Here is a 144179-nt window from a genome sequence, read left to right on the forward strand (position 1 = left end):
AGCACAACCCCCACAATACAGACCCCCTAGCACTAATCCAACAGTACAGGCCCCCTAGCACAAACTGCACAGTACAGGCCCCCTAGCACAAACCCCACAGTACAGGCCCCCTAGCACTAATCCCACAGTACAGGCCCCCTAGCACAAACCCCACAGTACAGGCCCCTAGCACAAACCCTACAGTACAGGCCCCCTAGCACTAATCCCACAGTACAGGCCCCCTAGCACAAACCCTACAGTACAGACCCCCTAGCACAAACCCCACAGTACAGACCCCCTAGCACTAATCCCACAGTACAGACCCCCTAGCACAAACCCCACAGTACAGACCCCCTAGCACTAATCCCACAGTACAGACCCCCTAGCACTAATCCAACAGTACAGGCCCCCTAGCACAAAACCCCACAGTACAGACCCCCTAGCACTAGCCCCACAGTACAGACCCCCTAGCACTAACCCCACAGTACAGACCCCCTAGCACTAATCCCACAGTACAGGCCCCCTAGCACTAATCCCACAGTACAGGCCCCCTAGCACTAATCCCACAGTACAGGCCCCCTAGCACAAACCCTACAGTACAGACCCCCTAGCACAAACCCCACAGTACAGACCCCCTAGCACAACCCCCACAATACAGACCCCCTAGCACTAATCCAACAGTACAGGCCCCCTAGCACAAACTGCACAGTACAGGCCCCCTAGCACAAACCCCACAGTACAGGCCCCCTAGCACTAATCCCACAGTACAGGCCCCCTAGCACAAACCCCACAGTACAGGCCCCTAGCACAAACCCTACAGTACAGGCCCCCTAGCACTAATCCCACAGTACAGGCCCCCTAGCACAAACCCTACAGTACAGACCCCCTAGCACAAACCCCACAGTACAGACCCCCTAGCACTAATCCCACAGTACAGACCCCCTAGCACAAACCCCACAGTACAGACCCCCTAGCACTAATCCCACAGTACAGACCCCCTAGCACAAACCCCACAGTACAGGCCCCCTAGCACTAATCCCACAGTACAGACCCCCTAGCACAAACACCACAGTACAGGCCCCCTAGCACTAATCCCACAGTACAGACCCCCTAGCACAAACCCCACAGTACAGGCCCCCTAGCACAAACCCCACAGTACAGACCCCCTAGCACTAATCCCACAGTACAGACCCCCTAGCACAAACCCCACATTACAGACCCCCTAGCACAAATCACACAGTACAGACCCCCTAGCACTAATCCAACAGTACAGGCCCCCTAGCACAAACCCCACAGTGCAGACCCCCCTAGCACAAACCCCACAGTACAGACCCCCTAGCACTAATCCCACAGTACAGGCCCCCTAGCACAAACCCCACAGTACAGGCCCCCTAGCACAAACCCTACAGTACAGACCCCCTAGCACAAACCCAACAGTACAGGCCCCCTAGCACAAACCCCACAGTACAGACCCCCTAGCACAAACCCCACAGTACATGCCCTCTTTCAATGTAGTGACCAGCGTACATGGTGCCCCCAATACAGAGATCAGCGTGCGTGCCCCCAATGTAGTGACCAGCATACATGGTGCCCCCAATGCAGAGATTAGCGTGCGTGCCCCAATGCAGTGACCAGAATACATGATGCCCCCAATGCAGAGATCAGCGTGCGTGCCCCCAATGTAGTGACCAGCTCATTGCCCCCAATGCAGAGATCAGCATGCATGCGTGCCCCCAATGTAGTGACCAGCTCATTGCCCACAATGCAGAGATCAGCGTGCGTGCGTGCCCCCAATGTTATGACCAGCTCATTGCCCCCAATGCAGAGATCAGCGTGCGTGCATGCCCCCAATGTTATGACCAGCTCATTGCCCCCAATGCAGAGATCAGTGTGCGTGTGTGTCCCCAATGTTGTGACCAGCTCATTGCCCCCAATGCAGAGATCAGTGTGCGTGCGTGCCCCCAATGTTGTGACCAGCTCATTGCCCCCAATGCAGAGATCAGCGTGCATGCATGCCCCCAATGTTGTGACCAGCTCATTGCCCCCAATGCAGAGATCAGCGTGCGTGCGTGCCCCCAATGTTATGACCAGCTCATTGTCCCTAATGCAGAGATCAGCGTGCGTGCATGCCCCCAATGTTGTTACCAGCTCATTGCCCCCAATGCAGAGATCAGCATGCGTGCGTTCCCCCAATGTTGTGACCAGCTCATTGCCCCCAATGCAGAGATCAGCGTGCTTGCATGCCCCCTTCAAGGCTGTCAGTGACATGTGTTAGCCGGGTGGGCCCCCCCCCCGAGGCATCACGAACGTACCTCGAGTCACGTGCGGACGGCTGCAGCAGTGTTTCTCCCCCCTGTTCTTCCGAGTCCCGATGGCGACCAGTCTCCGACTCCTCACACGGGCGCAGCTGTGGCGGCTCTCCTCTCGCCGGCGGGCGGGAAGGTGATCACGTGATGCTGGGGCGGTGCACCGCCCCCAGGCGTCACGTCACCAGGTCCCGGGATGTCCTTCTGTGATTGGTCCAGGCTGAAGTCTGGACTAATCCCAGCCAGGAGTCCAGTAAAGTGGGGAGTGTCGGGTCGCATTGCTCTGTGCCCCGACACTCTCCCAGAAGGCTGCCAATCGGCGCCGCACGTGGGGTCAAAAACCCCTACCCCCCCCATACCCACTACTAGGTCCGGCGCCCCTATCGGCCGGTCGCCACTGGACCTGGGGGTCCTAGTAGACAACAGGCTTGGCAGTTGCATGCAATGCCAAGTGCTGCAAGCAAAGCCAACCGAATATTGGCATGTATAAAAAAGGGGATTCACTCCAGAGATAAAACTATAATTCTCCCATTCTACAGGACTCTGGTCGGGCCGCATCTGGAGTATTCCGTCCAGTTCTGGGCACCGGTCCTCAGGAAGGATGTGCTGGAACTGGAGAGAGTCCAGAGAAGGGCAACAAAAATAATTAGGGGAATGGAGGACATCAGCTATGAGGAAAGACTACAAGCATTGAACTTATTCTCTTTGGAGAGGAGATGCTTGAGAGAGGATATGATATCAATGTACAAATACTGTACTGGTGATGACCCTAGCATAGGGAACAAACTTTTCAGGGAAAGGGAATTTAAAAAGACACGTGGCCATTCACTAAAATTTGAAGAGAAGCGGTTTAACCTTAAACTGCGTAAAGGGTTCTTTACTGTCAGAGCGGTAAGGATGTGGAATTCTCTTCCACAAACAGTGGTATCAGCAGGGAGCATCGATAGTTTCAAAAAACTATTAGATGGGCACCTTAATGACCACAACATACAGGGGTATACAATGTACTTTTAACTGCAAACCCTCATCATATGTTGAACTGGATGGACTGGTGTCTTTTTTCAATATCACTAACTATGTAACTATGTATCAACAAGTATACAGACCTAGAGCAGAAATGTAAAATGTTTGCTGGTCCTTAGGGGGGTATACAGGTGTGACAGCTGAAAGATATAAATCATTGTTTCAAAATACATATACATTACTTACACCATATGTAATTTCCATGGTTGTAAGTAATCCATATGTATTATGCTATGTATTATGCTATAATGAATTTAAATAATATATATAGATATATGTTATATGATGTATGTACACAATATAATAAATGTATACTGTATATTTTCTAACAACATATTAAAGCGGAGTTCCGGGCACACAAGTCATTTTTTACTAAACATACCCCCGGGACAGTCAGGGCTAGCACATTCCACAATGGCTAGCCTCTGATTTGTCCCGGTTCGCACTTACCTTTTAGAAGAAATACTTACTTATAAAATTTCTTCCACAGCGTTTCCATCTCTCTTGTGGGCAGCTGAAGCCGGCGCGGTCCTCTTCTGTGTCTTCTTCCGCGTCTTCTTGTCCCAGAATGCACTGCACCGGCCCCTCTCGTCACTTCCGGTGCGATGCTGCATTCCTCCACAGCTTCTGGGCATGCCCAGAAGCTGTTTAGCAGGGGAATGCGGCGTCGCCCGGAAATGGCGAGCGGGGCCGGTACCGTCGCATTGATTCCTGGGAGCTATGACGTTCAGCTCCCAGGAATCATCGCGAGACAGGAAGTGACGAGGTGAGCCGCGGCTCCGAGGGAGGAAGTACTCTGAGGTGAGTATCTTCGATCTTCAATTACAAGGTAAGTAAACAAAAAAAAAAAAAATAACTATCCAATTCCTTTTCAGGTGAGGTCTACCTAGCGGAGGGGCACAAAAAAAAAATATTGTTTTTGTGCCCGGAACTCCGCTTTAATTGCTTGTAATTTACTCGAACATCTAACATAAGGTTCTCTGTAGAAAAGGGATTGTGTAAGGGCTCTTTCACACGGGCTTTCCGTATGTCCGCAAATCATCCTATTTTTTTGCGGATGATTTGCGGACATAATGTAAGTCTATGGCATTGCGGATGTCAGCGGAATACCATCCGCTGACATCCGATTTCCTTCCTTTCAGTTCTGTTCCGTTTTTTCGAACGGAACAGAATCCTATTTTTCCTCCGTTCAAAAAAAGGAAAGGAAGGAAAATCGGATGTCAGCGGTGTCATCCGCTGACATCCGCAATCCCCATAGACTTACATTAGGTCCGCATATCATCCGCAAACGGATGGGATGATATGCGGACCTACGGAGCAGATGACAGAAATGTCATCCGCTCCGTGAAAAAAAAAAAGGACCGCAGCGGAGCTCTCACACGGAAAGCCCGTGTGAAAGAGCCCTAATGCAAAAAATGTAAAAAGGAATAATTACTGTTGATTGTTGCTGCTATTCCTCTGTTGATATATAGATATGCAGTGGAAGAATAACAAAATGTATCTGAATGTTGATTAATATGTAAGAGATACGGAAATCTTATATTATTTTTTAGGCCCCTTTCACACATACGGTCCGTTCAGTTCATCAGTTCAGTCACACATCAAATGTACCAGTTTTCCATCCGTTTTTCATCCATTTTGCATCCGTTTTTCATCAGTTGTTATCCGTTTTTCATCCATTTTTCATCCGTTTTTCGTCAGTTGTTATCTGTTTTTCATCCGTTGTCATCCGATTTCATCCGTTTTCATCCGTTGTCATCCATTTTCATCCGTTTTTCGTCCAATCCATTTTTTTGACGGATGAAAAATAGGGCATTCATCCGTTCAAAAAAACGGACATTGACGGAAGCGGATGAAAACGGATGTTAACGGATGATCATCCATTGTCATCCGTTTTTACATAGAGATGCATTGATGGACAAACCGACAGCATGTGTGAAAGGGGCCTAAATGTAGTGAGGATGTTACATGATAGCTTACAATTGCTATTGGCCAGGAAATCCATCCTAGCCAATTACCTTTATTTGGGGCAAGCTGTAAGGTGCCTAAAAACAGGATGCACCACTGTTTTGCCCTACCACTGGGACTGCCACAAAAGCCTGTGTGTCACTGGCTGGGTTTCCTCCACTGTCCAACAGGCTCCCCTATTGGATACATTGGGGACACTCCCTCAGATCAAGTGAATCCCACCTGGACACATGTAACAGGCCTAACTAGAAATCCTGCTCCCTGATAAGCAGGAAAGCAACCCAATGCTTTTATCTAGCACCTGACTAGGAGGGTGCTACATCAATAAAAAAAGAAATTAGCAGGATAATAATATTTAATTTAAGAAGGTGAAGAAAGTGTTAATAGGAGGTTCAAAATTAACACATTTTATTTAAAAAAAATTGTTTACTTATCTGGTTGCTTTCACTGATATCACATGCAAAATCCCTTTGAAATAAAGTTTTTATTTTAAAATATATTCTTTTTTTTTTAACAAGCAAAACGAAAGAAAAATTAACAAAATGAATAAAAATGAAAAGCGTTTAAATATTACCAGTTTAATAAAACAGAAATAAAAAAAATCAACAAGAAAATAATAGCGAAGGGGGAAGAGGCAAAAGAAGTTAATTAGGACTCATTAGGGAAAGCTAATGGTTAATAGTAGATACTGTCACACATCTGAACCTATAAACACATATTTTATAAACATATATAATTACATTTATAAGTATTAATATATTTAAAAATATAAATACATTTTTAAACACATGAATATAAAAGTAAATTAATTCATAAAAATTGTGTCAGATGCTCGGCTTTTTCGATAGCAGCAACTCCACACCCTCATTTGGACAGTTGGGAATTCTGGGCAAATGCTAGGTGGCGGAGCAGCAGGGGAACAGAATTACAGGATGTACTACACACATGATGTGTACTTTGATGCTTTGATGACGTTTTTTGGACGTGTATAATAAATCTCTGTCCTCATCTAGTTAATATAGAAGATAGCATTTATATATATTAAAAAAAAATACACCTATATACTTTTTTAATGAGGTGCCTAAAAACCTACTGCTGTTTCCAACAGCATACAATCTCCAGTATCCAATACTAATAGTTAGGAAAATATAAACGTAGCACTACTCCCTTGGGAGCTGCTTGAAGCAGATTCCCCTGGGTTTCCCTTAGCAACAGCTGGCAAATTCTTAAAACTTTAAATCCTTGGCTCAGTCAGTAAACAGTCCAGGGGATTTGGTTTTTGTGTATTTTGGAACTGGGATAGGAGAAGGGGTGAGTGGGATACTCCAACTATGAACTATGCACAATCTTCAGGACAACTAGCTGTAGTGTGTGCGGCAAGGCCGCTGCTTCACCCTGCCACTATGGCAAAGATGTTTAGTAAAGCTCCTGTTTTAGTTACTCTCTTCAGGGTTCAGAAACTGGCACCCCCTTTATTCTCAATACTGGTGTGCTGACACCAGTCCGCTGACCCTAGCTTCCTGAGTGGTGCCCTTCCTGGCAGACCCCTGGGCAAGTTCCTCTGTACTCACGGAAACTGTTTTTCCAGAGTCACCGTTGCCTCCAAACTTCTCTTGTCAGCATCCAATGGACCTCTGCATTCAGCAACACCTTCAGGTTCACCAGGCCGACTGCCTGTGACCACCTTTCCCAGCTGCAGAAGAAGACACAGCCATGCACACCTTCTGGGACCTGGCTTTCCGCCCAAAGACACCCTGTCACAAGTGCCCTTGGCTCTTATGGTCAATCCCAGGATGCGCCACTGTTTTGCCCTCCCACTGGGACTGCCACAAAAGCGTGTGTGTCACTGGCTGGGTTTCCTCCACTGTCCAATAGGCACCCCTATTGGATACAGTGGGGACACTCCCTCAGGCCAAGTGAATCACACCTGGACACATGTAACATGCCTAACTAGAAATCCTGCTCCCTGATAAGCAGGAAAGCAACCCAATGCTTTTACCTAGCACCTGACTAGGACGGTGCTACATCAATAAAAAAAGAAATCAGCACGATAATAATATTTGATTTAAGAAGATGAAGAAAGAGTTAACTAGGTTAAACTAAGTGTTAATTAGGAGATTAAAAATGAAAACAATTTACTGTATTTAAAAAAATTGTTTACTTGTCTGGTTGCTTTCACTGATATGAAGTGCAAATCCCTTTGAAATAAAGTTTTTATTTTAAAATATATGCTTTTTTTAACATGCAAAATGAAACAAAATTAACAAAATGAATACAAATGAAAAGCGTTTAAACATTACCAGTTTAATAAAACAGAAATACAAAAAATCAACAAGAAAATAATAGCGAAGGGGGACAAGGCAAAAGAAGTTAATTAGGGCTGATTAGGGAAAGCTAATGGTTAGTAGTAGATACCATAGTAGTAGTAGTAGATACTGTTCCACATCTGAACCTATGAACACATATTATTTTATAAACATATATAATTACACTTATAAGTATTCATATATTTAAAAATATAAAATATAAATACATTTTTAAACACATATAAATATAAAAGTAAATGAATTTATAACAATTGTGTCAGATGCTTGGCTTTTTTCGATAGCAGCAACTCCACACCCTCATTTGGACAGTTGGGAATTCTGGTCAAATGGGGGAGCAGCAGAAGAACAGAAGTACAGGATGTACTACACACATGATGTGTACTTTGATGCTTTGATTACGTTTTTTTGGACGTGTATAATACATCTGGTGTCCTCAATTAGTTAATATAGAAGATAGCATTTATATATTAAAAAAAAAAAAACTATATACTTTTGTTATGAGGTGTTTCTATTTCTCAATACAACAAAAATGTTTCAGCTTGTGAGAAAATGAAAAAGAATTCTAATTTGCTGATTTAATTTGTTGTGTGTCATGTTTTTGTCATAGCCTTGGTATGTCCTTTCTTTGAAGTTTTCTGCAGAGGATGTTGGCAGTGGCACTATTAATGTAATAATAAAAAATCAGGTGCTCAGAATTATTAAACAATTGGCAACTATGCTAAACAGACATGCTAAAGAGGAGTGGCGGCCACAGATGACCTAAACGTGGAGCAAACGTCAGCCCAGATAGCTGGAACCCCAGGCTGGACCCAGTGGCCACACATTAACCCCACGGGAGGGAGGACTTCTCCTGGGGCATCCACGCCCACCTGGCCTAACATATAGGTTTATCATATATGGGCCTATCGTCTATGGGGATTTAATACACATATGATTTACAAAGTACACTGTTGTGTTATACCCCCATATATATTGTGACATGCCCCCATTTCGGGGTGTGGGTTTAAGGATATGCTATATTCAGGGGTTTCCTCTATGTATTACTGTCCACAGCTTGGAGTGTGAGGATGGTTTTGGACCAACGTTAGAAGAGCATGACTGGGATCTTATAGCTCTAATTCCTTGGTAAGGCTGTCCTTGAGTTACTGCTATACAGAAGGGGGTCCAGTATATGATTTTTTTTATATGTGGCTCTGACTAGAGTCTGGACCTAGAGTGCCACGATGACAAGTATGGGGTGCATACTATTTTGGATATTCACAATAGGGAAACTTTATGTGATTAACTTTCAATACAATGTTATATCTTCACAAATAACGCATCTTCTGTGTTATACCTTCTTTGATTTCCCCCCTATAATATGGTGTACTTTACGGTTTTACAGTGCTCTGCTGCAATTAAGGGAACGCCTTTGATAATAGGTCTACTTTCTACAGTATAGATATGAATGTAGGGATAAACTATTACTATCTGTGATTTGATAGATAGATATCATGGTAATAATATCTTATTAGACATTGTAGATTACCTTCGTCCATATTCTCCTCAAGAAGTGAATGAATTTCACACCATGTGCAGAGAAAATTTAGTCCCAGTGTCATGTACCTATATGAAAAGCACAAGATGATGAGGGTGGCCTCTTGCACAATTCCTGTCTTAGCAGCCCTGGAGTTTGAGACAGGGACTGCTAGGGCAATGGAAGGGCGCAGGTGCCAGGCAGCTGGAGCCATGGACTTGAATTTGGGATCGCTGGTGTCAGGTAAGCAGATACGCAGCAATGAGGGAACCCTGAGTCCACACAGACCAGTAGAGAGTTTGGTGACAAACAGGCAGGAAGGCACCAAATCATGAGCAGGATCAGAGACAAGCAGAGGATGGCAATGTGCAAGCAACATGGTAGAGAATCAATAGGCAGATTCTTGGTTAAGAGTCCAGGCCCAGGTGGATAACACAGGTAGGCAGCATACATAAACAGGCAGTCAAACACAATTCAGGATAGAGGATAACAGAGATACACTATATTGTCAAACGTATTGGGACGTCTGCCTTTACACGCACATGAACTTTAATGTAATTTTTTTTAAATCCCAGTCTTGGTCCATAGGGTTCAATATTGGTTTGGCCCACCCTTTGCAGCTATAACAGCTTCAACTCTTCTGGAAATGCTGTCCACAAGGTTTAGGAGTGTGTCTATGGGAATGTTTTGACCATTCTTCCAGAAGCGCATTTGTGAGGTCAGGCACTGATTTGGACGAGAAAGCCTGGCTCTCAGTTTCTGCTCTAATGCAGCCTAATGGTGTTCTATCACATTGAGGTCAGGACTCTGTACAGGCTAGGCCAGTCAAGTTCCTCCACCCCAGACTCACTCATCCATGTCTTTGCTTTGTGGAGGGGGGATTATGATGTGGGGTTGTTTTTCAGGGGGTGGGCTTGGCCCCTTGGTTCTGGTGAAGGGAACTCTTAAAGCTTCAGTATACCAAGACAATTTGCACAATTTTATGCTCCCAACTTTGTGGGAATAGTTTGGGGATGGCCCCATCCAGTTCCAACTGACTGCTCACGAGTGCACAAAGCAAGGTCCATAAAGACATGGATGAGTGAGTTTGGGGTGGAGGAACTTGACTGGACTGCACAAAGTCCTGACCTCAACCTGATAGAACACTTTAGGGATGATTTATAGTGGAGACTGCGAGCCAGGCCTTCTTGTCCAACATCAGTGCCTGAACTCACAAATGCGCTTCTGGAAGAATGGTCAAACATTTCCATAGATACTGTACACTCTTAAACCTTGTCTTCCCAGAAGGGTTGAAACTGTTATAGCTGCAAAGGGTGGGCCAACTCAATATTGAACCCTAAGGCCCCTTTCACACGGCTCCGTCCCGTCGACAGAGCCGTTCTGCTCAGCGGGGGATCGATCTGCCGATCCCCGCTGAGCAGGCAGATGACAGCTCCGTCTCCGCTCTGTGTGCGGAGACGGAGCTTTCAGATCCCCGCTGTCCCCTATGGGGGAATCGGATGAGAACGGACCGCCTGTCTGTTCTCATCTGATCCTATCCGCTGGACGGATGGAAAATAGGGTTTCCATTCGTCCGGATTTGACGGACAGGATCGGATGGGATGGCAGCGGATGTCAGCGGACATGTCTCTGCTGACATCCACTGCCCATAGAGATGCATGGGGCATCCGTTCAGATCCGCCTGAAAAACTGACAGGCGGATCTGAATGGTTTGCATGTGTGAAAGGGGCCTAAGGATTAAGACTGGGATGCCATTAAAGTTCTTGTGTGTGTGTGTAAAGGCAGGTGTCCCGATACTTTTGACAATATAGTGTATAAGCTAAAAGACAATTCCAGTAATGATCTGATGCAGGGCTCAGGTTTATATAGCCCACTAGGCTCATGAATCAATGGTGGATGTGCCCATGCATCTACAAGCACGTTGTTGTGTGCTCGTTCCTATGCACGTGCGCATTCACATCCTTGCACGCTTAGTAAGGCTTCCATTCCAGAAAACATGTGCATGTCTATGCACATGCGCAAGAAAATGAGCTTGATCTCTCTGATGGCTGACACCCAGTGCTGTATATTCTGTAAAAATCCTACATGGTCAAGTGCAATAGCAGGAGGGACCTTGGATTGAAGGTATTTTTTACTTCTATAAACAGTATCTCACAAAAGTTTTGTAAATATTTTATTATATCTTTTCATGTGACAACAATGAAGAAATTACACTTTGCTACAATGTAAAGTAGTGAGTGTACAGCTTGTATAACAGTGTATATTTGCTGTCCCCTCAAAATAACTCAACACACAGCCATTAACCACTTTACCACCGGAGGATTTTGCTGTCTTCCGTCCAGGCCACTTTTTGCGATTTGGCACTGTGCGACTTTAACTGACAATTGCGTGGTTGTGCGAAGCCATACCCAAACGAAACTTATGTCTTTTATTTTCCCACAAACAGAGCTTTCTTTTGGTGGTATTTGATCACCTGTACGATTTTTACTTTTTGCGCTATAAACAAAAAAAGAGCGTTTATTTTGAAAAAATAACAGTATTTTTAACATTTTTTTATATGAAATTCCCCCCCAAAAAAATGTAAAAATCTAAATTTTTTAAAATTTTTGGCCAATTTGTTTTCTGCTACCTATGTTTGGTAAAAAAAAATCACAATAAGCGTATTTTGATTGGTTTGCGCAAAAGTTATTGCGTTTACTAACTAAGGGAAAGATTTCTGTAATTTTTGGTGTTTTTTTTTTTAACGCGTAATGGCGGCGATCTGCGATTTTTTTTGCGGAACTGCGACATTGCTGCGGACAGATCGGACCCTTGACTGACATTTTTGACACTTTTGGGGGTACCAGTGACATTACTGCAGTAATCAGTGCTATATATATGCACTGTTACTGTAAAAATGACACTGGCAGGGAAGGGGTTAATTTTATTGGAGAGGGAGGGGTTAATGTATGCCTGGTGCTTACTAACGTGTGGGGGGGGGGGGAGGTGACTGAGTGACACAAGGACAGATTGAATGTTCAGCTATGCTGAACACTGCAATCTGTCACTCCTTGTCACTGAGGAGATCCGCCCGCTCTGTTTACACAAGCGGGCGGATCTCCAAACTAGATTCCCAGACGATCGGGGAAGAGCGGCGGCGATCCTCCCCTGGCCCGACTCCCGCTATGAAAACAGCGGGAGCGAGCCTCCTGCGGCGTGCGCGCGCCGCCCAGAAGAGGCGGAGTCCAGCGACGTAGGTCTACGTCGCTGGACAATAACGAGCCACATTGCTGCTACTGCAATGGTAAAGAGGTTAATGTCTAAACTGTTTTTACCCTTGAAAAAGTCACGTGTGTTTGTGACGCAACACGTAGGAAGAAAGCTGGGTGACATCACTTCTGGTCTACGGCAGAGACCAGAAGTATCGGAACATACCGCATCGGCGGTCTTTTGCTGTGTACTACTCGCATTGCTGCAATCTTTACTGTAAGTGTGATATATATTTTTTTGCCATTACATTTAATCTACTACACTATGAGAGCACCCTCTTATCATTCTTGATGAGCAAGTGTCCCAGAAATCCATTAAGAGTATCGATCCCCATCTGCCAGAAATGATGATCTTTTAAAAGGGAAGTGAATATCTATTGGGCATAGTATCCTTGAAGACCCTGTTACATCTATAAGCCCTGATATTATTGGAGAAGCCCTGATATTATTGTAGAATACCTGGAGGTCCCCCATGGTGATTGATTTTACCAAACACTCATTTGAGTGTTAATGGAGGCGAGCGGCCATTGCACTTAATTTGGATTCACAGCTCACAAATTATTGCACCTGGCTGTCACCGGAAGTGTTTTCCTTCATTTAACCACTGGATCACCAATGAACTTTTATTTACTCCACTTGTCATTATCAGCATTTTTTCTGTGCACGGAATAATTATTTTGGGACTATTAGTTCTTCTTTTTTTCTTATTTGGTTTTTGCATTTATTTATTTCCAGCATTCACAGTATTGCTTGCTGGTTTATATATTTTGCACTATTGCGCAATTATTATTTTGCACTTTTGATCACTTTCACCCGCACAATTATTGATTTTATTCAACACCCGTATTGTGCATCCCTGTTGTTGCCCACAGTCATCATCATTAGTATTCCAGCACTTTATATTTATATACAGCACGTATCACTTGTTTTTCTGCAGTCATCATCAATAGTGTTCTAGCACTTTATATTTATACTTAGCACTTATCACTTTTATTGCTTATTTATCAGCACTTCAGCACTTTCATATTGTTCACATCATCATACCAGGATTGTATTATATAATTTTCTTTTATCATCATTTATGGTCTACAATTTTATTTAACATCTTTAATACCATCAACATTTTTTTTGGAATACTCTTTTACACTCATATATCTATTATTCTTCATTGTACTTTTTTATTGGCCATCTTTATTGATTCATAGTTTTATTCGTAGTCCACCATTTTTAAAAATTTAGCGCTGATTTCTTTTCTCTCTACATATCTTTTAGTAAGTTGTGACACTACTAAATCAGCTGCTGATTTCCGGTGTTCCATTGCATACTACATTGCCTGATTCCACACTTTTCTGTACCTCACTGGTAGCGCATTTGGTTCCCCTCTTTTTTATTCTCTTAACTTTCGGTTTGACCTCAGCATAGGAATTAGGACCACTCTGTCCGGGAAGAAAAACAGAAAGGATTCTTTTGAGCCCAGAGCTCCAATCTCAGAGACCCTTCTAGCCATGTGATGGCTACCAGAAAGACCGTTTTAAGAGTGAGTTCCTTAATTGTGGGCGGCTTGTCCAGATCCAGACTAAGCTGTGAGAGAAAAGTGAGAACTAGCGGGAGGTCCCATTTAGGGAACCTCAGTTTCCTCTGGGGCCTGAGTCTCACTGCCCCCTTAAAGAACTGATGGACAAGCATATGTTTGGCCCAGGAAACTCCAGTAAATGCTGAAATAAGTGATACATGCGCCCAAATCGATCTAATCGATAGGGACAGGTCCAGGCCTGACTGTAAGAAGCCTTTCCCCCTCAAAAACCAGACCTTCAGGTGCAGATGAGACGGGCATGGATGTAGAGTAGAGCCCTGCAACAACCGGTCTGGCCTGAGGGGGAGAGGAATCTGATCCTGGACACTGCGTAACATCAGAAGAGGGTACCAGGGCCTGTTGGGCCAGAACTAAATTATCGCCACTATCTCTGCTGCTTCCATCCTAAGTCTTTGCAAGAACTGGAGAATCACCGGAACCAGAGGGAAGGCATAGGCTCTGCGGAACCTCCATTGGTCTGTAAGGGCGTCCACCCCGAAAGCTTGGGGATCTAGGAACCTCGAATAATACGTTGGCAGCTTGTTGTTGTAAGGAAACACAAAGAGGTCGACCTCTGGTGAGATCTCCAGGGTCAGAACCCACTTGAAGACTTTCTTTGTGGAGGGCCCACTCATTATTGTCTAGCTGGACTAGAGAGAAGAAGTCCACCTGTACATTCTGGACTCCAGGAATATAGATAGCCAACAGGTTGGACAGGTTCCCCTGCACCCAGGTCATAATTGGCTCTACTTCTCGCAGCAGATAGAGCGTTGTTAGATGGCGGAAGGCCTGCAGCGCCCAAACGCTGCCCGGAGTTCCAGGATGTTCGAGACTATCACACGAGGGGGAAAGTCCCACCTGCCCTGTGCCATTTCTGAAAGACAGTGGGCACCCCAACCAGAATTGCTGGCATCTGAGGTCACGACAACCCATGCAACAGGGGCTATGGAGTAGCAGTTGAGAAGATTCTCCCGTCAGAGCCACCAGGGAAGAACCCTCTCATGGACGGGGTTAGAAAGATGCGTTGGTCCCTGTCTTCTCTATTCCACTGCTGGAGGAAACCCCTCTGGAAGGGCCGCATTCTCCACAAAGCCCATTTCACTATGGGGGCTGTGGCGATCATGGTCCCAAAGACCTTTAGACACTGCTGGGCACAGAGATGAGAGGAAGAGAGAGTGAGAAGTATTCTGTCATGGATCACCGGAATTTTCTCTTCGGGGACAGAAATCGGGTCTTTCCCCATGTCGAATTGGGCCTGAGAAATACTAGAGACTGTGTCGACCAAATTACTGTTTTCCAAGTTTAAGAGCCACCCGAACTCCCGGAGAGTGGTGATGACTTGACCCAGATGCTCCACAAGTTGAATTCTGTCTTAAGACACGAGGAGAAGGTCGTCTAAGTAATGATGGAGCTGAACACCTCTGACTCTCAACAGGGCTACAACTGCCAACAAGACTTTTGAAAATGTCAGAGGAGATGTGGAAAGCCCTTCCAGCTTCTCCCGTACTCCTGTACTCCCTGCCGGGCTTGTAGCTACGCGCCTTCCAAGCACGATATAGGACCTGCTTCCTTGGTTGAGCCCGTTTCTGATTCAGAAGGCGCTGGTCTTGGGGAAGGAGCCCCGACCTGCTACCCGTGGCCTGACTTATGGCGCTATCTAACTTATTCCCAAAGAAGTAGGAACCCTCAATAGGGATACGGCACCACACCTGCTTGGATGCAGGGTCAGCTACCCAATGCCAGGGCCAAAGGGCATGTTTGATGGTGACCGAGGAGAGCATAACCCAGGCCACCAGGAGGATGATGTCGATGGATGCCTCTCCCAAGAAGGTCAGGACCATCTTCAGCTCTCTTCTGAGATGCTCCTAAGGGACTCATCCATGTTGTCTGCCCATATCTCCATTGCTTTGGACATTGCTGCTAGGGCTAAGGCTGGTTTGCAAGCCATGCCAGCTGATAAATATACTCACTTGAGATCGGAGTCAATCTGCTTATCCAGACGATCTTTGACTGTAACTGTATCCTTCAACGGAAGAGTCACATGCTTGACAAGCCTCATCATAGCCACGTCCACGAGAGGCGGAGGCTCCAAGTGTTTCACCTTTTCCTCCTTAAAGGGATACAATTTCGCCATCTGCGAGTTTTTCCTTTCCACTTTACTCCATTCATCCGTAATGACTTCTCCCAGCTCTCCCAAGAACTGAAAATACAATTGCTCCTTGTTTAGCTGCTTAAAGAATTTTCTTTGTTTAGGGGAAGAGACCACTGGATCCTCCAAATTTAAGGCTTCTCTCACTACCCTGATCAGGGTAGGGAACCAGGCCAAAATCGAAACCCAGGCAGGGATCTTCTGCCTCCGAATCGCTGTCTGAGAACATGGCCGAAGGGCGGCTTGGTTGTGAAGATTCCAAGGTGTCTCGGCCCTGTGCCTCTCTCAACTGAGAATGTGGAGGATCCAAGGCTAGACTCTGGACATGGCTAACCCCCAACTCGCTTAGAGAATCCTTAAGGACCCGTTTCACCATGGATTCTAGCCCTTGGTTTGAGCTACCTCTTTCGTCCGCAACCTGGGAAAAACAGCGTTCAAAAAGAGATACACCCCCAGGGACCGAGAGCCGCATCCCCAGCACCCCCTCCTGTCAGGGTGACGAGAGGATCTGGGTAAGGAGGCTGGGTCCCTACTGTGGTGCCTGGAGCCAGAGGGGGACCTGCGCCTGGACCTTGAGGAGGAATGCTGGTGTTGCTAACTTGAATGACCATCTTCTTTGCATGCGGTGCGTTGGGGATCAGACCTAGAAGGGCTGGAAAAAAAAGGAAGAAGAAAAGACACACAGGAAGCAAGGGACACAATACACCAAGCCCCCAGCACCCACCGCAGTGTACCCCGGCACACAACACCACCAGATACCTGCTGCGAGAGGGCTGGCCACAGGAAGGCAGTGAGGCTTCCATCTCTGGATGCTGACCTGCAAGAACAGAGGCAGACAACCATATCAGAGAGGAGGGGGGTGGAGCCAAAACACACATAAGGAAGCAAGACTAACCTTGCTGCCACCTTCCTGGAGCCTTGGGAAGTCATTGCCAGGCTCACGATTATTCCCACAGGCTGCCAGAACAATATCCCCTTTTGAATTTTGCGCCCGGCTGACATCATCAAACGGCGCCGCTTGGCAGTGTACTGCGCATGCTATTGCGCATGTGCAACCAAACCTCGTTCCAGAGACGGCCGCACATGCACAGACCGTACACACAGCAGCAGCCCTAGAACCTGGAAGTGGACCAGCCGCCAGAAATATTGAGGAAAGAGGAGAGGAGAGGAGAGAAGGAAGAACCAAAAATAAAAAAGCATACACATAAGCTGCTGCCATGGAAGGAAAGGCTTACCATTCCTGCGCTTGAAATCCAGGGCCAAGGAGCTCACACCGGTCTTTAGGGCAAATACAGCCATCCTCAGCAGCTGGGCTATTTGGCCAATGGTTAGCCTGCCTGTCCGGACCATGACCAGGCATCTGGCACTTCTTCCATTGCCCACTCCATACTCTGCTAATAGCAAGAGCCTATTGGAGTATAGCGGCTCATCTTCTTTGGCCGCTGCTTTCCTGGCCTTACTCCAAACTTCAGTACTGGTAGGAACTGAGCACCACACAGGTGCTTCCTTAGAGAAGAAAAAAGCAACATGGATGCTGAACAGGAGCAAAGATTTATGGGGAGTTGGGTCCTATAGGGTAGGAATGGAGGCGGGGCCAAACCCAAAACGTATGCTGCCATGAAGTCTGTCAGGAAATTAGTGTTTTGGGTGTTTTTTTTTTTCCATTTTCCAGGGTGCAATGGACTTAAAAAGTGTACAATGGAAGCTCCTTCTAGCTATCTTGCACCTGTTCTTGAGACAAAAGCAAATAAAAAATAATAATAACACACACACACACATTTTTGCTTAAAAAAGAAGCATGGGTTTAGAAAAAAATAAACAATTATACTTAGCTAGATGGCTAGAGCACCGATCCTAGCTGCAGCTGTCCCTTTCCGGCTCTAAAAATGAGATGGAAGCGACCAAATTTCGATGATTGCTAAGCTCTCAGCCTTCAGAGTCAGTGACTGTCAAACAATGGCTTTCTGCTCTGCCCCTCCAGTGCTCACTGGAGCGCTGGGCTGTGCAGGGGGAGGGAGTGGCTGGCACAGGCTCTAAACAGTTCACTGACAGGCTGAGCCAGCTGCCAGGTCAGGCTTCTTGGTGGATCCTGGCCAAGTGGATGGGATCTTTTCAGAACCTGGAATGGGTCTGTAATGTCAGCTGACAGCGGGACTGACAAACAGGTCATAGCAGTGCAGAACTCATTGCACTCCTGTGATCCATTGAAGAAGTATAGCTAAAAAAGTTTTGCCATACTTCTCCTATAAAGCGGAACTAAACCCATCGATTTAACAGTTTCAAAAAACAGTTCCATTCCTGGCATATGCCATAACTGTCACATTTGCTTGTGCTCTCAACCAAACTGTCAAACCTCAAATGGCTGGTATTATAACTGATCACATGTGCAGCATCATGGTAGTTGAAGATCAAGCAGAGGCTAACATGGCAGCTTCCTTGGCTGAGAAGCATAGGAGGGTTTAGTTCCACTTTAAAGAACAAAGTTTCATAATCTTAGCAAAATCAGTAAAGTCACAGCAAAATCAATTTTGCCAAAAAAAAAAAATTCTGCCGAATTACTACTTATCCTCTCCAGCACCTTCATATAATCATAACGCCTTGGTGGCAAAACAAGTACATCTACTATCTTTTAACATGCTAACCAGGGAGCTCAGAGAAGCTGGCCCCCCTACAATCAGCACAAATAAAAACACGGGTTTCTTTAGCGCTAGGTTTGTGCAGTTTTGTGCCACACAAGTTTACATTTGTGCTGCTTTTATTTTTAAGATATTAGCAATTGTTTTTTTTCCAGACGATTACATCATCCAGCCCTTGTACAAAAGCCAAAAGACACAAAACCGGGCTGGTTGGTTAGTGTTTCATTTGTGCTGGTTTGTGCTGCTAACATTTGTATTTAGCTGTAGGGAGAAGGGAAATTTACAATGGGGCCAATGTGTTACAACTGCATTTGGCTGGAGGTTCTGGTGTGGCTCTATTGACTTGCCACGTTTGAATAGTGGTCCTGCCTGTCTACTTAACAGGTCACGCTGAATTTGCCACGGCTGCAAATTTAATACCCCCCCCCCCCCCAGCTGCACTGTGGACTTTAGGTGGTTTATGAACAAACAAAACTTTATCATGGGACTTTTTAAGTACCAAAACATGGGCAAACAAAGTTAACAGGATTACAATTTATTGATTTACATAAAATCAGAACCACAACATTAAAATCTTGCAACATAGTGGTATTCCTTTTGATTCATGTTACCTTTCAAGTAGATACTCCAACATGTTTCGCCTCCTACGGCTTCTTCAGGGAAATTTATTGACTACATAAATCGTATATTACACCAGTTTTCCACACCATGTAGTGTGTGTATATAAACACGTAGGAATATCTACACACGGACTACCACTTTGTTGCATAATTTTATTGTTGTGATTCTGATTTTATGTATTCCATAAAAAAAAAATTTTAACTTTATTTGTGCATTTTTTGGTCCCTGAAAAGTCCCATGATAAAATGTTTTTTGTTTATAAAATAACTATGGTGGGGACGATAGTCCCTGGTGTTCGATTGGTTTTATATGGACTTTAGATGGATTGTCAGAGAGGTGGAAAAAAAGGCACTTATTTCAACCACCTGTTTATAGCAGTCCCCCGCATAAAAGAAGCCATAGTCAGGAGAACTTCTACAGTTCAAAACACATGGAACCATCCCGTCTTTTTTGTAAGCTTGTGCATTACAATTTAGTTGAAAATATAAAGCAGACAGCATTCTACCCCCTAAAAGCCCATCAAACATAAGTTTTTATAAGAAAATCACATGACACAAGAGGCGGAGCTTGCACGAAAGGGACCCATTTTTCAGGTGTGGCTGTAGTAGCCTGATGTCTAAATATGGCCCCAATTTTATCACATGTTTTTGTGAAGAGGACTGGAAATGTGACATACAGTATTACTAAGCTCAGTTTCATTATCATTCATTAATTGTGGAGGTTCCACAAGTTCTCAGGCAACAATAGATTATAATGAGACATGTATCAATATATATTTGTCAATCATGATTTTAATTTAAAAAAAAGAGAGACATTGAAGCACCGCCACCCATCAACCATATGACTAGTACAAGTTGTTAATTTGCTTTTGAATGATTTGTGCTGGCGGCATTTGCATTCCAAGAACTCGTAGAGACAAGCAATGAGCTGCTTACAGCTTCCTCTGCACTGCATCTCCTGGGTGAGCGACACACTCCATTCACCTCTATGATTAGAAGCGCCATCTACGGGCACAGAATGCAAAAGCACAGGCTCAGTCATTAGCAGACAGGGGCTGACTGGCAACTTTCAGCCCAGAAGTGCAAACCCGAGGCCATGGTGCAGCGACTCGGCCCCCCTCCCGCTCCCCCTCTTCTCGGCCTCCTCCTAAACCCCCACTCAAGGCTGAAGTTCCGCTCCAGGTACTCTCGACTCACCGGCAGAATCCAGGTTCCCGACCTGTCCAGCGGGGGGGGGTTTGGGGGAGCTGGGACAGCTCAGGCGGGGCTAGCTAGGGGCTAGGGGAGGAGAGTCTCCAGAGGGGCATGGAACCAGCCTCTGCCCAGACACAGTTTACACCATCCATGCAGGGGGGAGGCCTGCGCTCTTTCCTTGTCTTCATTCCGCACTCAGTAGCTCCGCGGTGGGGACTTTTAACTTCTCTTCACCAGGAATACTTTAGGCATGTCTGTGGCAGGAGTGGTGCAGCCTTTTTATGGGGCATCAGAGCAGCCCAGGGGCAATTGCCTCCCTGCCCCCTGGCCCAGTCCTCCCCTGTTAGCAGATATGCAAGCAAAGGGAATGCATGCAGCGTTCACCTACACTTTGTTCTATTCATCCACAGCATTACAATTGTTCTAAAGTCAATACTTGCACTCAGTTTACTTTAAAAGCTGAACTACTACTGAGAAACAGCTAAATACACAGATCACATACATTTATAAGGGACGTCTTACCTGTCAAATGATTTGCATTTTTATCTATGCAGTCCTGCAAGTTAAACACTTCTGGACCGAAAGGATTTGCCCCCTTAATGACCAGGCCATTTTTGTGATTCGGCACTGAGTTATTTTAACGGACAATTGCGTGGACGTGTGGCACTGTACCCAAATAAAAATTATGAACTTTTTTTCTCACAAATAGAGCTTTCTGTTGGTGGTATATGATCATATGTGCGATTTTTATTTCTTGCGCTATAAACAAAAAAATTAGCGACAATTCTGAAAAAAATATATATATTTTTCACATTCTGCTACAGTATATAACATTCCCAAAAAAAAAGTAGAAATCTAGTTTTTTCATCCTTTTAGGCCAATTTGTATTTTGCTACATATTTTTGGGAAAAAAAAAAATCGCAATACGCCTATTTTGATTGGTTTGTGTAAAATGATCGCGTCTACAAACTAGGGGAAAGATATGGAATTTTTATTTATTTATTTATTTTTTACCAGTAGTGGCGGCGATCTGCGATTTTTAGCTGGACTGCGGACAGATCGGATCCCTGACACTTTTGGGGGGATAAGTGACATTACTACAGTGTTTACAACAGCTGACCGTCCTTCTCTCTCAGCGGGGAGCGTTCGCAGGTGCCCGGTGGCAATCGCGGTCGCCGGCCCCGTGAATCGGCATCCCTCCTGCCTAGTGGGGGCAGGCACGCATCGCTGGCGGCAAATGCTCGCCCCGAAGAGCGCTCCTGTGAATCGACATACCCATACGTCAATTCCTGCAACTGAGCCAGCCTGCAGCAGTATATATGCGGCGGGTGGACTGTCGGCAAGTTGTTAAACAGCTCTGTCCCACTGAACAATCCTGTCTCGCAGGAGAAGGGGCCAGATTTTCTCTACTGAAGCTTCACTTTCACAGCCCCTCCTCACTCCCACCCTGTGACTAAACGGTGAAAAGAGAGACAGCAAACTGATGAGTTCATCTCTCTTTCACTCTGTTCTCTACAATGCTATCATCATGGTTCTTTCCAATGCAGCTCACCTGACTGCCACTTTGTGCTGCTTCTCACTCTCCAATTTTGAGCTCTGCTGTACAGCTCTGTGCTCTGCTGTACTGCAAAATGCTGATTAATTTACATACACAGCTTGCACTTTAAGGATGTAATAATGATTCCAGAGATGCTTCATTTTTGTCTTTTATATCTGTTTTTCAGCTTTAAGTTTGTGAAGGAAAAGACTGTCTGGGGTTTAGCTTTAAAGTTTTAAAGGGAAAGGAGGTATACTCCATGCTATGTGACCTGCCTCATAAAGCCTTTTCTTTAAGGTTCCCTGGGTGGCAGTCATAAGCTGATGTCATCACACACAATGTAGGTCAATAGTCCTGCATTGCACAGGAGGAGGTTGGGGGCCACCAACAACCTGGAGCATGGTGAAGAAGAGGAGAGCTTTAGAGGAGCAAGGAATTAATTAAGTATTATAGACTTTTCCCCTAGCCTAAGACTTAACCAGCGTTTAACCCTTGCGTTGGGGGGGGGGGGGGGGGTGGTGGATGTCACTGCAAAGGTATTTATTTTAAAATTCTCATAGTTCAACTTTAGAATTCAGCGATTTATTGCTACTCTGAACTAAAATAATCATACTTTTTCCAGCGGATATATATTTTTACCTAGAATGGCAAATTTGGTGAATTCAGTTGGGCAAACGCTTTGAAGTGTTACAAATAGCGTTGCAGGTCACAATTACAAAAGAAGGTGGTTCTATTCTATACACAATCTAAAGTTTCAAAAAAACTATGATTCTAGATGAAGAATATGCAATTAAGGATTCTTGAGATGCATCTCTCCTTCACATTAACAATTATGCTATATTGTTAATGAGATAATTAGATTTTGTCAGTCAAATGAGCCTACTCTACATTCATAGCATGCTTCTCCATTGTACCATAATGTGACCTCACCTTACAAAGTGGTTCAGCAGGGAGAAATGTTTTTGCCAGTACATGTTATGTTTCAAACATACATAGGAACAGTAGAACTATAAAGGTTGCTGTGTTTATTAAATGAGTTGTAAAGTCTCAAGGTTGTTCACCTTAATGCATTCTATGCATTAAGTTGAAAAACCTTTCCTGCTTCAGCTGCCCCCCTCAGCCCCCCTTTTTCTTACCTGAACCCGATCGTTCCAGTGACGAGCACAAGCCCAGTGGCTCCAGCCGCTGTTTCGAGTCCTCATTGGATAGATTGATAGCCATTGGCTAAAAAAATAAGTATAAGAGTGCTGCACAAAGTAATATAAAATGGACAATCATCTATTATAAAACAAAATATTGCCATGTTTAAAGTGCCAATTATAGTGCAATAACATGAATGACCACATAAATGATCTCCAAATTATCCAATATTAACATATGCTGTGACATGCAAATAGTGACAAATCTCAATGATTTCATGAAAATATATGTGATATCACTAAAAATGAGTCCAAAATATCTACAATATGTTTAAGTGATCCCGTGATGTCAATTAAAATAACAGTCCCAATCACCAGTGATCAATCAAAGAAATGAATATTTGACAATCCGTAGATGTAGACGGCTTGTCTGGTGTGTCACCTCCACTCCTGTGACCCCCCCCCCCCTCCGTTGCATGGGTGCTCACCTTAATCAGTGTGCCCTAGCGATTAAACTAGGTCAAAGACAGCTTTTACTCCCAATAGGATAAATATGGATAATCCCTCTGGACAATAGGTTCCCACTCTAGGGAGAGGAGCTCAACAGTAATGGTCATATGTGGGGGAAAAAACAAAAATCCATGGTGCAAATAACATTTGTAAAAGACTAATTTATTTAAAAAGCTGATTAAAAAATACTCACTTGCGTCTGGTGCTAGAGCACACCAGTCTATACAGAAGATAATGCAGTCTAAAGTTATCCAGATGATCGGATCAATATATCATCCCACCGCCGCAATCGCAGGTATCAGCGTACCTTGCTTGTGTGTATTCACCAACACCGACAGAGACTTTGCCCCTCCCCTACGCGTGACAACACAGGGACCACGTGTCTTCCTCAGGGGGATCCGTGGTCCCTGTGAGCTTCGTCATAGACTGGATAACATTCAACAACTCATTGTGAGCTTTTAAAAGGTGAGTCCCTCTACTATTATTTTTGGTACTTTAACTGTCAGTGAGTTACAGACCGCTTAGAGCCAGCACCCATTGGTTGGTGGAGCAGGGATGAAAGGCTTGCAGATGAGTGGTTTGAATTGTTTGGTTAGAGACAGAGAGAAATTTGAAACACTGTGCTGCAATGCTCTCTGTGCTCCCAATGGACTTCAGCTGAATGGGTTGACACTACCTCACCTCCATCCGCCAGGGGGGGGCTGACACTCAGAAGGAGTTCATGAGACTTGATAGCAGGCAGCATTGAATCATGGGAGATAAAGTTCGGGAAATAAACTTTACTATGGCAGTTAATGAAAATATTGCACTACAATACCCAATGGGAGCCAGGAATTAAGAGAGAGAGCTTTATTTTCACAAGCTGAATCCTGAGGGATTTAATTTTGGCTGCAAGGAGACTGAGGTGTGAGCATTGTTGCTGTGTACACATTAACCTGCTACCTGTAGCCATGTGCAGTGAACTGGAATTGCTCCAGGCAGATCCAAAAGTGAGCTGACATCTGAACAGCAGGTCCCTTGTTGCTGTATCACTGGAACTGGTCAAAGGACACTGCTGCCATTAACCTACTGCTGCCGGCAGTGACTGCACGCATAGGGACTAGCCATCTAACTAGCAGCAATATTTACTGCATACATACTTTACTGGGACTGTACTCATGTGCACCACTGTAAAGAGTGGGCCCCAATGCTAGCTGGCTGAAGAACTAAGGCTAAAGACTGCTTACTCAGATAGCTGCTTCACAAGAACTTTGCCTATTGTCTATAGTAAGAGGTATAGAAAAGAATCACTCCCTTTTAAAATAATCATATTTAGTTGATTTGCAGCCTAAAATGAAGGCAGACCATTGTTTTTGTTTTATCCAGCTGTATTTACTCAGTACAACTTATAATATCCAAGTGAAAGATATAACACCAACATGTCAGAAAATATTTTAAAACATTCAAAAACAGAATCACTGTTGGAAAAAGGATCCCCCCCCTGCTAAAATAACCTGTAAACTCAATCAGGTGTAGCTAATCACCTTCTCAATAGCACACAAAGCCATTCGACTTTCAACTGTGATCGGTGGTGGTCATTTTGATAAGTTCAGCATGAAAAAAAACTTTCCTGGAGCATTTCAGTCCCTGGTAGTGCAACTGAACAAACAATCAACTATCGGTGGCAAGGTCAAAAGATCACCGGGATAAGGTTGTAGACAAGAACAAATCAGGAGATGGATATAAAAACATTTCAAAGGCTTTATCAATGGCTAAAAGCACAATAAAGTCAAGTAATTAAGAAGTGGAAAGTATTTGGAACAACACAGATCCTCCCTGGATCAGGACTTCGCTCCAAAGAGCGGGGAGGAAACTGGTCAGAGAGTCTATCAGGAGGCCTACAGCAACTCAGAAGCAGTTGCAGGAATTTATGACAAAGAGTGGTCATTGTGTACATGTGACAACAATATCACAAAGTCTCCACAAATGTGGCTTGTATGGGAGTGTTGCAAAAAAAAAAAAAATCCACTAATTGAGAAAGGCCACATGTAGTCACGGCTGAGCTTTGCCACACAGAAAAAGGTGTTATGGTCAGATGAGACTAAATTGAATTACTTGGCTTCAACACCAAATGATATATCTGGTGGAAATCCAACACAGCTCATTATTAGGGATGATCGAACGGTTTGGGTTGACCATCGGTTCGACCCGAACATTGACTGTTCGAAATTCGGCAGAATTCCGAAATTTTTGCGGAAAAATTTCGAAATTCGGCAACCAGAACCACCCAAAATGCAATGGGACAGGAACTGGACTTTGAAAGCCCGTGATTGGACCAGAAACATCAGTAAAAGCCAATTGAGGGGGCAGGAGGATGCTAGGAATGTGATTGGAGTGACTAGAGGGTCCAGAGGCCAATCAGTAGGGAATACGCCCCCAGGTATATAACATAGCCCCGCCAAATCTCTAGCACTGTAATACAGGGGCTGTGGAAGAGAGTGGAAGCAGTTCTGTTACTCCTACTGCAAAAGTGTCATTTAGCAATTATTAGTGTGAGGAAAGGGATATCTAGTGTAGTTAGGGTACTATATACCACTATAGTTAGATTCAATAATCTAGTTTCTGTAGGGAAAGTGTTAAGTGTCAGGGTGACCGTAGTGTAGTTTAGGGTGAACTGACTCTGACTGATATGCCAGGGTGACAGAACTCATCCATGTCAGGGTGACCTCCATAAGAAAAAGATAATTTTTCTTAGAATTAATAGTAGAGCAGGGATGGGGCTCCGCTCCTTGTATGCCAGGGTGACCAAACTCATCCATGTCAGGGTGACCGCCATAAGAAAAAGATAATTTTTCTTAGAATTATTAGTAGAGCAGGGATGGGGTTCCGCTCCTGTCACACCTGGGCGTTTTTGTTTCAGGCGTTTATTGGGCTTTTTTGTGGATGTCTTTGGAGGCAGGCATGACATCTGAACTTCTGTGTAGGGGTATATATACACACACACATATATGTATATATACACATACACACATATAGGTGTGATAGGAGCGGAACCCCATCCCTGCGCTAATGAAATTATTATGTATATACATACATATATGTGTGTGTGTATATATACCCCTATACAGAATTTCAGATGTTATGCCTGCCTCCAAAGACGCCCAAAAAATGCCCAATAAATGCCTGCAACAAAAACGCCCAGGTGTGTTGTTGCAGGCGTTTATTGGGCATTTTTTGGGCGTCTTTGGAGGCAGGCATAACATCTGAACTTCTGTATAGGGGTGTATATATACACACACACACACACACACACACACATATATGTATATATACACATACACACATATAGGTGTGATAGGAGCGGAACCCCATCCCTGCAAATAATGTCATTAGCGCAGGGATGGGGTTCAGCTACTTTCACACCTATATGTGTGTATGTGTATATATATATATATATATATATGTGTGTGTGTGTGTGTGTGTGTATATACCCCTATACAGAAGTTCAGATGTCATGCCTGCCTCCAAAGATGCCCAAAAAATGCCCAATAAATGCCTGAAACAAAAACGCCCAGGTGTGAAAGTAGCGGAACCCCATCCCTGCGCTAATAAAAATTCTAAGAAAAATGATCTTTTTTTTCTGGTTCTGGACCTGCTACAGAGCTGAAACTTCACATGTACACCTTTTAGACCCACCAGACACTAAATCCAAAGAATTTTTTTTTTCAATACTTTTTTCAATAAAAATAATTGGCTCTCTATCAAAAACGACAATTTTTAAGAACTTTTTTTGTGTGATTAATAGTCCCTGGTGCATGACCCAGAACCCTAGGCACTTTTTAGGGGCATTTGTTGGGTTTTAGGGCTTCAAAATGGTGTTTTTTGATTACTGAAGTTCGGGTCCCATTGATTTCAATGGGGTTCTGGAATCCGGACCCGAACTTTCGGGAAGTTCGGGTGTTCTGGTCGAACCGAACTTTTCTAAAGTTTAATCATCCCTACTGATTATCCAAATAACACCATTCCTACAGTAAAGCATGGAGGTGGGAATATCCAATAATGGGGATGTTTCTCTGCAGGAGGGACTGAAGCACTTGTCAGGATAGAAGGAAAAAATTGATGGGGCAAAATACCGTCAAATTCTTGAGGAAACACTGCTGCCATCTGCCAGAAAGTTGTCAATGGGAAGAAGATTTACCTTCCAAAATGACAATGACCTAAAGCACACAGCAAAAATTACCACACAGTGGTTGAAGGAGAAAAAGGTGAATGTCCTTACATGGCCTAGTCAGAGCCCAGACTTAAACCCCATTGAAAATCTGTGAAATTGCTTGAAGACTGAAGTCCACAAACGGTCACCATCAAATGTAACTGAACTTGAGCAGTTCTGCAAAGAAGAGTGGGCAAATATTGCAAAGTCTAAATGTGCAAAGTTAGTGGAGACAAATCCCAACAGACTAAAGGCTGTAATTAAAGCAAAATGTGGTTCAAGAAAATACTTCCACAAGGGGGGTGATCCTTTTTTCAACTCAGTGATTTCGTTTTTTTTTTCTGACATGTTGGTGTTATAGCTTTCAGTTGAAATACAGCTGGATGAAAAAAAGTGGATATAGCCTACTGTTTACAGATGAGTTATTGCAGTATTATCATTGCTGTTACTATTTTCTAATGCCAATACTTGTTGCTGGTTTTTTTGAATTACCAGGTTTAATCGAATTTAGCTGCATAGAACTCCATTCTCTGCTGCTTTAGGCTAGTGATCATATTGTCCAGTGAACGGTGGTTGATGCAATCCTTTACTTACTCATTTATGTACATACTGCCATTTACTGCAACTGTGACAATATATTGGGTTAATTTACCACTAACCAGACTGATGTTTGCTTTTTAAAATTGAACCTTAGTTGTGTGCAGGGTATCTGCACTCATCCGCCACTTTATTAGGTACACCTTGCTAGTACCGGGTTGGACCCCCTTTTGCCTTCAGAACTGCCTTTATTCTTCGTGGCATTGATTTAACAAGGGGTTGGAAACATTCCTTAGAGATTTTGGTCCATATTGACATGATAGTATCATGCAGTTGCCGAAGATTTGTTGTCTGCACATCCATGATGCAAATCTCCTGTTCCACCACATCCCAAAAGTTCTCTATTGGATTGAGATCTGGTGAGTGTGGAGGCCATTGGAGTACAGTGACCTCATTGTCATGTCCAAGAAACCAGTGGTGAGGGGATTTGAGCTTTGTGACACAGTGCATTATCCTGCTGGAAGGAGCCATCAGAAGATGGGTACACTGTAGTCATAAAGGGATGGACATGGTCAGCAACAATACTCAGGTAGGCCGTGGTGTTTAAACAATGCTAAAGACTAAGGGGCCCAAAGCTTCCCAAGAAAAAAAAACACCTCACCATTACACCACCAGCCTGAACCGTTGATACAAGGCAGGATGGATCCGTGCTTTCATGTTGTTTATGCCAAATTCTGACCCTACCATCTGAAATCGAGACTCATTAAACCAGGCAATGTTTTTCCAATTTTATATTGTCCAGTTTTGGTGAGCCTGTGCAAATTGTAGCTACAGTTTCCTGTTAGCTGACAGGAGTGGCACCCAGTGTGTTCTTCTGCTGCTGTAGCCCCATCTGCTTCAAGGTTCGATGTGTTGTGCATTCAGAGATGGTATTCTGCATACCTTGGTTGTAAAGAGCGTTTTTTTTTTTTTTTTTCTTTTTTTTAGTTACAGTTGCCTTTCTATCATCCTGAACCAGTCTGCCCATTCTCCTCTGACCTCTGACATCAACAAGTCATTTTCCTCCACACAACTGCTGCTCGATGGATATTTTCTCTTTTTTGGACCTTTCTCTGTAAACCTGTGAACTTCAGCATGTTGCCTTTACCACGTCTAGATGTCTAAATGTATTGAGTTGCTTCCATGTGATTAGTCGATTAGCAATTTGTGTTACCAAGCAATTAAACAGGTGTTTAATCATGGATAGTGTAGGACCCACTGATAATGGGGTACTTTGACGTAGTGGTGGGCTTGAGCACTATATGGCCATATGGTGGGACCAAATCCCCATTTTTATTTATGGATTGTCTTCAAATTTGGTAGTAATTTCTTTTGCATGTGTGCGCTATTCTTCTTTTTTAATTAAACAGGTGTACCTATTCAAGTGGCTGGTGAGTGTATATCTGTGCCCTCAGTAACAGTGCAGTATGCATTTGCTTAACATGGTGTGTCAGTGGTAGAGATGGCCTTGCGATTCGCCCGGCGGTTGGTTTGCGGCAAACTTTGCTCGTTCGCAGTTCGCCGATCTTGCGAACATATGGTGTTGTTCGCAGCGGCTATATTAGTTTACATTGGGGAGAACTTTGACCCATGACACATCCATCAGGTGGAACAGGACAGCCAATTGAGACATTTCAGCACATGGACATACCCCCTACCTTATAAATAGACCTAACCTGGCTGCCATTTTACATTCTGCTTTTTGTCAGTGTAGAGAGAGGTTTGCTGTTTGCAGCAGGGACAGATTGTCAGTGACACAAATCGCTCTGTTATTGGTCCACAAAAGTCCTTTCAAGGACTGGCATTTGGTATTGGTTTACTATTCTTTGGTGTGCACTATATAGGGGTGTAATACACTTATAATATACTTTCTAATATAGAAAGCATATTAAAGTGGATTTGTATTGTGCACTATGTAGCATTGTGACTGGTGTGGTGAGCGTTTCTGCAGCGATACTACAACTACAAACAGTGGCAAAAGCACTTTTAAAAAAGTATTATAACTGGTGTGATAGACCAGTGGCCCCCCACTACCACAGATGGAAGTGGGGTGTTATCTAACAGTATACTTTTATAACAGTGTATTTGTGTCCTGCAAAAATATTGCCTCTTTTGCTTTATTAACTCTGCTACACACAGTGCCAAACTTACTGGCCAATTTTTTTATAACTGGTGTAATAGATCAGTGGCCCCTTAATACCACAGATTGAAGCGGGGTGTTATCTAACAGTATACTTTTATAAGTGTATTTGTATCCTGCAAGAATATTGCCTCTTTTGCTGCATTAACTCTGCTACACACATGTGCCAAACTTACTGGCCAATTTTTTGTAAAACTAGTGTGATAGACCAGTGGCCCCCCAATACCACAGATTGAAGTGGGGTGTTATCTAACAGTATACTTTCATAACAGCGTATTTGTGTCCTGCAAAAATATTGCCTCTTTTGCTGCGTTAACTCTTCTACACACAGTGACAACAGTTACTGGCCAATTTTTTGTATAACTGGTTTGATAGACCAGTGGCCCCCCAAAACCACAGATTGAAGCAGGGTGTTATATACCTTCTTCCACATATACTGTGCTTCTCTAGAGACTTTTGTCACAGGGCAATTTAAAAAATGACAGGCAGAGGAAGAGGCAGGCCCTTACGCAGGGGTGGTAGGGGTAGGGCAGGAGCAGTAGGCCAGAGCCAAAGTGTGAAGTTTCAGAAGGTGCGTTCGATTACGTTAAAGGACGCACCAGACTTGGTTGAGTGGTTCACTCAGCCTTCCTCTTCTGCACCCTCCTCATCCTCTCTATCTGCACCCTCTTCACTCCCTGCTGTGTGCACCCCCAAAGACACCACCACCAACACCACCACCATATACCATCCGCTTGAGTCACTGGAATTATTTTCCGATCCATCACAAGACATTTGCCATGCGCAGCCATTCTTGGCATCGGATCAGGAAGAGGAGGTAGCAACAGCTGCCACCCAGCAGTCTGACGACAGTACCCAGATCAGCCAAAAGGAGGTTGGTCCCCGCTGTTGCTGCCTACTCCGTGATCTCGAATGTTAGTGGTGGGGAAGGTGATATAGATGATGATGTGTCTATGCACGTCGGGTGGGCGCCCACAAGAGAGGAAGAGGAGGGGAGTTCAGAGGGAGAGATGGACCAGCAGATAGGGAGCAGGCGGAACTTACATTGCACAGAAGGGACAAAGCAGACTGCTAATGTATCAGGAGCGAGCCATCAACCATGTACAGTCACATCTGGCGCACCCAGGACGCCGTCACATGGCTCCGCAGTGTGGGCTTTTTTTAATGTGTCCGCTGCTGACAATAGTGTTGCCATCTGCAGCCTTTGCAGTCAACGCATAAGTCGCGGTAAAAGTATAAAGGGCAAGGACCAGTACTGGGTGGCAACGTACTTAGACCCCCGGTACAAACAAAAAATGGCGGAAATGTTACCACCATCACAGAGGGCGGTCAGATTACAGCACTTCCAGGCCTTGCTTCGAGAAATACTGCATTCTGCTTTTGCGTGCACTTGCAGAGGAATTTCCACTCACAGAGAAACAGTTGCGGGTAGCAATCCAACAGCGCCTGCAAGAAGAGGGCGTTTTGAAGATGTGTTGGTCACTTCTGATATGAGATCATTCTTTCAGCCAAACCATCGACAGCTGTACTCCGGATCCAGCATCAGGGAACGCCTAGACTGACAGGTGTCCGACTACATCGGGTTAATGGCCGATGTGGACGCTCTGAGGAGTAATGAACCCCTGGACTACTGGGTGGGCAGGCTTGACCTCTGGCCAGAGCTTGCACAATTGCAATGGAACTGTTGGCTTGCCCCCCCGTCCAGTGTCCTGTCTGAAAGGACGTTCAGCGCAGCAGGGGGGATCGTGACCGATAAGCGCACTCGCCTAGTTCGTGACAGTGTTGACTACCTCACATTTATAAAAATGAATGAGGCATGGATCTCAGAGGAATTCAACACATGTAACCAGTAGACCATGTTTGATTAAAATTCCTCATGACAGGCCACAAATATCCGCCAGACTGCCATCCACCCATAACAATTCATGGTCCTTGTTTTCGGTAAATACAGCGGCATAAAAGGCATTTTATGTCCATTGAATGCCTAATTTTTGGGGCCTTTCATGGCCGACAATTATTTATCTTGTCAATGCCTAATGTACCTTCAGCCACAGAATACAACGTTCTTAGCTGTCAGGTGAACGCATGTGGGCTAATTTTTGGGGCCTGGATTGGGCGACACTTACTTATTTATCCTGTGAATGCCTAATGTACCTTCAGCCACAGAATACAACGTTCTTTGCTGTCAGGTAAATGCATGTGGGCTAATTTTTGGGGCCTGGAATGGGCAACACTTACTTATGTATCCTGTGAATGCCTAATGTACCTCCAGCCACAGAAGACAACATTCTTTGCTGTCAGTTACACGCCTGTTGGCTAATTAGTGGGGCCTGTACTGGCCGACACTTACTTCTTTATCCTGTGAATGCCCAATTTTTCAGCCTGGAATTGAAAATCAATTGGTCTGTAAACATTCTGCCAAATTGTGGAACGGATGCGGACCCATTTTACACATGTGTGAATGGACCCTATATGTATTTGACATGTATTTACCGGCTGCTGTCAGTTATGGCTGATTTAAAAAAAAAAAAAATTATGGCAACTTTTCCAATAGCAATACTTCTGTTATGACAGTGTCCATGTTGTGGGACTATTTGTGCACAGCTAGTAAGTATTTTGTGGCTGCAAATATGACCTGAAGGTTTTTAATGTTCACCTGCCATTAAAGTCAATGGGGCCCGTCGCAAAATTGCGTTTCGCGAACATTTGAGAAAGTTCACGGATAACCGCCCCGACCGATGCTCATCAATCACTAGTCAGTGGGACTGATTGTTCTCAGAGTCGAGGTAGAAGTACAGAGAACTCAATCTTCCATGTGGCTTCTATGGGGTCTACATTGGTTCAAGCTAAACCAGTGTTACTTATACAATTAACCACTTCTGGACCAGAAGGATTTGCCCCTTTAATAGCGCTCTGCGATCATTCCAGAGAGAACAACGGTCAGCTGTGTTTACAACAGCTGACCGGTTTTCTCTCTCAGCGGGGAGCGATTGCGGGTTCCCAGGGGAAATCAGAGCTGCCGGTCAAGTGGATCGGCATCCCCGCTGCCTAGTGGGGGTGGGGGTGTGCCCCCAGGACTGCTCCCGCAAACTGACGTACCCATATGTCGGTTCAAGCAGCCGAGCCAGCCTGCCGCAGTATATCTATGGCGGTTGGCAAGCGGTTAAAATCATACCTGGGGTTCAGCTTTACCAGCAGAGGTTAAACTGCCTATTTATATACAGTATAAGGGTAGTGGCCAGAGGGCATGGATTTTTTTTCATGTGAATTGTAACGTTGATGAAAACCTGTTAATAACATTTTACAATCCGCATCACTACATTTACACCACGCTGACAACAATAATAACATGTTAATCTATGCTAGGTAACTGGAGGAATATCTGCAGATTTGAATGTCATCCAGAGCGGAGGGTGTGTGCCAGAGATTTACTGCATTTTATTACAGTAATTAGAAGAGAGAAGCCTACCTAATTAAAGAGAAGCCGTTTACAAGATAAACACGTGACCTCTTCTGACACAGAGGATTATTATGAAGAATAGGTCTCAAATATGTGATCTCCAAAATGGTCTGTAACATTAGGGAGAGGTGTATTCTGTAATGCCAGAGCATGCCAAAATAATTGTTTTGTCTATGAGGAACATAACAATAATTGTACTTACCTTATTTGTTGCTACCACAGAATTTCTTCTAACTGCATGATCAGTCCCTCAAAGGCAATCCTCTTCACTGCCCTGTCGGTAGAATGCACAGCATTGTAAAGCCTCATGCACACAGGACGTTATAAAAACACCAGTAGCATTAGCTGTAGAAAGCTGTAGCTGTAGAATGAGTTTTGCAGCATTTTTGCAGTAGTGTTTTTTAGCTGTTACGTTTTTTTAGCTTTTTTTTTTTTTTTTTTAGGAAATCTATACTCCCGAAAAAGCTTCTGTCTTAAAAACACTGAATATACATGTTTTTCAGCATTTTTAAGCTTTTATCAGAGTTAGAGTCTTTTCACAGCTGAAAAACCCACTAGTTCTGGGGGGGGGGGTTTGGCCAGAGAGCACCCCTGTCAAAAAACGCTGATAACAGCCCACGTGTGTATGGACATGGGATAACATGCTGGGGAGTTTACTGGCTGTAGAAAAAAATGCCTGAAGACAAAAACAGCCGCTGTAAAAACCTCCATTGTGCTTGGGGGCCTAGGGTGTACGTTTATGAAACTGAGAAGTTTTTTCTCAGTTCACTTCTCGGAGGATCTCATAGGTAAATGATCTCCTCAGGCACCCTGTTTATGAAGTGGAGAACTTCAGTTCTCAGAGGGAGAACAGAGGAGAAAAGCAGCCGAGATCCATGTAAAAGGGAATGGGCTGCCTGTAATCCCGTGAGATAGCAAGATTACAGTACAAGAAAATGACTGAAACACTCTGGCGTCCGTTTATTAAGCAGCGGTAAATTACCATTGCAGAGTACACGGGTATTCTCAGAGGAGACCCCCACCTCATGTTAATTAAATAATTAGTCCCCCTACACAAATTATATATAAACACACACATTTTATATACAGTATATATACACACACACATTTTATGTATATATATATATATATAAGGGATGTGCAGTCAGGGGAGGCATAGCCTCGCCTGCCATGAACCACCACTGGTCAAAATTTGGGGCTCCTGGCACCTATGGTTTTGGAGATACGTTGCTCCTTGCGCAGCCTGTCAGAAGCTGTTTGCAGCAGACTGAGAGGATGATCTCACAGTGCTTCTGACTTCTTGTCACTGAGCTCAAGGAACAGCTTGCAGCCTTGGAGCAAAGGTAAAGCACCATTGGTCCAAGCTGTCCAATAAAAATGCTGCAGTGGAGGCTCTCCTCTCACTGCAGTGTCATAGAAGGGGGCATGTGCCTAAAAGACAAATTCTTCTTTCCAGCCCAGCCCTCTTAACTACAAGGAAAAAACATGGGTTTATGGGTATGAGTAATTAGAACTGCTCATCAGATAGCTAGGCCCCCAGCCTACAGAACGCATCAAGAAGCACAAAGCAGTTCATATTGACAACCTGCTGCAGGCCTAAATGCTGCTTGGGACAGCATTGAACGTACCTTTGGCAGCCCAGAGGCCATTGAAGATGCCTTATTCAAAAGGTTGCAAAGCTTTTCAAAGATTTCTTCTAGAGACAATCTAAAGTTTTAAGAACTCAACAATGTTCTATTAGAGCTTCAACTTGCTAAGGCTGACATCAATTTACCTGGTCTCAGTCACCTTGACACCCCTCATGGCATCACCCCTATTGTTCTCAAGCTATCATATGGCATTCAAGAAAAATGGGCAGTGTTTGGATCAAAGTAGAAGGAAAAACATCAAGTTGCCTTTCCTCCTTTTTCCTACTTCTGCAAGTTCATCAAAAGAATTGCAGGAAATAAGAATGACCCAAGTTTCTCCCATGGTGACTGTAACCCTCTCAGTTCACCCACCCCAAGACATACAAACCCACATATGACACACAAAGAAGATTAGAGGTCCAGTGTCAGTGAAAAGGACTAATGTTCAGAGGAAGGGGGAGGTTTCAGACTAGGTTTTTTTTATACTCTTATTTCTATTGGACAGCATGATCATATACTGTATAGACATTCCCCACAATTGCTGTAACAGAAAGTGGAGGTATAACTATGCAATTAAAATATATACGAAACAACAATATATAAAACAACAGTTTACAAACTTGTAAACTTACTACATAACCTTTTTCACCCAGGGTGCCTTCAGGTTTGCTCAGGGATACCTTGGCAAGAGGCCTAGAAACTACCCATAAATTGTATACATGCCAGCGGATGAATGAAGGCTGCCCCTTAGTTAAAAGGTTTTCAATCTGCACCATTACAACATTCACCCACCTTCTAACAACCAATGATGTAATCAGTTCATTAGAAGGATATTGAGTGCCTGCACGGCATCCTTGTTTGTCCCTCTCCATCAGCACTGGGGTGACATTAGATGAGTAAGGAAGAGAAACTGAGGGGTAAGGGAAACATTGGAATATTAATCAGTACCAGTGTGCTTTGTAAGAATAAATCACCTCTAATGTTGGGTGTACTATGTATGAGGATGTTGATGTGTATAGTTTTTTACATTTTAAAATGGGGTGCCTTAAGATTGTGCAAAATTTGAAAGAGTGCCTTGACTGAGAAAAGTTTGAAATACCCTGGCCAAGAAAGTCCTGCATACATCATGGAGACTTCTAATTAAGGTACGGCCAATGCCCATCTGGTGCTTGTGCTGTCCTCAATATACAAAAAACGTGTCAACTCAGGTAAACCAAACACACCCACAATTAAAACGTGTGATTAGATATTAGCAAGTGGAATCTGGAAATGGTGCCAGTACAGTGATTCCTAAATCGCTTATTATAATGAACACATAGGTTAAAGCTGAAATTGAGGCAGGTAAAAAGACATACATTATTGCAAAACTAATTGGGGATTGATAAACAGACATACAACTATACAGGTAATAAATATAATTATATTAAATTACTCCCTATCACAACAAAAATGGTTGCCCTTGTGGGAATTTAAATGAGGTGGACACACCGGTCACTCATAATCAATAAAGTAGCTGGTTTGTTTATAAAATCAACATACAAAATATTATGTGCCTATGCCAATACACCAATCACACACAGACATCAATGCAATACATAATAGACATGATGGTAAATTACAATATCAGTGTTGCGTATTGAATTTGAAACATCTTGGGAACTCAACGCATTTCGTCAGTTTAATTTGCCCACTCATCAGGAGTAGATGCGCATGAGCCTGTCTAAAAAAAAAAAATATATATATATATATATATATATATATATATATATATATATATATACATGTGTCAGTATATAATATACAAAATACTAGCCAATAAGGTATGGGAACTCGTAAAAAACCCTTGTGGGGAGAAACCATACTTACATCTCGGCTCGGCCGGGGTGGTAGAAGCGTCACTACCATGTGGCAGCGGTGAGAAAGTCTGGTCCGGGAACTGAAGGGGCAGGACCGTAGGCAAACAACAACATCATCTGAGAACCCCACAGAGCACCCAGGATGGGAATGCTCAAGGCATAGAGAGCGATCATATTGACCTGCATGCAGATAGCTTTCTCCACACATGCACTAGGAAGGCCGCATGTTTCTTGCTGGGTGACTGCAGCCTCAACATTAGTGATGTCGCGAACATAAAATTCGCTGTTCGCGAACGGCGAACGCGAACATCTGCGAATGTTCGCGAACCAGCGAACATTGCGAACCGCCATAGACTTTAATAGGCAGGCGAATTTTAAAACCCACAGGGACTCTTTCTGGCCACAATAGTAATGGAAAAGTTGTTTCAAGGGGACAAACACCTGGACTGTGGCATGCCGGAGAGGGATCACACAAAAAAAAGTTCTTAAAAATTGTAATTTTTTGATAGAGAGCCAATTATTGGAAAAATTAAAAAAAAAATAAAAATAAAACATTTCTTTGGATTTAGCATCTGGGGGGTCTAAAAAGTGTACCTGTGAAGTTTCAGCTCTGTAGCATGTCCGGAACCAGAAAAAAATACGAATTAGGGTTAGGGCTAGGGTTAGGGCTAGGTTTAGGGTTAGGGTTATTTTTATGGCTAGGCTTAGAGGGTTAGGGTTAAGGTTAGAGGTTTAGGGTTATGGTTAGAGGGTTAGGGTTAGGTTTAGTGTTAGGGGCTAGGGTTAGGGTTACGGTGAGATACTTAGGGTTAGAGTTAGTAGCCCTACCGCTACCCCTCTAACTCTAACCCTCTAACCCTAAGCACTAAAAATAACCCTAACCTTAGCCCTGACCCTAACCCTAACCCTAGCCCTAACCTTAATTCTATTTTTTTTCTGGTTCTGGACATGCTACAGAGCTGAAACTTCACAGGTACACTTTTTAGATCCCCCAGACAATAAATCCAAAGAATTGTTTTTTTTTTTTTAAGTTTTCCAATAATTGGCTCTCTATCAAAAATTACAATTTTTAAGAACTTTTTTGTGTGATTTAGTGTATAGGGGGTCTAAAAAGTGTACATGTGAAGTTTCAGCTCTGTAGCATGTCCAGAACCAGAAAAAAAAGATAATTTTTCAGTAGAGCAGGGATGGTGGGAACCCCTTTTACACCTATATGATCTTTTTTTCCTGGTTCTGGACATGCTACAGAGCTGAAACTTCACAGGTACACTTTTTAGACCCCCCAAACAATAAATCCAAAGAAATGTTTTTTTTTGTTAAGTTTTTTTTATTTTTTTATTTTTCCAATAATTGGCTCTCTATCAAAAATGACAATTTTTAAGAACTTTTTTTGTGTGATTTAGTGTATAGGGGTTCTAAAAAGTGTACATGTGAAGTTTCAGCTCTGTAGCATGTCCAGAACCAGAAAAAAAAGATAATTTTTCAGTAGAGCAGGGATGGTGGGAACCCCTTTTACACCTATATGAATTTTTTTTTTCTGGTTCTGGACATGCTACATATATATATATATATATATATATATATATATATATATATATATATATATATATATATATTAAAAAAATACTCAAATACCAGCCCTCAAAGGGGCTTTTGGGGACAATATATATATATATATATATATATATATATATATATATATATATATATCACAGAACAAAAAAAATTACACAAATACCAGCCCTCAAAAGGGCTTTTGGGGACAATAGATATACATATTTATATATATATATATATATATATATATATATATATATATATATATATATATATATATCCAAAAAAAACCTCAAATACCAGCCCTAGGAAGGGCTTTTTGGGGTGCTGTCCTTACAGCAGGAGTGTACCAAGAACACTGGCTAACAAGACCGAGAACACTGACTAACTGACCCTAGCTATAACAACAGCAGCAGCACCAGCACTTTCCCTGCTCTCAGTAACACAGAAATGATCTAAAATGGATGCTGCCCTTGCTTATTTATAGGAGGTGGGAGGGTGTGGGAGGGAGGTATGCTGATTGGCCTGGAATGTGTCTGCTGACTGTGATGTTCAGGGTCAAAGTTTGCCTCAATGATGATGTATAGGAGGAGGACCGAACATCGCATATGTTCGCCCGCAGCGGCGAACGCGAACATGCGAAGTTCGCCGGGAACTGTTCGCCGGCGAACAGTTCTATACATCTCTACTCAACATTTGTAAGTTCATTTTGACATTTTTTCCTTTTATTGTGGAAGCATTTTAACCTTGTTTCTGAATGAATCTACTACACTATAAGGGCTTTCCCACCTCCTTATTTTTCTTTTCCATTGGACACTCTGAGCTTTACCAAAGACCCCTGGTCAGCTCCTCAGGATACTTCAGTCCATGACCTACCACCACATCCTAGACCCTTTTTGGAATGTAGGACTTGTCTATGTACCTGCTCCATATTGTTTTGCGGCACAGGTATTTGGATGATATCTTCATTTTCTAAAAAGGTATACCACAGATGTCCATGAACTTTGTGGATCAGATGAATCAAAACAGGTTCAACTTGAGATTCACATTATCATTTTATAGCACAGAAATACAGTATCCTTTTTGGATATTATGATTTGAAGAAGTCTGAATTTTTTTTTCAGAAAATCAGCGGTGGGCAATACAATTTTACATGTAGATAATGCATATTTAAATTCTGTCATTAGAAACACCCCAGTTCAACAGTACCCCTGAATTCCAGCAAATGTTGTGGGAGAATGCCTTACTATGGTATATAAATGGGTTATGTTATCTCATACTGACAGACAAACAAGTAAAGACGGAGAGATGGCTGGATAAAGCAACAATGTTTATTATTAGTTTTTCATGCCAAAATACACAATTAGGAGATGTTATGCATAAACACTGGCATTCTATGGCAAAATGATTATCTTTTTTCTAAAGTGGTGACATTCAGCCCAGCGTTAACTTTTCATTGCACATTTTTTCTGACAGATAAAATAACGCAAAGTCACTATGAACAATGTACATCGGCCAATTGTAGTAAGATGAGGGAAACATACAGATGTGGCACATGTTACATGCACCATACAGCAAAGTAGGGCTCTACCGAATGGGCAGTTTATTGGTACAGCACACTTTGTCAACTAAAACTTTGAAGGTGTTATACACCTCATAAATTGTAAATGTTTTTATGTTTAAAAAACTAAACACCCATTCAAAATTCATGTCTCATCCAATCTTGGATTCATCTTCAAGATAGTATATAAGATCTTGTATTGCATGATGCGTACATTTTGAACATGTAAAACAACCTAAATTTACTTTTTTGTCCCTTAGGTAGGGTCTATTAAAACATTTGAAGGGGTGAATTTGACAAAAGATTGATTTAAAATGAAATTCAATATATTTATCGTTTGAAGGCAAATAGATTTTCTATATTCAATAAAATATGCATTTTTTGTAATTTATTTTTGTTTATTTTGACTTACTTTTTTTTATTTTGTATAAGTGAAATATGCTTGTAAATTATGCATTTTTCGTAAATTCAGAAATCATCTACACCATTTGGGGTGTTGGGTCAACCTTTTTCTGTTGTTCATGCCAGTTACTTGTTTTGTTTTTTTTTTTCTTTAGTTTAGCTTTTAGTAGTATATACAGAAAAAAACAATATCAACAGGTGAGTATACATAGTCCAATACAGAGACCATCCTTAGTGGTGCTCTTAAGGGTCAAATTAAGGGGACATAAATGTAACCTTGTTGGTACTGGACTTTAATGTAACTACCACTATTTGGGTCTGAAATTGTATTATTCAATACTATGTATACTCACCTGTTGAGATTGTTATTTCTTTATGTACTACTAAAACTTAAAATAAAGAATTAAAAAACAAGAAGTAACAGGCATGAACAACAGAAATAGGTTGACCCACCCCAGACTATTTCTGTTGTTCATGCCAGTTACTTAAAATAAGGAAATAAAAAATAAAAAAATAAAAAGTAACTGGCATGAACAACAGAAATAGGTTGACCTTATAGAATGAGGTGGATCAACGTATTTCTGTTGTTCATGCCAGTTACTTAAAATAAAGAATAAAAAAAATAAAGTTTTAGTAGTACATACAGAAAAAACAATCTCAACAGGTGAGTATACATAGTCCAATACAGAGACCATCCTTAGTGGTGCTCTTAAGCGTCAAATTAAGGGGACATAAATATGTAACCTTGTTGGTACGGGACTTTAATGTAACTGCCACTATTTGGGTCTGAAATTGTATTATTTAATACTTTTTATTCATGTTTTATAAATGTTATACCTTGTAAATTGAGGAAATCCATATGTATATTTTTAAGGAAATTTTGTGGATACAATAAAGGTGATTTGATTTTTCCAACTAAATTTAATTTTTAGTTCCCATACCACACAGGATTGCAGCTCTGTATTCATTATTCAATTCTGAAATATTATACTATTATTTATAATGTAAATGTTTTACATTATTATGTTTTTATTAATGCAAGCAGTGTAAGTATTTGAGTCAGAGCTGGATGGAATGGACAGAAACACAAATTCTCTGACTGGTAAAATCACTAAAATATGTATTTTCATTTGGTTGAAATCACTAGATTGTTCCTTCTGACCTGCGGTTAGAGGGAGGTACACAATACCGTAGGAAAGCATTGGCACTCAGCTCAGGTGACACGACTTGACAGCTCAATTGGCGAAATATCAGTTTAAAATAGGGAAGGGTATTAGCCAGGGGCATGAAATTATTTATGCATCATAAAAATTGTAACATTGATGAAAACTGGTTAATAAAATGATTTACGATCCTTGTCATCACATTTACACCAGCCTGACAGCAGCAATAATGGGTTTATCCTTTCTGGGTGACTGGAGGAAGATCTGTACATTTGAGCGTCATCTAGAATGGAGGGTGTGTGTCGCAGATTTACTGCATTTTATTACAGCAATTAGAAGAGAGAAGTCTACTTACACTTGTAATTAAAGAGTAGTCTTTAATAAGATAAACATGTGGCCCCATCTGACAAGGAGGATTACCTTGGTGAATGAGTCCCTAATATTCTAATATCCAAATTGGACGGTAACCTTATATGAATACGCTTGGGGAGGGCTGTAATTTAATAGTAATTGAATTGAATAGCCCACACATTTGTCAAGGAACACACATACACTATATTGTCAAAAGTATTAGGACGCCTGCCTTTACATGCACATAGACTTAAAAGGCATCCCAGTCTTAGTCCGTAGGGTTCAATATTGAGTTGGCTCACCCTTTGCAGCTATAACAGCTTCAACTCTTCTGGGAAGGCTATCCACAATGTTTCGGAGCATGTCTATGGGAACGTTTGACCATTCTTCCAGAAGCGCATGTGTGAGGTCAGGCACTGATGTTGAACGAGAAGGTCTGGCTCGCAGTCTCCGCTCTAATTCATCACAAAGGTGTTCTGTCGGGTTGAGGTCAGGAATCTGTGCAGGGCAGTCAAGTTCCTCCACCCCAAACTCACTCATTATGGACCTTGCTTTGTGCACTGGTGTGCAGTCATGTTGGAACAGGAAAGGGGCCATTCCCAAAATGTTCCCATAAACTTAGGAGCATGAAATTGTCCAAAATGTCTTGGTGCTGACACCTTAAGAGTTCCCTTCACTAGAACTAAGGGGTTAAGCCCCAAACCCTGAAAAACACCCCCACTCACACATAATCCCCCCTCCATTAAATGATCTGGACCAGTGCATAAAGCAAGGTATTGTGAAGTAAAAACCCAGAAGCAATGTCATGACATCACTTCTAGGTACTGGAGCCTTAAAGGCGCCAGATTTAAAAAAAAAAAGACTGCATTCAAAACAACCAAACTTGGCATTTGGAATGCTTTTATGTACAAAGGAGGGATTTGGGGTCTTTTAAAAATTAGTAATTAGTAATTAATTTAGTAATTAGAAAGCAATCCTGCCCCTTGTCAGTGCAAATTAATATCAGCTGGTTCAGTCTCAACTAATGGCCTATAAAAAGGTATCTCATTACCAAGACAAGAAACATCTCATGATGGGTAAAAGCAAAGACCTTAACAACCTTATTGTTGCAAAACATACTGATGGCATTGGTTACACTTCTGAATGTTCCAGTGAGCACTGTTGGGGCCATAATCCAGAAGTGGAAAGAACATAATTTCAGCATAAACCAGCCACTACCCGGTGCTCCTTGCAATATTTCTTCTAGAGGAGTGAAAATAATTATCAGAAGAGTTATCCAAGAGCCAAGGACCACTTGTGGAGAGCTTCAGAAAGACCTGGAATTAGCAGGAACAATTGTTTCAAAGAAAACAATAAGTAATGCAGTTAACCGCCATGGTCTGTATGCGCGCTAACCACGCAAGACTCCATTGCTGAAGAAAAAGCGTGTTGAAGCTTGTTTAAAGTTTGCTGCACAACATTTAGATACGCCTGTGAAATACTGTGAGAATATAGTCTGGTCAGATGAGACCAAAATTTAACTCTTTGGATGCCATAATACAAACTATGTTTGGAGGCCAAATGGAACTGCACATCACACCATACCCCAGTGAAGTTTGGAGGTGGGAACATCATGATGTGGGGCTGTTTTTTAGCATACGGTACTGGCAAACTTTATGTCATTGAAGGGAGGATAAATGGAAAAATGTACCAAGACATTCTTGATAAAAATTTGCTGCCATCAACCAGGATGATGAAGATGAAAAGAGGGTGGACATTTCAGCAGGACAATGATCCCAAATGCAAAGCCAAGGAGACTCTCAATTGGTTTCAAAGAAAGAAAATTAGGCTGCTAGATTGGCCCAGCCAATCACCTGACTTGAACACAATAGAAAATCTATAAAAAGAACTAAAGAGGGAAAAAACAAGAAAGAACTAAAGATCAGAGTTCAAGATTTGAAGTCTGTTTGTGTGGAAGAATCAGCAAAAATCACACCTAAGCAATGCATGCGACTGGTTTCTCCATACAGGAGACACCTTGAAGCTGTCATTACAAACAAAGGATTTTGTACGAAGTATTAAATACATTTCAGTTAGCGTGTTCAATACTTTTTCCTGTGTAATTCCAGTTTATTACACATAACTTAATTTATGAATTTATTTGTTTTGGTTTCTTTGTATGTATGGATTGCATGGGTTGTTACTGACATTATCAATGTCCATAGCCCCTAAAAAAAAATGGTGACGTGTTCAATACTTAATTTACCTGCCTGGAGTTCAGTTTGCCTGGTGTTCAGCTTTCACAAATAAATAATACTGATAACATAACCACTTGCCGACCGTGTACCGTAGTTTTACTGCTACAGTACTGGCCATCTGCGCAGAATCAGCACAGGCCGGCCAATGATTTACGGCTGGATTCCACCGATGGACAGAGCGAGTAAACTATACAAAGCTCTCTGCTGACATTGGTGATGCACTGGTTTTTGCTTTTGCAAAGCAGGGAATAAAAACTGGCACATTGTTTAGTAAAATCAGCACACCTTACACATAGTAAACATTATTAGGCACACATTTAACACTTTGGTTGCCCCAGATGGCAACCCCTTCCCAGCCAGTGACATTAGTACAGTGTCAATGTATAATTTTTAGCACTGATCACTGTATAAGTTTCACTGGAAAAGTCAGTGGCAGTTAGCCTATCCTTCAGAGTGTCAGTGTCAGATTGCCACGGCCCTGCTATAAACCCCTGATCACCGCCATTACTAGTATAAAAAAATAAACAAATAAAAATTCCAGTATATATCTCATAGTTTGTAGGCGCTATAGCTTTTACTGATATCTATATAGGAAATCGGCGCTACGGTTGATATGTCTCTATGGCTGCAGCCTACCTCTAATATAATCCCAATAAAGGATATAGTGAAAGAACAAAAAACAGGAGGTAAATGGTGTTACCTGGATCAGAAATTAAGTAGAAGTGAGAATAGGGGTTTAGTAAAAAAAAATCTACTAGTTCTAAAAAAAATGCAAGTGATTGAAAGTACTATAGTGCAATAAACAAACAAATAAATAAATAATCTGCATTGAAAAGTAAATTCATAAAATAATACTAATACATTTTCACATTGAAAAATCCCAATAAAGTGACTAAGTACAAGAAAAGGTATCCTAGTGCACAATAAATAAGATAAAAATCCAAAAACAAGTGCATTGAAATATAAATTCATAAAATGGAACTGAACAACTTTCACATTAAAAATTCCCAGTCAAGTGACTGGGTGCAAAAAAAAGGTGTCCGTGTGCACAATAAATTAGATAAAATCCCAAAACAATGTGTCCGTGAAATTCACAATTGTCAATTAGTATTCAATCTTCAATGGTGATTCCTGATCATGAAAGAACACGCGTGCTCTCCCTCTCTCCCAGGACCACCATCACCAGATCACCAAACCCCTACAGGGGTAGCAAGCCTCTTTGGTATTAGAGATGGCTATTAAAACGTTGCCCATCTGGATGTGAAACCACATTCCCAATGCAGAGAAATCTTGTCTCAAAAGCCATAGGTATATAAAAATAAAGGTATCCACATAGTGTAAATCTTTTTAGCCCACAAAGTTTATTTAAATGTAGGTAATATACTCACAAAACAACAATATTACAATCGCAGTATAATAAACCGGTTGAGAGAAAATGCTTCCGGAATGCCGTGCGTTCAACGGGCCGGAAGTGAGCGGAAGTGAGCTGAAGTGGCGTGGTGACGCTCTGCGCGTTTCGTTGCTGTGACATCATCAGGAGCAGCATCACCCACGTCGCTTCTGCATGTTAAATAGTGTGAGGTTACCAAGCAATTTAAGAAGCATAACCCCACATAAACGATCCGATCCAATCTCGATTTTGACTGTGATGCCAATAATAAATTTAAACAGTAATTCCAGTTACATGTAAACAACTTACTGACAATAATAACGATCCAGTTGAAAGGACCATAACTAAAACCATTATTGAAAACCAAATGAATTGTTGATATAGATCCAATTCATTGGTAATCAAAAACAACATTAAAATGTATTAATCACATTTTGGTTCAGCCTAAATAAATATATGTATATATATATATATATATATATATATATATATATATATATATATATATATAAAAATTATTATATAAAAATATTTTATTAATTATGCTATGCATAGTATTGATAAGCATGTAAAAAAATGGGCCTAGACTAATGAGCTAAAATCCTAAAGATATAAAACAGGAGAAGAGGAAAAAAAAAGGGGGGGCTCTCCATCCTCCAACCATATTGACTGTATAGGATGGTGGTAGATGGAGTAATCTAATGGGAGGAAAGAACTAGGTACAAGAGGCCATAGAGGAACATACCCAAACTCACATAGGTGTAACATTGGGTATAGATTGATACATTGATTTATTAATTTAATTGTTTATTGCACTATAGTACTTTCAATCACTTCTACTTACTTTTGTGCTTTAACTTTCACGTAAACCAATCAATATACACTTTCATTTTAAATTCTTTTTTTTTTTCATTTTTAGAAAAACGATTTACAAATACAAAACATCAAAAAAAAAAAAAACCTTTGAATCTCATAGACTACACTACATACATAGTATTACAAAAATTTAAAAAATAGTGTATATCCTATGACCTTATCGTATTTCCCAAATATATCATATTTATTCCCCAAATATGAGGAAAGAGGTGTCATGAGAGGCGGAGGCTCCACCATCTACATAAAGAAAAGTTTGCCTTTCACATCCACACTCCCCCACCCTCTTTCCTCTGCCCCCTCCATCAATCCCAACCATCCCTTACTAAATGTGTTTGTGACGTGAACAAAAAAAAAAAAAAAAAATCAGACCATAAACAAACTGTGAACTTTAAACTTGTGAACAAACTTGTGAAATTAAGAGGAAAACAAGTGGAGAATATTCTCATCTCCCCTCATAATTATTTCCTTCCCATTCCATATTCCCTCACCCTACCCCTTTACTCTTTCCTTCCTCATTTTTACCCCTTTCCCTTTTGGGCCCATTATAGGCATTCTATATCAGTGAATATACCCATTATCCTACATTTTTAAAGGTGTGTATCTGGTGTGATTTTAAAAATGTTCCTACCCATTGGCCCCACACCATAAAGCAGATGATAGGGGGAAGAAAAAAGAAAGGGATAAGTACCTAGGTAGACCTCTTTTGCATTTATGGGGATTCCTCCACCGCACCCTCTCTCCCCTCTCTCCCCTGCTACGATGTATTTTGATTTCCCACAGATCTCATGTAAGCCAAGGACTGTTTTATGAAACTTGGAGTAGTTGGTTTGAATTTAAAGTTTGAATTGGAGTTATTTTGTAGCTATAACTATTAATATGGTTCTATCTACCTCTCTAAACTATTTCAACATAGTTGGTGTTTTCTTTGATTTCCAATATTTTTGGATTAATACCTTCGCTGCGTTCAACAAAAATGGAGTAATAGACATTTTATATTTTTTCCTTGGCTCACTAGTCGCATGGAATATACATTAGCAGGGATCTTGCCCAATTTCAAAGTTACTAATCATCTTGATTATATTTATGACTTTCTCCCAATATAACTGGATCATTGGACAGTGCCACCAAATACATGGGCATGTGTTATTTTACCCCCACGTTCTCTCCAGCACTCCAATACCTTCACTGGATCAATCTTATGAAGTTTTGAAGGAACAAATTACCAGCTAGTCAACAATTAGTAATTCATTCTTTTATCCTCATGTCTATTGAGGTAAAGTATATATAATCAATAACTTTACACTTTAGGCTTCTGAGATAGACTAATTTAGTTCAAGCTCCCATCCATTCACGAAACGTGAAGTACCAGGGTCCAGGTACGACATCAATACCCTGTAAATGTTATAAATACCATGTCTAATTATCCTCCCCTGGTCTATGAGTCTCTCCATTAGGTTGAGCTCATGGATTGAGTGGAGTGGCCTCGGCAATCATTATACACTCATTGGGATTTTTTTATCAAAGACTTGCAGCAGACTACATATTGTCCTAAACGTATGAAGAAATTTGATTTTTAATTTGTTTTATTGGATATGTTTTATAACAGAAAGTAAAACATTTTTTTTTCTAAAATGTATGCTCTTTTTATGTTTATAGCGCAAATAATAAAAAACCCAGTGGACATGACCGCGCAATTGTCAGTTAAAGTAGCACAGTGCTGAATAGCAAAAAATGGACTGGTCATAAAGGGAGTAAAATCTTCTGGAGCTGAAGTATTTAAGGGAGTAGTAAAGGACACAGGTAAGTCTCATATATGAGGAAATATTTAATTAGCTGAAAGTATTCAACTTTGAAAAAACAGGATGTGTTTCTACTCATATTAAAATTCCTTTCCTGGCAGTCTCCATGGCAGCCTACGTGTGGGTTAACCCCGCCTCCTCTCCAATGGTATAGGACCCCCCTCTATAAATTTCAGCTTGCAGGCACAGCCAGTGTTCCTTTTTTGTCCTCCTCCAAGGACCAACTATTTGGATTATTTCCTGTTGGAATTTGGTCGGCTTACCTCAGAATGAAAAGTCGGTGTCTATGTCCAGGGCCCAGCCACGGGCGGGTGAGTGACATTTCAAAATCCCCTTTGGCTGATAACTGTGCGGTGCTTCGGATGGCCGACGGATATCCTGACAGGGTCTGAAGATTTGTCTCCTCCATGGCAGTGTTTTTGTTATGTTTGTTTGTCTCCAAACTATCTTTCTTTGCTATCCCTGGTGGCCCAATGGCGGCTGGAACGCTCCGTGCGTTCCAGCCATCTCCTTCCTGCTTCCCCTCCGCTCAGTCCGGCGGACGCATGCGCTGTATGGTAATGGAGCTCCGTTGCGAGCCCTGTTTCGCTCGTGCAGCTGGTGAAAGAGAGTCTGAAGATCAGAGATTGGAATCCCTGGTGAAACGGATTGTCCAACAATCCATGAAAGAGTGGAATGCTAGTCCCACACCTGGATCCGCTACTCCCAGCTCTCCTGCTGATGCTCCTGAAGAGCAAGGTCCCTCTCAGCCAAGCTTCACTTCCGGGAAATCCTCAGAGAGCGATTCGGAAGAAGAGGAAGGTGCAGTTGGGGGTTTTGATTTTGCCCTTGTTGCACCTCTCATAAGAGCAGTCAAAGAGGCTCTGAAATGGGAAGATCCCAGTACCCCACAAGTAAAACAGAGAAGGTTTTTCAAACATTTGGGGAAAGAGCGGCTAAACTTTCCGCTCCTGTCAGAATTGAAGGATGTCATCCTAGAAGAGTGGAGTAAAGGGGACAGCAAGACCTCCTTATCCTCCAAACTGTCCAAGTTGTATCCTTTTAAATCGGAAGAAGTCAGTCACCTGGAATCAGCTCCTCTGGTTGATGCTGCAGTTTCCAGACTGGCTAAACACGTTACACTCCCGCTGGATAATGCGGTGTCCTTTAAAGACCCTCTGGATAGGAAGATGGACTTGGATTTAAAAAGAATTTATGTCACAGCCGGTGCGGCTTGTAAACCTGTGCTAGCACTAGCAGCCATGTCTAAGGCCATGGAAACCTGGGTTTCTGATGTTGAACTAAAATTAAGAAGTGTGTCTGAAGATGCAGTAGAGAACTCTCCTGTTCAGGAACTGAAGTTAGCTTCTGTGTTTCTTGGAGAAGCATCCATTGATGTGTTACGTCTCTTATCCAGATCCATGTTGGCTTCTGTCACAGCCAAACGGGCCCTGTGGTTGCGTCCCTGGCTGGCAGACCCAGCCTCTAAACAGGCTTGGTGCAAAATCCCTTTTGAAGGTTCCTCTTTATTTGGAAACAAATTGGATAATGCAATTACTAAAGTGACGGGTGGAAAGTCAGGTCTCCTTCCCCAAGATAGGCGCCTCTTTGGCCCTAAGAAGCAGCAACCAAGAAAGCAGTTTGCAGAGCGATCAAAGGATGCCCGCTCATATAGGCCTGGGCGAGATTACAGGAGAAATTGGAAGAGCAGCCAAGCATCCTCTCGTAAGCCGGTCAGAGGCTCAGCACCTTCCGGTCAAGAAACCTCGAAGTCCTTTTGAGATTGGGCCCGTTCAGACATGCCAGGTGGGGGCACGCCTGCTCCGCTTTCAGCGTGTCTGGGCGGCCTCAATCTCAGACTTCTGGACCATCAGGACAGTGTCCACAGGACACACATGGACTTTCTCAACAGATCCCGTGTCCAGATTTATTCCCACTCGCTTGCCTTCTCAGGACGAGAAAAGAAACGTTTTGCTCGACTATGTAAGCACTTTGGTAGCTCAGGGCGCAATAATTCCGGTGCCCGTGCAGGAAAGATTCCAAGGCGTATACTCGCCCCTCTTTCTAGTACAGAAGAAGAATGGATCCTGGCGCCCTGTGATAGATCTCACCTATCTCAACAGGTTCATCAAGAACGAAAAGTTCAAAATGGAAACCTTATCTACTATCCAGAAAGCAGTACTTCCAGGAGACTGGCTAGTGTCAATAGATCTCAAAGACGCGTATTTCCATGTGCCTATAGCAGTAAACTTCCACAAGTACCTTCGTTTCGCGGTAGAACATCAACACTTCCAGTTCATCTGCCTTCCTTTTGGCCTGTCCACATCCCCAAGGGTGTTTTCCAAGGTCCTTCTAGCTGTGGTGGCTCTAATCAGAACAAAGGGTGTACGTCTACATCACTACTTGGACGATCTTCTACTGTTGTCACAAGACCGGGATCAACTTTTGTTCCACAGGGACCTGGTCACTACAACTCTCATGGAGTTCGGGTGGTTGTTGAATCTTCAAAAAAGTCATCTGGAGCCCTCTCAACATCTGGTCTATCTAGGGGCTCAATTCAACACCGTTCAGAATACACTTTCTCTGCCTCTAGAGAAAATCCCGGTGGTTCGGGAGAGGATCCTTCCAGCCCTCTCATCCTCTTTTCTGACGGCATCCCAGTGTCTCAAGATCATCGGCACAATGGTCTCGACGGCCCCTATGGTCAAGTGGGCACTGTGGCGAATGCGGCCCTTTCAGAGGGGCTTCCTTCGGCAGTGGAATCCGGAAGATCACGATCAGCATATCTTTATTTCCCACAGCATGAGGAGCAGCTTATTTTCGTGGCTCCAACGCAAGAACCTGCTCAATTGCCATTCTCTAGTCCCCATCACATGGGTCATCATTACAACCGACGCCAGCAACTCTGGCTGGGGAGCCCATTGCATGACAGAGGTGGCTCAAGGGAAATGGCCCCCGCAAGCCCACTCCCCGGTTTCCAACGTCCTGGAGCTTCGTGCGGCTTTTCTAGCTCTTCAAGCTTTCCATCATCTAATAGAAGGCAAATCCGTACTTCTTCGAATGGACAACACCATGGCAGTGGCTTATGTGAAAAGACAGGGCGGTACCAGGAGTCTCTCCCTTCTTCAAGAAGTAGACCCAATCATGACATGGGCCCAAGCCCATCTGTCCAACATCTCGGCGGCCTACATTCCGGGGCCACAGAATGTTCAGGCAGATTTCCTTTCCAGAGTTCAGTTGAATCACAACGAGTGGTCTCTCCACATAGACTCATTCAAGTGGATTCTGTCCCTAGGGGTCTCACCAGAAGTAGACCTGTTTGCATCTCCATGCAACCACAAGCTAGTCCGGTACTTCACACGCAGCAAGTGTCACCAAGCATGCGGAACGGATGCTCTGACCGACAGATGGGAATTCAGCAGGGCATATGCTTTTCCCCCATTTCCCATCATCCTCAGATTTCTTCAGAGACTCCAAGCAGAAGATGTGGAGATCGTCATGGTAGCCCCTCACTGGCCGAACAGGCCCTGGTTCCCACTTCTCCTGCAACTCAGCTATCGGAGCCCGATTCCCCTGCCCATCAAACCAGACCTTCTCTCGCAGGGAACAACATTACACCCCTGCCCCGCCTTGCTCAGGTTAACGGTCTGGTTCTTGAGAGGGAGAGGTTGGAGTCACTCGGATGCCCTCCTGGGGCAATCCCTACTTTAATGAACTCTAGGAGACCTAGCACGAACAGAGTTTACTGTAGAGTCTGGTCTAGATTCTTGGTATTCACGTACCCGGAGGGAAATCATTCCCTGAATTTCGGAGTTCAAGAAGTCCTGAAGTTCCTTCAAGCAGGTCTGGATAAGTCCCTATCAGTTGGGACTCTCAGGGTGCAAATATCAGCCTTATCGGTGTTCTCAGGGTTCTCCTGGGCCAAGCATATACTCATACAACAATTCTTCAAAGGTGCGGTCAGACTCAGACCTCAGAGGAAGCTAAGGTTCCCAAAATGGGACCTTCCCCTTGTCCTTAACGTCCTTTCAAGATCTAGTTTGTCGGACTCCATTAAAGATCTTACCATTAAAACAGCCTTTTTAGTAGCAATCACTTCAGCTAAAAGAGTTTCTGAGATCAGTTCTCTTGGTTATAAAGAACCTTTTCTCACGTTTTTCCCGGACCGAGTAGTCCTAATTCCGATGCTCAATTCCAATCCGAAGGTATCATCGGTTTTTCATGAGAACCAGGAGATTGTACTTCCTACCTTTCGTTCTTCAGAGGATAATGAACCTCATCCCTTGGATGTAGGGAAAACTCTTACGGAATATCTCCAGTCAACGTCTTCTTTCAGACAATCGGATAATCTCTTCGTCCTTTTCTCAGGCAAGAATAGAGGGAAACGGGCCTCGTCAAGGTCCATTGCGGCCTGGATTGTGTCTGCCATTCAGCGAGCTTACTGTGTAGAGGGTTTGGCTCCTCCGGAGGCGGTGACAGCCCACTCGACGAGAAGCATCTCAACGTCCTGGGCGGCTTCACATCATGTTGCACCAGAAGTAGTCTGCAGAGCAGCTTCATGGTCTTCTGTAAATACGTTTATGACACATTATTGTGTGGAGCCAGCCTCCTTATCTTCAGTTAATTTTGGCTTGACTGTTTTGTCTGCTAATAATTTGAAGTAAAATTTGATTTGAAACATTCCCACCCGTGTGGTTTGGGCTAGTTATTTCCCACACGTAGGCTGCCATGGAGACTGCCAGGAAAACGGAAAATTCCTATCATACTTACCGTAATTTTCCTTTCCTGGTGGTCTCCATGGCAGCCGGAGTTCCCACCCTCTGGTCTTGGATTCGGCTAAGATATGGAACACTGGCTGTGCCTGCAAGCTGAAATTTATAGAGGGGGGTCCTATACCATTGGAGAGGAGGCGGGGTTAACCCACACGTAGGCTGCCATGGAGACCACCAGGAAAGGAAAATTACGGTAAGTATGATAGGAATTTTCCGTTTTCTCTGAGTTCGTTAAAGGACACAGCCTTTAGTGTCCTTTAACAGCTATAGCTGGTTATAATAAAAGAAGTGCTCACTCGGCCTGCCTCAATAAAAGTGAACAACCCCAAGCGCTTTAGGACAACCCAACTGCCAATCCCCGTGCTGCTACTTAAAATATAAATATATAAAAACGGCGACAAAGCAATATGTAAAAACATACAAATGTGACCAGTAGCGCAAAAAGTAGTAATTACTTTACACTACCACAAGGATAAATAGTCCTTCTATTCAATAGTAACACATGAGATCACTTAGGTAGACAAATAGCTATAAAGAGTCCATCATAACAACAGAATGTCCATCCATAAAAGTGCATCCACACATGTGAATCTTGATGGGATGTAGATTTAATCAGTGGATGTAACGGGTCACCTCTTAACACTACCATCGTGAAAGCAAGGGGGAGTAGGTCACACTCACCGACAGTAATGGCTCAGCCACTCTCGTGGATAAGCGAAAACACCAAATGTCAGCAATTGTCCACCATAGATAATCCCAAAAGCTTGTCAGGATGAGGGAGGATCAGTGTACTCCGTACCATGTGGAAAAAACAAAGCACAAAGCCCCACTAGTGCAATATTGTTTAAACACTTTATTATTGCATCCACTTAAACAAAAGAAAGCCACTCACATTTTAACATAATCCTAACAGCATATAAAATCCCATGGAGGATATACTGCACCGTTCGGGGACATTTCCCAGGCTCCACGCCGTGGTCTGTGCTCCTTCCAGGTCTGTTATCACTCCTAGCAGTAATACTGTGTGATAGGTAGGTTGGTTGACGCCGACAGGTCATGTCTCGACTAGTTTCGTCTTACCGACTTCATCATAGTGGAGCCTGGGAAATGTCCCCGAACGGTGCAGTATATCCTCTATGGGATTTTATATGCTGTTATGATTATGTTAAAATGTGAGTGGCTTTCTTTTGTTTGACTGGATGCAATAATAACGTGTTTAAACAATATTGCACTAGTGGGGCTTTGTGCTTTGTTTTTTCCACATGGTATGGAGTACACTGATCCTCCCTCATCCTGACGAGCTTTTGGGATTATCTATGGTGGACAATTGCTGTCATTTGGTGTTTTCGCTTATCCACGAGAGTGGCTAAGCCATTACTGTCGGTGAGTGTGACCTACTCCCCCTTGCTTTCACGGTGGTGGTGTTAAGAGGTGACCCCTTACATCCACTGATTAAATCTACATCCCATCAAGATTCACATGTGTGGATGCACTTTTATGGATGGACATTCTGTTGTTATGATGGACTCTTTATAGCTGTTTGTCTACCTAATTGATCTCATGTGTTACTGTTGAATAGAAGGACTATTTATCCTTGTGGTAGTGTGAAGTCATTACTACTTTTTGCGCTACTGGTCACATTTGTATGTTTTTACATATTGCTTTGTCGCCGTTTTTATATATAGCTGGTTATAACCCCACCTTCAGGAGTAGGACACTAGGCAGAAAAAAGAACAAGCACCACCTATGGACAACCCCTACTAGTGGCTAAACACCCATACCTGCTATAGACAGCTAAATTAGTAACAAAGCAGTGCATAAGGGGATGGGAGCTGTGTCTTTCGATGAACTCAAAGAAAGGGATTATACAGTAAATAGAAAAAATAATTAATTTCTCTTACGTTCATCGAAGGACACAGCCCAGCAAGAGTCTTAAACGTGGTGATGTCCCAAAGCAGTGACCATCAAGGGGTGGGTAACCAGACCCAAAATACTTAACCCACAAACAAACCCCTAGGAAGGGAACAAAGAATCTGAGCTACCTCAAGATTCTTGCTGTGTCCTTCAAATGAACGTAGGAGAAAAAGGAAATTGAAGAAGACCTGAACTATGGAAGATGTGCCAAAAAAGGCAAGCAGAAGGCACTTTGTCTCTGTGCCTCTGTTGGTAAGGGCATGGCTTTGCTATCTCTCCTCTTAAACAAAGAGAACAGAGAGCAGGCAGGGTGCCATCAAATCTCACTTCAGATCTTGGAAAACTATCAGTCAGAGGAACAGTGACTAAAGCCCGATACTTAGCTTGGTAACCTGCTGGACTGAACGAAAAAAAAAAAACCTCTTAGAGCGCTTAGATCGGGGCCACTGTACTAACAATCCGATGTTAGTACAGCAATCTCCCCTGGTGTTATATTGTGTTCTGACAGCGGGGCGGCCCCCCACCAGAACACTCTGTTCAGAGCTCTCAGTGAATGGCTGGCTTCTGTGGGTGCCATACACACTGGCCGAATGTCGGCCATTTCAATAAAAACCACCTGACATTCGGCCCGTGTGTACTAGGCTTTAGATTCACACTGCAGATATACAGCTATGAGACTGTAGGCACAAGAGTGCATAGGTACCTTCACAGACTAAGACATACGCTGCTATTCTTCAAGAGGAATTCAAGAAATAAGGTTCATTTTTTAAGGTACTGGTTAGGCACATATAACATTTCTAGATGTGCACTGTAACATACTGTACATTTTAAGACTTAACACTTTTCAAGTTTACGTCCACTTTAAGGGGGTAGGATGATGACCAGTTTATATCAGAGGTCCATATCATGAAATCAGTGGAAAATTTACATCTAAGGATCACTGCAAAAGACACAGGGGCATTTTTTGGTGGAAAAAAAAAAAAGGTTGAGCTGTGAAAATGTGGAGAATTTATTTAAAAAAGGACTGAATGTCTTTCTAAGTGAACAAATATAAACAGCTGCTTTGAATTGGAAGGATTAACATTGTATAGTTTTGATCCAGGGAGTATGAAATTGCCTTTGGGTGTCAGAAAGTATTTTTTCCCTGTTGAAGAAAATTGGACTATGCTTCATACGTGCATTTCTTCTTTCTGTGGACCAACAGTGGGTTTGTTTTTTTTGTACTTTTTTTCAACCTATCACTATGACCAATAAATATGAAGAATTGGTGAAAAAAGTAAAGCTGGCTATATGCCATTAGAACAAATAAAATAAATCCTCCTTCCCCGCTATTTAACATAGGTAGATTGGTTATTTGGCAAACAATTTTCCACCTGGCTCCTTCGATTTTTTAAAGAGGGGGCTGACGGAACCACCCATTAAGTGAATTTTGGCTGGTTCATCATCAACAAAATTCAAACAATGAATGGTCAGCCTAAATCTTGAAAACATATGGAAAATGAAACACATCTAAATAAAAAGGTCACATTCACATATGATTAATCCATTTTTTTGTGGCGAACCAACACTTCAGGAAAACCTTAGCTTACAGAACATAAAACATGAACCTTAATGAGTTATCTAAAACTGAAAGAATCTATGATCATTAGTCATGTCAATTCAAATTGCCATGTCAGATCACTTACAAGTATCTGGGTGAGCCTGTTGAGCAACTATTACTGTTCTATATACCTAATAAGCAATAATGGAGCATCACTGCATTCATTCAAAGACTGGACATCACAAGCAGCTTTTACATGCGGGTGGTAACGTACTGTGTCAATCCGGTGAGTATTACATTTTTAAGTTTTTTAGCAAAGGTTACTTTCATTATAGGGAAAAATCATATTAGCCCATGGCTATTTTCTTGCTGTCTTTACAATAGAATAGTAAATGTATTTACACTACCTATAACATGTTAGATATTTGTGGATATCCACATTTAAACATTCAATATTTTGGGAGTGAGTTTTATTTTGGTTTGGATTTTTAGGCGTATATAATATGTTCCCTATATATATATATATATATATATATACCATTGTGTGACCATAGCATTGTTCCATTTGTTTCTAAGCCATCCACTGTGGTGGAAAATGTTCTGTAATCACACAAAACTCTCTGCCTCAAAATGTAATATCTCAATGACTCTGGTGCACTCAATGACTCTGGCAGGACACTCGCTTTTCACTGTTGAATAGTCTCTCTCTGAAGTGGTTAGTTGAGGGCTGAGATATGCTACTAGATGTTCTTCCCCATTCATTTCCTAAAACAGGACTGCTCCCAGACCAACATCAGAGGCATCTCTTTGTACATTAAATTCTTGACTGAAGTTTGGGAAAGTTAACACTGGTTCCATACACAATAATGGCATCAGCTCTTCAATAGCTTTCTTTGCCTCTTCATTCCATTTCACCTTGGTGGATATCAATTAATGGAGCTGATGGAGTCAATCTCTAATTGCTTCAGTATTGTCCATTATAGGCTTTATGATCCCCCACCCAAAGCTGTCGTCCGAATACTGGGCTTCATCTGAGCATATTTATTTTATTGGCTGTTAACCTGACCTTACAAATGGAATCTACAATCTTCTGATGGTGGGAATCCCAGTGAAGACTTGCAACATCATCTAGATTTGCCAAAGCACTTGGTTTGTTGAGGTTGAGAATTCGGTCCATCATTCCATGTAATGCTGAATGGATGAAGCTTGTACTGGTACAGCCCATCTCGTGTCACCAAAGTTGTCTTTTCCTTTGCCTTTTCTGTTAGGGAACCTGAACCCTAGAACGAGGGTGGCAAATACTTGTTGTGAACTCTCTCTATCAACTCAAGGAGCTCCAAGGGAACTTGACCACTTGATGTTAGATTCCTCTATAATCCCAAGGTTCTAACATTTTCTGTACTTCCCCTGAAATGTTTTTTCTCTGAGGTTTAGATATTCAATAAGGAATTAACTTTACTCTGGCATCAGATTCAGTCCCATTGTTATGGTAAATTACATCCTAATCCCTTGTATATCTTTCGCTGCTAATGCTTTAGGGCTGGTTTGTGCTGGAAGAGCCACCTAACCCTTTCAAGATTTTATTAGGTTAACATGGTATATTTCGAGGGGCTTTCTCTTTGCAGACTAGTATATCTGGAAGCAGACATCGCTGATCCTCCCTCTGATCTCATAGGGGATCTTGCACTTTGCCAGAAATCTATCTTCCACAATAAAACTTTGTTTTCTGGGGTAAAACTTCTAATTTAGCAGAAAAAAAAGTGTAATCATACATATTGCACAAATGCAGGATAGTGGCAGTCATGTCCATAGTTTGTATATGTTCCCAAACTATGGACATGACTGCTACTATCCTGCATTTGTGCAATATGTATGATTACACTTTTGTGTACCATTTCAGATATATTTATTGATCATTAAAAAATCTACATTTGTATATTAGAATATAATTTTAAAATATTTATGAAAGCAACCAGTGAATTTAACCAGTTGTGGGCGTACTTCACACAGTCAAAATGCACAGGGAGTGTTAAGCGTGTTCTGTTCTTCTCCCCTGCTACTGCTCCTCCCTCCACATTTGCCAGAGAATTTATCCCAGTGTGGGCAACTCAGCTAAGCTTCCACATGTATTCAAGGTTACCTATAGGCCCTGAAGTGTCTCGGATCACTCTCAACTGGTAAATTTAACATCTTTTGGCTACAACTCTTCCCGTCTCATGAGGAGGTGGAGCAAAACATGACTGAATTCCTCACACAGGACCCTTCTGGTTCCCCTCTCATACAATGGGGAATTTGACTTTGGAGAAATGTTTATCTCTTGGGTACGCTTATTGTACAGCCATCCACAGGCAGCCATTAGGGAATCTGATAGATTGTCCAATGTTTTTACCCTGGGGAGAGGTACTAGACAGGGGTGTCCCCTTTTGCCCACTTAATTTACTCTGGCTATTGGCTGCTGTGATTAGATTTATTGATTACTGATTTCTGCTATGGTGATGTGCAAGAGAAAGTAATGATTTTTGTTTTGACACTCTGCTTCTACTTAGTTACACCGATTCCTTCCTGCAGGAGGCCATGACCACTTTTACAGAATTTGGACATTTTTCAGGTCTAAGGCTGGCCATACACCATACAATTTTCTTATTCAATTTCCTTTAGATTTACCTTCAACTGTGTAGTGCAAGGGCCTTCCTGACTGCATACAAATTGAAAGTTTTCAGGTTTGAACTTATATTATATGGTTTTGGTAAATCTAAAGGAAAGTTGAACAAGAAAATTGTATAGTGTATGGCCAGCCTTACTATAAACTGGTCAAAATCTGCCCTAACACTGATAGACAGTAATACTACACAGCAAGTTGCTCTAGTGTGTCCTATTCCCATTGCTACCTCCTTTAGATATGTAGGGGTTCAGATGTCCCTGTGTATTTGAGACTTTTGCCATCTAAATATCTCCCCCCTTCTGCAGCGGTTTTGTACATTCAAATTTGGAATTCTCTCTGCCTTTCAGTGGCAGGGAAGGTACATTTAATTAAGATGATTCTTATGCCCCAATTACTCTATTTTCTTCATATTACCCCAATGGTAATTTCTTTTTGTGCCCTAATTTGGAAAGACCCTGTTCCTAGGGTTAAATTAGAACATATACTGTGCCCTAAAGATGACGCTGGTCTGGTCCTTCCCAACCCCTAGTTATTTTACTTGACTGCTTAAATGCAGCACTGGCTTGGGACCATGACTATGGCAGGTGGTCTGGATAGGTCTCCCCCCCAGTTCATCTACTGCCCTGATACTTTATACTATGCACAGGGAATCCGTTCCATTGGCACTTGAGGCTCTGGCCACACACACCCTTCCCCACGTATAGCCTCATTCAGAAAAGTTGGAATAAGGCTAAACACTTTCACAGGGTGACGGGCTTTACTGAGTTCAGCCCCATCTGGCAGAATGACACTTATGTAGAGATTGCTAATTTACAATATGGAGAAAAGTGGCAGGCATTGGGGGGCTACACAGCTTCAACATATATTTTATAATCTCTTTTTTGAAACTCAAGACTGAATTTAACCTGCTGTCATCTATATACTTCAATTACACTCAGCTACACCATGCCAATCAGGCTCAAAGTAACTCCAATGAGTGAATCTTGTCTCCTACTCCTCTAAGGGTTTTAAATCACAATGCTATGCCATGCTTTCCCATTCTTTCCTTAAGCATCACCCCTTAAGGGTGGTGGAGAAATGGGACAGAGATGTAGGTCAGGTTACGGGAGACCAGTGGGAGGAAGCCTTCTAATCAGTAGTGACTTGCTCTTTAAAGGTGACCCAGAGGTTGATCCAATTGTATATCCTATTGCGAGTATACTACACGCCACACAGACTATATACAATGGGAATTCTGCCAGAGCCCCCCTGTACCAGATGTAAATGGGACCATGATGATGTTATTCATCTCCTGTGGAGATTTCCAAAACGACATCCCTACTGGAAAGGGGTGGTTGATACACCTAATTCACTCTTTCAGGTATCCCTCCCCTTAGATCCTAAATGCTGTATACCAAATATATTGAATAAACTTGACTTGGATGCCTTCACTAGGGAGGCAGTTGTGAGAGCCTTGTTTCAGGCTCGCAAATTAATACTCATGCACTGGAAGTTGGAGGATCAACCTACTTTAGGGGAATGGATTAAAAGTTTTGGCAGTAATTTGAGGCTGGAGAAATATGTTAATTAGCATAGAGGACACTCAATCAAATTCAAACATTATGGGAGAATTGGTTAGACGTCCCTGAGCTAGCACCTATGGACCTAATTATGGATAGGTTGTTGAGAGACAATATTGGCTGAGGATATACTGTAGTTTATGAGCTTGATCCCTGTACTTTACTGGATTAGTAAAAAAGCTCAAAATTTAAAAGGCCTTTAATTCATTTGTAAATAACTTTGCAATGCTAGGTACCAGAATCATATACGTACATTTCGTATCATTTTAAACAGGATTGAAAACTCAGTAATGGGCCCTCAAGGACTTCAAGTACCTCAAAGGAAAACATCATTTTATAATCAAACAATTAGAAACAGGAGAGGGGGGAGAAAACCAGTCAAAGTACATATCAGAAAGTCTGAATAAAAACACTGGTTTCAGTTACTACAACCACCCAAACCATATCAGTGAAAATACAAAAATTCACTGAATAAGAAAAATAATACTTTATTGAAAAAATTTAAAGAAAAAACAGAAAAGGTCAAGAATGTCAAAAATATTAAAAGAAAAAATGCCCCTGATGGGTTCCAACATGATATTAAAACATACCAAAGACAAACACTACAATTGACAAGACACCACAAATTTAAATGAATAAAACTCCTCCTTCTCCCCTAAATAGATCATGAGCCCCATATGTAAGGGTTTGTGGAAAAACTGTGTTAAATGGCCATAAGGGTGAAAAAGGCTGGTTGGTGATGCACTATTTAGGGGAGAAGGAGGAGTTTTTTTGTCTTGTCTTTTGTAGTGTTTGTCTTTGCTATGTTTTAATATCATGTTGGAACCCATCAGGGACATTTTTTTGATATTTTTGACATTCTTGACCTTTTCTGTTTTTTCTTTGAATTTTTTCAATAAAGTATTATTTTTCTTATTCAGCGAGTTTTTATATTTTCACTGATATGGTTTGTGTTTTTATTCAGAGTTTATCATTTTAAACAGGACAAATTTTATAAAAGATGTATAATTTTTATCCAAAGTAACATTATTTTACTAACATTGATCAAATTGGAAAAAAACAACAACATAGCAAACATGTTTTTTTAGTTTAGTTAAATCCTGTTTATGGATTTCAAAAAAAAAAAAATATTTTTTGCAAAACAGTAACACCGAAATAAAGCCTTGTTTGTTCTTAAAAAAATAATATATAGTTTCTTATCTTTGATCAGCAATTCTCAACCAAAGTTCCATGGAACCCTAGGGTTCCTCCAAAAGGTGCCTAGGAGTTCATTTAGCTGTGGCTAACTAACTTTCCATGAGATGGTGCCTGTATAGTTTCAGGTCCAACACCACTTAATGGGGCCAGAATCATTACTGTATGGGTGGCATTCAATGCATGGGGCATTTCAGTCACTGTCCACCACCAATAGAATGGACATTTTCCAAATGACCACCATTAGACTAATCTTAGCTTGGGTTCCCTGGGCCTGAAAATTTTTGCAAGGGTCCTTTTGGAATATAATAGTTGAGAAAGGGTGTCCTAGATGATGGCAAAGTTATCGCTGAATAAACAGCACCATAGCAGAAAAGTAAAAACTACTCTGGTCCATGGGCGATGTACAGGTGTTAGAGCTGAGGTGTTAAAACATGTTTTGGATAAATGTAGGTTAAAAAAATGAATTAGCAAAGTGAAGAAATCAATATATAAACAAAAAATAAATTAATTAATTAATTAATTAAAAAAAAATAAAAAAAAAAAATATATATATATATATATATATATATATACATATATATATACAGTGCCTTGCGAAAGTATTCGGCCCCCTTGAACTTTTCGACCTTTTGCCACATTTCAGGCTTCAAACATAAAGATATAAAACTGTAATTTTTTGTGAAGAATCAACAAGTGGGACACAATCATGAAGTGGAACGAAATTTATTGGATATTTCAAACATTTTTAACAAATAAAAAAACTGAAAAATTGGGCGTGCAAAATTATTCAGCCCCCTTAAGTTAATACTTTGTAGCGCCACCTTTTGCTGCGATTACAGCTGTAAGTCGCTTGGGTTTCTCTATCAGTTTTGCACATCGAGAGACTGAAATTTTTGCCCATTCCTCCTTGCAAAACAGCTCGAGCTCAGTGAGGTTGGATGGAGAGCGTTTGTGAACAGCAGTTTTCAGTTCTTTCCACAGATTCTCGATTGGATTCAGGTCTGGACTTTGACTTGGCCATTCTAACACCTGGATATGTTTATTTGTGAACCATTCCATTGTAGATTTTGCTTTATGTTTTGGATCATTGTCTTGTTGGAAGACAAATCTCCATCCCAGTCTCAGGTCCTTTGCAGACTCCATCAGGTTTTCTTCCAGAATGGTCCTGTATTTGGCTCCATCCATCTTCCCATCAATTTTAACCATCTTCCCTGTCCCTGCTGAAGAAAAGCAGGCCCAAACCATGATGCTTCCACCACCATGTTTGACAGTGGGGATGGTGTGTTCAGGGTGATGAGCTGTGTTGCTTTTACGCCAAACATAATGTTTTGCATTGTTGCCAAAAAGTTCGATTTTGGTTTCATCTGACCAGAGCACCTTCTTCCACATGTTTGGTGTGTCTCCCAGGTGGCTTGTGGCAAACTTTAAATAACACTTTTTATGGATATCTTTAAGAAATGGCTTTCTTCTTGCCACTCTTCCATAAAGGCCAGATTCGTGCAGTATACGACTGCTTGTTGTCCTATGGACAGAGTCTCCCACCTCAGCTGTAGATCTTTGCAGTTCAGAGTGATCATGGGCTTCTTGGCTGCATCTCTGATCAGTCTTCTCCTTGTATGAGCTGAAAGTTTAGAGGGATGGCCGGGTCTTCGTAGAGTTGCAGTGGTCTGATACTCCTTCCATTTCAATATTATCGCTTGCACAGTGCTCCTTGGGATGTTTAAAGCTTGGGAAATCTTTTTGTATCCAAATCCAGCTTTAAACTTCTCCACAACAGTATCTTGGACCTGCCTGGTGTGTTCCTTGTTCTTCATGATGCTCTCTGCGCTTTAAACGGACCTCTGAGACTATCACAGTGCAGGTGCATTTATACAGAGACTTGATTACACACAGGTGGATTCTATTTATCATCATTAGTCATTTAGGTCAACATTGGATCATTCAGAGATCCTCACTGAACTTCTGGAGAGAGTTTGCTGCACTGAAAGTAAAGGGGCTGAATAATTTTGCACGCCCAATTTTTCAGTTTTTTATTTGTTAACAAAGTTTGAAATATCCAATAAATTTTGTTCCACTTCATGATTGTGTCCCACTTGTTGATTCTTCACAAAAAAATACAGTTTTATATCTTTATGTTTGAAGCCTGAAATGTGGCAAAAGGTCGAAAAGTTCAAGGGAGCCGAATACTTTTGCAAGGCACTGTATATATACAGTATTTTACTTTCTGAGTCCAGCAGAGACACAAGCTGAAATAAACTGAAATAAAAACCTGACTAACCCTTCAGCAGTTATAGAGTGCACAGAGCCAATTTGAAGACGTTTTGGCTTTAGATACCTTAAGTTAGCTTCACTTTTTACTCTTTGTCATCTAATCAACTTTTTGTTAGAAAATATATTAAAATTGTAAATATCCAATTAATTTACCAATTTATTGGCACTAGGCTTGATCAGAGGGGCTGAAATAAGAGTTTGAATAAAAAAAAATGAGTAAAATTTAAAACCCTGTTGAAAATTACTTGAAGTTTGGTAAAGTTTTATATCTGAAAAAAAAATTGATGAAAACCCCATTACACTATTTCTAGATTCAGTGGGATTATTAAAACAACCAGGTGGGTTTAATAAATCGGACTGTAACATGTTTGGGAGAATCCTGGTAGTTGGAAAAAGATCTTGCAGACTGCAATTGAGAACCTTCACTTTAAAAGCTTAAAGGATAACTCTTCTTTAGTGGGAAAAAAATTAGCAAATAAAAAAAAAATGTATTTAGCATATACAATTGGGACACAAGTCATGTTGCATTTGAATGTTAATAAAAATGACATTTCCCATTCAATCTTCAGAGCTGTAATTTTCTGTAAAATGCAATGCAATATGGAGACTCTTTAACCCTATCTTAAAAGCTAAAAATGTAATATTTTAAAAAGGAAGTGAACAATTTATAAACAGATTCCTTTACCAAACCTGAGCATTTCCCAGTGGACAGCCTGTTTGGACAGAGCAGAACATAATAGGAAATCAATACTATTTACAAAGATGATTATCTGACCATCTTGTCTTATGATATTACATTTTTCAGTAAGATAAGCACTTCTAAAATGTTATGGTGTTAACCTATTCGAATGTAAATAATATGTACTTTTAATTTACATTTTTCAGTAAAATTGTCAAACTTGCCAAGCAAGATTTATCCCCTTCTGAGAGCATGTTTTTTTTATTTTAGAAATGCATCAGTTTTAGAAGTCTGCTGGAAGGCTAGCGCTAACCAGAGCTTTCAGTAGCTCAAACTTGCTGCTAAAATTTCTATTGATTCATTTCTACATACATTTTTTTAAGAGCAACAATTATTAATTTAAAGGTGCAATGAACATTGCCTAGTGTAAAGTCTATTTCTGGACAAAATAAAATAAAATAAAAAAAACAATAAAATAAATAAAAAAAACATATTCAGTAGATTTCTGCAATACATGCACGTCTCCATGTTTTATTCCTTTAAACATGTTGCAAACACAAAAAAATACCCTTTAGTCCTGCCAGAAATCCAGTGTGCTCCTATCTTCCTCTTCGGGCTCACAACACAGTGCTTCTGTTGAACAAAAGTCCCAACCATAATAAATATAGAGCAGTCGCTCCAGGCAAGTCTGCTACTGAAACCCTCCACACCTTTCACAAGATGCAAGTGCAGTCATAGGTGTGCGCAGCCTATTGCATTAGGGTGTTCAGTGCACCCCAAAGCTCAAAACACACATGCATTTCTCTGCAACCTCAGCTGCACGGGGCAGTGAATGAATGGGAAGTGCATAGTAAACAGAGTTTATTATGCTGCAGTTATGAATAAACACAGTGAACACAGTTACATATTTACTAGCTCCTTCCCCCACTCTTCATCCTGAAACATCCCCCTCAGCAGCTAGAGGGAGAGGAGGGAACCCAGGAGCACTGCAGACCTGGGGGAAGTCCAGACAGTAGGGGGACTCTGCACTGCTTGTAGTGATTAGGGTGTGCCCAGGCACACCCCCTATGCACACCTATGGTGCAAGTACAGTTAGTTTAACTGTACTTGTAGAAGACCACGAAAATATTAATGCTGTACTTGAGTGCTTTTATTGTGCCAAAAAAAAGGGATGCTTTTTTCAGAGTGCAGCTGTCTGGATTTTCTTGGTCTCCTAAACATCTCAATCATAGTTGTTAGCCCTGGCTGCTGGGCAAAGGCATGCTTATTAGCAACATTCTAGTTTATCCTGTGTGATATGGGGAATGTTTAGCTTTCATGGTGGATGCGTTTATAAAGTGAGCTCATGCCAGATGAGAACGAAAGTTAAAGTGATACTAAACAAACACTGGTAAATTTACATTGTCCCTTCTAGTTCTGTACAGTATGTGGATGATGGCACTGTAATTATTTTAATGAAAAAAAAAAACATCTAAGTACCTTTTCCCTAATCGATATACAGCTGTCACACGACCCATCTCTTTCCCAGCCTGTCTGCAGGGAAAAATAAGCAGGAGGAGCTTCTAGTCCTCTGCTGCTGGTAAAATGTTAAAAAAATATAGCCTTTGGAATACAGAGTAAAAATAAATAATTAATATCAATAAATTGTCATACAAATAAATATTTGAAATCAAATCTTAATTATTTTTTTGGTAATAACATGCTGTGGGCAGATTTCTGCCAGTCACAGGCTGTGTCACGCCCCTCCAGCCTGTGTCTTAGTATAAGAGGGAGGTGAAGCCTCCATCAATCTACATGTAATATGCTGCCCCCATTGTGTTTAGCTGGTTAGTGGGCATAGAGGAGGAGGGAATGAGTGGGCTGTCATTTACCACTGTGGAAATGCCTACATTTGTGACCATAGTTACATGTGCTGCTCAGATGTGATGAGGAGGAAATGCTCAGCATGGAAACTCACTGAAAACTGAGCATGTGCAAAGTTGCCACCACAGCTGTAAAATCCCTAGCTTAATTGGGGACAGAAGGGGGAGATAGAGAACAGCAGAATTAACCAGGAGGATCAACCAGTTTTTTATGATGTGGGTTTAATGACACTTTAGGGCTCGGCAGCCCACTTTTATCAAATGCAATTAAAGCAATGTTAACAAACATGGATTTCCCACACATGGGTCCTATCCAACAAGCAATAACAAAAAATGCTAGCCCACCTGGCTATATTTCAGCAGCTCTGCGGATGTTAGCATTAGTCTTCCTGACCACATGCTCCCCAGGCTCCTTTAGCCTTGGTTTCAGCACCTAACTGCATGGGTCCACTCCCGGCCCTCCTGATAGGGTTTTCCAGCACCTTAAAGTATAACCAAAGGTAAAACTTATTTTTTAGTTTTGGATAGAGTGGAGACGGATTAGAACACCGGTCAGTTTTACTGTGATCCCTTCCCCCATTAAAGAGATTCACACTCTCTATTGGTCCTGTTTACCATTGTCATTGAAAGTGAAAGTAAGAGAAATTACCCAAATTTTGGGTTGTCCCCAGAAAAGTAATAGTGAGGAAATCTTCAAATGGGTACACTAGTTCTGGTGACCTGGGGGTCCCTGAAAAAATTCCCTTGATTTACAGGGATTTCCTCTCACTTCCTGTTTGGCTATGAGACAGGAAGTGAAGGGAAATCTCCATAATGGGACACAGATGGCAACAAAAATCTAACAGGGGTTATAACCCTCCTTTGCTTTATCCAAAATGAAAAAAAAAAATGTTGCCTATAGTTTTACTTTAACCTCCCTGGCGGTATGATTCTTTTGGATTTTAGGTGCTGAAAGCGGTACCATTATTTTGCATGTAATTCTTGTGAATGAGCAGCCCAAACCAACTGTATACATTTATTATATATATTATATATATATATATATGTATGTATACATATATTATATATATATACGTATATATATATATATATATATATATATATATATATAATGTATACAGTTGGTTTGGGCTGCTCATTCACAAGAATTACGTATATATATATATACATATATGTGTGTATATATATATATATATATATATATATATATATGTATGTGTGTATATATATATATATATATATACATATATATATATATATATATATATATATATATATACATATATATGTATATGTGTATATATATATATATATATATATATATATATATATATATATATATACTGTATATATATATATATATATATATATATATATATATATATATTTATATATGTATATATATATATATATACATATATTTACATAAAAAGTACAGTAAAACTGCAGGAAAGGGCACTGGGGGGCAATGTAATGTGATTTTATTTTATTTTGAACGGTATCAGTGTGTTTGGTGCATTTTACATTTGAATTTGCCGCCGGTTCCACCCCCCGGCGGACGTCACGTCGCCGGAGACGGAAGCCGGGCTCGCAGACGATCGGGAGGAAGCTCCGCCGCCGCACACCGCCCGCAGTCTTCACTGGATCCCGGAGAAAAGGTAAGTAAAACCTCCTCCAGCATCCAGCGATCTTCTTAGCGCTACCCCGAGTGTGACTCGGGGTTACCGCTTTTGGCACCAAAATCTTACCCCGAGTCACACTCGGGAATACCGCTAGGAAGGTTAATCTTCCAGATTCCTTCAAGCCCCCTGGACCTGCTAACTGCCTCAGCTTTTTAAACCTCCCAGACTTGGATATGTGTTCTGACTTTACTAGTCTGGGCAAGGAATCCCTCTCACAAGGGATGCAGTCTCCAACAGGAACTCCAAGTTCTGCTGACAGGGCTCTGTCTCCACACAACAGCAACTGTCCTGAACTATGCTCAGATCTGGCTTATAATGATCCTTCACACCTATGCACTCACACAAGTTGCAGACATCTAGCAAAGCCTAGACACAGGACTGGAGGTTCCGTCCCACCCAAGACTTGTTGGAACCTCCAAGCTCCAGGTCCCAATCTGGAACTACCAAATCCAAGCTCACAAAACAACTGCTGGAGCTTCTCAAACTGAATCTTTGAGAATCCAGTGTTCCTTCCATATCCATCACCCAATCTCACGGACACAGCGGCAGGGCCTCACATTGTCACACCTGTTAGTGAATTGCACCTGACCATGAGCAGAGTGGTTCATACAAATGACAGATTTCACCATTGGTCTAAATTTTCGACTAAGCAGAAACTCTCAGTTTTATTAAATGAGCTACTTACAGAAAGATCTTCATTTTTTAAATATTTATTTGCAGGGTACGATGATTTTTTTAGGGTAGTATAGTTAATCTCATTTAATGTTTTTCCTTTTGTTGTTCATGTGTTTTTTTTTTTTAACCAGTGTGTGTTTGGGTGTTGTGTACTATTTAAATGTTTCATAATACATTTTTATCACTTTTTATTTTTCTGTGAAAAAAAATTTAAGTTGGGGATGGGTCATTTTTTGGCACAGGAACAGTTTCAGAATAGCTGAAAGGAGCTTCAGCAACCCTTATAAGCCATTTAAAGGGTAAATCCATTTTTGTGGTAAAAAGAAAATAATAAATAATGATTATAGCATGTACGATTGTACACAAGTCATATTGTAAATAATGTTATTCAAAATTACATTTCTTTTTTAAACCGCAGTGCTGTCATTTTCTGTAAAATGCAATTCAACATGGCAATTTGGTGGTGTTCTGTACACAGATGGTGTACAGAATGCCCCCCCCCCCCCCCAGAAATATTTTTTCCTGATTGTGTGATTGGCTTGCTGGTTTTTCCAGAAGTCTGCACAAAGATACAAGTCAGATTTTGAGCATCCTCTGCCACAAACATGTCATTTTTGCTGAAATACTCCCAAAGGGAAATCATTACCACTACGAAGTGGTCGCAGACCCTGTCACTTTCCTCATTAGAACTCTGCAAGTGCAGCAGATTGATAATTATAAAATCACTCCCATTCACCTTCACTTTGCACATGGACTTTGGACACTTTGGATACAGACAAACAAACCGCTATTTCTGAAAACTAAGAAAAAGCTAAGAATCTTCTGCAACAAATGTTGTTAAAATCCCTGCAGTGTACATTGATCACCCAAAGGAGATTGTTTTTTTTTTTTCCCCAACAAAAGTGGAGTTACTCCTAAAAGCTCAGTGTCAAAATAGCAGAATTTCACCTAAATCTCCCAATTTGAGCAAACATTTCAGGGAAAAGAAAACTCTCAAATTTCTCTTATCTCTAACTGCACCATTTACCAGAGCTCTGTTCTTGGACACAGGAACCCTTTAATTAGATGCATTATTAGGCTCCTTTCACACGGCCACTCCGCTGCTTTCCGTGTGTCCGCAAATCATCCGCAAAAAAATAGGATGATTTGCGGACATCAATGTAAGTGAATGGCACTGCGGATGTCAGCGGAATACCATCCGCTGACATCCGATTTTCCTCCTTTCAGTTCTGTTCCGTTTTTTGGAACGGAACAGAACCCCATTTTTCCATCCGTGTAAAAAACGGAAAGGAAGGAAAATCGGATGTCAGCGGTGTCATCCGCTGACATCCGCAATGCCATATACTTACATTATGTCCGCATATCATCCGCAAACGGATGGGATGATATGCGGGCACATGGAGCGGATGACACAAATGTCATCCGCTCCGTGGAAAAAAAAAAAAAAAAGTCCCGCAGCGGACTACAGCAGCGGAGCAGCCGTCTGAAAGGAGCCTTAGAATGAATGAAAATTGGTGCACTGACCAATAACATAATAATAACAAATAAAAATAATACATTAATGCAAGTTATTTACAAATAATATTTTTCTTTCTTTTCAAGGCTCGGAGATGCCAAGAAGATTGTAATGAAGAAGCTCGTCCACCCGCTGTAATGATACCACGCTTGTTTCAGTAATCTGTTTATTTAATGTTGTGTTTAAAGAGCAATTTTAGCAAGAATAAAAAATATTTTTTAATCTCTTCAGAAATTCCTGTCCTATCACTTCCTGTGAGCTGAACTGAAATCACAAAAAATGTTCCTTCTGTAAACTTCTAATCCCCCCCCCCTTCCATGTATTGGAGAGGAAAAAAGGCAGGCATGCTTGAAGTCCAGCCTATTGCTCCTTCCATTAAAGAGGAAGTGAACTGGCTAAAAAAAAATGTGAAAAAAAAAACCTGTAAAGGCAAAGGCATAATGAGCTAGTATGCATCGAATACTAGCTCATTATGAAGTACTTACCTAAAAACAGCCGTCCTGCTTCCTGGATCGCATCCTCCGGCCATCTGATTGGCCGGAGGCGCGATTACATCACTCCCACGCATGCCCGCGGGAGCCACTGTTCACGGCACTGGGCTCTGAAGGAACAGCACGGGTGGTCGTTCCTTCTGAGCGCATGCGGCGATGACGTCATCGGCTGCATGCACTGTAAATATCCCCTAAACGGTGCATGTTTAGGAGATATTTATAGCACCTATAGGTAAGCCTTAATAAAGCCTTAATATAGGCTTACCTATAGGTAAATGTCAACAAAGTGGGTTTACAACCACTTTAATGCAGTGGAAGAGTGAGCATTGACACTAAGGAAGAGCTAAGGTTCAGCAGGCCACTGTCCCAATAAGCTGCGGCCGTGGAAGGGGGAGGGAGGAGGGGAAGGTACCGTAAAATGGTTGAAAGGAAGAGAATATGTGCAATACAAAAAAGGTCAAATGTGTCCAAACTGAACAAAATCTAGGAGCTAAAGGATATTGTGCACCTCCAACTCCTCATTCAACCCGTCTTTGCCTTGTATTGGTTCACCAGTTTGGTTAAGGGGGAGCTCTGCACTTTTTACCATTGTACTTTTTATCATTGATTGACACATCGTTTACCTATGGGTTTGTTCCCAATAAACTTTTCAATGTTTTATCATTTATATTGACCTTTGACCTGACCACTGACCTGAACTCCTAACCCTGGCACTGACCTAGATCAAACCTCGATCGAGGTTTTGTTTATTTATTTTTAATTATTATTATCATTTTTTCTACACACACTTTTTTAGCTCTCTCTCTGCAAGGACAGAGAAAGATACAATGTATCTCTCTCGTCCATTCACAGAGAGAGATAACACAGGGGACTCCTCACTGTGATAGCCAATCAGAGGCTATCACAGCGATCAGATGATCTAGAATCGGACGCTCTGGATCCCAATCATTAAAACGGGGCCTGGGGCTCTGGGGGAGACCCCTCTGTATTTGTGCGTGTCATGCGGCGCTCTTCCAGTACAAACAGAGATACACAAATGTGCGGCCCCACGAAAAAAAGCCCAGTCCAGTGGGGCCGCATATTTGTGTTACGTCAGTACCAAGGGCTTAACTTCTAAAGTGGTCCATATAGTGAACTTGGTGTAATGAACTTGGTGTGGAGTTATTCACTTTAAGGTCATTACAAAGGATGAGGATAACTCTTTACATCTGGAGGAAAAGAGATTTAACCTTCACAAATAGAAAGGCTTCTTCACAGCAAGAGCTATGAAAATGTGGAAAAAACTCCCTCAGGAATTTGTTTTGGCCAGCTCAGTAGATTGTTTTAAAAAAGAGTTGGATGCATTCCTTAATGCACAAAATATACCTGATATTAACATGGAGGTTTTTATCTTTATTTTCTATTGGTTGAACTAAATGGACTTTTTAAAAAAAACTCTATAAATGCACTGTAGTTATCCTTGATTTAGGGTTATATATGAGCAAAATAAAAATTATCCAATCCAGTACATGTGAAGCATACTTCCAGAATAGGTTGCTAGAGAGGCTCAGGTAAATCTAGTTTTCTGGCTCCTCTGTAAACATTGGAGCAGTGTGTGATTATTTTTGGCTGCTCTGGGTCTCACTGGCTGAAGGCTCGACAACTTCTCTCTGCCTTCTAGTGGATTTCAGAAGTAGTGAGCTGGAAGAAGCAGACCCTTGGCATGAATATTTTTGTGGTGTAACCAATCCCTGGGGGAGAATGCTAAGTAAGTGGTTGAAGAGGGCATAAACCGTTTGGGGTCTGGAGCAGCAGGGTTCTTGTCCAGGAGGGGAAAATCCCAGCCTGAAGGGCTACTGGCCTTCTGGGTAGTGTAGTTGAAGTTTGAGTTCATGGAGGTCGCAGCTCGGTTGGAGCTGGGTGGTCTATTTTTTGGAAGCAGTTGGAGCCAAACCAAGGGGGCTCACTCAGGATCTGGCCTGGATACTCACAGGAGAGGTGTCTGGCTAATATTGGATGGAGGTATCCAAGTATACAGGGACATTGTGAGTAGATGCCTGGATGTAAAGGCCAAATGACTGTTTGCTGATTTAACCCCTTGAGTGACTGCTCCAGTGTTGCTGTACTTGGACTTGCCCTTGATTGGAGTCCCAGTGTTGCTTGTGTTGCTAGTATCTGCCAAGAGGGGTTTACTCTGAAGAGAGTAGGCAGGTCAAAAAGTGTCCTCTGGCTACTTTGTGAACTAGATTTGGAGTATCCCAAACCTACCCTTCACTCCAACCAAGTTCATGAAGTATTAAAGCACAAAACGACACCCCCCGTCTGGTCATTGCATTGTGACACTGTCTGAGTTGCCGTGTCCCCAGCTGCCTGTACACCCAAAAAAGAAGAGAACTTTGGGCACATCAGTGGGACCTGACATGGGTCTGCACTACCCATGTACATTTCTCCATGTTTTGTCTCTAAAAAAAACAGTGCAGTTACCATAGGTGTGCACAGCATATTGCATTAGGGTGTGCACCTCAAAGCTCAAGCACATATGTGTGGGTGCATGTGTATTATATATACAGTGTCAGTAGGGCAGTGTATGGTATCAGTAGGGCAGAGATTGGTGTCAGTAGGGCAGTGGATGGTGTCAGTAGATTTTATTTGTATTACTTTATTTTTATAATTATATATTTTTTTACACATTTTGGAGCCCGTTAGGAGGCTTTGGTGAAATATCAGGGGTTTAAATAGGGGAATCTGCACCATACAGGGTGATTATGGTGTACCCAAGCTCACCTTGCACACCCTGTGCGCAGGCCTATGGCAGTTACATAAAAATACTTGTCGAACCTGCCACCAACCCAGTGGGCATTCAAGTACTACTTGTTTCAGCAGTTCATGGTCTGTGAACTAGAGAACACCCCACTAAGAAATCGGGATTAGGGGAGGGGGTGGTGTCCTGAAGTCACACTCTCTGTCCTAGGATGACAGTATTGCTGCTACATCAATACGGTACAGTGAGTGAGTGAGACCCTGGGACAAGAAGTATATTACTGGCCGAATCACCAGCTAAACATAAGGAAAAAAAGACTGAAAAGAAAGAACAATAATGCAGCCACCACATCTAAGGACTGATAAGTTACAGTAAATTACATTTTGGTTCTTGGATTTAGATACACTTTATTGATTTTTTGACAGAATACATTAGTTGATGGCCAGGGTGGAAAATTTTCAATGGCTTTGCATCAGTCAGCACTGAGATACTTTATTCATGAATATGATCGTATTTTGCTTGATCCAATTATGGGATTACCATGAAGGAAACAGAGAGGCAAACTATAATGTATATTAATAAGTTACAATCATATGTAAACTATTGATCTAATCCACTTCCTCACGTGTGGCATTTGAATTGAATGAGTTGTCAACTATAGATCAGTTATTCCTATCGGATGAGACTGGAAAAGAAATTGATCAAATATTGAAGTGTGTATGGCTATACGGGGTCTCTTTGTTAATGTTTTCACTCAAAATACTCAAGTTTCATCCAAGATTTACCCATGTTCTACTTAAAATTCCATTGAAAAAAATGTTAGGCTCAAACTCTTGCTAAAGAGTGTCCGGAGGATACTGGAAGGAGGCATCCAGTGATCCTGTGATACTGTGAGTACTGACCTGAGCTACGGGTCCTAGTGACTGCGCTGTGTTCCTTTGGGTGAAAGAGCCAGTGCTAGTTCTGTCTGGACAGCTTCTAAAAAGGGACTCAGTTATACCATCTTTATTTGCTCCTTCATAGACACTGTTCAGGGAGGCTTAGCAAAGTGGAGTGTCCTGAGAATATTCAGTAAATCTGTAGTATCCCATAGCACCCTATACCCCATCCAAGTTTTTTAGCAATAAAAATAGTAAAAAGACATCCCCTAGACTGATTATTGAGCCAAGAGTCAATTGGACTGTTGCCATGTGCTTGGCTGCCTCTGAATCAATCTTGGGGAAGAACTGGTTAAATTACAGTGGCTCCTTTGGGGGTAGTACTACGCTGCCACATTCCGAGCAGGCATTATTTCTACATACTGCATATGACCCTTAAAATGAGAATGAATATTTTTAGTTATTTCATTTATAGGCTAGCCTTGGTAGCAGAGGGTGAACATTGCCTTTATGAATTCTCTTTATTACTCTTCTAGTGTTGTCAATCCCTGGAACCATGGAAAATCTTTCTCATTTGTGGTTTGATGTGCGCCATCGCCACTGCCGTTGGAGTCATGACCACTGTGTTTGTTTTAATGGACCGATTTCCAGCAAACATCAATGGAAATACTGAAGATCCCAGTGTCCAGACTACAGCCCCCTCCACAACACAGTCCAGTGATCCGAAAAGTTGCTTGGAATATGTTTTTTCCCTCTCTAAAATAAAGGTAGGGAAAATTCACTTTATTCCTGGGGAGTAACTGCCTCATTACATCTTTTTTTGTTTTTGTGATTTCTATTTGACAATGACTGCATGTATGCTAAGAGTAAATTGGTAATAGGAATCCAAATGAAAGCTAAAATTTGTTTTTATTGACTTTGCTAGACAGCAACATTTTTTTAAGTGCTGCACATGGGAAATAAACTCAGAATAAACTAAATAAAATAAATTATTTGCAAAACCATGTAGGAGTAGGACACACCCCCTGCCACGCCCCCTAAAGAAGAATTATACAAAAAAATGATTAGTTAAACCCACGAGTGCTTTTTTTCCCCACTACTATTCACTTATACTGGCTTTTGGAACAGTATAAATGTGGCAATTTAGAAATTGGATGAAAGATTTAGCACTGGGAAACATTATTTGAAAGTTAAAAAGTGCATTTTTTATACAATTATATAGATCAGACCTATATGAGGGGCAAATGAGGAGGAAAAGGGACTAAGGGACTTTGTTCCAATTTAGGGACAGTCCCTTGAAATCAGGGATAGTTGGGAATTATGAAAGTATACCTAGCACACATTAACATATTTAAATAAATTAAATAACTATAATGCAATTATGAAATTGAAAGTAAAAAACATCTCTTTTTGTCGAGTTTAAAGGTGTTGTAAACCCAAACATACATCAAGTGAAGTAACTGGTCTTAGGTGATACACAGAGATAAAACAAATCCTCCTACATACGTTGTACCTGTTTAGCTGCAGTCTTCTCTTCTCTACATCCCTTTAAAAGTCCAAAATGTATAAAGCTTGTATGAGCTTTCAGAAAGCAGGGAGTGGGGAGTAAAAATCACACACTGCAGAGCTCAGTAAGGAGATTGGAGCTCAGTGATTGGAGGGAAAGGACACAACCCCTTCACAAAGCTCACAGGAACAGAGCTAAGGCTGTCAATCACAGGCTGTGTGCTGGAGATCCCTTCCCTGTCACCTTTTTATCTCTTGGTGTCAGGAAAACTTGTCAGAAGTGATTCATGCTGATACTAGAGGAATGAAGCAGTAGACAGAAATTACACTTAGTGCTCTTAATTGAGACAACTACACACTTTAGAGGGATATGATTTGTTCATATTTCATGTCCAAGGTTTACAACCACTGCTGCTCACATGTTCCTGTGACCTAAAGCCAAGGTAAAAGATCACAGGCTCTTAGGCTTCCATTAGTAGACTGCACAGCATCTATTGTTTTCAATCAGACAGACCCTGAAGATGTTTAGTCAGACATTATCAAAAGAAGTTAGCCAATCAGAAAAATGTAAATGCAGCTGGACTGAGAACACAAGTAAGAAACTAGCAATGTTCCCTATACTGTTGGGCTTGTCTCCAAAAACGTTCCTGGTTCTGTAGGTTCCAGCAAGCTATATAACAATATTCACTATACATTTCTATTCAATGGTGATGTGTGCCCCACTTTTATGTCATTTTTCTGTGTTATATTGAACTGTGTTATTATTGTTTTGTAGTATGCTTATATCTAATGGAGGTTTGGGGAATCTAGAACTTGTTTACTACATGATTTTGTTTTTTATTTCTGTTACCCCTCCTGTTTAGTGCTAGTAAGTTCAGTCTTAGCTAGACCCTCCCCAGTTCTTCCATGTTCCCTCAGTCAGTGTTAGTAATTTGCAGAGACAGGGCCTAGGAAAGTCATTGTCTTCTTACACTTGAAAAGACTTGAAAATCATCCACTGTACTGCAATTAGCTGAAGTAAAATTGTGTTGGGATCAACTCCTGTGTCTTACTGAAGTGTTAAGCTGCCTGTGAATGGCAATGTGTCAGCATGTGATTATACTGTCTGGACAGACTAGGTCAAAGGGTATGTCACTGCATAAAGAAGTGTAACACTGCCCCCTAGAGAGCTGCTGAGAATTACATTTCTTGGGTTTCCCTAAGGTTACCATTAGCAACTGACAGCCGATACACGGCAATAAAAGTTACATAGTTACATAGTTACATAGTTAGTGAGGTTGAAAAAAGACATCAGTCCATCCAGTTCAACCTATGATGTGTGTGTGTGTTTGCTTTTAACCGTACATCGTATACCCCTGTATGTTGTGGTCTTTAAGGTGCCCATCTACTAGTTTTTTGAAACTATCAATGCTCCCTGCTGATACGACTGCTTGTGGAAGAGAATTCCACATCCTTACCGCTCTTACAGTGAAGAACCCCTTACGTACTTTAAGGTTAAACCGCCTTTCCTCTAGTTTTAGTGAGTGGCCACGTGTCTTATTGTATCTCCTTTCTCTGAATAGTTTGTTCCTTATGCTAGGGTCGCCAGTACAGTATTTGTACATTGATATCATATCCCCCCTCAATCGTCTCTTCTCCAGAGAGAATAGGTTCAGTGCTTGTAGCCTTTCCTCATAGCTGATGTCCTCCATTCCCCTAATTATTTTTGTTGCCCTTCTCTGGACTTTCTCCAGTTCCAGCATATCCTTCCTGAGGACTGGTGGCCAGAACTAGACAGCATACTCCAGATGTGGCCGGACCAGAGTCTTGTAGAGCGGGAGAATAATCTCTTTATTTCTGGAGTGAATCCCCTTTTTTATACATCCCAGTATTCTGTTGGCTTTGCTTGCAGCGGCTTGGCATTGCATGCCACTGCCAAGCCTGTTGTCTACCAGTACCCCCAAGTCCTTTTCCATCCTAGACTCACCCAGAGGTTCCCCCCCTAGTGAGTAGCTTGCTTTCTGGTTTCTGGCCCACAGGTGCATTACTTTACATTTTTCAACATTAAACCTCATCTGCCATGTAGTTGCCCAACCCGTTATTTTGTTCAGGTCCGCTTGCAAGGTTTCCACATCCTGCATAGAAGATATTGGCAAGCCTAGTTTAGTATCATCTGCAAATACTGAGATTGTACTAGATATCCCCTCCTCGGCTCAGACAATAATTAGTCCAGGGGATTTGGTTTTTGTGTTTTATTTAGAACTGGGATGGGAGAAGGGATGAGTGGGATACTCCAACTAGTAACTATGCACAAATCTGAGGACAACTGACTGTAGAATGCGGCAAGGCCACTGCTTCACCTTGCCCCTGAAGTGAAGGTAAATTGACCGTTCCGGTATTGAATATTCTCTTCAGGGTTAACAACTTGGCACCCCCTTTACTATCACTGCCTGTGTGCTGACACCCGTCCGCTGACTCTAGCCTCTGAAGTGGTCCCGTTTCTTAGGTAGACCATTTGGCAAGCTCCTCTGTACTCACGGACTCTGTTTTTCCAGAGTTGCTCTGCCTTCACCTCCACAGTCAGTTTCACTGGACCTCTGGGTTCAGCCACACCACTGGTTCACTAGGCCGACTGCCTGTGACCACCCTCACAGCTGCCGAAGGGGAGACAGCCGTCACCCTCCTTCTGGGACCTGGCTTCCCTCCCAAAGACCCCGTCACATGTGCCCTTGGTTTTATAACGTGTCCCAGAATGCACCACTGCTTGTGCCAACCCACTGAGATAGTTACAAAAGCCTGTGTGTCACTGGCTGGGTTTCCTCCACTGTCCAACAGGCTCCCCTATTGGATGCAGTGGGGACACTCCCTCAGCCCAGATTAATCACACACTGGATACATGCAACAGGCCTAACTATTAATCAGGCTCTCCTGATAGCTGACAGAGCAACTATACTTTCCCTGCCTAGCACCTACCTAGGAGGGTGCTACAGAAGCATTTGAAAAAGAACAATGTGCAACCCAATATTACAGAGGTTGGAGGTGATTTTTAGCCTGACGTGAGGTCTTCATTAACAGTGTAAAAAATGTTTAATTATATTATTTAGTATATTTATATTGTTTTTTTACTTTCCATAGAATGAGACATTTGAGGGAGGTGGGATCCAATGTGCGAAGTACAGAGAGAACCAGTCGAATTATACAAGTTTAGAAGAGCTCATTTTTGGAACATCCATCCATAACCAACAATCCGGAATATCCTTATGTGTTTTATATCTAAAACCTGGAGGGCTACGTGTTCCCCACTGGAATCTGCAGGCCAATGTTCACGGGTTTGTCATTCAGGTAACTACAGAAATATATGGCTGAACAACTGTAAATAGATGTTATTTTATTGAAAATGTAAAAAAATGTGCATGGCATAAATGTAGATTTTCTATATGCAATGTACAATCCTCTGCTTGTCTGTGTTAATAGAAATCTGTACCTACTGCTCTATGTGTAATACATATATCTGTCATAACATACAGGAGACTCAATTCACTAAACTAGTGGTCTCCAAACTGCGGCCCGGGGCCAAATGCGACCCTTTGCTTGCCTTTATCTGGCCTTCCACTTCATTCCACTGAAAGAGGCACTATTCCTCCCACTGACACCAACAAAAGGACAATAATTCCTGCACTGATACCAGCAATAGGGCACTATTCCTCCCACTGACACCAACAAAAGGACAATAATTCCTGCACTGACATCAACAATAGGGCACTATTCCTCCCACTGACACTAGCAATAGGACAATATTTCCTGCACTGATAAACAATAGGCACTATTCCTCCCACTGACATCAATAGCAGGACAATGATTCCTGCGCTGACACCAACAATAGGGCACTATTTCTCCCACTGACACCAGCAATAGGACAATAATACATGCGCTGACATCAACAATAGGGCACTATTCCTCCCACTGACACCAACAATAGGGCAATAATTCCTGCACTGATAAACAATGGGGCACTATTCCTTCCACTGACTGCAACAATGGGACACTACTCCTCCCACTGACACCAACAATGTTGCAGTATTCTTTCCACTGATATCAATGATGGGGTACTATTCCTCCCACTGACACAAACGATGGGGCACTATACCTCCTACTGACACCAATGATGGGGCATTATACCTCCCACTGACACCAACGATGGGGCACTATTAATCCCACTGACATCAATGATGGTGCACTATTCCCCCAAATGACACCAATGATGGGGCATTATACCTCCCACTGACAGCAATGGTGGGGCGTTATTCCTACCACTGACACCAAAGGTGGGGCACTGGTAGTTCCACTGACACCAACAATGGAAAATTGTTTACTTCCACAAAAGCTGGTACATTTTCTACTCCCATTGGCCACGATCCAGCCCCCCTAAAGTTTGAAGAACAGTATACTGGCCCATTGTTTAGAAAGTCCCCCCCCCCCAAAAATCTATGTCAGACCCTCCCCTCCTGAACCATACCAGAACACATGCCCTCAACATGGGAGGGGATGCTTTGGGGGCAGGGGGGCCTCTGCCTCACAACCCTGGGCTGTGGTTGTGGGGGTCTGTGGGTAGGGGGCTTATTAGAATCTGGAAGCCCCCTTTAAGCAAGGAGGACACCAGATCCCCCTCCCCCCCATGTGAATGAGTATGGGGTGCACAGTACCCCTACCCATTTACCAAAAAAAAAAAAACAGGAGGCAGTTTTTGATAAGTCCCTTATTAAAAATGAATAATGTCCCTTGTGCTAGCTCCAACATCAATCACGTTGGCCGTTCCTGCCGGCCTGCAAAAAAAAAAAACTGAAATCAAGGCACCCGCTGTTCTGGCAGCTCCAGTGTCTGACAGTTCTTATATAACTATTGGGCATGGAAATGCAGTGACATCACCCAGGGCCACCCCCGCCCGGTCGTGGCGTCACAGACCCATCATGCCCGGGCGGTGATGTAAAAAAGGGAAGAGTTCTTTGGGTGATGTCCCCGCATGGCCACTCCCCATAGTTATATGAGAACTGTCAGACACCGGACCTGCCCGAACAGTGGGAGCCTTCATCAGGTCTGCGGGCATCTTGATTAATGTTGGAGCTACAATAGGGAACATTATTCATTTTTAATAAAGGACTTGTCAAAAATTACCTTCTTTTTTTTTTACACTAAATTGTTTTGTTTTTTTTTAGTTAATGGATAGGGGTACTATGTACCCTATACTCATTCACATAAGAAGGGGAAGGATCTGGGGGCCCCCTTTCTTAAAAAAGGGCTTCCAGATTCCAATAGGCCCCCTGGCCGCAGACCACCAGAACTACAGCCCAGGATTGTGGGATAGAGCCCCTTGTCGCCATTAACATTGAGACAAGGTGCTTTAGGGTGGGGGGGGGGGCAGAGCCCCCCTGCCCCAAAGCACCCCCCCATGTTTAGGGCATGTGGCATGGTATGCTCGCCCCCCCCCCCACCCATTTTCCTTGTCTGCAAGGCTGCATGCTCAGAGAAGGGTCTTGTATGGATCTTGGGGGCCCCAGAACCCTTTTTTTTTTTTGGCTTTGGGTTTCCCCTCACAATCCATACCAGACCCCACAACATTTTTATTTTTTATTTTGGCGTGGGATTTCCCCTCAAGATCCATACCACACCCAAAGGGCCTGGTATGGATTTTGGGGGGGACCCCACGCCATTGCACATTCACACACCACAACACACAACAGGAGGGGTTACAGGAGGAGGGGATCTTTGGGAAAAATTTGACCTCTGAGCACATGTCGCATGTCACAGGTCGGATCAGTTAAGATGGTGATCTGACTTAGATGCGACTTCCATTATATTCTATGGGCTCAAATTGCACCCACGTCAGACTAAAGTAGTGCAGGAACCTTTTCAAAAGTCGGAACGACACAAGTCAGATCAGTTAAGACGGCTTTCATAGGGAAACATTGTCTTTGAAATGTCATGCGACATGTGCTCTCAAAGTTAGAGCACATGTCGCACCAGTGTGAACCAGGATTCATAGGGTTCAATATTGAGTTGGCCCACCCTTTGTAGCTAAAACAGCTTGAACCCCTCTGGGAAGGCTGTCTACAAGGTTTCGGAGTGTGTCTATGGGAATGTTTGACCATTCTTCCAGAAGCGCATTTGGGAGGTCAGGCCCTGATGTGAATGAGAAGGCCTGGCTCGCAGTCTCCACTCTAATTCATCCTAAAGGTGATCTATCGGGTTGATGTCAGGACTCTCTGCAGGCCAGTCAAGTTCCTCCACCCCAAACTTGCTCATCCGTGTCTTTATGGACCTTGCTTTGTGCACTGGTACAAATCATTTGGTGGAAGGGGGATTATGGTGTGGGGTTGCTTTTCAGGGGTTGGGCTTGGCCCCTAAGTTCTAGTGAAGGGAACTCTTAAGGTGTCGGCATACCAAGACATTTTGGACAATTTCATGCTCCAACTTTCTGGGAACAGTTTGGGGGGTGGCCCCTTCTTGTTATAAAATGACTGCCCACCAGTGCACAAAGAAAGGTCCATAAAGACATGGATAGAAAGTTTGGGGTGAGGAACTTGGCTGGCCTGCAGAGAGTCCTGATCTCAACCCGATAGAACATCTTTGGGATGAATTAGAGCGGAGACTGCGAGCCAGGCTTTCTCGTTCATATCAGTGCCTGACATCACAAATGTGCTTCTGGAAGAATGGTCAAATATTCCCATAGAAACACTCCTTGTGGACAGCTTTCCCAGAAGAGTTGAAGCAGTTATAGCTGCAAAGTGTTGGCCAACTCAATTTTGAACCCTACAGACTAAGACTGGGATGTCATTAAAGTTCATGTATGTGTAAAGACAGGCGTCCCAATATTTTTGGTAATATAGTATATATGCACTTTATTCATTGTATGCTAAAAACAAATTTTACTGAGTTTATTTGTCACTTAAGAATTTGTTTTATTTTGTTTCCTGATTCATTTAATTATTTTTTTTAAGTTGCGCTACAGTGTATTTTTGGGTTTTATATTTTTATATAGAGTGTGGTGGTATTATTTTCTGTGGTGTAAGCAGCAATTTCCTATTATAGTTTATTAGCACAAAGGGAGGTTGCACTATTTGGTTTCATTTGTTTTTTGTGCCATGTTATATGTACATGCTTTGTGCAATAGTATTGCACAGATGGGCCCTCTTACCTCCTCTTCTGGGGTCCTCTGCCAACAATCTCTGCTCTGAGTGTTCCCAAGCAACCCATGTGTGCTGTGCGGTCATGCTCCTGACCTGAGTTGTGTGCGTCCATAGACACACACAGTGCGTCTCGGCCCCACCCACTGCTCCCTCCTCACAGGGATTGATTGACAGCAGCAGGAGGCATTGGCTCCTGTTGCTGACTCTGTGTCTTGTGAGAAGAGGGAGAGAAACAATACTGTAACCGGGAACAACGCTCAAGAGATGGGTCAGGTATTGGGGGAGTAACGAGTAGTAAGACTTTTTTTTACTTTAAAGTAGGGAATGCATTAAGGTAAAAAAAAAACATGTCTTGCTTTTAGAACCAATTTAATTGAAATACATGATGACCAAGATGAGAAGAATCACTCCCTAGTTTCGCTGCTCTACAAAGGCAACAAGACTGACAGATCGCATCCAATTTTAGAGACTGTATTGTACATAAAGTTTATACAATAATTTTCTTCTTTTGTTTTCAAGGGAACAGTGTGGATCGGTATAATAGAAGGAGGAACGCAATCAAATATAAGTGGCAATGTTGTGACATTCACCGTTACATGCGGTCAGGTGTTCTTTGTGCCCAGGCTCAGCATACACTGGATAAAGAATATTGGGGACACAAAGGCCACTGTGGCTCTTTATTTTTCAACTTCGGAGGAATTTTTCACCACCGAGTTGGACGTGTTGTTTTCTGAAACCGATGAGGATATACTGACGAGGACACTTAGGGTAAGTCATCCTTTGCCACTGAGTATCCTGCTTCAGGTTTTCATACATTCAGAGCTATAAAGAGACCTATTCCCTGAGACTTTAGATACCTGCTAAGGAGTAGAAACAAACATATTGAATAGAATACAAAAAAAAAACACACAGTGTAAATGTGGTAAGAGACCCTAGGGGAAACAGTTTTGGTAGAGAAAAGGCACCTGATAGCTAAGAGCAGGTAACCCAGTGGAGGAGTCCTATTGGAGACAGATAGGTTTTGTCCACAAAAAGAAGAGGTTGCACTCAGTCAGGGATTCTTTGTGGAAGATAAGGTGTGTGACAATGGTCACCAGGACAAACAGAGAGGGTACGCAACCTATCAACAATTGTACAACTATAATAGTTGGCTTTCCCAATGTATATATATATATATATATATATATATATATATATATATATATATATATTTATACTCTTTACACAGAAATGAGGCTTCTAAAAAGCACGCATTATTCAGAATATTTAATGTCTTATGTGTATCTAAACACTATCCTGTCAAGACCTTTTGGCATCTTTGAAAAAAAAACAGTAAACCACATGCAGAAAACATACCAGCTGTGCATCCAATGCAGCTGATTACGGATTCTTTGGGACTCTGGAGTCCATTTTTATTATATGTGGATCAGATGAGTGCTGTATAGGAGCTATATATGGCTCATGTCTGTCTAGCTGTCAATCAACACAGAGTGAATAGGCATGAATAGGTATTTTTACTTGGTAAAAACGTAGACTTGTGCACTGGAGCCCTTTGGTGAATCTGTCCACCAATAAAGTAAAATGCAGTATAAAGAAAACACAAAATCAAGAAAATGTAGAAGCAAATGGAAGGGTGTTCAGGAAACTCATCTTCCACACTGTGGGCTAAATTAGTTACTGGGGAAGGAAAAGATGTGCCAGGGTCATATCCAAGACAAGGTCTAATTGCTCCAGTTGGTGTGATGGCTTCAGGGTCAATTTTTTGAGTTTGACGACCCAGTCAAAGTCCCTGCAGAACTTGCACTGTCTGCTGTACATTAACCCTGAGGCTAATGTTTTTACTCACTGTGGGCCTTAATGATGGCCCTTGAGACAGAGACATTTAAGAGACCTGGTCATCCCCTTCAAAAGATTTGTCTGCCTCAAAGGAGTCTGCTCCCTCGAACCCTGCCTCCTCCATTTGCCCCTCATCCAACCCTAGAAAGGGTGGTAGGGAAAATCACAAGTTAGCTCCTTTGGTGAGGGAGACCTAGGCCTCTTATAACCATATCCCTGCAAATCCCTATGGAAATCTGCCAGCTGTTCCAATACAGTGGAAAAGGTGGATGAGAATTCCTCCTTGGACATAAAGGTACCCATTACAGAGACCCTGAAGCAATTAGTTAGAAACTGGATTTTGCCTAACAATCAGAGTCAGTTTTCTGCTCCTTAAATTAACTTATGCAGAGAAGTCCCCCTAGTCCCAATCCCCATCGTGGCAGGCCTACAAGGGGGCACCCTTATTAAACTCCATAGCTCTAGCTCCAAGAAGGGGAGGCAGATTATACCTGCAGTGTCTCACAACCTGGAGGCTTCAGGATCTCCAGTCACAACGTGGCCTGTGCTGTACAGGAGCTCAGCAAAGTGTGTTGTGTTTAGCTATGTTTTCCCAATGCAAAAGGCCCGAATCTAAGATGGTGCCTTTGCATGCACAGCACATCTTCCCAGCCATGCCTGCACAGTAGCACGGGCAGGCAACTTGCACAGCAACACCTCTGGGTCAACCTGCACAGAAGACAGATGGCCTTCTCTAAAAATCCAAGTAAAAACGCAGTGTGCCCAATGAGTGTCCTGTACTAATGTATGCCCACTGTGCTATCTAGTGGCACTAGCCACCTCCCTCCGCTCCTCAATCTCTCTAGTGCCCAAAAAAGCAGGGAGACAGCACCAGGTGCCCCCCCCCCCCCCTTACAATAGAGAAAATAACACATATGGGGAGCTGAGCTGGAAAACTGTCTCAGTCTTCACCTTATCCAGGAGGAATATCCAGTAGAGTCTTAAAGGAGAAGACCACAGCCCTAGACTTGTAAAGCACCCCACAAGCTAATTCACAGATGCAACCGCCTGTCAAAGTGAGCACCACAGATACGATCCAGTGCCATATTAGCTTACAGGCAGTCTATGTTCTTTCACTGGAGCCTGGGTACTCTCCCTCTGGAATTTAAGCATCAATAAGGACTAATCTGGAAAATTGCCACTGCTATAGAGCACTGAGGCTCAGCAGAGGAAGGCAGTTCAAGTAGAAATTCATACATTAAGGAAGAAAAGGCTTTCTCAGCAAAAAGAGAAAGGTCCATCAGCTGCTATAAACACTAGCAATAAACGGAGGCAATTTCAAGAGTGGGGGGCAGTGTCAAGCTTTGCTATTTGCCAGTGTCCAAACACCTGTGTCATGTGATATATGATTAAAGTGGTTCTAAATCCTAAAGGTTTTTTAACCTTAATGCACTCTATGCATTAAAGTAAAAAAAAATTCTGTGTCACAGAATCCCCCATCGACCCCCCTATACATACAACAAGCAGTTTAAAAAGAAAAAGAAAAAAGAACAGCAAGCATCAATCAGTATAACAATATCAGCAAGCAACATGAAGCTTGTTCTGTAAAACATTGTGAATTCATCTGTTTTAAAATCCAGACATTGATAACAATAGCATAATTTAGATCTTGGTAATGATCCCCACTTACCAGTACTGAGCTGGCCTGAAGATTCTTGCCATCACATTATTCAATGATGAACATATTTTCTGAGGTTTTTGTTTTCAACATTATAACATTCTTATTAGGAGGCGGAGAAGGTAGAGTTATTGGCGCCATAGAAAGTTTTGACAAACCTCCAATTATTTTTTTAGCAGGTCAGGTGTATATATTTGCAATGTATATTTCTGCTATGGAGATCATGGGATGTGCTCAACACATTTTTCACAAAGCTGTTTTTGTTAAAAGTTTTTTTTATAACACACACGTTGGATAAAATGTTCCAAAAATTTAATAAAATGGGATTCTTAGTCTAATACAAAAAGAAGAGTAGGCAGCATAAGCCAATATCTACCTTCTCTGCATATCTCTCTAGCGCTGCACTTTTTGGAAATATATCTCTAATATCGTAAATTCCCTCTGGAGATCAACGAAAATTCTATGCAAATGTCAACTTGCTAAAAGTTTGTTTGCATAACACCTGGAGTTTGAAAAGATTAGTTGGGAGCCATGGGCCCCACTATTCTGGATTTAACTTTTTTTAAATTCTGTATTTATTTATTTATGGCTAAGGGTTTTACAGAGCATTTGCCAAGAACATAGTATGTAGTAGCCAAGAACGTTACATTTAGTAGCCATATCCATCAGGACAATATTGCAACAAATCAACATAAACAATCCATTGAAGAAAGAGGCTTAAGAAGAGCAAAACCGGTCAAAAAGACAAAAAAACAAAGGCACTTCAGCAGCATATCTGTAAATCTGCTCTGTACAGCTAGGTGGGCTTGCCTGAAGTCTAGTGCCTAACATATTGTAGCCTTGGTAAAGCGGGTAATCTAAACTTGTCACATGATCGTCATGCATAATAACACAATGAAACAATAGCGGAAAATACAATCTAACTTTTAGGGAAACAACTTATGTCTAAGTGTATTAACAGCAAGTCATTGTCACAAAAGTACTAAAGATCTGGAGGTTCCTTGAAGAAAGGATTAGCCCTAGAATGGGGTGGGTTAAGAGGGACCAAGAGAGTGGGGGAAGGGGGGAAAGGATGGGAAGACTGGATTTAACTTAGCAGTTAGCGAAAAAGTACTATTTTAACGGCTATTAAACATGACATCTTCTTGCTTTCAAAAATTGTTAAGGACACCAGTGGGTGCTGGCACCGCCTACGTCAAGACCAGTGCTGCCACCTGCCCTATTCACTTACATGGCCAGAAAAAGAAAGGTCCATCAGCTATAGACACTAGCAAGAAACAGAGGCAATTCTGGGAGTGGCGGGCAGTTTCCAACCTTGCTATTTGCCAGTGCCCAAACACCTGTTTCATATGATGTACAATTAAAATGGTTCTAAAGCCTAAAGGTTTTTTACCATAATACATGAGGGTAAACCTATCTGCGTCACAGGATCTGACCCCCCCCCCCCCACCCCGCTTATGCTTACCTGAGCTAAGTTTCGATCCATCCATGTGCATGAGACCAGCGGCTCTCTCTCTCCTGACTGGGCAGGATGTTAATAGTGGGAGCCATGGGACCCCAGAAGAGGAGGATTGGGGCTGCTCTGTGCAAAACCATTGCACAGAGCAGGTAAGTATGACACGTTTGTTATTTATTTTTTTAAATAAAGCGTTACAATCGCTTTTAGAAAACAAAACCCGCAAGCAACAAGCAGTACCACAAAAAACAGCAAGAAACAGGCAGTATAAAACCAAAAGCAACAAACAGATTCACAAAATCCACAAGCAACAATAAGTATAATAAAACTAAGAAAACCAGTAAGCGATAAGCAGTATAACAAAACCAACAAGAAACAGACAGTATAAAACCAGCAAGCAACAATCAGCATCACAATGTTAGCAAGCAGCAATTATTATAACAAAACCAGCAAGCAACAAGCAGTATATAAAAAAAACCCAACAAGCAGCAAGTAGTATAACATTACCAGCAAGCAACATGAAGCCTATTCTGCAAAACATTGTGAATTCATCAATTTGAAAATTCAGACATTGATAATAATAATATCATGATTTAATACTAAGTAATGATCCTCACTTACCAGTACTGAGCTGGCACGCAGATTCTTGCCGTCACATTATTCAATGATGAACATGTTTTCTGAGGTTTTATTGCTTACTACATTATAACATAATTAAGAGGCGGAGAAGGTAGAGTTACTGGCGCCAAAGAAAGTTTTGGCAAACCTCCAATCACTTTTTTGGCAGGTCATGTGTATATATTTGTAATGTATACTTCTGCTGTTATGGAGTGGTTAAAAACATTCTTCAGAAAGCTGTGTAGCACTTTCTCCGCAGGGCCTGTTGAATAATGACTTGATGGGCTCCCCTGATTACCAGCACACGCTTATCTTGAGATATAGTTCACTGATCCCTCCTTGCTCCTGATGGCTCGTCACACAAATGAACAGTCTAGGGGTGTTGATTTTTGTTGATGTTTATTTGGACCTGGGATAGGAGAAGGGAATAGTGGGGTACGCCAGTTTGAACTATTCACATTAGTTGAGGACTTTTATCTTCAAGCCTTCTAGGTTGATTGGAAGCAACTAGGCTGCTTAATCCACACTGCCACAAGTGTAGAAAGGTGGATTGTTTGGGAGGGACCCCAAGTTAACCACTTAAGCCCCAGAACATTTTACCCCCTTCCTGACTAGGCCCTATTTTGCGATTCGGCACTGCGTGACTTTAACTGACAATTGCGAGGTCGTACGACACTGTACCTAAACAAATTTGACGTCCTTTTTTTCCCACAAACAGAGCTTTCTTTTGGTGGTATTTGATCACCTGTGCGATTTTTTTTTGATCATGCGCTATAAACAAAAAAAGAGCGACAATTTTGCAAAAATAACAATATTTTTCACATTTTTTTATATAAAATTCCACCAAAAAAATGTAAAAATCAAAATTTTTTAACATTTTTGGCCAATTTCTTTTCTGTTACATATTTTTTTTTTTTTGCAGGACTGCGACATTGTGACGGACAGATCGGACCCTTGACTGACATTTTTGACACTTTTGGGGGTACCAGTGACATTACTACAGTAATCAGTGCTATACATATGCACTGTTACTGTAAAAATGACACTGGCAGGGAAGGGGTTAACTTTATTGGAGAAAGAGGGGTTAAGTGTATTCCTAGGGGCATGCTTCTAACTGTGAAGGGATGTGGCTAGTGGTGTAACTACAGAGATATACGATCCTGCATAGCAGGACCGTATGATCTCTGCACTTACACAGGGGAGAATGACAGGCGGCTTTGTTTACATTAGCCACCTGCCTTTCTCCCTCTGTAACGACGATCGCGAGTGACCGGCGGACATCGGGTCTGCGGGGCACACGCGCGGGGGTGTCCGTGAACGAGCGGGGGCTGGAGCGTGCCTTCGGCAGCGCGCGCTCGCCCCCTATTGGCTCGCAGGCGAGTGACGTACCCATACGTCACTTTGCCTGCACGGGGCTGACCGCCGCAGTATATGTACTTGCGGCGGTCGGCAAGCGGTTAAAAATGCATACTAGACTTGAAAGGTCTGGTATAGATGAGGGGAAACCCTGGCCATTTTATTCACAACATAATGAAACTGCCGGGAGTTGTCATTTTGCCAGCAATTTAATCACATTTTGCTCTTTGAAAATGTAAGTTTTGATGTTGTATGGTGAACACATCACAAAGATTTTCCACTTCACTGATTGGTTCAGGGCAAACCCCAAGCAGACATTTTGCATCGCTGCTCTGTGCCACCCAATATAGGGGGGTGTTAAAAGGTAATTTCTTGTAAGGAGGGCCTACACTAAGAGGATAGGTGATCCCCTTCCTACAGGCAGTGCAGCCCAATGTCAAAATATTTAATAAAATAAAAAAACACAAAAATGTTTACTGTATTTATAAGATAGAATTTTGTTAATTTGTGTCTTTATAGCCCCTGTCTGGATTGGATTTCATTCAAGCTTTGAAACGTAACACTTCTCAACCTCAAATAATTACTCTGGGTTCCGTCCAAGGAGCATACCCCCAGTCTCCACCCAACATAGTCTGGAAGTATTTTTTGGACATGGAAGGTAAGACGGGATAGTACTGAACTGTTGTAATTAGTGAATGACCCAGTATACAGGACAAGAGAAGTGGGTCTGTGCAGGGTCCATACATACAGAATAAGAACAGATACTGAGAATTACACCCAGCATACAGGACAAGAGAAGTGAAACTGTGCAACATCCATACATACAGAATAAGATAGATATTCAAAGCAGTAAAAAACCCAACAACAAAAATGTAATATATTGCAGCTCCCAAATTCTTAATGTAGTGGCTGCAGCCACCACATTGGTAAGCCGCAATATATTACATTGTTTTTTGGTTTATATCCACTTCATTCTTCAAGATAAGATACTTCTAGAATAGGAAATTGATATATTTATTTATTTCAGGTACATATATAGTGCCATCAACTTACGCAGGCTTTACATATACACCATATTACCAAAAGTATTGGGACGCCTGCCTTGACATGCACATGAAATTTAATGACATCCCAGTCTTAGTCTGTAGGGTTCAATATTGAGTTGGCCCACCCTTTCCGGCTATAACAGCTTCAACTCTTCTGGGAAGGCTGTCCACAAGGTTTAGGAGTGTGTCTATGGGAATGTTTGACCATTCTTCCAGAAGCAAATTTGTGAAGTCAGGCACTGATGTGAGAGAGAAGGCCTGGCTCGCAGTCTCCACTCGAATTCATCCCAAAGGTGTTCTATCAGGTTGAGGTCAGGACTCTAAGCAGGCCAGATAAGTTCCTCCAACCAATCTCACTCATCCATTTCTTAATGGACCTTACTTTGCGAACTGATCCAAATCATTTGGTGGAGGGGGGATTATGGTGTGGGGTTGTTCTTCAGGGATTGGGCTTGGCCCCTTAGTTCCAGTGAAGGGAACTCTTAGGGCGTCAGCATACCAAGACATTTTGAACTATTTCATGCTCCCAACTTTGTGCGAACAGTTTGGAGATGCCCCTTCCTGTTCCAACATGACTGCGCACCAGTGCACAAAGCAAGATCCATAAAGACATGGATGAGTGAGTTTGGGGTGGAGGAACTTGACTGGCCTGCGCCTGATAGAACACCTTTGGGATGCCTTAGAGTGGAGACTGTGAGCCAGGCCTTCTCCTTCACATCAGTGCCTGACCTAACAAATGCGCTTCTTGAAGAATGGTCAAATATTCCCATAGACACACTCCTAAACCTTGTGGACAGCCTTACCAGAAGAGTTGAAGCTGTTATAGCTGCAAAGGTTGGGTCAACTCAATATTGAACCCTACGGACTAAGACTGGGATGTCATTAAATTTCATGTGCATGTCAAGGCAGGCGTCCCAATACTTTTGGCAATCTAGTGTAAATTGTACACTCACATCAGTCCCTGTCCTCAAGCAGCTTTCATTTAAGGGTCCCTAACTTATATTCATACATAAAGTGTTAACCACTTAGCCACTGTGCTGTCCAATTTGATACTTATAAGATACTTAGAGAATAGGTAATTATTATTTTAGATAAGATACTTATAGAATAGTGACTTTTAGAATTGTTACTTAAAGGATAACTCGACTTTCTTGAAAAAAAAAAAATAAAATAAAATAATATTGCATATACAATTACTACACTAGTCATATTGTAATTGAATGTAATTAAAAACTACATTTCATTTTTAATTTGCAGATCTGTAATTTTCTGTAAAATGCAATTCAATGGTAACCTGGTGGTGTACAGAACGCCCCCAGATATGTAACTTCCCACTTTTGTGATTGGCTCACTGATTTTCCCAGAAGTCTGCACTAAGATACCAGGCAGCAGCAACAAATTACATTTTTAGTGAGATACCCCAAAAGGGAAATCCCATCTAAAGGGATGCAGACCCTGCCACTCTCCTAATTAGAACCCTGCAAGTGCATCTGCTCATTGATAATTACAAAACCCCCCGCTATTAATTGCACTTTGCACATGGACACAGACAAACAAACAGATGTTTCTTCAGAATAACAAAAGGTAGGAATCTACAAAGTTTGTTAAAATCCCATCAATGTACAGAGATCAGCCAGAGGGGAATGTTTTTTTTTTCAACAAAAATGGAGTTACTCTTTAATTCTTATAGATGAGATACTGTATATAAGATACTTAAAGAGTGGAAACCTATAGAATATACTTTTTTTTATAAATAGGATACTTATAGAGTGAATACTTTATACTAGGGATCGACCGATTATCGGCAACACCGATATATCGGTGCCCGATATGCACTTTCCCCCAATATATTGGAATCGGCCTTTGGATTTACCGATATTGCCGATATTTAGGGAAAGTGCATGTATCGGGGTGATTTCTGCAGCTAGAGGCATCACCCCGGTACCGGTGTCCATAGCCGACGGCCGGCTGACTTGTAATGACAACCAATGTAGCTGAGAAGACGCTCGGCTGTCATTACAAGGAGCGGGAGGGGACATCCACCCCCTTCCGCACCTTCCGCGGCTTGCCCTGGGTCTCCTGTCCCACAAGACCTGGGCATCCTACCTGCACCGCTGCTGTCTGACCGGGTCTCCATTTTTTTTAATTCAGCGCAGAGTACCCAGAAGGGATGTCATGACATGACATCACTTCCGGGTACTGGCGGCGGCGAATTAAAAAAGCTTACAGCATTCAAAACAGCCAAACATGGCGTTTTGAATGCTTTTAAGTGCAGAGGAGGGGTTTGGGGTCTTTTAGACCCCCAGATCCCTCCACCACAGTACCTGTAGACATTAAAAAAAAAAAAAAATTTAGTGTCCGAAAATATCGGCCAATATTGGCCAATACCGATATCCGTTGACCGAAATATCGGTATCGGCGTTAAAAAAACTATATCGGTCGATCACTACTTTATACCATAGGTACCTAATTCTTATATATAAGATACTTATAGAATAGATGTTTATAGATTAGATACAAAGCTCACTTGTACAGTAACTGTACTTCACATAAAGCAACGGGTGATCACATTCTCTATATTAAAGGATATGCTGATTTGACACCTCTGTGCTGAGCTGGATACAATGGGGATTCTGCATTTTTTGACTTCTCAGGGGACTATAGGGCCGGGTCTCTATTCCTACCCTATACAATACTTCCTTCTACCACACATCTTCAAAAAAAAAAAAAAGTATATCTACCTTTTATGCAGATCACTTTCAAATATTTCCTTGCTTTACCATTTATAATAGTTGCATTATATGTTTCATTTTAGGTGAAAAGAAATTAGTATTTAACAATATAATAATAACCAGCGCTCGCTACTATGATAACACTACAGGACTGACCCAAAATACCATCACCTACGGCAGTTCCATATTCTCGGTAAGGCACAATTTTTTTTTTTTCAAATTTCCAAATAGGTGGATATACATGCATTTTAGTTTATTAAGTGGTAGTTTCACATTTCAATGGGAAAAAAAAAAAAAAAAAGAAACTATTGTATATTTTAACACCCATTATGAATCAGGCCAGTCTGGGACATTTGCCTTGTAATTTCAGGATGGTACACATTTTTCTTGGTTGGGTGCAGAGGACAAATGTATATGAACTGAACTCAAGGCAAACTGAATACACTGTTGATGTTTATAGACACTAAGGGCCAGTTCCCACCAAATGCAGTCCAGTGCATTATTTTCTGCTTCAAAAACGCATGGATAGTAGATTATATGTTTTTTAATGGCAAAGCTCACACCAGTATGGTCAGTTCCAGTGTGTTCCAGTTGAAGAAATACCTTCAACTGGAACACAAATAATTTGCTGCATTTTTTCTGCACTGAAATGTACTGGAACTTGGTAAAATGCATCAAAAACGCAATGGAACACAAATGTCCTTTTTAAATGTGAAGAAAAAAAACGTGGAAAAATGTACCGGAACGCATCAAAAACACCCCGGAAACGTGCCACAAACCCATCAAAAAAGCATCTTGAACTAACTTGGATTGCGTCTCCATGGTGTGAACTGGCGCTTACCGTTTTGCCTGCCAGAAGATTTGTAATTATTTTTAATCTTGAGCTCCATGCACCCCTGCTAGACAGAACAGCCCAGTGCTACATTCCCAGAGACTTCTCTGCAGACAAGAGATAGGCTCTGGTGTGTTCGGAATCCTAGTCCCAAACCCAGGATCCTGCCAGGAAGCGGACACTGCACACCGCCAATCACAGGCAGTGAGACATTTCCTGCTCCTCCGCTGCACAGACCGGGAAATGTCTCACTGCCTGTGATTGGCGGTGTGCAGTGTCGGCTTCCTGGCGGGATTGGGCAGGTGGGTTTGGGACAAGGATCCCGAACACGCCAGAACCCATCTCTACTGCAGACTACTCTGCAGTTTAACAATACAGCCTGGTCGAGGACACACCATGGCCTGTAATTGGACAATGAATGAGCAGCTGCACACTGATAAGATCATTACTCTGCTCTCTCCTCCTCACGGGAAGCTCACAGTGTTAGAAGTACAGCAGTCTGCAGCGTAGTAGAGCCGAAGTGACTTGTAGTCCTGCCTCTCCATTCTCCCAGAATGCAGCTGTGCAGGGAATTATAAGAGGCTGCTATCAGATGACAGATTCAGGTACCACTTGTACCACATATGTATTATGCAATTTTTTTTAATCAAATAGTGATTGCAGGGCAGAGAGTTATAAAAAAGACAGCCTGTAAAGATGATATAACACGTGGGCAGCCCATGTGTTGAAGCTCTGCCGCATTGCTGACCCCCGGCCAATCCAAGTGTCCAACACTTCCAGGTGAGTTGAATATCTGCTCCCACATCACATCCAGTGGTTCCTCCGACAGCTCATACATCTTATATACATATATAACATAATATACATAACATAACATAATATACATCTTATAACACAGCAGCTTGCAGGAGGGACTAAAGAGTACAGCGGGGGGAAATGTTATTGGAAACACACTCCTGTGCAATTGCTAAAATTACACTGATAGGAAGCGGACTGAAACAGAGAATGAATTTTTCATGTATATTTTTTTTTATAATAAAAAATTAAAATGAATATAAAACGCAAGAAAATGCAATTAAAATGCAAATCCAGAAAACAACTAAAAATCTATTTTTATTGCTGATGGTTAGAAAGTCCACTTGATTCACAGCATGTAGATTTAATCTTTCTGTTATAAGTCTTCAACATGTTTCTCAATAAAATTAGCATTTTGTTACATAATTCTGTGCTGTGCAACCTTGTATCATGCTTGAGGAAATTAAACTGATGCAACTTGAATTTCTTTTTTCAGTATCCAAATACACTTAGCTTGGGAGTGGTGATCCTAAAGCCATTTGGCCTCTTGGGACCATATTATAATCTCAATGCACATGAAATGGCCTATGTACTCAAAGGTTGTGGAAAGGTATGTAAATACAGTGGATAACAAAAAGCTTGGGTATTCTTCTTGGTAGCCAAATCTGATAATATTATATGGCCAGTAACATACAGGTGTTGATTTACTAAAACTGGTGCAACATCTGGTGTAGCTCTGCATAGAAACCAATCAGCTTCCAGGCTTATTTTCATAAATGCTTTATTGACCAAGCTGAAGTTAGAAGCTGATTGGCTACCATGCACAGATGCACCAGATTTTGCACTCTCCAGTTTTAGTAATTCAACCCCGGAGTAGCTTATACCTGTATAGTAAAAAGGCTGAGCCTCTGCTCATTTTACTTTTTGTGGTGTATTTCTATGGCAATACCTTTATTCAGTTGCACCTTGTAAGTTCATGGTGGATCCTAAAGGATATCTAAACCCAAGAACAAATTGTACTATATTGCAGCTTATCAGTCTTTATATGCAGTTGCTGCATTAGTTGTACAGAAAGATTAATTGATCCTGCCAGAAGAATGCAAAGAAATGTCAGCGCTCTAATCAGAAAGCAAAAAAATGCTATTTTAATTCTGCAAAAATACTAATCCCCCCACCCCCATATAATACAAATAAAGAGAGGAAGACTTGATTGAAGTCAAGCCTGGGTAGCAATAATTTCTACCTCTAAGGGAGGTAGAAAGTGTAGCCACTCTAGGGCAGGTAGTGTGCTATTGGCAGGATTGCCGGGTTAAAATAAAGGGAAAAAACACTGGAAAAAAAGAAACTGAAGCAGCCTCCACATCTAAGGACTGGTAAGCTACAATATATTATATATTTTGTTTTTCAGAGTCACTATGCCTTTAGATGCATAGACCTCATCCCCAGGCAATTCCACTTCCTTTAAATTTTGGAAAAAGCTAGTCCAATCCTTTGGATGCCTTTTATTGCAGACAGCCATGTAGTAGGGAAAGGGGTAAATAGAATACACGAAAGAAAGGTTTCTGTGTTCTCTCTGCACTAGGTGAATAACTGTATTAATAGACAGGTGGAGTTTCTCCAGTGTACCCAACTTAGCCCAAACAGCAGCAAAATATTTCCTATGCTCTTCACATTTAGTTCATGATGGCTGAGCCACCAATGAGCAGGCCAGCACCTTGAATGCCCCTCTTCCTTTTCTGACACCAATACTGTTCTAAAATGTTATGTAAAAAGTAGGAGGGGAGGTTTGTGTTATAGACCTGTCTCTGTTGTGCTACAGCTGTCCAAGAGTGCTGGGATTGGGTTCTTTTCACTTTTTTTTCTAGAAAGAGTAGGTTAGTGACCTTCACTGACTTCAGGATCCATTCTTCAGTTCACTAGTGCAGGGTAGAAATTTATAAAATAGGTTCCATAGAAACGCCCCAATTATGGCGCCATCTTGAGAGACACGTGCTTTGTGATTCTGATTAGGAGGCCCCATTTTTTAGGGACTGAGGAGGACTGGTAGAGCATGGAAGATATTGTTTTTTTCTATACATCATAAAACCTGATCAAAGTGATGCTCACTTCAGATTACAGAAGTGGTTGTAAAGTGAATTTTTGGATAGTTGGATCCCTGAGCTTTACCTACTCCTCTGGAATCTCTCTCTACCGCTGATACTTTCCCTGACAGATGGGTGACCTGTCCCTACACTACCCACATGCTGAATGCACGCCAAACCCAGGAGCCAGGGTCTTAATTAGCCTCTGCCTGACCCAAGATGGCTACCAGGGTCACATGGGATGTCAGCATCCAACCAGATTGTTGCCCCAGTGACCCAGGAAACTACAGAGGAACCATGCAGTGATCCAGGAAACTATAGAGGAACCATGCTCCTCCTGACTTCCTCTCCATCTGCTCACTACTGTTGAGCACCACCTGCAGTGGAGGAACAGACTGCACCTGCCTACATAAAGTACTGGATGAATTACACTATTAATTTGTTTATGATTTCTGGTTGATAAATAATACCAACATTTTATATATTTTCCCTTTTGCTTGTATGGGTTTTCATCTCTAGTTTCATACTATAGAGCAAAAATATACTGGTAGCTTGCAGTTGAGCAATACTTCAATGCACAAGAACTTGAAGCTATGTCAGTGGCCATGCTGGGATTTATAAATCCTTACCTTTTCTAAAGAAAATGGTTGTCTGTCTTCTGTAAGATCAGTGTTTTAGGTTATCCCATTCCAAAAAAAATATAAAGTTGACTCCTCTGCCCACCCCCTGCCCTTGTAGTTATTACGGCCTTTACTTTTTTGGGAAAGCTTTTCACAAAATTTTGGAGTGTGTCCATTGGAATATGAGCCCATTCAACCAAAAGAGCAATTGTGAGGTCAAGTACTGGTGTAAAATTAAACATCCTGGCTTGAATTTGATGTTACAAATCATCTCAAAAGGTGTTCAATAAGTACATGACTAACTAACAGTACTTTTCATTTGTTCCCAGTAATTTGGAGGGGTGTCCAAACCCATTTGACATAACCAGAAGGAACCCAATGCCTTGTGACATAGAATGTATAAGACTTTTATCTGATCTACTGCTTTTTGTTTATCATTCACTGTATAGCTTTAGGGTTTCAACTATAAGTTCAGTTGTCTTTTACCCAAAAATTGTAACTAGAGAGTGTTTATGACAATAAAACATGCATAAGATTGTATGATCCTCAGGGCATGGGATGACTTTTTATCCAGCGAGATTCATAGTTATATTTTGCTATTAGGAAGTCCTCTATAATGTATACCTCTCTGTAATTATAGATCATATACAAATGTTAACTGTTTACTTTAACTAAACATATATATTGTTTTCACCAGGTAGCCATCTCCGGCACAGAATGTGATGTTGGTGAAGGGGATGTGATCTATTTTCCTATCGGGATTCCTCATTATATAAAAAGTACCTGTGATGAAGACTTCATATTGATTAGAGCTTTCAGCATACCTGGAGAGGTAAATATAATGTACACCTTTCATAGGATATGTGTGTATACAAAGTATACAGTATATTTATGAAGCAGTGAATGTGACATTCACTGAACGTTCACTGCCGGTGAATCAATTACTGTCAGTTACTGTCGTAACTGGAAGATACACCTACGTTGGTGAAAGTCACATTCACTGATTTATAAATATACTGTATCTCTATGTGTGTACATAAAAAATTATTATGACTCTGAAAGGCAAAGCTGATATTGGGGGTGTTGTTCTGCCTTACTAGTGCTACGTATATCCCTTACCTTTAGTCTGCCTGGATCTCTGATGGTGCACCATGGAACTCAAATCTGGTTAACCCCTTTTCTATCGGGTATGTCTTTAAACAGTGGATCCTGACCCTATATTTATCCAGTGCAATTTACACACAGAGACAATATGACTATACTAAGCCAATCCATGGGGTTGGGTACCATGTGGTCACTGTGATTGGCCATTACAGCAATCACATGGTATATTTTTACCACTTAGAGGACAATAGGAAACAGAGGGAGATCCGTTTCTTGTGAATGGGGAAAAAATCAGCTGCACCACCATCAGTGCCCACCATCAGTGCCTGCTCATCTGTGCTGCCCATCAGTGTCCATTAGTGCCGCCCATCAGTGCCCATCAGTGCTGCCTGTCAGTGTCCATTAGTGCCCATCAGTGCTGCCTGTCAGTGCCCATCAGTGCCGCCCATCAGTGCCAATCAGTGCCGCCCGTCAGTGCCGCCTATCAGTGCCCATCAGTGCCACCTTTCAGTGCCTATCAGTGCCGCCTTTCAGTTCTCTTCAGTGCCGCCTATCAGTGCCCATCAGTGCAGCATATTAGTACCTCCTCATCAGTGCCACCTCATCAGTGCCCATGAGTGCCACCTCCTCAGTGCCCATCAGTGCAGCCTATCAGTGCCCATCATCAGTGCCGCCTCATGAATGCACAACAGTGAAGGAGAAGAATTACTTATTTTCAAAATGTAATCACAGAAAATAAGAAAAACTTTTGTTTTTTTCAAAATTTTCTTTTTTCTTTTTTTTTTTGTAAGAAATAAACAACCCAGCGGTGATCAAATACCTCCAAAAGAAAGCTCTATTTGTGTGAAAAAAAGATAAAAATTTCATATGGGTACAGTGTAGCATGACCACGCAATTGTCATTCAAAGTGTGACAGCGCTGAAAGCTGAAAATTGGTTTAGGCAGGAAGGGGGTGAAAGTGCACTGGGGTGAAAGTGCACAACTCACTGTTGTTAAATAACACCAAAAGAAAGCTGTGCCTGGCTCAAAAATGATATAAAATTAATTTGGGTACAGTGTTGAATGTCGGAGTAAATGTCAGTCAAACTATCACAGCACAGAAACTGAAAATGGCATTTTAGTCAAAAGCATAACTAAAACTAAATCAAAATTTGCTGCCAAAATTAACACTGCCGGGGCGGACCCAAAAAAGGTTCCTGTGCAAGTTTAGTCTGAATGCGATGCGAATCTGTATGGCTGAATTTGCATCGCACTGACATTGCATGTGATTTTTTTTTAAATTACATTTTTTTTTTTTTTTTAATTGCTTAAGTGTAAATGTGAGATCTGAGGACTTTTTTACCCTAGATCTCATATTAAAGAGGACCTGTCCTACTTATTTATATTACAAGGTGTTTACATTCCTTGTAATAGGAATAAAAGTGATCACATTTTTTTTTTTTAAAGGGACAGTGTAAAATTTAAAAAAATATGTTTGCGCGCAGAAGCGAATGCATACGAAAGTCGCGCCCAAAAATGTCAACGGTGTTCAAACCACACATGTGAGGTATTGCGGTAATCGTTAGAGCGAGAGCAACAATTTTAGCATTAGACCTCCTCTGTAACTCTGAACTGGCAACCTGTAGAAATTTTTAATGGATTTTTAAGTACCAAAGCTTGCCGCCATTCCACAAGCGTGCACAATTTTAGAGCATAACATGTTAGGTAACAATTTTGGGCTAATGTTACTGTTTTCTAATTTTCTAATTTAAAAAAGTGTATTTTTATTTTTAAATTGAGTTTGTAAGTAGGGATGATCGAACTTTTCAAAAGTTCAGTTCGGCCAGAACATCCGAACTTCCCGAAAGTTCGGTCCGGATTTCAGAACCCCATTGAAATCAAAAACTCCAAAAAAATGCCTGCAACAACACACCTGGGCGTTTTTTTTTTTTTTGGCGCTAGCGTTTTTTTGGGTTCTTTGGAGGCAGGCAAAACATCTGAACTTGTGTAAACGGGTATATATACACACATACTTATATGTATATATACACCTAGACATATATAGGTGTGATAGTAGCAGAAATATATGCTTGCGCTAATGAAATAATTAACACTAATATGGTTACGCTCCTATCACACCTATATATGTGTATGTGTAAAATACATATAAGTATGTGTGTATATATACCACTATACACAAGTTCAGATGTTTTGCCTGCCTCCAAAAACCCCAAAAAAATGCCTGCAACAACACACCTGGGCGTTTTTTTTTTGCCGCTAGCATTTTTTGGGGCATTTTTTTGGGTTCTTTGGAGGCAGGCCAAACATCTGAACTTGTGTATACGTGTATATATACACACACACTTATATGTATTTTACACATACACATATATAGGTGTGATAGGAGCGTAACTATATTGGTGTTAATTATTTCATTAGCGCAAGTAGTGTTTTCTGCTCCTTTCACACCTATATATGTGCAGGTGTATATATACATACATGGGTGTGTATATATACCCCCTATACACATGTTCAGATGTCATGCCTGACTCCAAACATGTGCTCAAAAAATCCCTATAAACACCTGCAGCCAAAAAGCAAGCTGACCGGTGAGAAGCCATATTAGTGCACCGAATGTGACTTAATTAAGAGAAACTATCTTTTCTCTATAGCGGTCACCCTGATATGGAAGGGTTTGGTCACCCTGCCATAGCAGTCAGTGTCAGTTCACCCTACACTACATTACGGTCACCCTGATATGGAAGGGTTTGGTCACCCTGCCATAGCAGTCAGTGTCAGTTCACCCTACACTACATTACGGTCACCCTGGCACTTAACACTTTCCCTACAGAAACTAAATTTTTGCATCTAACTAAAGTGTAAAAGAGCACCCTAACTACACTAGATATCCCTTTCCTCACACTAATAAATGCTAAATGACACTTTTAAATTAAAATTAACAGAACTGCTTCCACTCTCTCCACTCCACTCTGGCGGGGGCTATCTTATACACTGGGGGGCGTATTCACTAATGATTGGCCTAGGGACCCCCTAGTCACTCCAATCACATTCCTAGCATTCTCCTGCCCTCTCAATTGGCTTTTGCTAATGGTTCTGGTCCAATCATGGGCTTTTAAAGCCCATTTCCTGTCCCATTGCATTTTGGTCGGTTCTGGTTGCCGAATTCCGAAAATTTTCAGCAAAAAGTTCTAAATTCGGCCCTATTTGTAAAAATACAGATCGTATTGCAACAATCTCCATTTTATTCTCTAGGGTCTCTGCTAAAAAATATATATATATATATATATATATATATATATATATATATATATATATATATATATATATATATATATATATATATGTATAATGTTTGGGGGTCTAAGTAATTTTCTAGCAAAAAACACTGATTTTGTGTCAGAAATAGGCCTGGCCCTTAAGTAGTTAGGAAAGCTTCATTGTAATTTTCTTTCAAGATCAAATCAATTTTATTTTGCTCCATTGTTGCAGGGCTCTTAAATGGCATTGGACCCATAGGCCGTTGCCTACTCTACCTGTTTGGTAATTGGGCACTGATTACAGGCTGGTAATCAAGTGATTAAAAGGGATCACTAAAAACTCATAATAATTTTAACATGTGAATGTAATTTCAAAAGATGTTTTTGAATTTTTAAATCAGAAACTTTGACTTAACCACTTTAGCCCCGGAGGATTTGGCTGCTTAATGACCAGGCCACTTTTTTCAACTTGGCAGTGCGTGACTTTAACTGACAATTGCGCAGTTATGCAATGCTATACCCAAACAAAATTTACGTCCTTTTTTTTCCACAAACAGAGCTTTATTTTGGTGGTATTTGATCATCTCTGTGTTTTTTATTTTTTGCGATATTAATAAAAAAAGACTGACATTTTGCAAACAATTGACATGTTCTACTTTGACAGTTAAAAAATATCCAATATATTCAATTTTTGTCATATATTTAGGCCAAAATGTATTTAGCTTCATGTCTTTGACAAAAAAATTCTCAATGAGTGTATTTTTAACCACTTTAAGACCAGAACATTTTACCCCCTTCCTGACAAGGCCATATTTTGCGATTCGGCACTGTGTTAATTTAAACGGACAACTGCACGGTCGTGCATCGCTGTACCCAAATGATACCCCACAAATAGAGCTTTCTTTTGGTGGTATTTGATCACCTGTGCGATTTTTACTTTTTGAAAAAAAGAGCGACAATTTTGAAAAAAAAAAAAACAATATTTTTCACATTCTGATATATAACATTCCCCCCCAAAAATTTACAAATCAAAATTTTTTAACATTTTAGGCCAATTTGTTTTCTGCTACATATTTTTGGTAAAAAAAAATCGCAATAACCGTATTTTGATTGGTTTGCGCAAAAGTTACTAACTACGGGAAAGATTTTTAATGTCATTTTTATTTATTTATTTTTTTTTTACTAGTAATGGCTGCGATCTGCGATTTTTTGCGGGACTGCGAAATTGCGGCGGACAGATCGGACCCCTAATAATGTGCACTGTTATTGTAATAATGACACTGGCAGGGAAGGGGTTAACACTGTTGGTGATCAGGGGGTTAAATGTGTGCCTCATGCTTACTGACGTGTGTGGGGGGAGGGGGTTGTGTGACACAGACAGAGATCGCAGGTTGAGCTATGCTGAATCCTGTGATCTGTCCCTGTCTGTCCCAGAGAAGATCCGCCTGCTTCGTTTACACAAGCGGGCGGATTTTTTCACTGTTTCCCCCGACAATCGGGGAAGAGAGACGGTGATTGTCGTCTCTCCTTCTCTGGCCCGACTCCCGCTGTGTCTAAACAGAGACAGGGAGGAGTCCAGCGACGTAGGTCTACGTCGCTAGACCCAGGGCTGCCACCTTGCTGCAATAGCAGCAAAGTGAGCGGTCCTTATGTGGTTAAAGATACCTAGTGGTCCTGCCAAGAAGGTCCCTGTTTAGTTATGAGATGACAACCATCTCCCAGTTATGCTCCAGAAGTGTCATCCTGTCCATGCACCCCTGATTGAAACTATGGTCTGCCATGCATTCTGCAGACATACAGTAAAACCTTGGATTAGAGTAACTTGGTTTGAGAGCGTTTTGCAAGACAAGCAACAATTTTTTTTTAATTCATTTTGACTTGATAAACAAGCAATGTCTTTATATACAAGTAATATACAAGTAGCGTCACATCACAAATGAGTATAAGAGAGAAGAGAGGCACATCTAAGTGTAGCGATATGGTTACATTTAATGAAGGTACAACATTTAGCAACTCACATGGTTGATGATGAAAAACAGGCACATCTAACTATGCAGGCATCCGGGGTAAAGCTGTCCACATAGACCATCCTCCACAATGCCATCAACGCCATCCCTTCAACACTGCGCTCCGTGAGCACTTAAAGCCTCGCTTTCAGATCGCTCTACTGCAGGGTAGACTTCCCGGTCACGACTACAGACTGACGGCGGTGAAAGCCGGGCAGTGTGGAGATTGGTCTATGTGGACAACTTTACCCCCGATGCCTGCATACTTAGAAGTGCCTGTTTTAGTCATCAACCATGTGAGTTGCTAAATGTTGAACCTTCATTAACCATATTACTACACTTAGAGGCGCCTCTCTTCTCTTTTATACACTATAGTTCCTGCTGGATTTTGCTTCTAATCCCCTTGTGGAGGTGCCATTTGTGCAGGGGATGACTGGCAAATTTTGGCCCAGGGGGCAAATACAACCCAGAGGCCCATGGTGCAGCGACTCCGCTCCCATCCCTGACATTATAAAGCAAAAGAATAATAGTGAGGATCTTACCTCACTGATTAGGTGCTAATTAGCCCGCTGCAGCCTTGCCCTCTGGGTCTCTTCCCTCCTGCGGCGCTACATAGGATGTTGGGAGGAAATGATAGGGGAGGTGTCACTTCAACCCTTATCACTTCCACTTTACCAGCACTACTGCTGACCTAGCCAGCCGGCTCCCCTTGGGAAAAACTCTGCTCTTTCCACTAGGGATAGACCAATTATCAGCAAGGCTGATATGTCGGTGGCCGATATGCACTTTCCCCGATATATCGGTATCGGTCCCGGAACTGGCCAATATTGCCAATATTTTTGTGACATCATTCTGCCTCCTTAGGCCACCTTCCTCGCCTTGGACAGCCTCGTCTGAAGTCGGGACTAGTCTTGCAGGAGTGCATCACAGCCATACACCCACCCACAGCAGCCCGGTGCCAGCCAGCCACCCACATCCACAGGCAATGTACCAGCGAGCCAGCCAGTCACCCACAGACTCTGTACCAGCCAGCCACCCACAGGCCCTGTACCAGTCAGCCACAGGCACTGTACCAGCCAGCCAGCCACCCACAGGCCCTGTACCAGCCAGCCACCCACAGCCCCTGTGCCAGTTACCCACCCACCCACCACAGGGTGCCAGACAGCTGGCCACCCACCACAGGCTGCCAGACAGCCAGCAACCCACAGACAGGGTGCCAGACAGCCAACCACCCACAGGCCCTGTTCCAGCCAGCCACCCACAGCCCCTTTGCCAGCCACCCACCTACCACAGGGTGCCAGCCAGCCACCCACCACAGGGTGCCAGCCACCCACCACAGGGTGCCAGCCAGCCACCCACCACAGGGTGCCAGCCAGCCAGCCATCCACCACAGGGTGCCAGCCAGCCATCCACCACAGGGTGCCAGCAAGTCAGCCACCCACCACAGGGTGATAGCCAGCCACCTACCACAGGGTGCCAGCCAGCCAGACACCCACCAGAGGGTGCCAGCCAGCCAGCCATTAAGCATTAAACAAAAATTAACATATTCAGTACCAGATTTGTGTCAAAAATTTGTCTTTATTTTTCAAAACTTTAAATGTACAAAATATCGGCCCATTTCGGCCGATACCAATGCGTTGTGACCAAAATATTGGTATCGGTATCGGCCTTGAAAAAAACATATCAGTCTATCCCTTCTTTCCACCCCCGGCCAGATCATAGGGTATTCGTGCCCTGCATACTGCGGCCATAAAAACAGGTGAGGGGATAGTCATGTGCACTGTTTCAGTATTACTGAAGGCCAGTTTTGCCAACCTACCAAAGTGAAATTTACGGACATGACACCCAAAATTTACTGACACAGTCAAGTTCTAACTGACATTTCAAAAAGTTACAAAATCACAGTTTTAAGTGGAAATTTCAGTATTTAAGTTACAAACAAGTATCATATGCAATTAGCAATGTGATTTAAAGTTAATCTGAAGTCAAAAAAACATGTCTTATTTTCATTATAGTAAGGGCAGTTATTATAACCAGAAAATCATTTTTTTTGTCACCTATGTTCAACTGGTGAGATGTCCCCTTAATTTCTGTACCGAGAGAGAGAGAGACCTCCCCACATTGCCCGCACAGAGAGACCTCTCCACATTGCTCACACAGAGAGACCTCTCCACATTGCCTGCACAGAGAGACCTCTCCACATTGCCCACACAGAGAGACCTCTTTACATTGCCCACACAGAGAGACCTCTCCACATTGCCCACACAGAGAGACCTCTCCACATTGCCTGCACAGAGAGACCTCTCCACATTGCCCACACAGAGAGACCTCTCCACATTGCCTGCACAGAGAGACCTCTCCACATTGCCCACACAGAGAGACCTCTTCACATTGCCCACACAGAGAGACCTCTCCACATTGCCCACACAGAGAGACCTCTCCACATTGCCCACACAGAGAGACCTCTTCACATTGCCCACACAGAGAGACCTCTCCACATTGTCCACACATAGATACCTCTTCACATTGCCTGCACAGAGAGACCTCTCCACATTGCCCACAGAGAGACCTCTCCACATTGCCTGCACAGAGAGACCTCTCCACATTGCCCACAGAGAGACCTCTCCGCATTTCCTACACAGAAAGAGAGCGCGCCACATTGCCTGCACAGAGAGAGACCGCTCCATATTTCCCTGCATAGAGAGAGACCGCTCTACATTTCCCTGCAGAGCGAGGGAGAGAGCGAGAGAACACTCCACATTTCCCTGCACAGAGGGAGAGAGACCGCCCGACATTTCCCTGCACAGAGAGATAGAGACCGCCCCACATTTCCTTGCAGAGAGAGAGAGAGCGCCCCACATTCTCTGAACACAGAGAGCGACCACTCCACATTTCCCTGCACAGAGAGAGAGAGAGACAGACCGCTCCACATTACCCTGCACAGAGAGAGACAGACTGCTCCACATTTCCCTGCACAGAGAGAGAGAGAGAGAGAGAGACAGACCGCTCCACATTACCCTGCACAGAGAGAGACAGACTGCTCCACATTTCCCTGCACAGAGAGAGACTGATCCACTATGCTTGCACAGAGAGATAGACACTGCTCCACATTGCCCGCAAAGAGAGAGACCGCTACACGTTGCCTGCAGGGAGAGACTTTTCTGTGCAAAACTTTAACAGGGGGCAGGTAAGTATAACATGTTTGTTATTTTTATTAAAGACAATTCAAACCTTTCCAACCCCTTTAACAAAATCCTCAAATCTTCTGTAATGTGCTCCACTTAGGTGTAGAATTTCACTTTAATCTCCACCTTATATCCATAACTTTCTTTAAGTATTTTTTTTTCAAAAAATAAGGTGAGAGCACATCTAATACCTACAGAAAATTATGGAAATAAGGTGGAGTTGGAAGTGAAGCATGTCATTGCCTGGAGAGATTGACATTTACGAGGGTAAAAAAGGCAGTGAGGAAATGTGAAGGAAGAGGAATTTGGGAGAGAGCAGGAAGGGAGGAGGAGGAGGATGAGAGGCCGGTCACAGCTACTACTCACTTACTTGAAAAGGTCCCAGGAGACTCATTGGCTCCGGTAATGCATGGCTTCATGTTTAGGATGTGGCTGCCGGCTGCTCAGTTCAAACTTTCCCGCCCCCACAATCCTCTTCACAGACAGAGACACGGGCTTCCCGGTGTGTGGGCGGGCACAGGGAGAGAGGGGCGGGAGGAGGCAGAGCTTTTCTGTGCTGTGTATGGAACGCAGAGTCTCAGCTCTGTGATAGGTGCAGCCAACTTCCCTGTCATAGGACACATCGCCGACTCGCAGAACGAGCGTTCCTGCACCCCTCAGACACCGCCCGAACAGTAAACTCGGCCAGCTCCAGAACTGCACATGCGCAGTTCCCAGCTTGCAGCACAGCAGCCTCTTTACGGAAATTAGAGCGGCCTGTGGGGAAAATGCATCCCTGCCCCCCGGCCCAGTCTGCCCCTGCATTTATGGATGGACATTTTATAGTTACACAACCTATGACATCGCTATAATATTTTTATATGGACTATAAACTGAAGGACTTATGAATAAATGGTTGTGGAACGAATCATGTGAGTTTCCGTTATTTCTTGTGGGGAAAATTGCTTTGATATAAGAGTGCTTTGGATTACAAGCGTGTTTCCGAAACTAATTTTGCTCACAATCTAAGGTTTTACTGTACTTTATTACTGTTATCAGGAAACCAGTCCTGAGGTATGCTTTGTAGCTGAAGCTGAGGTGACTACAGACAGGATGGGGCTGAGACAAGGTACAGGGTGAGCAGCACTGAGATAGGATAAAGGATGAAGAAAGGTTAAAAAAAAAAAAATGGCAACTGTTTATTATGTACAGCATTGTATAAAATGAAATGTGATCCTTTTAGGTCTGCTTTAAAGAATAGCTAAACTTACCTTTTCTTCTTTGGTCTGCATCCCTCACCATTGCCTGCATCTTCTGCTGGGTGCTGTTCTTTGGCTGTCTTCATTGGTCAGTGCTTGATGACATCACTCCTATGCATGCTGGCGCAGTACTGCATTCATTCCAGCTAATAGGCGATGTGCTGGAATGTAAACTGAGCTTCACGTGCACATTTTATAAAAGACTGGGAACTTCTGCACCATTTTCGTGCACTTATGCAGGCTTCATATGAGCTCATTGAATAGAAAAGGTCAAAGGGCACATGATGGGCATGCAGAGACTTGTTGAAGACATCCTCAAAGTTGCATAAGTAACATTTTTTTTTTTTTTTTTTTTTTAGGTAGAAACATTATTTATGGATTATTATTTTCTCACCATACCAGTAAACATCATGGCTGAGCTCTTCCATCAAAAAGAAAGTATTTTTGGACAAATTTCTGCTATCAGATATAATGTTACCTACTTGTTTTACTATGGAAATATTTGCATTGTACAACCTGGAACTTCAAAGACAACATCAGCCACTCTACCAATGAAAACAACAACTACAACAACAACATCCATCATAACCACAATTCCCTCAACAACACAGGTGACTACAGTACCATCAACTACCACAGCAGTCCCCACCACAGTTACAACAACACCTGTTACCACCACAACAATACCCTCAACAACACAGACTACTACAGTAACACCAACTACTACAACTGCCCCTACAACAACACCTGTCATAACCACAACAATTCCCTCCACAACACAGGTGACTACAGTAACACCAACTACCACAACAGTCCCCACTACAGCTACAACAACACCCGTTACCACCACAACTATCCCCTCAACAACACAGGTGACTACAGTGCCATCAACTACCACAACAGTCACCACCACAGCTACAACAAAACCTGTTACAACCACAACAATCCCCTCAACAACACAGACTACAACATTAACCCCAACTAGTACAACTGCCCCCACAACAACACCTGTCATAACCACAATTACCTCAACAACACAGGTGTCTACAGTACCATTAATTATTACAACTCCCCCTACAACAATACCCGTCACAACTACAGAAACTCCCTCAACAACACAGGTGACTACAGTAACACCAACTACCACAACAGTCCCCACCACAGCTACAACAACACCCGTTACCACCACAACTATTCCCTCAACAACACAGGAGACTACATTAACACCAACTATTACAACTGCCCCTACAACAACCCCCATCATAACCACAACAACTCCCTCAACAACACAGGTGACTACAGTAACACCAACTACCACAACTGTCCCCACCACAGCTACAACAACACCTGTTACCACCACAACAATCCCTTCAACAACACAGATTTCTACAGTAACACCAACTAGTACAACTGTCTCTACAACAACACCTGTCATAACCACAATTCCCTCAACAACACAGGTGACTACAATACCATCAACTAACACAGCAGTTACCACCACAGCTACAACACCTGTTGCCACCACAACAATTCCCTCAACAACACAGGTGACTACAGTACCATCAACTATTACAACTGCCCCTACAACAACACCCGTCATAACCTCAACAACTCCCTCAACAACACAGGTGACTACAGTAACACCAACTACCACAACAGTACCCACTACAGCTACAACAACACCTATATCCACCACAACTATCCCCTCAACAACACAGGTGACTACAGTAACACCAACTACTACAACTGCCTCTACAACAACACCCATCATATCCATAACAATTCCCTCAACAACACAGGTGACTACAGTACCATCAACTATTACAACTGCCCCTACAACAACACCCGTCATAACCACAACAACTCCCTCAACAACACAGGTGACTACAGTAACACCAACTACCACAACAGTCCCCACCACAGCTACAACAACACCTATATCCACCACAACTATCCCCTCAACAACACAGGTGACTACAGTAACACCAACTACTACATCTGCCTCTACAACAACACCCATCATAACCATAACAACTCCCTCAACAACACAGGTGACTACAGCAACACCAACTACCACAACAGTCCCCACCACAGCTACAAGAACACCAGTTACCACCACAACTATCCCTTCAACAACACAGGTGACTACCGTACCATCAACTATTACAACTGCACCTGCAACAACGCCCGTCATAACCACAACAACTCCCTCAACAACACAGGTGACTACAGTAACACCAACTACCACAACAGTCCCCACCACAGCTACAACCAAACTTGTTACCACCACAACTATCCCCTCAACAACACAGGTGACTACAGTACCATCAACTATTACAACTGCACCTACAACAACACCCGTCATAACCACAACAACTCCCTCAACAACACAGGTGACTACAGTAACACCAACTACCACCACAGTCCCCACCACAGCTACAACAACACCCGTTACCACCACAACTATTCCATCAACAACACAGGAGACTACATTAACACCAACTATTACAACTGCCCCTACAACAACACCCATCATAACCACAACAACTCCCTCAACAACACAGGTGACTACAGTAACACCAACTACCACAGCACTACCCACTACAGCTACAACAACACCTGTTACCACCACAACAATCCCCTTAACAACACAGATTACTACAGTAACACCAACTAGTACAACTGCCCCTACAACAACACCCGTCATAACCACAACTCCTCCCTCAACAATACAGGTGACTACAGTAACACCAACTACCACAGCACTACCCACTACAGCTACAACAACACCTGTTACCACCACAACAACCCCCTTAACAACACAGATTACTACAGTAACACCAACTAGTACAACTGCCCCTACAACAACACCCGTCATAACCACAACTCCTCCCTTAACAACACAGGTGACTACAGTAACACCAACTACCACAACAGTCCCCTCCACAGCTACAACAGCACTTGTTACAACCACAACTATCCCTTCAACAACACAGGTGACAACAGTAACACCAACTATTACAACTGCCCCTACAACAACACCCCTCATAACCAGAACAACTCCCTTAACAACACAGGTGACTACAGAAACACCAACTACCACAACAGTCCCCACCACAGCTACAACAATACCCATTACCACCACAGCTATCTTCTCAACAACACAGGTGACTACAGTAACACCAACTATTACAACTGCCCCTACAACAACACCAGTCATAACCACAACTCCTCCCTTAACAACACAGGTGACTACAGTAACACCAACTACCACAACAGTCCCCACCACAGCTACAACAACACCTGTTACCACCACAACAATCCCCTTAACAACACAGGTGACTACAGTAACACCAACTAGTACAACTGCCCCTACAACAACACCCATCATAACCATAATTCCCTCAACAACACAGGTGACTACAGTAACACCAACTACCACAACAGTCCCCAACACAGATACAACAACACCCATTACCACCACGATTATCCCCTCAACAACACAGGTGAGTACAGTAACACCAACTATTACAACTGCCCCTACAACAACACCCGTCATAACCACAACAACTCCCTCAACAACACAAGTGACTACAGTAACACCAACTACCACAACAGTCCCCACCACAGCTACAACAACACCCGTTACAACCACAACTATGCCCTCAACAACACAGGTGACTATAGTAACACCAACTACCACAACAGTACCCACCACAGCTACAACAACACCTGTTACCACCACAACTATCCCTTCAACAACACAGACTACTACACTAACACCAACTAGTACAACTGCCCCTACAACAACACCCATCATAACCACAACAATTCCCTCAACAACACAGGTAACCACAGTAACACCAACTACCACAACAGTACCCACCACAGCTACAACAACGCCTGTTACCACCACAACTATCCCCTCAACAACACAGACTACTACACTAACACCAACTAGTACAACTGCCCCTACAACAACACCTGTCATAACCACAACAACTCCTCCAACAACACAGGTAACTACAGTAACACCAACTACCACAACAGTAACCACCACAGCTACAACAACGCCTGTTACCACCACAACAATCCCCTCAACAACACAGACTACTACACTAACACCAACTAGTACAACTGCCCCTACAACAACACCTGTCATAACCACAACAACTCCCTTAACAACACAGGTAACTACAGTAGCACCAACTACCACAACAGTACCCACCACAGCTACAACAACGCCGGTTACGACCACAACAATTCCCTCAACAACACAGACTACTACACTAACACCAACTAGTACAACTGCCCCTACAACAACACCCGTCATAACCACAACAACTCCCCCAACAACACAGGTGACTACAGCAACACCAACTACCACAACAATCCCCACCACAGCTACAACAACACCCGTTACCACCACCTCCATCCCCTCGACAACTCAGACTACTACACTAACACCAACTAGTACAACTGCCCCTACAACAACACCCGTCATAACCACAACAACTCCCTCAACAACACAGGTGACTACAGTAACACCAACCACCACAACAGTCCCCACCACAGCTACAACAACACCTATTACCACCACAACTATACCCTCAACAACACAGGTGACTACAGTAACACCAACTATTACAACTGCCCCTACAACAACACCTGTCATAACCACAACAACTCCCTTAACAACACAGGTAACTACAGTAGCACCAACTACCACAACAGTACCCACCACAGCTACAACAACGCCGGTTACCACCACAACAATTCCCTCAACAACACAGACTACTACACTAACACCAACTAGTACAACTGCCCCTACAACAACACCCGTCATAACCACAACAACTCCCCCAACAACACAGGTGACTACAGCAACACCAACTACCACAACAATCCCCACCACAGCTACAACAACACCCGTTACCACCACCTCTATCCCCTCAACAACTCAGACTACTACACTAACACCAACTAGTACAACTGCCCCTACAACAACACCCGTCATAACCACAACAACTCCCTCAACAACACAGGTGACTACAGTAACACCAACCACCACAACAGTCCCCACCACAGCTACAACAACACCTATTACCACCACAACTATACCCTCAACAACACAGGTGACTACAGTAACACCAACTATTACAACTGCACCTACAACAACACCTGTCATAACCACAACAACTCCCTCAACAACACAGGTAACTACAGTAACACCAACTACTACAACAGTCCCCACCACAGCTACAACAACACCTGTTACCACCACAACATCCCCAGCAACAGTTGCACCTACAACTTTTGAGGTTACAGTAACCTCTATTATCGCCACTGTTGATGATGGTGGTGGTGGTGGTTATTATTATTATTATGGTTAGTAACTTCATGACTTCTAAACTACTTATCCCTGCAATTCTAAGGCCCCTTTCACACATGCGGACCGTTCATTTCATCAGTTCAATCATGACAAAATGGATGAAGTATTTATCAGTTTTTCTTCAGTGCTCCTCCATTTTTCATCAGTGCTCATCAGTTTTTCTTCAGTTTTTTTACATCCACTCTCAATGCAAAAATGGATGAAAAGCTTACCATTTGTCAGTTTACATACTTTTTCGTCCGATCTGTGTTTTTAACTAAAGAAAAATAGAGCTTTGATCAGTTTAAAAAAACGGATGATGACGGATGCGGATTTAAACTGATGTAAATGGATGATCATCCATTTACATCTGTTTTTCCATAGAGATGCATTGATGTCAGTTTTTCATCCGTCAACGGATAGATGAAAAACGGACAGCGTGTGTTAAAAGGGGCCTAAAACTGAAAATAAGGGGAAGACTATTCTCAACAAATATATTCTACAGAAGCTGGTTATTTACATCACTCACTACACCTGCAATATTACCTGGTGATTTCCGCAGCACCTTTTTGCTTAAAAAAGACTATTAGCAATATACAGTAATTACTTTTTAAGTAAAGAAGGGAGGATTCAATTTTTTTTTTTTTTTTATAGCTGCATGTTGCCCACTGGGGAGTGTCTGACCTGCATGGTCACCAGGACAGGGAAAAAGGGGCAATCTCTCTAGTGAAGTTACATGGCAGAGGTCCTAAACCTTCCCCACTTTATTTAATACCTAAAAGCAATTTGCACATTAGATTTAATCGTAGTTATTATTTAATTTTATTAATGTTTAAAGATTTTTTTTATGTCTTTTCCACATTTTGTATATAACTGACGTTCTATATTTTATGCATGTATTTTATATGCAGATATGTAGGTCTGCCCTCTAATGGCTATCTGTATTATAGACATTGCATTTACTACATTTGTTGAACAACTGAAATAAAATGAATAAGCCACAAAGAAATTGTATTTCTTTAGTCAGTCTAAGCAGAATTTTACAGAGCGAAAATTAACATCAGCAATGTTACTAAACATGCTGCCTATATCATGAGTAAATATGATAGGTATATGGTAGTGAATAGTTAAAACCCAACTCTGGAACAAAAAAACCTTGCAGTTGGGGCCCACCGCAATGCAAGGTTTAAATGCTTGTTACATCTAGGAGGAGATGAGAAGGTTGCATTACTTACCTTACCCCTGCTCTGGCTGTTATGTACAATGCTGGTTATTAACCCTGCATGGTACGTGGAGGAAGCAGAAGTGCGACTGAAACCAGTAATGCTTGAGAGACAAGGCTTTAGAGGACCATTCACACCACTAGAAGTACCCTAATGGAGCAAGAAATAAGGCAAGTATTACACTTTATTCTTATAACTCTTTGCAAAATGGTGTTGGGTTTAAAACTTCTGTCAGTTTATTATTGGTTGTTCTATAGAAGAGACTTTCTTTTGCTTCCTTAACAGGAAGTGACTATAAATCTCTTCAAAGCAAGAATAAAAGCCTTCACAGTTGTATGTTACAGTAATGCATGGTAAAATGTGCAATTTATAGCAATGCATAGTAAAAAAACTGCAGTGGGCTCAAATTAAATGGCACCCTAAGACCCCTTTCACACGGGCTTTCCGATCAGATCCCCCTGTCAGTGTTTTGAGGCGAACCTGATCCGATGCTCCATACACCTTTATGGAGCAGTGGATATCAGGGGTGACATGTCCGTGACACCCACTGCTCTCCGATCCAATATAATCCATGAAATCCAGGCGGAAGGAAACCCTATTTACCATCTGTCTGGAGGATCGGATCAGATGAAAACGGACGGGCGGTCTGTTTTCATCCGATCTCCAATAGAGGAGAGCAGAGTTCTGACAGTTCCATCTCTGCAAAGTAAGTGGAGACAGAGCTGTCACCCTGCAGCAATGTCTAGGATTGGTCCTCCTGAATGTTTCAACCAATATGGGCTCGATTACAGAGATCTGTACCCCACATCTTCCCCGCTTTATCCAATATTAAAAAAAAATTTCTGCAATTGATGCACTTTTCAGATAATCGTGTTCACATGTATAGCTACAGTAAGATACTCTTCAACCAGCAGATTCTTTTAGGGACCTTAAAGTGGTATTAAACCCAAAACAATCTTTAGATGTGATGGTTGCAACAGTTCTTTTTTAGGCTTTTCCCTTCTGTTTTCACCCGATGATCTGGCCAGTAACACACCTCCTGTATTAGAGTGCCTCCACTATTAATTAAGGAGCACAGGGGCACCTTTAGATAGCAGCATTGTCAGTCTGGGGGGAGGGGAGTGTTAGATGTACTAGCAGATTTAGGTACACTAAGAAATTGAAGAAAAATTCAAGCTAACACTTTTTAAGCAGTTACAGTGCCTTGAAAATGTATTCATACCCCTTGAAATTTTCCACATTTTGTCACATTATAACCAAAAACATACAAGATATGCCTGGAGCTTGAAGGAAATGATAAGCATAGGGCATACATGACAGGGTGGAAGGAAAACCAGGCAGTAGGGGGTTAAATTAGTTGTTGGGATATGAGAGGTCAGGACATTTACCTTATTGGCAGAGCAGACAAGGTGATGGGGAGGAGCAGGAGAGAGAGTCGTTGGAGGGGAGAAGTGAATGGGCTTCCTCTGCAGAATGGAGATCATAGGAGAAACCTTGACGAGGGTCCAAAACATGGTGTCGAGCGATAAAATGGTGGGACCTATCTCAGGTATGGAGTCCTATGGTTGGTCTGGTTCAGTCTAGACCAACTGGGTAGTGTAAGGTGGTAGGGGTCTGTGGTCAGTTAGGATAGTCCTCGAGGCGGTGTTTTAGCTGCTGGGGACAGAATGTAACTTAATGTTACCACAGATTCCAAAGTTGTGGGAGATGGTATCGTCAAGGATCTGCAACCATTCTTTGATCTGGATTGCTTTGACTGTTTTTGGTTTTTCTGTTATTTATGGTTTTGTTTAATAAAAGGCCGAAGCGGCCATTCAATCCCAATGCTGAGTTAGTGTTGTCATTTAACCACTTTACCACCGGAGGATTTTGCTGTCTTACGTCTGGGCCACTTTTTGCGATTCGGCGCTGTGCGACTTTAACTGAAAATTGCGTGGTCATGCGAAGCTGTACCCAAACAAAATTTACGTCCTTTTTTTCCCCACAAACAGAGCTTTCTTTTGGTGGTATTTGATTACCTGTGCGATTTTTACTTTTTGCGCTATAAACAAAAAAAGAGCGACAATTTTAAAAAAATAACAATATTTTTCAAATTTTTTTATATGAAATTCCACCCAAAAAAATGTAAAAATCACAATTTTTTATCATTTTAGGCCAATTTGTTTTCTGCTACATATTTTTGGTAAAAAAAATCGCAATAAGCATATTTTGATTGGTTTGCGCAAAAGTTATTGCGTTTACTAACTAAGGGAAAGATTTCTGTAGTTTTTGGTGTTTTTTTTTTTAAAGAGTAATGGTGATCTGCGATTTTTTTTTTTTTTTTTGAGGGACTGCGACATTGCGGCGGACAGATCGGACCGTTGACTGACATTTTTTACACTTTTGGGGTTATCAATGACATTACTACAGTAATCAGTGCTATACATATGCACTGTTACTGTAACAATGACACTGGCAGGGAAGGGGTTAATTTTATTGGAGAGGGAGGGGTTAGTGTATGCCTGGTGCTTACTGACATGTGTGGGGGGAGGTGACTGAGTGACTCAAGGACAGATCGCATGATCAGCTATGCTGAACCCTGCAATCTGTCCCTGCCTGTCACTTTGGAGATCCGCCCGCTTTGCTTACACAAGCGGGCGGATCTCCACACTCGATTCCCCGATGATCGGGGAAGAGCAGCGGCGATCGCCGCCTCTCCTCCCCTGGCCCGACTCCCGCTGTGACTGAATAATGATAATGGAGAAGGGGGAGTGTCTGCTGACGTAGGTCTATGTCATCAGACCTACAACAGCCACTTTGCAGCAGTAGAGCTCTAGTGAACAGACGGCAAGTGGTTAAAGGTAAAGGGGGGTGGTGTTGGGTACTGATCCAGGTAATATGATTAAACAGGTGGGAACTACCCTAGTCATGTATTTTATTAGGATTTTATTTGATAGACCAACACAAAGTGGCACATAATTGTGAAGTTAAAGGAAAATGATAAATGTTTTTTTACAAATAAATATCTGAAAAGTGTGACGCATATTTCTATTCAGCCACCTTTACTCTGATACCCCTAACTAAAATCTGGTGGAATAAATTGCCTTGAGAAGCAGAGGCGTACCTAGGGTCTCCAGCGCCCTTGGCGAGGAACTGTATCGGCGCCCCCCCCCCAAAGGAGAGAGAGGTTGACAGAGAGAGACGGGGGGGGGGTTACAGATTACAGAGAGTGGGGGTAACAGAGAGAAGGGATGACAGAGAGAAAGAGAGAGGGCAGGTGACAGAGAGAGAGAGGGCAGGTGACAGAGAGAGAGGGGGCAGGTGACAGAGAGAGAGAGAGGGGGCAGGTGACAGAGAGAGAGAGGGGGCAGGTGACAGAGTGAGAGGGGGCAGGTGACAGAGTGAGAGGGGGCAGGTGACAGAGAGAGAGAGGGCAGGTGACAGAGAGAGAGAGAGGGCAGGTGACAGAGAGAGAGAGAGAGAGAGAGAGAGAGAGAGGGCAGGTGACAAGGAGTGGGGGGGGGGGGGTGACAGAGAGAGAGAGGGTAGGTGACAGAGAGAGAGAGGGTAGTTGACAGAGAGAGAGGGGGCAGGTGACAGAGAGAGAGGGGGCAGGTGACAGAGAGAGAGGGGGCAGGTGACAGAGAGAGAGAGGGGGCAGGTGACAGAGAGAGAGAGGGGGCAGGTGACAGAGAGAGAGAGGGGGCAGGTGACAGAGAGAGAGGGGGCAGGTGACAGAGAGAGAGGGGGCAGGTGACAGAGTGACAGAGAGAGAGAGGGGCAGGTGACAGAGAGAGAGGGGGCAGGTGACAGAGAGAGAGAGAGGGCAGGTGACAGGGAGAGAGGGCAGGTGACAGAGAGAGAGAGAGAGGGCAGGTGACAGAGAGAGAGAGAGAGGGCAGGTGACAAGGAGTGGGGGGGGTGACAGAGAGAGAGGGCAGGTGACAAGGAGTGGGGGGGGTGACAGAGAGAGAGAGGGTAGGTGACAGAGAGAGAGAGGGTAGGTGACAGAGAGAGAGGGGGCAGGTGACAGAGAGAGAGGGGGCAGGTGACAGAGAGAGAGAGGGCAGGTGACAGAGAGAGAGAGGGGGCAGGTGACAGAGAGAGAGGGGGCAGGTGACAGAGAGAGAGAGGGGGCAGGTGACAGAGAGAGAGAGGGGGCAGGTGACAGAGAGAGAGGGCAGGTGACAGAGAGAGAGAGAGGGTAGGTGACAGAGAGAGAGAGGTAGGTGACAGAGAGAGAGAGGGTAGGTGACAAAGAGAGAGAGGGCAGGTGACAGAGAGAGAGGGCAGGTGACAGAGAGAGACAGGGTAGGTGACAAAGAGATAGAGGGCAGGTGACAGAGAGAGAGAGGGTAGGTGACAGAGAGAGAGGGTAGGTGACAGAGAGAGAGAGGGCAGGTGACAGAGAGAGAGAGGGTAGGTGACAGAGAGAGAGAGAGGGTAGATGACAGAGAGAGAGAGGGCAGGTGACAGAGAGAGAGAGAGGGTAGGTGACAAAGAGAGAGCGGGCAGGTGACAGAGAGAGAGAGGGTAGGTGACAGAGAGAGAGAGAGGGTAGGTGACAGAGAGAGAGAGGGTAGATGACAGAGAGAGAGAGGGCAGGTGACAAAGAGAGAGAGGGCAGGTGACAGAGAGAGAGAGGGTAGATGACAGAGAGAGAGAGAGGGCAGGTGACAGAGAGAGAGAGAGAGGGTAGGTGACAAAGAGAGAGAGGGCAGGTGACAGAGAGAGAGAGGGTAGGTGACAGAGAGAGAGGGTAGGTGACAGAGAGAGAGAGGGCAGGTGACAGAGAGAGAGGGCAGGTGACAGAGAGAGAGAGAGAGGGTAGGTGACAGAGAGAGAGAGGGCAGGTGACAAGGAGTTGGGGGGGGGGGGTGACATTGTGTGCAGTGCACCGTATGGAGTTCTCCCAGACACACAATGGGCAGAGCCAGAGGACCTCCTCCCCAGAGATCACATATACCGATCTGCACACTCTCTGTCCATTGTACCTCACACAGCATCACGGAGTGGCTCCCTGCACTGCCTGCAGACACACACTACCCACCCCCCCCCCCCAGTGAACTTGTCACCGGGCGCGCTCCCGCTCCCCCCTCACCTCGGATCAGCAGCAGCATCTCCCGCTCATCTCAAGGGCAGCACTTGTCCAGTGTCCACGAGCAGCCTGGTGGGCGGGGACAGACACCATCCATTACAAACACAGCAGGGGGCGAAGCAGGGGATCACAGTCATTAAAGCTGTATATTATGGACGGAACGGAAGGCGAGGTGAAAAAAAGGGGGGGGCGCCGGCTGCACGGAGGAGCAGTAATTCACCAACGTTCTGGCCAACCCCACGGTACGCCCCTGTTGAGAAGTCACCTAATTAGTAAATGGAATCTACCTGTGTGTAATTTAATCTCAGTATAATTATAGCATTTCTGTGAAGCCCTCAGAGGTTTATTAGAGAACCTTTGTGAACAAACAGCATCATGAAGGCCAAGGAACACACCAGACAGGTCAGGGATAAAGTTGTGGAGAAGTTTAAAGCACAGGGTTAGGTTATAAAAAAAATATCCCAAGCTTTGAACATCTCATGGAGCACTGTTCAATCCATCATCCGAAAATGGAAAGAGTATGGCCCAACTGCAAACCTACCAAGACATGGCCATCCACCTTAATTGAAAGGCCGGGCAAGGAGAGCATTAATCAGAAAAGCAGCCACGAGGCCCATGGTAACTCTGGAGGAGCTGCAGAGATCCACAGCTCAGGTGGGAGAATCTGTCCACAGGACAACTATTAGGGTCCATGTACACGGGACGCTGGAAATGGCCGTTTAGGAGCAGTTGGGCGTTTTTTTCATAAGCCCCTGAACACAGCTCCATGTTATCTTATCTGTCCATGTACACATGGTCGTTTGCAGGCAGTTGCGTTCAGGGATTTTTTTTAGAACGCAATTATTTGCGTTCGAACGTGTGTTTCCCAGCGTTTCAAACGCAGAAACGCGGCCGAACGTGACTAAACGTGACTTAACGTGATGAACCTACGTTCAGCCACGTTCTACGTTTTTTTTCTTCCATTCAAAATCAATGGTTCCCTATGGGAGCCTATTGATTTGAATGGAAGTCGCACCGCAAGTCGGATCCGACTTGCGGCGCGACCTGCACTGTGAGAATCTTGAGGGGGAACTCCACGCCAAAAATGGGAAAAAAAACTGCATGGGGGCCCCCCCCAGGATCCAAACCAGGCCCTTCGGGTCCGGTATGGAATTTGAGGGTAGCCCCACACCGAAAAAACGGCGTGGGGTCCCCCCCAAAATCCATACCGGACCCTTATCCGAGCATTCAGCCCGGCAGGCCAGGAAGGGGGAGGGGACGAGCGAGCGGCCCCACCCCCCCTGGACCACATGCCCTCAACATGGGGGGGTGTTGGTGCTTTGGGGCAGGGGGAGCTCTGCACCCCCCACCTCAAAGCACCTTGCCCCCATGTTGATGAGGACAAGGGCCTCATCCCCACAACCCTGGCCGGTGGTTGTGGGGGTCTGCGGGCAGGGGGCTCATCGGATCCCGGACCCCCTTCCTATGTGAATGGGTATGGGGTACACTGTACCCCTACTCATTCACCACATAAAAGGCAGTGTATGGAAATAACAACAGGAGACGTTTTGGAAAGTTTATTAAAAATCTTCATCCGGCTCTTCGGGGTCTTCTCCTCTCCGGGGTCTTCTGCTCTTTTGCTGTCCGCTCTTCTTGTGTTCTCCTCTCCGGGGTCTTCTGCTGTCCTCTCTTCTTTTCTTCTCCTCTCCGGTCTTCTGCCCTTTTGCTGTCGGCTCTTCTTCTTCCTCCGGTCCTCCTCCGACTACGTCATCTGTGACACGAGGGGGCGGGGCCTCCCGATGACGTCATCGGGGGCCACGTCCCTAATGGCTATATAATAAGCTGCAGAGACCGGAGACCGGCATAATCGCCAACGTGGCAACGTGGCCAAACGTGCAATAATGCAAATGGAAAAAGCTACTGAAAGCACGTTTAACAGTTGCTTTTTCCCGGCGTCAGAAATAGCTTTGCAGGACGTTTTTTCTAACGTCCCGTGTATATGGAGCCTTAGTCATGCACTCCACAAATCTGCCTTTATGGAAGAGTGGCAAGAAGAAAGCCATTGTTGAAAGAAAGCCATAAGAAGTCCCATTTGCAGTTTGCGAGAAGCCATGTGGGGGGACACAGCAAACATGTGGAAGAAGGTGCTCTGGTCAGATGAGACCAAAATGTAACTTTTTGACCTAAAAGCAAAACGCTATGTGTGGTGGAAAATGAACCCTGCAGATCACCCTGAACCAGAGGCGTAACTAGAACCTTCAGGGCCCCGGTGCAAGAAACCATGAAGGGCCCCCTGGACCCCTGGCGCCCTTTACTCTAGTTGCGGGGCCCTTTATTATGGTGAGGGAAGGAAGAATTCTGAAGGGGGGGGGGAGCACAGAAGGGGGGGGGGACCAGGGGAGCACACAGGGGCCCAGAGACACCAGAGACAGCAGAACACAAGTATACTGGATAGGAGAAGTGTACAAAGGGCAGCGTACAGAGGAACCAATCTCCTCCATTTTCCTCCTGCAGCTACAGAAGGAAAAAGGAGGACAGTGATTTCTCTACATGCTGCCCCCGCCGCCCCTCCTATTCAGGTGTACAGGGGAGCCACATGGGCCCCCTTGAGCATGGGGCCCGGTTGCGATTGCAACCCCTGTAGTTACGCCCCTGCCCTGAACACACCATCCCCACCGTGAAATGTGGTTGCAACATCATGTTGTGGGAAAGCTTTTCTTTATCAGGGTCAGGGAAGGTGGTCAGAGTTGATGGGAAGATGAATGGAGCCAAATACAGGGCAATCTTATTAGAAAATCTGTTAGAGTCTGCAAAAGACTTGAGACTGGGGCAGAGGTTCACCTTCCAGCAGGACAACAACCCTAAACATACAGCCAGAGCTACAATGGAATGGTTTAGATCAAAACATATTCATGTGTTAGAATGGCCCAGTCAAAATCCAGACCTAAATCCATTTGAGAATCTGTGGCAAGACTTGAAAATTGCTGTTCACAGACCATCCAATCTGACAGAGCTTGAGCTATTTAGCAAAGAAGAATGGGCAACAATTTCACTCTCTAGATGTGCAAAGCTGGTAGAGACATACCCAAGAGACATAAGCACCTCTGTCAGTGTTATATTGTTTGCCTCGTTCCTGTAACTAATACATTTGCAAGAGAGCTTGCTATGTTGAAAAACAACGAATTTACTGGCCAGATCACCAGGTGAAAATTAGAGAAAGCTAAAAAAAGAAAACAAATGCAGCCACCACGTCTAAGAACTGGTAATTTGATATATGTATTAAATGTCTGCTTTTACTTCCAGCAGGCGGCAGCTACAGGCTAGGCAATGTACCTGTATGTCTCCACCTGTTTCCTGGGTTTTTGGGCGTACCTGCATGGTGACCTGTGCTATGATTGGACACAGCATGAGTTTGTAAGCAGGTTTCAGCCAATGATTTTGGCTCTATACCTGCTGATCTGTTGTAGTCAATTACAGCACAGAGTTCTGTGTTTACAAACCTACAGAACTCTGTACACCGGCAGTGATACATTTTTACAAATTCAGAATACATTTTGGCCTAAATTTATAAAGAAATTTGATTTTATTGGATATGTTTTATAACCGAAAGCAGGAATTATTATTATTTATTTTAAATTGTTGATCTTTTTTTGTTTATATAATAAAAAAAATCCAGGTGTGATCAAATATCTCCAAAATAAAGCTCTATTTATGTGAAAATAAATTATAAACATTTTATTTGAGCACAGTGTTGCATGACCGAGCAGATACCAGTTAAAGTAACACAGTGCTGAATAGTAAAAAAAAAATACCCTGATCATGAAGGGGATACAACCTTTCAGAAGTCAAGTGGTTAATCTCTTCATAACTGCCCTATAGCTGAATGATGGCTAGAGTGCAGTCGCACATTGCCGGGAGGGCATCATTTGACGTCCTCCCCTGATCGCATTTCAAGTGCACCCCCTGTGGCGCACATCTGTAGGCATCTATGATTGCTGTATCCTTGAGACACAGCTGATCATAGATTGTGGGAAAGAGCCAATCACGGTGGCTTTTTACCACGTGATCAGCTGTGTAGAATCTGAGGTGATAACAGTGTGAACAGGGCAGGGTTTGCCGGTAATCGTCATTCCTCTTCTCACACTGACAGCACGTGAGGAGAGGAGAGCCGATAACTGGCAAATCCACACAGGGGACTTCTATACTGAAAATTAGGGCACTGAGCATCAGTGTCCTGATTATCAGTACAGCCCCAACAGTGCCTGCCCGTGCTGCCAAACAGTGCCCACCAGTGCTGCCAACCAGTGCCAATCAGTGCTGTCAATCAGTGCAGATCAATGCTGCCTGTCAGTACCTATCAGTGATGCCTAACATTGCCCCTACCATTGCCGCCTATTATTGCCTATCAGTTACCGCCTATCAGTGCCCATCATTGCTGCCTATCAGTGCCCATCAGTGCAGCCTATCAGTGTCAATCAGTGCCACCTATCAGTGCAGCCTCATCGGTGCCTCCTCAATGCCCATCAGTGCTGCCTAATCAGTGCCCATCGGTGCAGGCGTATCAGCGCACATCAGTGAAGGAGAAAAATTACTTATTTACAAAATTTTCTAACAGAAACTAAGGAAACTTTTTTTCTCACAATTTTTGGTCTTTTTTTGTTTGTTTAGCAAAAAAATGAAAATGCTAGTGATGATTGAATGCCACCGAAAAAAAAAAAATGATAAAAATATTGTTTTGGTGCAGTGTTGCATGAATGTCATTCAAAATTGAGACAGCGCTGAAAGCTCAAAATTGGCCTGGGCAGGAAGGAGGTAAAAGTGCCCAGTAGGCAAGTTGTTAACGAACAGTTGATGGTCAGAAAAAAAAATAAAATGATAGAACAGTTAACTTATCGTTGTAAATTGGGCTATACTGCCCTTTAATGATTGATTTACACCAGCAGCGTGCACTGGCGTGCGATGTGAAGGCAACAGTGCTGATGGGTTGCAAACAGCGGATTGCGCTGAAACTTTCTTTTTGTTAGAACTTTAATAAAAAGTCACAGCGTGACATTTTTTTCAGTTCTGAAGCGTAGTTCAATTGCATCAGGAAAAAAAGTGCTGCATGCAGACACAGGAAGCTGGAGTCACAAAGCCAGCCGAGTACTACGCTTGTAAATCACATTGCTATAAATTTGTAATTTTTTAGTGCTGGTGGTTTATACCATATGCATTCCACTGCACTGCAACCTTGCCTGATGCAGTCCCTACATATAGGAAAGACAAAAACCTTGTTCCCTTTCATGGCAGTTCACTACCACCCTGCTGCAGAGCTATGTTAGGGAACAAGGCTTTTTATCTTACCTATGTGTTGGGACTGAGTTGGACAAGGCTGTGGCAGTGCAGACTGGCGTTTCCCAAACTTTTTTTAGTCAAAGCACCCTTTAAAATAATGCAAAAAAGGCACCCCATTCTAAAATGTAAAAAAAAAACTAAACTAATAGTTTTATATAATACAGCATCATTGACACGTGTAGGGCACACACCATTAGATGTTGGTACTGACTAGTATTCCATTGTTTCTCCTCTCCCTCAGTTTCACTCCATCACTCAGATAATGTGACCCCAGTGCTGACGGAGAGGGGCAGGGAGGGGCAAACAAGGATGCTATGCCGACACCCAACATCTTCCTTATCATGTGTCATTGGTTGTTAGGACGCCAATGGCTGGAAGGTTTTAAGCTCACAACTGAGCTGGAACAAGGGGTGGGCAGGAGGCAGGGGAGGACTGGGAAGGGGGGCAGGGGGGCAATTGCCCCCCGGGCCGCTCTGATTCTGGGTAAAAAGGCCGCACTAAGGGCTGGATTAATGTAGGGGCCAGACACTGAGTAAGAAATAGCAAAAAAGGGGGTTATTTGACGCAAGCAGAATGCCAGTGATCCTAGGGCAGTCTATGCTGGGATGGGAGGAGGAGGGGAAGGGGGGTTTTTATAGTTCCAGTGAGAGTCCAAAAGGTTCTGGTCCACTTGGATGGCTGCTGACGGTTGAAGAGAGAAGCAACTCTGTTTGAAATACAAGGGGAGAGAGAGACCCAAAGAGCCGATCTAAGTGTAGCAGTTTAAAATCTTTAATGTAGGATAAAAGCAATATACTGTAACTCACAAGAGTGAAGGGGTAACAGGCATCAAGTTATATGTGGAGGTCCTGGGCATTTCACATCCAGGGGGTCCCTTGGAGTCCTTAGCAGAGCCGGTCCTGGTGCAGGGGAGCGGCAGTCTCCTGTGGGGGACAGGAGACAGTCCTGGTCCGTAGCTGCAGTGGGTTGCTGTTCTGTGTGTGGAGGGGCCCTGACGTCACTTCCTGGTGTGCAAAGCCTCGGACAATCGGGGACGCATTGCGGAGAATGTGCTCCTTTTTCAGGCCCCTCCACACGCGGAACAGCAACCCACTGCAGCTACGGACCAGGACTGTCTCCTGTCCCCCACAGGAGACCGCCGCTCCCCTGCACCAGGACCGGCTCCGCTGAGGGACCCCCTGGATGTGAAATGCCCAGGTCTCCACATATAACTTGATGCCTGTTACCACTTCACTCTTGTGGGTTATATTGCTTTTATCCTACATTAAAGGTTTTAAACTGCTACACTTAGATCGGCGCTTTGGGTCTCTCTCTCCCCTTGCCAGACACTGAGTACAGCTGCTGGTCGCCGCTACACAATGTTATATTTGCAGAGCTGCAGAGGAGTGGTATGAGTGTGCAGAGTACTCTACTGCACCTAGTCGGCACAATACTAACACAGTCACTTCCCTGTCAGGCATAGTGATTTCTGCCTGACAGGAGCTTCCTAGGCCCTGACGTAATGTCATATATTTTTTTGGTAAACCTCCTTTGTTGCTATTAAGATTTAATTATGTTACCACATTGCATCATGTTTGTCTTGCTTCATAACATCAATATCCATTATAAAACCAGGTGGGCATGAATGGTGAGCTGTTTCGATGGTTCAATGGGCCACTTGACTGGACTTGCCCCCTAGGCCTAAGGCTGTCAGCCCTCCCCTGGCAGGAGGGGGGGTTGCCCTGGGTGCAATGGTTTACTGTAGAGATAGGGTCACCTTCCTTTTGTTACAAGGCTAACAGGTGTAGTGATAGTGGCAGTGATTTTGACAAGTGAGCGACTGCTGAGCATAGGATACCCTAAGTTTGGACATCATGAATGGGGGGGGGCAGTTTGGAATCTTTGCCCTGGGCACTAGATGACCTTGTCCCAGCACTGGGTCACAATAAAAACCTGTGGTTTTGTGTAACTAAAGAGCAGGATTGACCTACCAGTTGGCTTGTATACAATTTTTGGGTAATTTTTAGGCATTTTGTCAAGGCACCCCTAAAGGAACCTGAAAGTTGAGAAAGGCTGGTGTAGACCAACACAGCTATTGTGAACAAGCCATGAAAACCTACACATAACAATGTGTTTTACAGATGGCCTTGGCACTCTGCTTTCTTCGGGACTCCAGCCTCCTGTGTCTGCAGAGAAATCCCAGGATAGGTGAAGGAGACCACCATCCCCACCATACCAAAACCTCTGCGATCCACCACATTCACCACCTTCATTGCAAGCTAATTAAGGAAATGTCTTCATGATTTAGGCCAGTGCAATGTCAAATGTGTCATTCAGGAACACTTGATCTGGGTAGATCAGAGCTCCCGTGCTGGACTACTATAAATACCTACTAACTTCCCAATACCCCCCACTTAAACTATAATAAACACGCTACTCAACTTGGAGTAAAAATGGCCGACATGGCCTTTTATTAAATAACAAAATATAAAATACTGAAATAACAATGTAACAATAATAACAATAACTCAGATACTCATGTTTGTAGGTCCTTGACAGTACCATCTAAAACCAACTTCTGTGTCTGGGTCACCATTTTGGCTTAGTCACTTCCCCAGACGCTAAGCACCGCCTCGGGGACTAACACAGCCGACCCAGACACCCACCTGTACCAATTAGAGGACGCTATACCTCGGATGGGTCCCCACCATTTTTCCCAAAAAAACTGTTTGCTGAACCCCTGTCAAGGACCCCAAACCACCTACTTTAGCAGCAAAAGTTTACACACCCCCCAAAAGAGACAACCCCACTAAAACAAACAAAAGGGGCGGGAGGGAGGGACTTTTCTTCCACGCTTTCTCCTTCAAGATTGACCTGACCCCTCCTACCCTGGACCTATATTTCAACCTCTCCACCCCCTGCCTGGACAACTGACCAATAAGGTAAGTACCCCCCTAACAGACCACCTACTTTTGTCCCCCACTTGACCTTTACTGCACGATTCCCCTTTCACCCAGTCATGTATGCCCTATGCTTAGTCCTTTTCTCCTAGCGCCGGGCATGTCTTGATCTGGGTAGATCAGAGCTCCCGTGCTGGACTACTATAAATACCTACTAACTTCCCAATACCCCCCACTTAAACTATAATAAACACACTACTCAACTTGGAGTAAAAATCGCCGACATGGCCTTTTATTAAATAACAAAATATAAAATACTAAAATAACAATGTAACAATAATAACAATAACCCAGATACTCATGTTTGTAGGTCCTTGACAGTACCATCTAAAACCAACTTCTGTGTCTGGGTCACCATTTTGGCTTAGTCACTTACCCAGACGCTAAGCACCGCCTCGGGGACTAACACAGCTGACCCAGACACCCACCTGTACCAATTAGAGGATGCCATACCTCGGATGGGTCCCCACCATTTTTCCCAAAAAAACAGTTTGCTGAACCCCTGTCAAGGACCCCAAACCGGCACAGCGCCACAAGTGTGAAACCTTACACTAGTTCGCCCCTCCACACCCGAAAGGCCCGGTGAATCCCGTCCTGCAAACCCAAAAACCACAAGTCAGTGCCAATAGCATTGAGATGAACCCCATCCCCTCGAAGGAATTGCCACGTATCTCTCTCCAGCTTCAAATGCTGCACCACGAAGCCACCGTTCCTACTGACGAACCTCCCCACCTCCTTGTTCACCTTGATCCGGGCCTTATTGAGTTTGTCGACTGACCTAGCCGACCGCCACGAAGTGCGTGCCACTATGTCAGACCACACCACCAGCATATCTGGGAAGGAAGTGCGAAGTCTCAAAAATCAAACTTCCCATCCCGTATCAGCTCACACATGCAGCGGAGACCCAAATCATTCCCGCCCACGTGTAAAACAAGGACATCAGGGGCCCTGTCCAACCTGGCAAAGCGGGAAACTTCCGGCACGACCCTGCTCCACAGCATGCCAGGCACACCTATCCACCTAACCCTGCCATCCTCCCGGGGCAAGCCCAATTGTCTACCGTTAGGCCTGACCTCCGCCCGCCTGGCCTCCCAGAAGACATAAGAAAGGCAGAGGATCCAAATCAGACACTGCCGGACACCTGCAAAAGAAACAAACACAGTGCACCCTTCACCCATAACACACGTACAAAACAACAAAACAGACGAGAAAATCACGCAGAAAACATACACAGCAAAGCCCCCCCCCCCCCCCTTTTCGGAGGCTACTGCACCAGGTGGAGCCTGACGTAAGATCGGAACCTTTGCGACTCCCACCGCCCAATGCGCCTGACCATGTCCTCCCCCCAAACCCCAAACCTCCGTGGCCGCCCCGATGCATAAGCCGCCGGGTCGAAGCCCCCCGGCCAGCAAGCACTTCCTGAACACCGCCACAAATTGAAACCTGGACAGACAAGAACCGTCCAAATGAATCAAAAAAGTGCCCCCGACCCTAGGCCGTACCTGAAGGAAACGATCCAAAGACACCACCGGGCAAACATCAGCACCATTGCCCCGAAACAGCTCTACCCACTTACCTCTGCCCTGTTGGTCCATTTTGGACCTCCGGAGATGAATCCGAACCGAGGAGGCCGTGCGCACGATGTCCTCCATCAAAAGCCCCCCAGCCACCCGCATCGATGGACTAACTAGTTCGCCAATCCGGAAGGCCCCAAAGAAATCCAACAGGAAGGCCGCCCTGAACAGCAAGCCCTCATAAGATGACGAACAAATAGAGCTCAGTTCCCCCAAAATGACACCCAAAACCGAAAAAGACACCGGACGCCGGGAATCGCGGCCCCGGGTACACTTCCGATACCCCTTCACCGCCTGCCGAACATGAAAAGCCTTGGTGAAATCCACCCCCCCTTCCAACTTGAACCAAAAAGCCAGGCCCGCCAGTTTTCTATCCATGGCCACCGCCGAAACTCCCCGCCCAAAATTCAAACTCACAAAGTAAAGCACAAGAGCGGACACATCCACCCCCAAATCCAGCCCCCCTACCTCCTCCAAAAAGGAACGCCATTCCGCCCAAGCCCTGACATACGCCTCCCAAGTCGCAGGGCTCAGTGACCGCCGAATCAGCCTCGCGGCTCCTCCAAGGGGACCGTCCACAAATCCCGTGGACAGGGAATCCCATGCTGCTCCGCTGCCGGTGCCAACACACGAAACTCGGTCCACTGGAAACGAGACAAAGCATCGGCCACCTTGTTAGAAACACCCGGAATATGCACAGCATAAATAAACACATTGAAACGCAGACACAACAGTACCAGATGGCGCAACAGGCTAACAACCGGGGGGAAGAGGCCGAGATGTTATTAATCGCTTCCACCACCCCCATGTTGTCGCAATGAAAACGCACCTTTTTGTTGCCAAAGCCCGCCCCCCACAGGGCCACCGAAACCACGATAGGAAACAACTCCAACAACACCAAGTTATGCAGGAAACCCGCCGCCTCCCAGGACTCCGGCCATGTCTCCGCGCTCCACTGTCCCTGAAAGAATGCCCCATAACCCGCAGATCCAGCCGCGTCCATAAATAGGGCCAAGTCCCCGTTGCTAAACGGACCGTCCATCCACAACGAGCAGCCATTATAAGACTCCAGAAAAACATCCCAAATTCTCAGATCCGCCGAAGCCCCCTGGTAAGCCTCACAGAATGCCTGGGGGCACGGACCCCCGACGTGGCCGCAGCCAAACGGCGACAAAAAATGCGCCCCATGGGAATTATCCTACACGCAAAGTTCAACTTACCGAGTAAGGACTGCAACTCCCGCAGTGTGATCCTGCGACGAACGCTCGCATTCCTAACCTCCTCCCTCAAAAGCACCAACTTGTCCAACGGCAACCTGCACTCCATGGCCAGAGAGTCAATCGTAATGCCCAGGAAAACCAATTCCGTCACAGGGCCCTCTGTCTTGTCAGAAGCCAAAGGAACCCCAAAACGGGCCGCGATGTGTTGCACAAGCCCGAGGGCCCTATGCATAAAAAATCATCCAAATAATGGATGATGGAGCTAACCCCCGACACATCCCGAACCACCCACTCCAGAAAGAAAGAAAAGGTTTCAAATAAGGCACACGAAATGGAACAGCCCATTGGCAAGCAGCGATCCACAAAATAGGACCCTTGCCAACGGCACCCCAACAAGTGCATACTATCGGGATGAACCGGCAGCAATCGAAAGGCCGCTTCCACGTCGGCCTTAGCCAACAGAGCCCCCCTGCCATATTTCCAAACCCAAGAAATGGCTGCATCAAATGACGTATAGGTAACCGCACACACCCGCGGGTCAATACCATCGTTAACGGAACCACCCCGCGGATACGACAGATGGTGAATCAGGTGAAACTTGCCCGGTTCTTTCTTGGGGACCACCCCCAACGGAGAAACCACCAGCCCTGGCAGGGGGGGCGAAGCAAAAGGCCCACTCATCCTGCCCAACGCCACTTCCTTAGCCAGCTTCTCCGTCACCACCTCCGGGTAAAGTCGGGCAGAACGCAAATTGCCCGCCAAGGGTGGAATCCCCCCCAAGGAACACGGAGTGCTAAAACCCTCCCGAAAACCCACTTCAAGACTGCCAGCCGCCTCGCGATGGGGGTACCTACTTAAGAACGGGGCCATCCTTGCCACCCTCACCGGAGTCATCCCTCTTGCCACCCTCAACGGAGTCATCCCTCTTGCCAGCGACCTCCCCACTGCGCCCTTTTCCCCGTTTGAAGCAACGGGACAGAGGGTGACTGCCGCCACATCCTGAACATTCGTGCTTAAAACGACAGGAGCCCCCAAACTTGAACGTGCCCTCGTTGAACTGCCAACAGACCCCTTTTTTCTTATCGGCCGATGAACCCGAGGTCGATGTGCCGCCGGCCCCCCCTGGAAAAAACTGACCCCCCGCCCGGGCTGACGTCATCAACTTCATCCAAAGGCCGATATCCTTATGATCCCACCGGATGGAGGGCCGAACCGCCTTACGCTGCCGAAACTGTTCATCGTAACGTAACCACGCCACCCCCCGTACACGCGGTGGGCTTCCCCAATCGCATCCAGGTAACAGAACAATGCTGAGCAATTCTCGGGCGCTTTCTCCCCTATAACGCTCACCAAAATTGCAAAAGCCTGCAACCAATTGGCAAACGTACGCGGTACGATACCGCCTCTTCTCTTCCTCCTCCTTCTTGCTTTCGTCCGGCTTCACCCTATCCAGGTTAAACTTCTCCAACGGGAGCAGGGAAAAAATTTCGACATATTCACCTTTCCAGATCTTGTCGCGAACCTCTGGCTTAAGGTGAGCCCCCAACGGTCCCTCGAAGCAGACGTACACCTCGCACTTCGCCGCGTCCGCCAACCTTACCTTGTCACCGTCCTTGGTACCCTCCCCGGACTTGTCCACCGCAGCCGCAACCGGAGCCAGCGAAGCCTCCTCCGTCTGCGTGCCCGCCACCATCACTCCTGCCTGGGCTCCCGCCACCGCCGACCTCTGACCCGGGCGGGAGCCTCCCACCGCTACCCCTTGTCCCAGAGGGGCCCATGCCGCCACCGAGGGAGGGGCCGTCAGAGCACTAGCCTCCAGCCGCCGCAGCAAGTCCCGCAGGCTCCCTAACACCTCCAGACCAACGCGGGCGGAAACATCCCCCACAACACCCCGGACCAATCTCCCACCCCCCGGGCCAGACAATACATCAGACGTCACAGAAGAAGACAGCACAGACACATAGCACTCACCAGGCTGCCCAGGGCTGGAAGGCCCCCCAGACGCCACTCCGGCATCCCCCGCAGCGACAGGAACAGCATCCACAACTTCTCCGTCCTCCGAGCTGCTGACCTCTCCTTCCGAGCGGACGACCTCTGGACTGTGGACTGGAACCTCCGCCGGTGCCGACTTCCCCCTCCTCTGGACGGATCTCCTCTTCACAGCCAGCCTGGAGCTCGATCCTGAAGAAGCAGGCTGCTGCAGACGTGGTCCCTTTAAGCTGAAGCCGCGCCTCCTGGTGACGTCATCAGCGTGTGCCCCGCTCTCCTCCACATCCACCGCTCTCCCAGGCCTAGGAGCAGGCCTGGAGGTCCTCAAAGCCGGCTGCAGGGCACCCGTTCGGCTCCCCCCGCTCACTCGACGTCCCACACGATCAGGGATGGGGCCCCCGGCCGCACCAGGCAGCAGGCCGGCACCCGCAGCACCATCTCTCCCCCGCCGAGCAGATGCCCCGACTGGAACATCGCCAGGGAGACCCGCCGAACCGCCCGGATGCACGATGATGGAGGAAGGGACCCGGGCTGCAGCAAGGTGAGTGTCCCTCCCCCGTGGGCTCCGTCCAGGAAGGGGATTCCTCCCAGCTTCCCCACCCGCAGAAGCAGGCGCACACTTCGCAGGGGGGGCTGAAGGGTCCCTATTGGGGCTCCCATGGCGACGCTGAGCCCTGGGGGCCCGATCCAGGCTAAAGCGCTCCGGAGGCCTAGACCTCCTAGCACGTGTGGAGGAAGGCCTCAATTGCGAGGGGCCACCTGTCCCTGCACCCAGTCTGAGCCATGCACCGCAGCAAAATCCCTGAGACGGGACAGCAGGTCAGCTAACTCACTCATCTCCCTCTATTAGCAGATTCAAGCAGAGACGCAGCAGCCGGACACACAGACTTTTCTTCCATGCTTTCTCCTTCAAGATTGACCTGACCCCTCCTACCCTGGACCTATATTTCAATCTCTCCACCCCCTGCCTGGACAACTGACCAATAAGGTAAGTACCCCCCTAACAGACCACCTACTTTTGTCCCCCACTTGACCTTTACTGCACGATTCCCCTTTCACCCAGTCATGTATGCCCTATGCTTAGTCCTTTTCTCCTAGCGCCGGGCATGTCTTACTATATAATCCTGCTACATGTACAAGTATGTTTGACTGCATGTTATCCAGGTATGGTTATGTTGTGGTTAGGTATGATCGCCAGGCGGTACCTGAGGCTCCAAGTGGAAGAAACTAGTATGAGCATAATAATGCAGAGATTTCCAAACATAACAATTAAGTTATGGCTTAAGGCTGTACAAAACCAGAGAAACCATCGATTTCAACACAAGTGCTGACAGGAGATTTATCACATAATCACAGTATAAAGTAAAAGTACAAGTGAAGATTACAGCTTCATTTCTCTTTCTTCAAATGGTTTATATGGCTCGGTAATACTGGAACAACACCATGAAATTGGTGCTGAAATGGCTTATTACTGTTCTAAGAAATTTAGAAGTGCAGCCAAATATATGGGTGTGCGGAGGAAGGCGTGCCCATTGGACGATGGACCTGGATCAATCACATTCTATTTCAGTAATTACAGTAAAGATATATGATTTATGGGAGAATAATTAAGCTGTGATTATACGATCCCAACCAAAGTGAAGTGACAGGTAATGCAGTGTCAAACACAGGAATGCTACTTAAATCTGAATTCTAGACAAACAGTATGAAAGAGATGTTTTAAACGATGAGCGATTTGTATTTCTGTCCAGCCAGTCCTGAGATTTACATGACTCTGCTACACAAAACAGCCTCTGTCTACATCTGTGTCCTCTCTGCTGCATTCACACTTGTTCGACTCAAAAGTCGTACGACTTTGGAGTGCAACTTTGGATAGGTGCAACTTGGATGCCACTTTGGCTGTGACCAGAGATAAAGGACAACTGTTGGACAACTGTTGCATGTATAACATTCAAGTGTGACTTTCATTTGACTTTTGAAGCTTTACATTGCACTCTATGGCACTCAACTCGCAAAAGTAGTGCAGGAACCTTTTTAAGTCACACAAATTTGAACTGTTGTCATTGAAAAACATAGGGTGCAACTTGTCATGCGATTTTAGTGTTTAAAGTCACATGACACAGCGTACAAGTGGGAATGGAGCCTTAAAGAGAAATTTGACTCCTCCCCCACCCCACTGCAATTTTTTTTTTTCAATCCCCACTTACCTGTTTTCCAGGCTTAACCTCCATTCAGATGCTTACCTGCCCAGCAGATCCAGCATTGGAAGCCAAGTGTCTCTTCTAGATTCAGGCAGCTGGCCTCCGATGATGCATGCAGCTCCACCCTCTGGCAACTGTCAGTCCCTACTCCTGCAGCTTCCTGGGATAGAGAGCTCCACAGAGATCAGTTAGGGCTTTTTCTCTCAGGTGGCTGGATCATTTTCAAATACACATTATACACATCAATACACATTATAGATTTAAATTACACAGAGAAAAAAATTATGAAAGACCGTCCCCCCTCAAACCATATATTTTCTGAATGCACAGGGCATATAGAAACGAAATGTGGTTCTGTTCAATCTGGATGTTCTATCATAGCTAAGCAAATAGAAATCATTTTGATACAAATATCATAAAATTGTTATTGGTACACACAAATAAAATAATAATTTAAAAATACCTACTAAATATACTGTAAAAGATAGAACTGCATTGAGTTAATATCTAACCCTTATTTATAAATGTAATGTTGTTTGGTCGTGGACCCTATGCATGCAGTGCACATTCATTGCAGTAATGTACAAGAGTACAGAGGGCTGTACATTGTGCAGTTAATTTACTAGGTAATGTTAAAGAATACACAATGCTATATGTGTAGGATATGGTATATTGCATGTGTAATTTCCAATATATATATAGATATATATATATTCCTGTGTGACTGTGATTATAATATGTCTAAATCCCCAAAAACAAAATCATTAAAGAAGAATTCCAGGTATGGAGATTTAACATAGTTACATTGGCCCAGTTTGGACCAATGTAACTATCATATAGCATACCTGTGGGATCCTTTAAAAGCGGGAAATCATTGTAATAGAAACACCACTACACCAGTGATCTCCACCACCTTCTGCATCCCTTGGTGAGCAGCTGTCCTGTTGCATTGTGAACACACAAGGTCACCCCCTCGGCACATTCACCATTCAGAGTCCTCTTCGCATCTTTTCAATTCATGCAAAAGATTCTCTGATTGGACGAGGGGGAGAGGCAGCGTAGTGACATCACTCTCTCTACCTCATCCTAGCAGAGAATACTTTGCATTTAAGCACAAAAAGAAGAATACAGGACCTCGTTCACTAACCTCAAACTTCAAAAAAGAAGAGGGGGTTTATGGCAGCCAGCCTAATGTTTGGGTATAGCAAACATATACAAAATGAATAAAAAGAAAGACAGCGCTATATGCCAAATAATAATCAATACCATAGAAAGAAGATATATCACATAATACATGTCCACACAATTCAGTGAACAAAAAGTAAACATATAGAACTGTGCAGCTTAAAAGAAGATTGTGAAATACAGTCCAAGAATATGGTGCATCCACTTGTGGAAACAAATATAGTGCTTCACAGAAGAAAGAACCATATCTACCAATCTATCTTGTGTGAAAAATGGCTCCTTGGTCCTCTATATGTGAGTGGTATTTCCCAAGCTGGACCAATGTAGCTATGTAAAAATATCAATACCCGGAATTCTTCTTTGAGATGTCTCCTGACTCTCGAATTTCCATTTTCAATGTATTTTTCTATTGATATAGAGTACTAATTGCTTCCATAGTAATTTTGCATACAGGCTCTCAAATGTCGCTTACGTGTATTTCATCCAACTGTATTTGCCCTGTGCTGTTGCTACCTGCAAAATTTGCCATCTAGTGGGCCCCATAGAAGAAGTCACATCTTCTGCTATGGCAATAATTATGTCCTTGCTCTGGGAGGGTCTATTTTTATTAATTGTATATTATGTGAAAAGCAACAGGAGGAGGACACACAAACATGGGTAGGAACATTCAAAACTTCTAGGAGCAGAGGTGTGAATAATACCAGGATTATCTCACTGTTGGAATATCCAAGACATAAAAGATGCCAGGGGTTGACCAAGTCCATTACACCTCATTCTTTTGGGTGGACTGACCCTTTAAACATTTCAATCAAGATGTGAATATCTTGAGCAAAAAAATAAATAAATAAAATTAAAGGATGATAAAACACACACCAGTCAAAAATGAAATATTCATCTCCTTCATTAGTCATGCCTCATGTTCAGTCATTACTGCTATTTAATTGTCTTTCATGTTGCCTGTAAATTCCTTCCGTCAGGGAAGCTTACTAAACTGAGCCAGTTGTATTTTAATAAGAACTGGGGTTGAGTATTTCCATTGAGTGCTCTGAGCTGTCATCCTATTACTAACTACGGAGTTAATAAAAGGCAGGGGAGCTGAGAATTGCATGGGTGGCCGGTCCCTGCTGAGTGCTGTATCTACAATACAAAATATAAAAAAGTTTAATTTAAATATAATTTTCCCTTAAAGAAGTGTGCCAGATTAAAAGATCGCCCACTGTTCTGAGGTAATAAAAGAAGGTATGGGTAGCACAGGGGTAGGGGGCAGCTGCAAGGTTTAAAACAGAACTTTACCCTATAGAGTGCTCTCCTCCCCCCTCCTCTTGTATTTTAGGCACTTTGTTTTGTGAAGGAGGTACCAAGGTGGAGGTGGTTTTTACAGATACCCACTCCCACTTGCTGTCTGATCACCACGGCGGTCCCCCTTCCCCATTGCCACAACCTTCTGGGACATGCAAAGGGTCCCAGAAGGCTGCAGGACAATTCACAAAGGGCAGTAGAACAGTGGGAAGCTGGCAGTGAAGCCGCAAGGAATTACAACCAGCTGCCTACAGCAAACATGCTGGCACTGTGATCTGAAAACCACGAAAGAACTGGCTCGGGAGAAGGCAAGGCTGGATCCCTGTACAGGTAAGTGTCCTTTAATTAAAAGTTAGCAAATACAGTAGAAGAACCGCTTTAGGTTTTGTATCAGTGTAGCTATTTTTTTTATAATGTACCACGATAGCATGCTGGGCTTTCTAAAGAGAAAACCCAGCACTGGCTGCTAACTTCTACTGGTTGAAAACACAAATGGGTACTAACTCTACTAGGAGAAACAAAAGGATGTGTCCCCACTTAAAAAAAAAAGAATATGTACCTTCCTTGCTGTCTGTCACATGGGTTGAACTGACATCAAAGAACGTAGTATATGATTGCTAGAGGTACAGTAGGCGTTCACAGTATACACAAGTTGGTGGCGGGCTGTTTGGGCCGCAAACATGAGCTCACATGGGTTGAACTGACATCTTTTTTTACGCTCCAACATTTGAGCCACAGAAGCCTGCCTTTTTCCAGAAAAACGTGACGACGGCATCATGGAAGGTGGAGTGTTGGACAACTGTGAGGAGACAGGAGAAGGAGAAGGGGGAGGAGAAGGAGAAGAGGCTGGATGGTGAGAGCATGGAGTGTGGCTTTGTGGGTTCTGACAGTTTTGCTCCCACTGGGCTTGGTGATGGGATTTCAGGTGCCTTCTTAAGGCGGTTGTCCCTAGGTGAGTGTTGGGCTTACCGCGACTTATGCATTGACTGCAAAGGCTGCAGATGGCAACACTGGTGTCAGCAACGGACACATTAATAAAAGCCCACACTGCGGAGCCATGTGTCGGCGTCCTGGGAGCACCAGATGTGACTGTACATGGTTGATGGCTCACTCCTGATACATTTGTAGTCTGCTTTCTACCTCTTCTGCAATGCAAGTTCTGCTTGCCTCTCCTCCCTATCTGCCGGTCCATCAGTCCGCCAGTTCTACAAATAATTGGCCAGTAACTGTTGTCACTGTGTGTAGCAGAGTTAACACAGCAAAAGAGGACAAATGTTTGCAGGACTAAAGTACAATCTTAGAAAAGTATACTGTTAAATAACAGCTTAATTCAATATGTGGTATTGGGGGGGGCACAGGTTTATCACACCAGTTCTACAAATAATTGGCCAGTAACTGTTGTCACTGTGTTTAGCACGGTTTATACAGCGAGAGGCCAAATTTTTGCAGGACTAAAATACACTCTTAGAAATTTATACTGTTATATAACACCCCACTTCAATATGTGGTATTGGGGGGGCCCACAGGTTTATTACACCAGTTCTACAAATAATTGGCCAGTAACTGTTGTCACTGTGTGTAGCACTGTTTACACAGCGAGAGGCCAAATTTTTGCGGGACTAAATCACACTCTTAGAAAATTATACTCTTAAATATCACCCCACTTCAATATGTGGCATTGGTGTAGCCCTCCAGCTAAAAAAATTGGCCAGTGAGTTTGGCGCTGTGTGTACCAGACTTCACTCAGCAAAGTAGGCAATATTGTTGCATGACACAAATACACTTGAAAAAGTTTACTCAGATAACACCCCACTTCAATATGTTGCATGGGGGGGGGGCACAGGTTTATTACACCAGTTCTACAAATAATTGGCCAGAAACTGTTGTCACTGTGTGTAGCACTGTTTACACAGTGAGAGGCCAAATTTTTGCAGGGCTAAATCACACTCTTAGAAAATTATACTGTTAAATAACACCCCACTTCAATATGTGGCATTGGTGTAGCACACCAGTTCAAAAAATTGGCCAGTGAGTTTGGCGCTGTGTGTACCAGACTTCACTCAGCAAACGAGGCAATATTGTTGCATGACACAAAAACACTTGTAAAAGTATACTCAGATAACACCCCACTTCATTATGTGGCATTGGGGGGGGGGCACAGGTTTATTACACCAGTTCTACAAATATTTGGCCAGTAACTGTTGTCACTGTGTGTAGCACTGTTTACACAGTGAGAGGCCAAATTTTTGCAGGACTAAAATACACTCTTAGAAAATGATACTGTTAAATAACACCCCACTTCAATATGTGGAATTGGGGGGGGGGGGGCAATCGGTCTATCACACCAGTTATAATACATTATAAGTAGGGTTGAGCGGACACCTAGATGTCCGTGTTCGACGGGTTCGGCCGAACTTTAAAAAAAAGTCCGGGTCCGTGTCTCGGACTTTTACCGAACTTTTCCCGGACACCGAACCCCATTGAAGTCAATGGGGACCCGAACTTTCAGGCACTAAAATGGCTCTAAAACACCAAAGGAAAGGGCTAGAGTGCTGCAAATGGCAGCAAAACATAATTAAGAGCATGGCAAGTGCTCTGCAAACAAATGTGGATAGGGAAATAACTTAAAACAACAAAAAAAAAAACAGAAAAATAAAACAATGTTCTTCTTCATCTCTGAAGGACGAGGCCCATGTGGAGTAGGAGGGAGGTTGAGGTGGTGGTGGATGTGGCGGTGTCATAGGCGTGTGCACAGGGTGTGCCGGGTGTGCCTGGGCACACCCTAATCACCTAGGGCACATAGCATTGCCAGTGAGGAGATGGGAAAGATCTCCCTCGGACCTGCTCTGCTCTATTTCTCTTTGCCAGCAGGGAGAGTAATGTATCGGGGCCATGTACATGTATATTTAAACTTTGGGGTGCACACCCTAATGCAATAGGCTGCGCACACCTATGGGCGGTGTAGGTGGAAGCGGCGGTGGAGGAGGACCAGGGCCGGATTAAGAGCATCATGGGCTTGGTGCTGAGGATTTTGAAGGGCCTTAAGGGCCGTGCCTTGGCATGCACCCAGAGGAGGAAGGGTGCAGCCATGCATGCCTAATTCAACATGGGATGCTGTCTCTGAAGCCCATAAACACATCCATGCATCGGCAACTGTCCCTCCTTGTCCGGCCTTCGCGCTGTGTGGGTAGGTTCTGAGGGTGCTGCCTGGGGAAGCGAGCATAGAAGCATAGAAGCCAGACTTCTGTGTTTACAAGTGACAGAAGAGCGGTAACAGTGAATATGGCCAACCTGGGCCCTATATAAAAGGTAGGGGCCTGGAGCTGCAGCTCCAATAGCCCCTACGTTAATCTGGCCCTGAGGAGGAGGACGAGGTAGCCAACACTGCTTCTTTTCACAAATTTTAAATGAGGGTACACCCCAAAAGAGTGAGAAAGAGCAAAAATGAAACAATGGGTGGGTAAGGTCGGTATCCATTGCTATTCTGCACAAGGTACGGAAAAGTCCCGTGGGATCCATGCCTGGTTCATTTTAATGAACGTGAGCTTGTCCACATTGTCTCTGGACAGGCGGCTGTGCTTGTCTGTTATAACGCCCCCAGCCGTGCTAAATACCCGTTCAGATAATACACTGGCTGCAGGGCACGCCAGCACCTCCAAGGCGTAAAGGGCAAGCTCAGGCCATGTGCCCAATTTGGAGACCCAGAAGTTGAAGGGGGCAGACCCCTCATTCACTACATGTAGGCATGTGCACACATACTGCTCCACCATGTTGGTAAAATGCTGCCTCCTGCTAAGACATTCCATCTGAGCTGCTGGTGCTGCTGTTTGTTGTGGCGTGCTGACAAAGCTTTTCCACATTTCGGCCATGCTAACCCTGCCTTCTGAGGTGCTGGCGGTGCCCTGGTTGCGTTGGCGACCTCTTCCTCCTCCTCCTCCTCCTCTGCCTTGTGCTTCCACTGTGGCCCAGCTGTCAGATGGGAATGCCAGCAGCATCGCGTCTACCAGCGTGCGCTTGTACTCGCGCATCTTGCGATCGCGCTCCAGTGAGTGAATTAAGGACGGTACGTTGTCCTTGTAACGGGGATCCAGCAGCGTGGCCACCCAGTAATCAGCACAAGTTAGAATGTGGGCAACTCGGCGGTCGTTGTGGAGACACTGCAGCATGTAATCGCTCATGTGTGCCAGGCTGCCCAGAGGCAACGAAAGGCTGTCCTCTGTGGGAGGTGTATCGTCCGTGTCCTCTGTATCCCCCCAGCCACGCACCAGTGATGGCCATGAGCTGGCCTGGGATCCACCCTGCTGTGAACATGGTTCCATCTCCTCCTCCAGCTCCTCCTCCTCCTCATCCTCCTCATCCTCCAGAACTGTGCCCCTGCTGGACAATTGTGTCCCTGGCGTTTTGTGTGTGCAGGAACCCACCCTCGGAGCCCCTTGCAAATGACTGCCCTGAAAGCCTTGGAAATGTTACCTCTTCATTCTCCTCCTCCTCCTCCTCCTCCTCATCCTGTGCCACATCCTCTTCCATCAACGCCCGAATTGTTTTTTTCAAGGAGGCATAGAAGTGGGATAGTTAAGCTGAGAACGGCATCATCGCCACTGGCCATGTTGGTGGAGTACTCAAAACAGCGCAACAAGGCACACAGGTCTCGCATGGAGGCCCAGTTATTGGTGGTGAAGTGGTGCTGTTCCGCAGAGCGACTCACGCGTGCGTGCTGCAGCTGAAACTCCACTATGGCCTGCTGCTGCTCGCACAGTCTTTGCAGCATGTGCAAGGTGGAGTTCCACCTTGTGGGCACGTCACATATGAGGCGGTGAGCGGGAAGGCCGAAGTTACGCTGCAGCGCTGCCAGGCGAGCAGCAGCACGGTGAGAACGCCGAAAGTGCGCACAGACGGCCCGCACTTTCTGCAGCTGCTCTGACATATCGGGGTAGTTTTTAAGGAACCTCTGCACCACCAAATTCAGCACATGC

General features: G+C 43.4%; 1 protein-coding gene across 1 annotated transcript; it reads left to right on the forward strand.

Moving 5' to 3' along the window:
- Positions 1-57364: 57364 nt before the first annotated feature.
- Positions 57365-115208, forward strand: LOC309569661 (uncharacterized protein; the record flags this gene model as incomplete). The annotated part of the gene is made up of 14 exons (XM_082275599.1): positions 57365-57401; positions 71305-71352; positions 75864-76094; positions 79948-80154; positions 84516-84764; positions 91439-91577; positions 94781-94890; positions 96821-96934; positions 99723-99857; positions 110175-111219; positions 111363-112478; positions 112722-113153; positions 113232-113492; positions 113536-115208. The coding sequence occupies exons 1-14, from the start codon at positions 57372-57374 to the stop codon at positions 115206-115208; spliced, it is 5790 nt and encodes a 1929-aa protein (XP_082131725.1). The 5' UTR covers positions 57365-57371.
- Positions 115209-144179: the final 28971 nt, after the last annotated feature.

This window comes from Pelophylax lessonae (genome assembly GCF_965119305.1).
Source record: "Pelophylax lessonae genome assembly, chromosome: 1".
In the NCBI taxonomy this organism is placed as follows: Eukaryota; Metazoa; Chordata; class Amphibia; order Anura; family Ranidae; genus Pelophylax; species Pelophylax lessonae.